General features: G+C 43.2%; 1 protein-coding gene across 1 annotated transcript; it reads left to right on the top strand.

Annotated features, from left to right (window-relative positions):
- Positions 1-23,541: 23,541 nt before the first annotated feature.
- Positions 23,542-111,221, top strand: LOC121575690 (cholesterol transporter ABCA5). Its single transcript, XM_041888966.2, has 37 exons — positions 23,542-23,644; positions 32,242-32,423; positions 39,901-40,090; positions 40,417-40,590; positions 40,926-41,023; positions 46,147-46,376; positions 46,808-46,949; positions 60,746-60,934; positions 61,410-61,557; positions 61,720-61,897; positions 62,613-62,671; positions 62,914-63,200; positions 63,520-63,639; positions 64,779-64,917; positions 65,091-65,181; positions 65,364-65,503; positions 65,721-65,840; positions 72,621-72,822; positions 73,324-73,490; positions 73,901-74,028; positions 74,563-74,700; positions 74,933-75,046; positions 75,336-75,506; positions 75,616-75,729; positions 76,118-76,324; positions 76,528-76,619; positions 84,969-85,092; positions 85,277-85,394; positions 91,250-91,341; positions 94,124-94,299; positions 101,747-101,822; positions 102,735-102,829; positions 105,713-105,832; positions 106,273-106,425; positions 106,498-106,577; positions 106,698-106,753; positions 106,897-111,221. The coding sequence occupies exons 1-37, from the start codon at positions 23,632-23,634 to the stop codon at positions 107,035-107,037; spliced, it is 5,064 nt and encodes a 1,687-aa protein (XP_041744900.1). The 5' UTR covers positions 23,542-23,631; the 3' UTR covers positions 107,038-111,221.
- Positions 111,222-129,348: the final 18,127 nt, after the last annotated feature.

Below are 129,348 nucleotides of genomic sequence, written 5' to 3'. Positions count from 1 at the left end.
TTTCTTTCCTTCTTAATGCGTTTGAGCCAATCAGTTGTGTTGTGACAAGGTAGGGGTGGTATACAGAAGATAGCCCTATTTGGTAAAATACCAAGTCCATATTATGGCAAAAACAGCTCAAATAAGCAAAGAGAAACGACAGTCCATCATTACTTTAAGACATGAAGTTCAGTCAATAAGGAACATTTCAAGAACTTTGAAAGTTTCTTCAAGTGCAGTCGTAAAAACCATCAAGCACTATGATGAGACTGGCTCTCATGAGGACCGCCACAGGAATGGAAGACCCAGAGTTACCTCTGCTGCAGAGGATAAGTTCATTAGAGTTAACTGCCCCTCAGATTGCAGCCCAAATAAATGCTTCACAGAGTTCAAGTAACAGACACATCTCAACATCAACTGTTCAGAGGAGACTGCGTGAATCAGGCCTTCGTGGTCGAATTGCTGCAAAGAAACCACGACTAAAGGACACCAATAAGAAGAAAAGACTTGCTTGGGCAAAGAAACACAAGCAATGGACATTAGACCAGTGGAAATCTGTCCTTTGGTCTGATGAGTCCAATTTGGAGATTTTTGGTTCCAACTAACGTGTCTTTTTGAGATGCAGAGTAGGTGAATGGATGATCTCTGCATGTGTGGTTCCCACCGTGAAGCATGGAGGAAGAGGTGTGATGGTGTGGGGGTGCTTTGCTGGTGACACTGTCTGTGATTTATTTAGAATTCAAGGCACACTTAACCAGCATGGCTACCACAGCATTCTGCAGCGATACGCCATCCCATCTGGTTTGCGCTTAGTGGGACTATCATTTGTTTTTCAACAGGACAATGACCCAAAACACACCTCCAGGCTGTGTAAGGGCTATTTGACCAAGAAGGAGAGTGATGGAGTGCTGCATCAGATGACCTGGCCTGCACAATCACCCGACCTCAACCCAATTGAGATGGTTTGGGATGAGTCAGACCGCAGAGTGAAGGAAAAGCAGCCAATAAGTGCTAAGCATATGTGGGAACTCCTTCAAGACTGTTGGAAAAGCATTCCTCATGAAGCTGGTGGAGAGAATGCCAAGAGTGTGCAAAGTTGTCATCAAGGCAAAGGGTGGCTACTTTGAAGAATCTAACATCTAAAATATATTTTGATTTGTTTAACACTTTTTTGGTTATTACATGATTCCATATGTGTTATTTCATAGTTTTACAATGTAGAAAATAGCAAAAATATAGAAAAACCCTTGAATGAGTAGGTGTGTCCAAACTTTTGACTGGTACTGTAAAGTGTGTGTGTGTGTGTGTGTGTGTGTGTGTGTGTGTGTGTGTGTGTGTGTGTGTGTGTGTGTGTGTGTTTGTGTGTTTGTGTGTGTGCAAGTTAAGTGCACTACTGACAAACTGAGACTCGGCAATCTTGGTTCTGACGTGGACTTTTCATGGGTCGCGAGAACATGTCAGTCAAGACACAATCAAGTGAGATGACAAAAATACATTCCTAAAGGCGTGATGTGAGATGATGGCATAACCTTTTATTTATATAATCTATTTAATCTTGATCATGTTTGTTACTGTATGTAAGCACTGCAGATCACTCCCTCATCAACTGAGTAGGTAAAGTGAATGAAATGACACCAGGGAATAAAACAATTATATTCAGCAGTACTATTGTATTACCACGAGATACCGCTCTTGTCCTATGTACAATTTATTTACACAACAGAACAGAGCCATGGAACTGTTAGGCAAACAAAACAAGGTGTGAGTGTGTGTGTGTGTCACAGCAGGTTGGTGGCACCTTAATTGGGGAGGACGGGCTCTTGGTAATGTCTGGAGCAGAATAGGTGGAATGGTATGAAATACATTAAACACACAGTTTCCATGTGTTTGATCCCATTCCATTTGCTCCATTCCAGCCATTATTATGAGCCATCCTCCCCTCATCAGCCTCCACTGCTGTGTGTGTGTGTGTGTGTGTCCGGACCGGCCTTACTTTTTTGGTGCGGTCCGGACCAGCCTTGATTTCAACTTCCACAGACGTAGATTTTTCAACGAATCATAGATGTCCACAGACGTCCGGTCCAGACAGGTCTATATTTGGCCCAAACATAGAAGTCATTATAGACTTCTATGTTCAGATCTGAACCAATCATAGACATCTATGTTTCACAAGTTTGGACAGCACAGTACAGCACAATACAGTACAGTAGAGTACAGTACATTACAGTACAGTACACACTACAGTAAAGAAAAGTAGAGTACAGTAGAGTGCAGTAAAGTAAAGAAAAGTAAAGTATAGTGTACTGTATGTACCCTACTTCACTAAACTGTACTCTACTGAAATAAACTGTACTCTACTCTCCTGAACAAAACTGTACTCTGTTCTACTGTACTGTACCATACTGTACTCTACTAAATTCAACTATACTGTACTGTACTCTACTGTATTGTACTTTACTGTACTCTACTGTACTCTACTCTAATGAATTAAACTATACTGTACTGTTCCGTAATATACTGTACTGTACTGTACTAAATAAAACTCTACTGTACTGTTACGTACAGTACTCTACTCTTCTGTGTTCTACTGTACTAAACTGTGCCTTTCTGTACTGTGATGTTCAAACTTGTGAAACATAGCCTAAACGTCTATGATTTGTTCAGATTTGTATCTGGTTCACACTGACCAAATGTGTACTTATTTGTGTAAGTGAATGTGATGTCAACGTCTGGAAATTACATCTAAAAGACTTATTTTCAATGTAATTTTGCTTACTGGGTAAGAACAGATAGAAAAGTCTACAAGAACCAGAGGAGGCTGGTGGGAGGAGCTATAGCAGGACTGGCTCATTGTAATGGCTGGAATGGAATAAATGGAACGGTATCAAACACATCAAACATATGGAAACCACATGTTTGACTCCGTTCCATTCATTCCATTAGAAACATTACAATGAGCCTGTCACGTTCGTTGAAGGACGGGTCAGACCAAGGCGCAGCGTGAAATACGTACATGTTTATTCAAAAGATAAACACACAAACAAAACAACGTAACGTGAAGTCCACAGGCTGAACAGAACACAAGCCTCTACACGGAACAAGATCCCACAACTAATGATTCAAACAGGCTGCCTAAGTATGATCCCCAATCAGAAACAACGAGCGACAGCTGTCTCTGATTGGGAATCACACCCGGCCAAACATAGACATACAACACCTAGAACGAGAACATAGAAAATACAACATAGAACTCCACACCCTGACTCAACATACTAGAGTCCCATAAGTCAGGGCGTGACAGAGCCTGTCCTCCTATAGCTCCTCCCACCAGCCTCCACTGAGAAGAACATATGGGAAGACAGAAAGATGTGGGAATATCTCCAACAGAAACCTTACAGGCAGCAGCGAGTAGCTCACACACGCATTCAGTGTTGCCGGATCAGTAACCGCAGATGCCTGGCGTTGCCCTCACGTGCTGCCATCCTGGACGGTGTGTCACTGTAAGGCTCTTGACATTATGATCCAAGATGGCGTAGCAGTGCGGTCACGGTTTTATTCATTGTCCTAGTGTAAATATCCTGTTTCTTTTTTTTGTGTCTATTTTGTATATATTTCTCAATTTTTACTTTTCATTCTTTAACTAAATATACTTTCCTGCAACCCGCCTCACCCAACGTGGAAAGGATTCTATTATTTCTTTATAACTTTCATCAAGAACCTTAAGCTGAAACTAGTGTAGCTGCAACTGAATGGCTACTTGCTATTAGTCACCGTTAGCGTCTTCACCATTGTCCGTGGCCTACACTATCCACCAGCCAGCTCTAGCTCTAGCCTGGACAATTCGTCGGCCAGTCTGCACAGCGTGCTATCGACCCAGAGCTTATCGGACTTTCTGCCGGAATCACTGGACCCTAGCGCTGGATCATCGCAACCAGCTAGCTAGCTGCAACCTGTTGTTGGCTAATTACCATTGCCCTATAGCAAGCACCAGTTAGCCTTGAGCTAGCCTCAGGCCCATCTCCCGGCTATCTACCTCTCTGTCAACCGGACGGGACCTCCTAGTATTGACACTGAGCCCCGCCGATCCAACACGACTGGTTTGCCGACGAAATCGTCTGATGTGGTTTCAACAGGCTTCCCGTTGCGACGACCACGAAGATCCATCTGCTAGCCCCGGCCCGCTAGCACACGCAAACTACAACTGTGCTCCCTGCTAGCTGTGCTGATGCACCAATTTGAACTGCTCTCGGACTCACATATTGCTGTTCACTGGACCTTATGATCACTCAGCTGCACAGCTGATGCCTGCTGGACTGTTCCTTTACACGGTACCCTGTCCTGTTTATTCTCTTTAGCCTCAGCCCAAACTTTATCGCTCTTACCAGTTGTTGTCTTAGCTCTCTCTAATAACACCTGTGATTGCTTTATGCCTCTCTCCCTTGTCAATATGCCTTGCCTATTGCTGTTTGGGTTAGTTCTTATTATACAATTTCACTGTAGAACCCCTAGTCCCTCTCAAACTGCCTCAAATAGTTCCTTTGTTCCACCCCCCATACACGCCGAGACCGGCTCAATCGGTGCCTCCAGTGATGCTATCTCTTTCATTGTTACCCAACGCTTAGGTTTACCTCAACTGAACTCATATCCTTCCATATCCTTTTCTGTACATAATGCCCTCTATCTTTTCTACAACGCCCGGAGAACTGCCCCCTTTATTCTATGTACCCAACGCACTAGAAGACCAGTTCTTAAAGCCTTTAGTCGTATCCTTATTCTAGTCCTCCTCTGTTCCTCTGGTGATGTAGAGGCTAACCCAGGCTCTGCAGCCCCCAGTATCACTCCTACTCCCCAGGAGCTATCATTTGTTGACTTCTGTAACCGTAAAAGCCTTGGTTTTCTGCACGTAAATATCAGAAGCCTCCTTCCTAAGTTTGAGTTATTCACTGCGTTAGCACACTCCGCCAACCCTGATGTTCTAGCAGTGTCTGAATCCTGGCTTAGGAAGGCCACCAAAAATTCTGAAATTTCCATCCCCAACTATAACATTTTCCGTCTAGACAGAACTGCCAAAGGGGGTGGAGTTGCAATCTACTGTAGAGATAGCCTGCAGAGCTCAATCATACTATCCAGGTCTGTGCCCAAACAGTTTGAGCTTCTACTTCTAAAAATCCACCTTTCCAGAAATAAATATCTCACTGTTGCCGCTTGCTACAGACCCCCCCTCAGCCCCCCAGCTGTGCCCTGGACACCATATGTGAATTGATTGCCCCCCATCTATCCTCAGAGTTTGTACTGCTTGGTGACCTAAATTGGGATATGCTTAACACCCCGGCCATCCTACAATCTAAACTAGATGCCCTCAATCTCACACAAATTATCAACGAACCTACCAGGTACAACCCTAAATCCGTAAACATGGGTACCCTCATAGATATCATCCTGACTAACTTACCCTCTAAATACACCTCCGCTGTCTTCAACCAGGATCTCAGTGATCACTGCCTTATTGCCTGCGTCCGTAACGGGTCCGCGGTCAAACGACCACCCCTCATCACTGTCAAACGCTCCCAAAAACACTTCAGCGAGCAGGCCTTCCTAATTGACCTGGCCCAGGTATCCTGGATGGATATAGATCTCATTCCGTCAGTAGAGGATGCCTGGTTGTTCTTTAAAAGTAATTTCCTCTCAATCTTAAATAAACATGCCCCATTCAAAAAATACAGAACTAAGAACAGATATAGCCCCTGGTTCTCCTCAGACTTGACTGCCCTTGACCAGCACAAAAACATCCTGTGGCGTACTGCATTAGCATCAAATAGCCCCCGCGATATGCAGCTTTTCAGGGAAGTTAGGAACCAATATACACAAGCAGTTAGGAAAGCAAAGGCTAACTTTTTCAAACAGAAATTTGCATCCTGTAGCACTAACTCCAAAAAGTTTTGGGACATTGTAAAGTCCATGGAAAATAAGAGCACTTCCTCCCAGCTGCCCACTGCACTGAGGCTAGGAAACACTATCACCACCGATAAATCTACAATAATCGAGAATTTCAACAAGCATTTTGCTACGGCTGGCCATGCTTTCCACCTGGCTACCACTACCCCGGCCACCAGCTCTGCACCCTCCGCTGCAACTTGCCCATGCCCCCCGCTTCTCCTTCACACAAATCCAGACAGCTGATGTTCTGAAAGAGCTGCAAAATCTGGACCCCTACAAATCATCTGGGCTAGACAATCTGGACCCTTTCTTTTCTAAAACTAGCCGCCGAAATTGTCGCAACCCCTATTACTAGCCTGTTCAACCTCTCTTTCGTAACGTCTGAGATCCCCAGAGATTGGAAAGCTGCCGCGGTCATCCCCCCTCTTCAAAGGGGGTGACACTCTAGATCCAAACTGTTACAGACCCATATCCATCCTGCCCTGCCTTTCAAAAGTTTTTGAAAGCCAAGTTAACAAACAGATCACCGACCATTTCGAATCCCACCGTACCTTCTCCGCTATGCAATCCGGTTTCCGAGCTGGTCATGGGTGCACTTCAGCCACGCTCAAGGTCCTAAACGATATCATAACCGCGATCGATAATAGACAGTCCTGTGCAGCCGTTTTCATTGACCTGGCCAAGGCTTTCGACTCTGTCAACCACCGCATTCTTATTGGCAGACTAAATAGCCTTGGTTTCTCAAATGACTGCCTCGCCTGGTTCACCAACTACTTCTCTGATAGAGTTCAATGTGTCAAATCGGAGGGCCTGTTGTCTGGACCTATGGCAGTCTCTATGGGGGTGCCACAGGGTTCAATTCTTGGGCCGACTCTTTTCTCTGTGTATATCAATGACGTCGCTCTTGCTGCTGGTGACTCTCAGATCCACCTCTACGCAGACGACACCATTTTGTATACATCTGGCCCTTCATTGGACACTGTGTTAACAAACCTCCAAACGAGCTTCAATGCCATACAACACTCCTTCAGTAGCCTCCAACTGCTCTTAAACACTAGTTAAAACTAAATGCATGCTCTTCAACCGAACGCTGCTTGCACCCGCCCACCCGACTAGAATCACTACTCTCGACGGGTCTGACCTAGAGTATGTGGACAACTACAAATACCTAGGTGTCTGGTTAGACTGTAAACTCTCCTTCCAGACTCACATTAAGAATCTCCAATCCAAAGTTAAATCTAGAATCGGTTTCCTATTTCGCAACAAAGCCTCCTTCACTCATGCTGCCAAACATGCCCTCGTAAAACAGACTATCCTACCGATCCTTGACTTCGGCGATGTCATTTACAAAATAGCCTCCAACACTCTACTCAGCAAATTGGATGTAGTCTATCACAGTGCCATCCGTTTTGTCTCCAAAGCCCCATACACTACCCACCACTGTGACCTGTACGCTCTTGTTGTCTGGTCCTCACTACATATTCGTCGCCAAACCCACTGGCTCCAGGCCATCTATAAATCACTGCTAGGCAAATCCCTGCCTTATCTTAGCTCATTGGTCACCATAGCAACACCCACCCGTAGTATGCGCTCCAGCAGGTATATCTCACTGGTCATCCCCAAAGCCAACACCTCCTTTGGCCGCCATTCCTTCCAGTTCTCTGCTGCCAATGACTGGAACAAATTGCAAAAATATCTGAAGCTGGAGACACTTATCTCCCTCACTAACTTTAAGCATCAGTTGTCAGAGCACCTTACCGATCACTGCACCTGTACACAGCCCATCTGAAATTAGCCCACCCAACTACCTCATCCCTATATTGTTATTTATTTTGCTCATTTGTACCCCAGTATCTCTATTTGCACATCATCTCTTGCACATCTATCATTCCAGTGTTAATACTAATTGTAATTATTTTGCACTATAGCCTATTTATTGCCTTACCTCCATAACTTGCTACATTTGCACACACTGTATAAATATTTATTTCTGTTGTATTTTTGACTTTGTTTTGTTTTACCCCATATGTAACTCTGTGTTGTTGTTTTTATTGCACTGCTTTGCTTTATCTTGGCCAGGTCGCAGTTGTAAATGAGAACTTGTTCTCAACTGGCTTACCTGGTTAAATAAAGGTGAAATAAATAAATAAAAAACAGAACATCCTCCTCAGAGAAGAAAGGGGAAGAGGGATGACATTTGAAATTGATTGATCAGAGGAGGTGCATGAGGATTGAGAATATAGGTAAAAAAGAGGGTAGCCTGAGTGCCAGTGAATCTGTTTGTGCTATCATTTCAACTCCTTGTCATGCATTGTCATGTCAAACATGGCATGTCTGGCTTGACAATGACAGCAATGGAGTTGGCAAGAGCACAAACAATCTGGGAGCAGCCTAGGAGGGAGGGGATTAGGAGACAGAGAGGGTGCGTCTCAAATTAATACTCTAATAGACTAACTTTCATAGCCAAAGATGAAAGGGGAAACCTTTTAATAAGTATCTTTGTTACCTCTGACTAGCTAAGTAAGTGGTAAACAATAGTCTAGCGGAGGTCATGGCTAAAAGCTACACCTAGCTAGGTAGCTAGCTAGCTAGCAGTAACATGCACCAACCACTCCATCTAGTTCTTCAGTTATATAATCTGCATTAACTTCCAGCGCCACCCCAGAGATAGGCGCCCTGCTTTGAAGATCCACACACTACACATTCCATTCGGATAGCTTTTTAAAGGGCACAAAGCACACTTTCTCTGCTGCACGGACACCCAAAGATAAAGAAATAAAGAAGACACTTCTTGTTATTCTAACTGACGCCTCATTACTCAACGCATCCGTGATTTTTATCGAGATGTCCTCCAACCCCCATGTTATCCAGCTTGATAAGTAGGCCTTCCTTCCACATCATATCATAAGCCTTCTCTACATCAAAGAAAACGGCTACCACCACCTCCTTATTTGCCTGTGCCTTCCGTATGACTTACTCAAGGCACAGTACAGGATCCATCGTTCCCCTGCCTTTCCTGAACCCACTTTGATCTGGTGACATTAGTCCTCTACTCTCCAGAAAGTACGTCAGCCTTTCCATTATCATCCTTTCCATAAGTTTACATACATGAGATGTCAACGCTATCGACCTATAGCTTGAAGTACTAGTATGGTCTTTCCCAGGTTTCCATATTGGCACCACTACCACCTGCTTCCAACTTCCAGGCAGTTTCCCTTCCTGCCACACCTTATTGTAAAGGCCCAATACTTTCCCCATTGCAGTGTCAATGAGATGAGCCATCATGATGTAACACATCTCATCCTTCCCAGGAGATGTTACCCCAGCTTTAGCTAATGCGCTCTTCATCTCAGCCAACGTAAAAGGTGCATTCAATGTATCCCCCACCATCTCTCTCTCTGATCCAGGACCCCCAGATGTTCTCCTCTGACCTGCTCTCTCCCACGCTGCCCCTCTTCTGTCAGATTATTTGAGCTGTGCACCTTCACAAATGCCTGGGCTAACATCTCTGCCTTCTCCATATCTCTCACTGCAACAAGTGACCCCACTCATCCTCTTAATCATCCCCCATACCTCTCCCACAGGAGTGGTCCTGCCTATGTTTCCACAGAACCGGCGCCAACACTCCCTCTTAGCTGTCCTAGTGATCCTCCTTACTACTGCTTGTGCTTGTTTATACTGAATAAGGTGCAGGTAATTATGGGACCATTTCAACATTCTGAAAGCCCTGTTACTACTCTTCACTGCTTCTCTACACTCTTCACTCCACCAGGGGACTGCGTTACTCTTTCTCCCCCCGTATCCATAGGAATCACCTGCCTTGCGGCCCCTACTATTGCTCCTCTTATTCCATCATTGACTGTTATCTGAATTGAGATCAACTCCTGAAACTGACCCCACTCCGCTTTCCCAAATATCCACCTCCTCAATCCATTTCCTACTGATTCTTCCTCCCTCAATCCTACAGTACACATGACAGGATAGTGATCACTACCCACTGTAGATTCCTCCAAAACCTCCCAACTATATCTGCCTGACATTGAACTTGAGATCAAAGTAAGATCCAGAGCAGATTCATTTCCAGTTACTGGGTCAATCCTGGTTCCCCGGCCGTCATTAAGACTCACAAGCCCTTTCTCATCCAGTAGTTCCTCCAACACTTGTCCATTTACTTCAGTCCGTAACCCTCCACAGAGCATACTACGAGCATTAAAATCCCCACACCACATTACCCGTCTCCTATGTTGACCTTCTACATTCCCAAAGACCAAGAACTCTAGTCTCTTACACTGATTGTAAAAGTTCACTATTACCATATTCCCCCCTCCCAACCACACCTCTACCACTAGATACTCCTGTTCAACTCCCTCTCCCACATGCCTATATGGGATCCCCCGCTTTATAAAGGTATCACACCCCCTCCTCTCCCTGCCACCCTATCTCCACAGACTGCAACATAACCTTGCAATACAAAATCTAGAGTAGGTTTAAGCCATGTCTCCTGGAGACATATCACATCAGGTTTGGCTGGTAACTCCTCAATAAACTGTTTGAACTCTTGCCCATTAGTCATCAAACTTCTGGCATTCAATTGAAGGGTTAACACCGGAATGAAAATTAACCAATACATGATTCCTGGCTGGACTTTCTTCCCGTCGCCAATGAAGAATCCTTCGTTCACATCACCCACCTTCTGGCAGAGTTCAGACTTACAGACCAATAAGAGGACGCAAACCGAGTGTGTACGGAAGCTTCTCAATGTGATGTTTTATTTATATATTTTTATTCAGCTTTAATATTGCTGATAGAATGTGAGTTCTATCAATGTAATTGTTTGGATAATTTCCAATCCCTCATATCTACACTACCATTCAAAAGTTTGGGGTCACTTAGAAATGTCCTTGTTTTCGAAAGAAAAGCACATTTTTTGTCCATTAAAATAATATAAAATTGATCAGAAATACAGTGTAGACATTGTTAATGTTGTAAATGGCTATTGAAGCTGGAAACGGCTGATTTTTAATGGAATATCTACATAGGCGTACAGAGGCCCATTATCAGCAACCATCAGTCCTGTGTTCCAATGGCACGTTGTGTTTGCTAATCCAAGTTTATCATTTTAAAAGGCTAATTGATCATTAGAAAACCCTTTTGCAATTATGTTAGCACAGCTAAAAACTGTTGTGCTGATTAAAGAAGCAATAAAACTGGCCTTCTTGAGACTAGTTGAGTATCTGGAGGATCAGCAATTGTGGGTTCAATTACAGGCTCAAAATGGCCAGAAACAAATTACTTTCTTCTGAAACTCGTCAGTTTATTCTTGTTCTGGGAAATGAAGGCTATTCCATGCAAAATATTGCCAAGAAACTGGTGGCATGTAGGGAAGGACATTCAACAAGCACGGCGCTTACACAAATGACTGATGATTGGCTGAGAGAAATTCATGACAAAAAAGATTGTGGGAGCTGTTTTGTTAGACTTTAGTGCAACTTTTGACATCGATCATAGTCGTATGTGCTATGGCTTTACAGCCCCTGCTATATTGTGGATAAAGAATGACCTGTCTAACAGAACATAGAGGGTGTCCTTGAATGGAAGCCTCTCCAACATAATCCAAGTAGAATCAGGAATTCCCCAGGGCAGCTGTCTAGGCCCCTTACTATTTTGAAGCTTTACTAATGACATGCCACTGGCTTTGAGTAAAGCCAGTGTGTCTATGTATGCGGATGACTTAGTACTATACACGTCAGCTACTACAGTGAGTGAAATCACTGCAACACTTACATTTAAATTTTTTAAATTTTAGTCATTTTAGCAGACGCTCTTATCCAGAGCGACTTACAGTTAGTGCATACATTATTATTTTTTTATACTGCCCCCCCCTCCCCATGGGAATCGAACCCACAACCCTGGCGTTGCAAATGCCATGCTCTACCAAGCTACATCCCTGCCGGCCATTCACTCCCCTACCCTGGACGACGCTGGGCCAATTGTGCGCCGCCCCATGGGTCTCCCGGTCGCGGCCGGCTATGACAGAGCACTTAACAAAGAGCTGCAGTTAATTTCAGAGTGGGTGGCAAGGAATAAGTTAGTCCTAAATATTTAAAAAACTAAAAGCATTGTATTTGGGACAAATCATTCACTAAACCCTAAACCTCAACTAAATCTTGTAATGAATAATGTGGAAATTGAGCAAGTTGGGGTGACTAAACTGCTTGGCGTAACCCTGGATTGTAAACTGTCATGGTCAAAACATGTTGATACAACAGTAGCTTCTCTGCCTTCTTAACAACACTATCAACAAAGCAGGTCCTACAGGCCCTAGTTTTGTCGCACATGTTCAGTCGTGTGGTCAGGTGCCACAAAGAGGGACCTCGGAAAATTACAATTGGCTCAGAACAGGGCAGCACGGCTGTCCCTTAAATGTAGACGGAGAGCTAACATTAATAATATGCATGTAAATCTCTCATGGCTCAAAGTGGAGGAGGGATTGACTTCATCACTACTTGTTTTTTGTAAGAAGTGTTGACATGCTGAATGCACCAAGGTGCCTGTTTAAACTACTAGCACACAGCTCGGACACCCATGCATACCCCACAAGACATGCCACCAGAGGTTTCTTCACAACCCCCAAGTCAAGAACAGTACTACATAGAGCTATGACTACATGGAACTCCATTCCACATCAGGCAACTGATGCAAGCAATAGAATCAGATTTAAAAAACTGATAAAAATACACCTTATGGAACAGCAGGGACTGGGAAGAGATACACACACACAGGAACAGACGTGCATACGGACACACACGCTAGCACATGCGCTCTACACACACATACACTGTAATATTGTTGTATGGTGGTTTTATACATTTTGTATTGTAGATGTGTAGTGGTGTAATAATGTTATATGATATACTGTTTTATCTTTAGTTTTATGTGTGTTGTAAGTGCCTTAATGTGTTTGGACCCCAGGAAGAGTAGCTGCAGCCTTTGCAGCAGCTAATGGGGATCCCTAATAAATACAAATTATATTATTTACAAAGATTATACCATTTTTAAACATTTATTCCCTAAATAATGTTTTTTTTTATCAATTATTATTTTTCTGATGGATTCAACTGAAGTAGTATTTTTCTGGTATTTTCTGGGGGATTAAGCTGAAATTGCAACCAGCTTTCTATGGCTTGTTTTAAAAATATTAATATTTTGGAGATTATTTAATTTTCAAATAACCGAAAATGAGAGGTTGTAATCTAAATAAATGGAAAAAGGCTATTTTTGAACAGAGTCGTCCAGTGTAGGCAGGGCCATCAGTAAATAGGTAAACTGGGATATGACTAAATAATTAATCAGTGAATTTTTCCACAAACAGACAGGTGTTGTCCTTTCCATGGTATCAAAATCTTATCTAATTTGGCTAACCTTCTATTAAAATGTATTGTATTGAGATAATTTATTTAGGGATATGAATATCGAGTATGTCCACTTCACCGTCAGACCATTTTATTGGTAAACTACATGGTAATGTAAAAGTTGTATTTTTTAGCGATCCAATAAGTAATATGGCACACTTATCATAGTTTGGTTGTAATCCAGAGAGGTTAGAGAAATTATCTAGATCCTCTATGAGGCTGTGCAGGGATCCATATTGCGGATTTAAAAGAAAACATGAGTCGTCAGTGTACAATGACTCCTTTGTTTTTAAGCCCTGGATTTCTAGCCCCTTGATATTACTGTTGGATCTGATTTTAATAGCTAACATTTCTAAGGCCATAATAAACACATATGCTGATAGTGGACAACCTTGTTTTACTCCTCTTTAAAGTTTAATACTTTCTTAGAAGTAGACATTATTTACTTTTTTACACCTGGGGTTACTATACATACTGTAACTTTAACCCATTGTATAAGAGATTCTCCTAAATAAAAATAGTCCATGCATTTATAAATAAATTCTAGTCGTACTTTATCAAAGGCCTTTTCAAAATCAGCTATGAATACCAGGCCTGGTTCTATTGTTTCCAGTACTTGTTTTATATTATCTCCAATGTATCGCCCATGCAAAAAACCTATCTGATTAGGATGAATAATATTCAACAATACCTTTTTAATTCTAAGTGCTATACATTTTGCTAGAATTTTGGCATCACAACACTGAAGTGTAAGGGTTCTCCAGTTTTTTAGGTGACTGGATCTTTATATTTGCCACCTGGGTCCTGTTTCAGTAATAGTGAAATCAGACCTTCTTGCTGAGTATCTGATAGTCTACCATTTTTTATAGGAGTGGTTAAAACATGTTAATAATGGACCTTTGAGTACATCAAAAAATATTTATCTAGAAATTCCTCCTCTGTAATTAGTTCTTCACATGAGTCTTTCTGTACAGCTGTTCAATTTCCACTATTAATAGAATAAAAAAATCCTCACAATTAACTTCAGTTAGTGGAGATGGACTAGACTGAAATGAAAACATAAGCTTAAAGTACTTTACTTCCTCTTTCAAAATTGCATTTGGTAAATCATGGATGACTCTGTCATTTGTAACAAGTTTCTGTAAATTATTTTTGGTAGCATTTCTATGTTGAAGATTAAAAACAAATTTGGTACATTTTTCCCAATATTCCATCCAGTTCCCTTTATTCTTTTGTATTTCACCCCCTTTTTTCTCCCCAATTTCTATCTTGTCTCATCGCTGCAACTCCCCAATGGACGGCGAAGGTCGAGTCATGCATCCTCCGAAACATGACCCGCCAAACCACGCTTCTTAACACCCGCCCGCTTATCCCGGAAGCCAGTGGCACCAATGTGTCGGAGGAAACACCGTTCACCTGATGACCGAGGTCAAACTGCAGGCGCCCAGCCTGCCACAAGGAGTCGCTAGGGCGTGATAAGCCAAGAAAAGCACCCCCGGCCAAACCCTCCCCTAACCCGGATGACGCTGGGCCAATTGTGCGCTGCCGTATGGGACTCCCGATCATGGCCGGTTGTGATACAGCCCGGGATCAAACCCGGGTCTGTAGTGATGCCTCTAGCACTGCGATACAGTGCCTTAGACTGCTGTGCCACTCGGGAGGCCCCAGTTCACTTTATTTTGATAATATATTACACTTGATCTTTCTTGAATAAGTTCCTCCATTTCTTTTAGTTTTTCCTCTAACGTATTCTGTGCCTCTATGTTACAGAACTATTTTGTCCTAAATTGTTTTTGTTTTAAAGATGAGTATTGAATTGCATGGCCTCTAAAGGCACATTTAAAAGTGTTCCATACAATAACGTGTTTTGTTGATGTTGCAAGTCACACACAGCTGATAAATGGTGGAGAGACTTCTAGTAAACTGTGGTAAACTGTTCCAAAATGGTATTAGTTCATTCATATAACATTTTACAACGTTTACAAGCGTGAGAGACTAAATTTGATAGCTAACCCCCACCTCTTTCTAATCAAAATGCGGTCGTGCAAACATTTGTTTATAATTCTATCAGAAAAATTACATGTTTGACTTTCAGAAAAACATAGTGGTCAAGCTAAGGCACTTACATTTATTTTAGGTGCATTTTCCAACCTGTTAGGTGCATAATCCTAACAGGGTGGAACCTAACAGGGTGGAAATGTATAGTCTAAAATTAGCCATAGCTCTGTGAGATCGGCAAGATTGAGCTAGCATAATGGTGAACACTTTAACAGGATTTTAACTTCTCTATCAAATATATTTTAATATTTTGAAATGTGGTAAATTTTCTCTATCATTTAACCTAACAGGGTGGAAGTGTGTGAGCGGGACATACAGACTAACAACATATTTATTTAGCTTTGAAATGATGACACTTCCTGAATGTGGTGTCATTGTAGGAAGGGGTTGTTTTCTTAAATTGAGAATTACAACAATCTAACAGGGTTGAAAGTGATATCAGGGACACAGAAAATCTTAAATAAATATAATAATAAATACAATAATCATGGAAAGAATTTAACTAGGACTATAAAATAATGAAGAAAGAATTTTAAATATTGTATTATTTTATATCTTATATTTCTCGTGGAAGTTGATGAATAAGACCCAGGGACATGGCAAAAACATCTACATTCACTGAAATAAAGTGTTTAAACTGCATAACATTCTCTTTCAAAATCCATATTATAATGTTTTTACGGTAAAGGACACCTGACCTTATAATTAAAGCCTTTTGGAATTCACATTTTACACTAAATAAGAAGTGATGTTTCCTGGGGACAGAAAAGGCACCACATACTAGGAATGACACAGCTAGCTAGTAGCTTTGACGCGACATTGGAACAGCCCAACGTCCATACAGAGATCAGCCCAATGTCCTGTCAGAATCCAGTTGCTAGCTACCTGTTACCTTAGCCAGAACAAGCCCTTATTTAATCTGACTCAAGATTAGCCCTTGTGTGACAGAGATGCTTTTATTTATCAGCTCCTTCTAGCTACAGAGAAATAACGTTATGGCTAAACTAAAGTTAGTCTTTGAGATGCACCCTTTCCTCTCCTCTCCTCCTCCTCCTCCTCCTCATCCTCCTCCTACTCACACTCCTTCCACTAATGTTCTCAGTCTCATCCCCATGCACCTCTCTGATCCCTCCTTTCTTCCCTCTGCCCATCTCTGTCTCTTCCTACCCGCGTCGTACGGACACTTGGGCTTGGTCCAACTCTTCCTTGAAAAAGGGGCTGACCTCAACCAGATGTTCTGCCCTGTATTCGCAGGTAACACACAGAGACCTACGCACACACATAAAAGAAGCACTTAACCTCTTAAGGATCGGACCCTTTTTTTCTATTTTAGCCTAAAATGACATACCCAAATCGAACTGCCTGTAGCTCAGGACCTGAAGCAATGATATGCATCTTCTTGGTATCATTTGAAAGGAAACACTTTGAAGTTTGTGGAAATGTGAAATTAATGTAGGAGAATATAACACATTAGATCTGGTAAAATATAATACAAACAAAAAAATCATGCGTTTTCTATTTTGCGCACAAACATAAAAGAAGCACTTAAACATGTGTTGGGTCTTATTAGTTTTACAACAAATTTCCTTAGGTGGTCTTGTCTGTGTAGATGCTGGACACACAGAGATCGTAGAGTTGCTGATCCGGAAAGGGGCAGAGGTCACCAGATTAGACAATAGAAACAATGACTACAAGTGAACATGCCTTCATCAGGCTGTTTTGAAGGTAAACAGACAGATGGACACACACACAAAAAAAAGTTCCCCTCTCTTATTCCTGCTCTCTCCTCAGGGTCACAGGGTCACAGGGTCATAGTCATCCTGGTGGGTGTATGTGATCGGGGTGTCTATTACAATAATCAGCAGTGTCTCCAGATCCTCATTGAAGCAGGAACACAGCTATGTGTGTGTAATTTTAGAAAAATATTTTTGTATGTGTTACGTTCCCCAGGAAGAAAACAAAAATGAACTAACAAAGAGTAACTGACTACAATCAAAACAAAACAGGTGTGGGTTTAGGAGGGGTTCTGAAAGACGCTCTCGGGGGTGTCCACTGAAAGTTGACTAGCAACAACAACTGAGACATAAAAGACACCCACCATGAGCGTTCACTGCATTTGCACAAGGAGAGACATACAAAAGAAAAACCCACACCAAACTTAAAAACAGGAAGCAAAACAAAACGTTGAGCAAAACATAAACAGGGAAAATCAGATAAAGGAATATTTTTCTAGAAATCAAATAGGGAGAGCCAACTTACAGTGTTCACCCTCCCCATCTTAAATATCACCTGGGCCAGCACAGGTGAAACACCTTCCGACTAACGAGATGGACAAGTAAGCACAGGTGTAACACATACTGGCTGACGAGGTGCAGTGGCCCCACCTGTTTAGCTAAAAATATATATATACACTGCTCAAAAAAATAAAGGGAACACTTAAACAACACAATATAACTCCAAGTCAATCACACTTCTGTGAAATCAACTTAGTAAGCAACACTGATTGACAATACATTTCACATGCTGTTGTGCAAATGGAATAGACAACAGGTGAAAATTATAGGCAATTAGCAAGACACCCCCAATAAAGGACTGGATTTGCAGGTGGTGACCGCAGACCACTTCTCAGTTCCTATGCTTCCTGGCTGATGTTTCGGTCACTTTTGAATGCTGGCGGTGCTTTCACTCTAGTGGTAGCATGAGACAGAGTCTACAACCCACACAAGTGGCTCAGGTAGTGCAGCTCATCCAGGATGGCACATCAATGCGAGCTGTGGCAAGAAGGTTTGCTGTGTCTGTCAGCGTAGTGTCCAGAGCATGGAGGCGCTACCAGGAGACAGGCCAGTACATCAGGAGACGTGGAGGAGGCTGTAGGAGGGCAACAACCCAGCAGCAGGACTGCTACCTCCGCCTTTGTGCAAGGAGGAGCAGGAGGAGCACTGCCAGAGCCCTGCAAAATGACCTCCAGCAGGCCACAAATGTGCATGTGTCTGCTCAAACGGTCAGAAACAGACTCCATGAGGGTGGTATGAGGGCCCGACGTCCACAGGTGGGGGTTGTGCTTACAGCCCAACACCGTGCAGGACATTTGGCATTTGCCAGAGAACACCAAGATTGGCAAATTCGCCACTGGCGCCCTGTGCTCTTCACAGATTAAATCAGGTTCACACTGAGCACGTGACAGAGTCTGGAGACGCCGTGGAGAACGTTCTGCTGCCTGCAACATCCTCCAGCATGACCGGTTTGGTGGTGGGTCAGTCATGGTGTGGGGTGGCATTTCTTTGGGGGGCCGCACAGCCCTCCATGTGCTCGCCAGAGGTAGCCTGACTGCCATTAGGTACCGAGATGAGATCCTCAGACCCGTTGTGAGACCATATGCTGGTGCGGTTGGCCCTGGGTTCCTCCTAATGCAAGACAATGCTAGACCTCTTGTGGCTGGAGTGTGTCAGCAGTTCCTGCAAGAGGAAGGCATTGATGCTATGGACTGGACGTTCCCCAGACCTGAATCCAATTGAGCACATCTGGGACATCATGTCTCGCTCCATCCACCAACGCCACGTTGCACCACAGACTGTCCAGGAGTTGCCGGATGCTTTAGTCCAGGTCTGGGAGGAGATCCCTCAGGAGACCATCCGCCACCTCATCAGGAGCATGCCCAGGCATTGTAAGGAGGTCATACAGGCACGTGGAGGCCACACACACTACTGAGCCTCATTTTGACTTGTTTTAAGGACATTACATCAAAGTTGGATCAGCCTGTAGTGTGGTTTTCCACTTTAATTTTGAGGGTGACTCCAAATCCAGACCTCCATGGGTTGATAAATTTGATTTCCATTGATAATTTCTGTGTGATTTTGTTGTCAGCACATTCAACTATGTAAAGAAAAAAGTGTTTAATAAGATTATTTCATTCATTCAGATCTAGGATGTGTTCTTTTAGTGTTCCCTTTATTTTTTTGAGCAGTGTATATCATATGTGTTATACCTATTTTAAAAGGAGGTATGCCTAACTTGGTGTTTGAAGGTATTAAAAACAGACAATGTTCTTGAGACAATATGTGTGGGCATACAGCAGGCAGACGTTGCAATTGGATGATGCATTTTATGCGTAGGCTTATTCTACAATGATATTCAATAGGCTAAATCTGTCAGTAGGCGACAAACTTTGATTGAGAAATTATGACTTCATTAAAAGAATCAGTTTGCAAGCAATGTAAAAATAAAAAAATAAAAACTTTAGTTAATAAAGCCATGGTCTCTTTTTTGCTTTCTTGAGTAAGGCAGCTCCAATCTCTGAGTTAATAAAGCCGCATAAAATAAATGGTATATTTTTTGCATTCTTGAGTAAGGCAGCCACAAAATGCAGGTGTTTCAGCCTAGCTGTAGTCCCCTGTAGCTCAGTTGGTAGAGCATGGTGCTTGCAACGCCAGGGTTGTGGGTTCGTTTCCCACGGGGGGCCAGTTTGTGTGCACCATTTGTCACCGTTACAGTGCAATTGATGTGTTGTGTTGTGTTGTGTAGTGGCTTTGCTGGCATGCATTAAAAAAAAATTGGGGGAGTTTGCCCCACCGAGATTTACATGCTAAAATCGCCACTGACGAGGTGACACCAATTGGTGCGCCTAACGTGCTATACGTGATAAAAGTCCAACCTCAAAACATAAATGGAAAAACCAAAAGCTGTAACAGTATGTTAGCTGTTTAAATGTGTATGTTGCATAAATTATATACGTTATAGGTGCAAATGTGACCAGGCGATGCAACACCACCACTAACTGCATCACAGGAGGGGCATGAGGGCTGTGTGGAGATCCTGCTGAAGCACGGTGCTGACCCAATCCTGACCTCGGAAAATGGCTGGCCACAGCTTCCTATCCACACAGCTGCCGAATCCGGCCACAGCATGTATACACACTCAGACAAACACGACACACACAATACAAGTTGGCATTCTTTCCACAATTAAATATATCATAAAAGGACCCCAATTCAGTGGTGAAATGTACATTATTAGGCATATAAATGTGTGTGTGTGTTTCACGTTTCAAGTTTTATTGTCACATGCACAAGTACAGCGAAATGCCTTTCTTGCAAATTCAAAACCCAAAAATGCAATAACCGATGACATTGTATTACTAGAATAAAGCACATGAGAAATAAGAATAAGAAATATGAAATACACAATAAAGTAAGTAAGTAAGTAAGCATACTATATACAGGTAATATTGAAAAAGTCAGTTCCAATACCATTTCTTTGTCAGTGGGCAAACGTACAAAATCAGCAGGGGATCAAATTCTTTTTTCCCTCACTGTATGCTTTCAATTGTACAGCTGTAGAACCTTTTCAAGATTTGAGGGCCCATGCCAAACTTTTTCAACCTCCTGGGGGGGAAGAGGCACTGTTGCGCCTTGTTCACGACTGTGCGTGTGTGCTAGGACCATTTTAAGTCTTTAGTGATTTGGACACTGAGGAACTTGAAGCTGTCTACCTGCTCCACTGCCACCCCGTCGATGTGGGCGTGCTCGACCCCCCGTTTCCTGTAGTCCGCGATCACCTCCTTGGTCTTGCCGATGAGGGAGAAGTTGTTGCACTGGCACCACACTGCCAGGTCACTGACCTCCTCCCTGTAGGCTGACTCATCGTCGCCGGTGATCAGGCCTACCACCGTCGTATCGTCAGCAAACTTGATAATGGTGTTAGAGTCGTGCGTGGCCACACAGTCGGGTGAAACGGTAGTACCGGAGGGCACTAAGCACACATCCCTGTGGGGCCCCCGTGTTAAGGGTCAGCGTGGTGGAGGTGATGTTGCCTACCCTCACCACCTGGAGTCGGCCCGTCAGGAAGTCCAGGATCCTGTTGCAGGGGGAGGTGTTCAGAACCTAAGCTTGGTGACAAGCTTGGAGGGGATAATGGTGTTGAAGGCTAAGCTGCAGTCAATGAACAGCATTCTCACATAGGTATTCCTCTTGTCTAGGTGGGTGAGGGCAGTGTCGAGAGCAATCGAGATTGCGTCATCTATGGATCTGTTGGGGCGGTATGCAAATTGGAGTGGGTGTAGGGTGTGTGTGTTTGTTTGTGCGTGTGTGTGTGTGTGTGACCGTGGAGAGGGTGTGGTGAGTCCGCTGTACTCAGCTGTGAAGGATTATAATAGTCAAGAGCTGCTGTTGAGAGAAGGCTTTAGTCCAAATGCCCAGAAGTGCAATTCTTTGAAGAATTGGACCCCACATCACCGCTGGCCTACACCCTCTCTGAATCCCGCCGACCATTCAGGTAGAATGCACATATACACACAAACACACACACACACACATAGCTACTCATTACCCCTTCTTTCTCATCCTCTCACACGTCAGCCAGCTCTGCATGTACACACACATGCACACTTACAGTTGAAGTCGGAAGTTTACATACACTTAGGTCATCTACAAGGTTCTGACTATTAAAGCTACTGAGTTATAGTACACTTCCATAATTTGCTCCATGATTGCGTACTGGATTGAAGTTGTGCATTCCTCTCTGGCAAAGTAATCCTTCTCTAGCTGATAAAGTAAACGGTGTTGCTTGTATTTAGTCTGGCTAATGCCGCGTTCATGTTCTAGTCAGAACTAGGAAACTCTGAAATGTCCAACTTGGAAACTCATAGATGCCTTGCTCACGTCATGTCAGACACTCAGAAATTTCCGACTTGCTTGCTTGTTGAAGAAAGATGATACCCGAGTTTCCCACTTGGGAAGTATCAGAATCAACCAATAGGAAGCTCTACGCTCTAAGCTCTACGCTGTTCATTTTAACTCGGAGGTCCCAATTTTCCGACATGGCGTGAACGAGGCAAGAAACATGATACCCGAGTTTCCCACTTGAAAGTACCAGAATCAACCTATGCAAATAACTTACGTTCATTTTACCTCGGAGGTTCCGAGTTTCCGATTTTGCTTGAATGCGACATAACTCTCTCCCTGTGCTGTGAGTCACTTCAGCCAGGCCAGCTTGTACCACAGAGATAGATAGAGATATCATCTTTATAAACAGTATGTCCCATTATAGCGTCTCTGAGTGCACAGGCAGCGCCATTGAGGCAATCTCCATTTTGAAGTTGTCCATGTACTTATTCTACTACTCCTTAGAGTTGGCAAACAAACTAAAAGGGTACATGCTGCCACCTAATGTTAGCTCACAAGTATAATTCATTGTCTGCTCCCTCCTGATGGAATGATGTGATCCTTCCTTTAGGGATACCTAATCAGTTGCACAACTGAATGCAGTCAACTGAAATGTGTTTTCTGTATTCAACCCAACCCCTCTGAATCAGAGAGGTGTGGGGGGCCGTCTTAATCGACGTCATCGGCCTTGCTCAAGGGCAGAACGGCAGATTTTTCCACCTTGCCGGCTCGGGATTCTAATCTTTCGGTTACCGGCCCAACGCTCTTAACCACTAGGCTACCTGCTTCCCTACTTTACCCATAGAAAGTCCCACCCAGTTGACTATTTTAAAATGGTGGAAGCTCTCAATGGCAATGTCCATGCCAAAACTAGTTTTATCCATTTAGAGTCCTCTATCTAACTCTATGGTGTGTACTCTCTTCACTTGCTGAAAGTGGGTTTCCACTAGTTACGACAGTCACAAAGTCAAAAGGGCTATATGGTAAAAATTCATGAAAACAAAATTATCTTTGGCAAAGTAATCCTCCTCAAGCTGATAAAGTAAACGGTGTTGCTTGTATTTAGTCTGGCTAATACCGCGTTAATGTTCTAGTCAGAACTATGAAAGTATAAAAGTTGATACAGTTATGCCATACATTTACGAACGGACAATCTGACAACGCTCTGAATTTACCAACGCCCCAGAGCACGTTATAGCTTCAGTGACACTTGATTGGTCAACGTCACACACTTTGGTCCGCATTCTATGGCAGAGACGGAAGTACGACAGAAAAAACGGTTTCCACTAGTTACCGTAGCCACAAAGTCCAATTGACTATATTGTAAATATTCATTAAAAAATAAATAGCTTTTTGGTCTTAATTTAAGGTTAGGGTTATGCATAAGCTTAGCAGTGTGGTTACGGTTAGGTTTAAAATCACATTTAAAGAAGATACATTGTAGAAATAGGCGGGGTGTATGACTTTGTGACTGTGGTAACTAGTGACGACCAGAAACAGTGGATTTGGTTTGTTTACATAAAACGCACCTAAAACTGGACCACAAGGGCCACAAAGGAACAAATTAGACAAAAAGACATGTCTTAATGTATTTCATACGTGAGTAGCTAAAACTTTTATATTTTGTTTAATTGCAGAGCTATTTGTGTGTTAGCATTCTTTCCTTTCTAGCTAGCCATCTCCAGAGTCCTACCATTGTTCGCTCAGCCATCTAGCTAATGTATCGTAGCTAGCTACATAAAAACCGACCAGCAGTTTTAAAAAATTGATAACGTTATATTTATATCTACCCACTACATAAGATTTAGCCGTATTTCTTATACCTAACACTCCCACGCCAGGCTTTCCACTCGTCTAACATTGCTAGCTAACGTTAGCTTTCTAACATCAACTAGTTAGTCGGTAACGTTAGCTAGCTAGCTAATGTGTACAACAAGGTTATTTATTGATCCCCGGCCACAGCTCGGCTGGCGTTTTTCCTTATGTGGCTTGTTATCTAAATAATTGAACCCGGTGTTATACGAACGTTGTAGAATAATAAAGCGATTCCACACCAGCGGGAGCGGAAAATATTTTTGGTGTCTCAAATTGTTCTGGCAATTCTCACATAGAAACTTTATTGTTTAAAATGCTTTTTACATTTGTATCACAAACCATTTTTGAGAAAATCATGATTAAAGTGGCCCTTTTATACCTATATGCCTCCTCTAAGACCCTATAATCTGTGAACCATAACGTTACGTGATACTGCCCCCCGTGTAGCTCAGTTGGTAGAGCATGGCGCTTGCAACGCCAGGGTTGTGGGTTCGATTCCCACGGGGGGCCAGTATGAAAAATGTATGCACTCACTAACTGTAAATCGCTCTGGATAAGAGCATCTGCTAAAATGACTAAAATACCGTACCGTTACATGATACAGACATTATAGGTACTCCTTATGGTGTGCTCTAAAATGTGACCGACTGCCACGATTTGGTCTTATGTAGCAACATTTGAAATTGTGTTTTTGCATGCATAAAAGTAGAGACTCAGAGCTAGAAAATTGTATATCATACACTGCAGTTGAGGAACAATTGGGAAAGTAATTATGCTTTGAAAGTTGATAAACTTGTAAGCCCACTTTTGAGAAAATGGCTTTTGGTGCATTCACCTTATAGCCAGTGGGATAACCACTTTACAATGTTTTTTTTTTTTTTTTTGGGGGGGGGTAGAAGGATTACTTTATCCTATCCCAGGTATTCCTTAAAGAGGTGGGGTTTCAAATGTCTCCGGAAGGTGGTGAGTGACTCCGCTGTCCTGGCGTCGTGAGGGAGCTTGTTCCACCATTGGGGTGCCAGAGCAGCGAACAGTTTTGACTGGGCTGAGCGGGAACTGTGCTTCCGCAGAGGTAGGGGAGCCAGCAGGTCAGAGGTGGATGAACGCAATGCCCTCGTTTGGGTGTAGGGACTGATCAGAGCCTGAAGGTACGGAGGTGCCGTTCCCCTCACAGCTCTGTAGGCAAGCACCATGGTCTTGTAGCAGATGCGAGCTTCAACTGGAAGCCAGTGGAGTGTGCGGAGGAGCGGGATGACGTGAGAGAACTTGGGAAGGTTGAACACCAGACGGGCTGAAGCATTCTGGATGAGTTGTAGGGGTTTAATGGCACAGGCAGGGAGCCCAGCCAACAGCGAGTTGCAGTAATCCAGACGGGAGATGACAAGTGCCTGGATTAGGACCTGTGCCGCTTCCTGTGTAAGGCAGGGTCGTACTCTCCGAATGTTGTAGAGCATGAACCTACAGGATCGGGTCACCGCCTTGATGTTAGCGGAGAACGACAGGGTGTTGTCCAGGGTCACGCCAAGGCTCTTCGCACTCTGGGAGGAGGACACAACGGAGTTGTCAACCGTGATGGCGAGATCATGGAACGGGCAGTCCTTCCCCGGGAGGAAGAGCAGCTCCGTCTTGCCAAGGTTCAGCTTGAGGTGGTGATCCGTCATCCATACTGATATGTCTGCCAGACATACAGAGATGCGATTCGCCACCTGGTTATCAGAAGGGGGAAAGGAGAAGATTAGTTGTGTGTCGTCTGCGTAGCAATGATAGGAGAGGCCATGTGAGGATATGACAGAGCCAAGTGACTTGGTGTATAGCGAGAATAGGAGAGGGCCTAGAACTGAGCCCTGGGGGACACCAGTGGTGAGAGCACGTGGTGCGGAGACAGCTTCTCGCCACGCCACTTGGTAGGAGCGACCGGTCAGGTAGGACGCAATCCAAGAGTGAGCCGCGCCGGAGATGCCCAGCTCGGAGAGGGTGGAGAAGAGGATCTGATGGTTCACAGTATCAAAGGCAGCAGACAGGTCTAGAAGGACAAGAGCAGAGGAGAGAGAGTTAGCTTTAGCAGTGCGGAGAGCCTCCGTGACACAGAGTAGGGGGGGACGGTGAGAGGGTGAGGTCAAAAGAGGAGAGGAGTGGAAAGAAGGAGGCAGAGAGAAATGAGTCAAAGGTAGACGTAGGGAGGTTGAAGTCCCCCAGAACTGTGAGGGGTGAGCCATCCTCAGTAAAGGAACTTATCAAGGTGTCAAGCTCATTGATGAACTCTCCAAGGGAACCTGGAGGGCGATAAATGACAAGGATATTAAGCTTAAATGGGCTAGTGACTCTGACAGCATGGAATTGAAATGAGGAGATCGACAGATGGGTCAGGGGAAAAATAGAGAATGTCCACTTGGGAGAGATGAGGATTCCTGTGCCACCACCCCGCTGACCAGATGCTCTCGGGGTATGCGAGAACACATGGTCAGACGAGGAGAGAGCAGTAGGAGTAGCAGTGTTTTCAGTGGTAATCCATGTTTCCGTCAGCGCCAAGAAGTTGAGGGACTGGAGGGTAGCATAGGCTGAAATGAACTCTGCCTTGTTGGCAGCAGAACGGCAGTTCCAGAGGCTGCCTGAGACCTGGAACTCCACGTGTGTGGTGTGTGCAGGGACCACCAGGTTAGAGAGGCAGCAGCCACGCGGTGTGAGGCGTTTGTATAGCCTGTGCGGAGAGGAGAGAACAGGGATAGACAGAGGCATAGTTGACAGGCTGCAGAAAATGGCTACAATAATGCAAAGGAGATCGGAATGAAATGAACTAAACATCTGGGAAAGGAGAGAGTGGGGCCTCCCTCACCACAACACCCAAATATAACTCTCCCAACTTCCACCTCAGAAACTATAATTGTTGTAAACTACAGCGGTTCAATGTTTTCTAGGAATAGACTAACTTAGTTTATTCAGCTAGCTAACTAGGTACAGTATTCTTCCGTGAAAATCGTCCAGGGCACCTAGTCATAAGACGCCACAGCCAGCTAGCATGCCGGACTCCAACAACACGGTTTAGCACCAATACTCGGCCACAACAAACCACCAGTGTGTCAACACGCCAAGCAGATCGTTCGTGTCCGTGTCTAACGTTGTGGGTTAGTCCCGACAGCTTGAGCGAGTCCGTCGTCAACTTATTCAGCCAGTTAGTTAGCTAGAATAGTTAGCATACTAGCTAGCCATTGCTTTCAGACAAAGAAGAAACCCCTCCTTTCACGGCACGGACACACAGAGAGAGCCAAGCTAACGTTAACTAGTCACCCATGTCCCGATTTTTCCTTGAACGACTCTGGCTACCAATATGTAAAAACAAAACACAAATGTAGGTTATGACTTACCCCTAGCAGCTACTGTTAGCTAGCCAAGTGCAAAGCTAGCCACTGAATTGACTCAGCCAGTTTGTGTCTGTTCGCTAGGTCGTTCCAGCTATTGTTCTAGTAGCTATCCAGGTAGCAACAAGCTAGGTAAATTTCAAGCACAGTAGCCACTTACTACCTAACGTTAACGGTTCAGACAATGAGGTTAGAAAACAGCTGAATGGTAGGCAATTATTATTATTCTTCACATTACCGTCTCTGGTAAACACACACTATATCAAATAAAATCTAAGTTTGTCACAAGCACAGGATACAGAAGGTGTAAACGGTTCAGGGATAGTAGCAATATCAAAAACAAAGTGTCTAGATAAAAATATTTTATAATTATTAGATGACGCTTACCCGACACACTTGTCTAAATTGATGGGTCATGTGAAGGAAATGCTATAACCAACCCCCAGCCACATCTAGCTAAGTGGATGGGTCACTATTGTCTAGACATGTACACATGTTCATGAAATACAATAGATGGCCGTAATCACCCATAGACACACCTGGCTAACTTGAGGGGTCATGTAATCATCTGACAAAGTGCAGTCTTTTGTTTAGACATCTAGCTAGCTAGCTAGCTAGCTAAACAATGAACCAGCATAATCCCAACTCATACTACTATTAATACAAACATTGTCATAGCTGTAGTATTAATCTGCAGGTAGCTAAAGCTAACAACTAGGTTCAATGTTAGCTAGCTAACATTAGGCTATAACTAGCAATGCAAATGGATTTCTGATTCGAATAATATTACTACACAGATCATACATGTAACGTTAGCTAGTGAGGCAGCAAGCTAACGTTCACTAACTAGCGAACAGTTCGCTTTAACTTGCAATGAAATTACTTTCTGACAAAATTAGAAATGTATAATATCTGAAAATGTAGCTAGACTCTTACCTGTATACAGTGAGGGAAAAAAGTATTTGATCCCCTGCTGATTTTCTATGTTTGCCCACTGAAAAAGACATGATCAGTCTATAATTTTTAATGGTAGGTTTATTTGAACAGTGAGAGACAGAATAACAACAACAAAAATCCAGAAAAACACATGTCAAAAATGTTATAAATTGATTTGCATTTTAATGAGGGAAATAAGTATTTGACCCCTCTGCCAAACATGACTTAGTACTTGGTGGCAAAACCCTTGTTATCAATCACAGAGGTCAGACGTTTCTTGTAGTTGGCCACCAGGTTTGCACACACCTCAGGAGGGATTTTGTCCCACTCCTCTTTGCAGATCTTCTCCTAGTCATTAAGGTTTTGAGCCTGACGTTTGGCAACTCGAACCTTCAGCTCCCTCCACAGATTTTCTATGGGATTAAGGTCTGGAGACTGGCTAGGCCACTCCACGACCTTAATGTGCCTCTTCTTGAGCCACTCCTTTGTTGCCTTGGCTGTGTGTTTTGGGTCATTGTCATGCTGGAATACCCATCCACGACCCATTTTCAATACCCTGGCTGAGGGAAGGATGTTTCTCACCCAAGATTCGATGGTACATGGCCCCGTCCATCGTCCCTTTGATGTGGTGAAGTTGTCCTGTCCCCTTAGCAGAAAAACACCCCCAAAGCATAATGTTTCCACCTCTATGTTTGACGGTGGGGATGGTGTTCTTGGGGTCATAGGCAGCATTCCTCCTCCTCCAAACACGGCGAGTTGAGTTGATGCCAAAGAGCTCGATTTTGGTCTCATCTGACCACAACACTTTCACCCAGTTCTCCTCTGAATCATTCAGATGTTCATTGGCAAACTTCAGACGGGCCTGTATATGTGCTTTCTTGAGCAGGGGGACCTTGCGGGCGCTGCAGGATTTCAGTCCTTCACGGCGTAGTGTGTTACCAATTGTTTTCTTGGTGACTATGGTCCCAGCTGCCTTGAGATCATTGACAAGATCCTCCCGTGTAGTTCTGGGCTGATTCCTCACCGTTCTCATGATCATTACAACTCCACGAGGTGAGATCTTGCATGGAGCCCCAGGCCGAGGGAGATTGACAGTTTTTTTGTGTTTCTTCCATTTGCGAATAATCGCACCAACTGTTGTCACCTTCTCACCAAGCTGCTTGGCGATGGTCTTGTAGCCCATTCCAGCCTTGTGTAGGTCTACCATCTTTTCCCTGACATCCTTGGAGAGCTCTTTGGTCTTGGCCATGCTGGAGAGTTTGGAATCTGATTGATTGCTTTTGTGGACAGGTGGCTTTTATACAGGTAACAAACTGAGATTAGGAGCACTCCCTTTAAGAGTGTGCTCCTAATCTCAGCTTGTTACCTGTATAAAAGTCACCTGGGAGCCAGAAATCTTTCTGATTGAGAGGGGGTCAAATACTTATTTCCCTCATTAAAATGCAAATCAATTTATAACATTTTTGACATGCGTCTTTCTGGATTTTTTTGTTGTTATTCTGTCTCTCACTGTTCAAATAAATCTACCATTTAAAATTATAGACTGATCATTTCTTTGTCAGTGGGCAAACGTACAAAATCAGCAGGGGATCAAATACTTTTTTCCCTCACTGTATATGGACGAATGCTTCACGGCAGACTGGAACCATTTAAATCTGTTTTGTTTGTAACTACATATTGTTTGGCAAGCGTTGTGTCAAGTCTCTCCAGTTCACACTGACCGTGGCGTGTGCAGAAAGTAGCCCATCACGTTTTCCAACTGATGGGGCGGCAGGTAGCTTAGTGGGTAAGAGCGTTGTGCCAGTAACCGAAAGGTCGCTGGTTCTAATCCCCGAGCCGACTAGGTGAAAAATCTGTCGATGTGCCCTTAAGCAAGGCACTTAACCCTAATTGCTCCTGTAAGTCGCTCTGGATAAGAGCGTCTGCTAAATGACTAAAATGTAAATGTAAAATCTGTCGATAGCACCTGCTAATTTCAGGGCATCAATGTTGTTGAGAAAAGTAGCAAAACTTTTGTAGTTCTCAATGGCTAACATTATATCTTTCAAAACCGGCACGGTAGAAAGGACTATCAACACATACTGAGCAGCTCACTTTTATAGACAGAAGATGCTACATGACAGACCAATCCAAACTCATCTCCCGGCATGTCCAGCCCATCCATTATCTCAGCCAATCATGGGTCGTGGGAAGGTTCATGTCTTTTTCCGTGGCTAAACCAACTGGGCTCGTAATTTAAGAATTGTATTTGTATTTACAGATGGCATACACGTTTGTTAGTAATGCACATGAAAGCCAAAATTCTGCCCAAAAAATGCATTTTGATTTTTAAAAAAAAGTTTACGTTCAAATGCCTCTCCTGTGAAGTAGTGACGTGCGACATAAGCCTAGTTCCCTGAAACGAGTCACAAATATGGAATGTCTTGATTCTGAAAGAAAAAAATGCATAATCATTTATTCAACATTACAAATATTAATATCTCAAAACTACCCTTTTTGATTATGTTCATTTTAAAACATGTTATTTGGAACAATATCCTCCACAAGTACATCAAATCTATTATCATCTGTGAAAGAGACCATGCTCTCAGCATGACACCCTGCTTAGCTCTTATATTTACACTCACTATTAAGTGTTTTATCATTTTCTTTTCAGGGCAACCAGTGCTACAAGTAGAACACAAAACAATTTGACATAAACAGTTGCATTCATGAGTTTTATTGACAAATGTCAAAATAAAAAAATGTCTGCCAAAGCAAAAACCGGATAATGAATTTATATGAATGCTGTAAGTACAGAAATTGTTTGCACTGCAGGAAATTAAAAACCAACTAGTCAGTGACAACTGTTTGGAGTTTGTAACAGAAACTACAGTATGTGAGTTTATTATAGACACTATGTCCTGGGATTTTCAATGAACTTCTATGTAGAAGAACCCCTTACCTTCTAATGACTCTTGTGTAGCTTGTGAGCGTCATAGAGTAAGACATGTTACACGTGCATGTTCATGAGTCAGATTTTCATCAAGCTTTTAATAGTTTGTAGCTATAACCATTCTGACACTACATACATTTATATAAAAAAGATCTGGTCCCTTCGGGATCCGCACTTGTCTCACAAAGACCGCTCTAGCTCAGCCCCTGTTAATCACTCAGACTAATGGTTGGTACCAACGGATGCAGAAGAAATAGACAAATCCAATGGTACAAGAAGTCAATAGCTCAAACACACACAGTGTTTGAAAAGGGGTTAGAAGTCGTGACGGTGGGACTCATTGGGTTAAATAAAGGTGAAATAAGTCTTCCAGAGTGGGCTCTCTACTCATTCTGAAAGTATGATACATTTTATGAGCACCACCAACACAGTGAATGGGAAAATTGATTAAATGGGAACTCCCTCTGGTGACTTGCTGAATGTGCAATCCTTAAGAATGGCTGTGATTGGTTAATGACCTATAATGTCAATTCCTATTTATAAAATGGGTCATATCATTAAAAGTACCAGAGAACCCACTCTGGAAATTAGTCGTGTTTGAAGAGTATAGCTATTGTTGCAAACAATATGTCTAAAAATAAGCAAAATCAAAAAGGAGTATATTTAATATTAATATTCTTAATGTTGATTAAATGAACATGAACATTTGTATTTCAGAATCTAGACATACTCCATATTTGAGAACACTATAAGGAGTATGTATCATGTATGGTTCACAGATCATAGGTATGTATAGGTCTAAATAAGGCCTAAAATGGCTAATTTCATCATGATAAAAAAATAATAATTGTGAAACAAATGTAAAAAGCATGTTAAACATCCTTGCTCCCAATGAAGTTCCTATATGAGAATTGCCAGAACACTCTGAGATAACAAAAATATTTTCCGCAGCCGTGGAATCGCCCAATTAGCCTAGCTAGCTAAAATGATCGACCCATGCGTTAATAATTTTGCTAGCCAGCCAGCCAGCTAGCTAGCTACTTCCCTTGAGATCCCTACCATCATCAAATGAATGCCAACACATCAATCTAGTAGTTAGTGAGCCATCTAAAAAAGTTCCTCACAACAAGGATGCTTTGTCTCTTGTTTTGCAGCTATTGCGCCCAGCTGTGGAGAACGTCCTCATTCATGCCCCAGACAGTTGAAGCATGCTGGTAGTAACGTTAGTATGCAGCCCAACATAATCAGAAGAGATGCCGGAGTCTGGCATCAAACGAAAAGCCTGCTTTACAAGAATCTACTCATCAAATGGAGGACTAAACAACAGAGTCTGCAGGTGGGTTACTTGTTGCACCTTGTGCTTTGTTTGCCTGATTTGAATCACTTTGGGCCTGTTTCCCGGACACAGATTAAACCTAGTCCAGGACTAAGAAGCACTTTCAATTGTGATTCCCCATTGAGTTTTATTTTAGTCCAGGACTAGCCTTAATCTGTGTCCGGGAAACCGACCCTTTATGTTTTGCATCTGAGAAAAGTAGCTACAGTTGAAGTCGGAAGTTTGCATACACTTAGGTTGGAGTCATTAAAACTCGTTTTTCAACCACTCCACACATTTCTTGTTAACAAACTATAGTTTTGGCAAGTCGGTTAGGACATCTACTTTGTGCACGACACAAGTCATATTTCCAACAATTGTTTAAACAGATTACTTCACTGTATCACAATTCCAGTGGGTCAGAAATGTACATACACTAAGTTGACTGTGCCTTTAAACAGCTTGGAAAATTCCAGAAAATGATGTCATACCTTTAGAAGCTTCTGATAGGCTAATTGACATCATTTGACTCAATTGGAGGTGTACCTGTGGATGTATTTCAAGGCCTACCTTCAAACTCAGTGCCTCTTTACTTGACATCATGGGAAAATCCAAATAAATCAGCCAAGACCTCTGAAAAAAAATAGTAAACCTCCACAAGTCTGGTTAATCCTTGGGAGCAATTTCCAAACGCCTGAAGGTACCACGTTCATCTGTACAAACAATAGTGCGCAAGTATAAACACCATGGGACCACGCAGCCGTCATACCGCTCAGGAAGGAGACGCGTTCTGTCTCCTAGAGATGAACGTACGTTGGTGCGAAAAGTGCAAATCAATCCCAGAACAACAGCATAGGACCTTGTGAAGATGCTGGAGGAAACAAAAGTATCTATATCCACAGTAAAACGAGTCCTATGTCGACATAACCTGAAAGGCCGCTCAGCAAGGAAGAAGCCACTGCTCCAAAACCGCCATAAAAAAGCCAGACTACGGTTTGCAACTGCACATGGGGACAAAGATCGTACTTTTTGGAGAAATGTCCTCTGGTCTGATGAAACAAAAATAGAACTGTTTGGCCATAATGACCATCGTTATGTTTGGAGGAAAAAGGGGAAGGCTTGCAAGCCGAAGAACACCATCCCAACCGTGAAGCACGGGGTGGCAGCATCATGCTGTGGGGGTGCTTTGCTGCAGGAGGGACTGGTGCACTTCACAAAATAGATGGCATCATGAGGAAGGAAAATTATGTGGATATATTGAAGCAACATCTCAAGACATCAGTCAGGAAGTTAAAGCTTGGTCGCAAATGGGTCTTCCAAATGGACAATGACCCCAAGCATACTTCCAAAGTTGTGGCAAAATGGCTTAAGGACAACAAAGTCAAGGTATTGGAGTGGGCATCATAAAGCCCTGACCTCAATCCGATAGAATATTTGTGGGCAGAACTGAAAAAGCATGTGCGAGCAAGGCGGCCTACAAACCTGACTCAGTTACACCAGTTCTGTCAGGAGGAATTGGCCAAAATTCACCCAACTTATTGTGGGAAGCTTGTGGAAGGCTACCCGAAACGTTTGACCCAAGTTAAACAATTTAAAGGCAATGCTACCAAATACTAATTGAGTGTATGTAAACTTCTGACCCACGGGGAACGGCGCACAATTGGCCCAGCGTCGTCCAGGGTAGGGGAGGGAATGGCCGGCAGGGATGTAGCTCAGTTGGTAGAGCATGGCGTTTGCAACGCCAGGGTTGTGGGTTTCCCACGGGGGGCCAGTATGAAAAAAATATCATGTATGCACTCACTTAACTGTAAGTCGCTCTGGATAAGAGCGTCTGCTAAATGACTAAAAATTTTAAAAATTTAAAATGTGATGAAATAAATAAAAGCTGAAATAAATAATTCTCTCTACTATTATTCTGACATTTCACATTCTTAAAATAAAGTGGTGATCCTAACTGACCTAAGACAGGGAATTTTTACTAGGATTAAATGTCAGGAATTGTGAAAAACTGAGTTTAAATGTATTTGGCTAAGGTGTATGTAAACTTCCGACTTCAACTGTAGCTATATAGCTAACTATGTAACTCATCATAATTTCCTGCTGCCAGGAGAGAGCTAATACAAAATTATTTTTATATTCTATGATATTAATCACACAACACACCACATTCTAGGCTGTTCCCATTAGGACTATAAGGGGTAGTTAGGTAATAGTACTGCAGGCTAGGAGTGCACTGTTATGGTCAGTCACATGTACCTTCCTTTCTCTTGTTTTACCTCGCTCCAGAGCATTTTGACTCTAGCATTTTATTGTGCCCACCCGCCCACAAGCTTCTGTAAACTTGTTGTGACCAGTAAAAATATGTTTGCCTTCTCCTTCGCAACTCAGCAGGTCTCCACAACTTGGAATTGAAATAAATAAGAAACATTTTTCTATTTTTTGTGGGTTTTCCTTCTTTGTAGGGCCATGCTTTTTTAATTTGGAGTTGCTAAGTTGCTGTAATGCATTATTAATGTGTCTCCCTGTTTCACATTTTCCTCCCGGGGTAGCCAGTGTTTGAGAGGGGCTTCCTGGAAATTAAGTAGCTGTATAAGGGAAGGCAGCAAGTGTTGAATAACTAGGGTTGCATTCCACATGGTACTCTTGTCCCTTTGTAGTACACTACTTGTGACCAGAACCCCATTAGTCCTGGTCAAAAGTAGTGCACTATATCGGAAAGCAGGCTGACACTTAGCATACAGCTCCTACTGCACCTGTGCTATTAAGATGAAGTGGTAGACTATGCTTTTTAATCCTGCGAGCCACACCAACCGCTCTCTGACTGTCATCATCCATCTTGGGCTGGCTGTAGTCCTTTCAAAGGTTATTAAAACGCAACCAAATAAATTAAGCATGTTATGTAACGCTCCATGCCTCTGTGCTAAGCTTGTCTGGGAGAAAAGCACCAATGCCAGTTCAGCGTTAATGATTATCCTTTGGCAAAGCTGTGTTTATCAAACGTGTGCTTTTTTGGGGGGTTATAACTGTTCATTACAGATTTATAAACTAACGATAAGGAAGTAATTAACAGTTTATGAACAACTGAACTGGAATGTCACGGCAAAATATAGATTTCCACCCAAATAGACATACCCAAAGTAATACTTTTTAATGAGATGGCCATAAACAATTTGCCTGACGACTCAAACTGAATTTTTCCGCTGCTCTATCGTTCGCTACATACAGTACTTCAGTCTGAGACTGCCATCATTTAAGTCGTTTGTGGTGAAAATGAGGGGTGTTGTACAGAACGAAGTCATCAGTGATCAACTCTAACCAATCAGAATATCAAAGCCAATTACGAATTTTCAAACGTCCACTTTACCAAGATGTGTTCTGGCTCTGGCCCAACCCATCGGTTTCTAGGACCGATCAGAACTGTTAGAATGTTTTTCAGTTCTAGAAATCATTGGGGAGGTACTCAGATCCAGACTCATTGGTAGAAGAAACGTCCGTGGGTGTAGCATTTTGTCCGGAGCGAGGAGTTTGGGTAGCCAGGCAAAAAAAAAATTCCTGGTAATGTTGCATAGTTTTAGAAAGGTATGGAGCTCACATTTCTGGTAAAAATAGTTATAAATTGCGGAGGTGTACTCACTTTTCAGGACACAAGCTCAGGTACATAGTACAAATATTAGGAAAATCTGGAAAATCATCTACACTGAACAAAAATATAAATGCAACATGTGCTGGTCCCATGTTTCATGAGCTGAAATAAATGATCCCAGACATTTTCCATACGCACAAAAGCTTATTTCTCTCAGATTTTGGGCACAACTTTGTTTACATCCCGGTTTGTGAGCATTTCTCCTTTGCCAAGATAATCATTCCACCTGACAGGTGTGGCATAACAAGAAGCTGAGTAAACAGCATGATCATTACACAGGTGCACCTTGTGCTGGGGACAATAAAAGGCCATTCTTTGAGGGAGTGTGCAGTTGGCATGCTGACTGCAGGAATGTCCACCAGAGCTGTTGCCAGAGAATGTAATGTTCATTTCTGTACCGTAAGCCGCCTCCAACGTCGTTTTAGAGAATTTGGCAGTAGGTCCAACCGGCCTCACAACCGCAGACCATGTGTAACCACGCCAGCCCAGGACCTCCACATCGAGCTTCTTCACCTGCGGGATTGTCTGAGATCAACCATCCGGACAGCTTATGAAACTGAGGAGTATTTCTGTCTGTAATAAAGCCCTTTTGTGGGGAAAAACTCATTCTGATTGGCTGGGCCTGGCTCCCCAGTGGGTGGGCCTATGCCGTCCCAAGCCCACCTATGGCTGCGCCTCTGACCAGTCATGTGGAACCCATAGATTAGGGCCTAATGAATTTATTTCAATTGACTGATTTCCTCATATGAACTGTAACTCAGTAAAATCTTTGAAATTGTTGCATGTTGCGTTTAGATTTTTGTTCAGTGAAATTATTTTACCCTATTCAAGAGAAGTGGGGCAATAGGGCTTGAAATGACTGAAATGCTCTCTAAGTTAGGGAGGTGACAAATGGACAATTCTGCTTAACGTTTAAACTGCAATTTTTATCGGCTTTCCGTTATAACTTTAAGAAAAAATCATAAATTTCCACAGCAATTCACAATGCAGAATAATATTATTGTATGTTAGACTGCTAGAGCAGGGCAATGAAGTTATAGCCTATCTACCACAGTCATATACCCTTGAAAGTGCCTTGGCTAGGCTTATCTATTGGCAATCAAAAGCTGTATCTCGCAATGGAATGCTGAATTTCGCAATTTCTTGGCTTGCGATGTCTCGCAGCTTAAGTAAAGCAGGGCCTATCATCAATGAATAGGCTAGGACAGGGTTCTTCAATTCCGGTCCTGGAGGGCCGAAACACCTCTGTTTTTCGTCCTCTCCTTCTAATCAGGGGCTAATTCAGACCTGGGACACCAGGTGAGTGCAATTAACTACCAGGTAGAAATAAAAAAACAGAAGTGTTTCGGCCCTCCAGGACCGGAATTGAAGAACCCTGGGCTAGGATATTCTAACAGACCGAAGACTGAACACCCACTTGCATCATTAGCGAAGAGAAAGAGCAGGCGAGCCAGTTGCACTGTGATTTAAATTTTGTGGGGGAAAAAGACATAGAATTTCCGTTAGATTCTTCTTAATGTTAAGGATCCCAATATCATTTAAACGTTTTAGCGTTTAAACGTTCACACCCCTATTGTAAATATAGTAAAAATCAAATTATAAAATACTTATTATAAGATTTCACCTTCTTCAAAAAATATGATCATCGTAGTGTAGGGCTGACCGCAATTAGTCGACTGGAATTATTACTTTGGTTACGGTAATTTCTGTTAATGCATTCAATATTATTATTCCAGTTTTCCTGTTATCATTGTTTGCTGAGTGCACAACCTATGCTACACTTGTGAGAAACAAGTTTTGGTTTATTTCATTCCATTTACGAGTTTTGTCAATTTAGTCATTGTCTTGTGTTTGGAGCGCTCCTGGCAATGTTGAATAAGGACGCGCACGCATAGAAGTAGGCCTATAGGCTACCTGGCCTGCGCGCAAATGTAGACATATAACTGTGCCCATTTGGGGATCTGATAGTATTTCTGATTGGCTTAACACACCACCAATAATGACCTGTGGAGCTTCGCAAAGTAATGTTTTCTTAACCTCAAACAGCAAGCAAACAAAGTCAGTTTTTACGTCCATTGAGAATTACAATAGTTCCTCAATGTATTTGAAAAGTCTTTCCAGCTCTCTGCCTTTCGATAACCTCTCAGCGTGAAAGGGAAAATGTAATGGTCTGATCCAGTAGCAACATCATAAAATAGGCCTACCTGATTACTTCTTATCAGTGCTTGACTTGGACTGAAATAGGTTCCGGTACTAATTTTGGGTGCTGGTACTGTTTTATATTAAGGTGCAGGAGCTCCACAATACTTTTGAGCTAGTATTCTATAAGAGGAACAGGAGCTCAAGCAGTATAAAATCTGAGGTGCCGGTACTCTGCTCCGTTGGCGTGGGAAACTCTGAGGGCCCAGAATATTTTATACGATGTTGCAAGTTCACTAGTGCAAGCTTCGGGCCAGACCCAAGTTAATAGTTGATACAAATTTTCAAGTTCGTTGCAAACAGGCCATGTGTAGCCAATGTGATTTATAGAATATTAATTTTTATCAGGATATTTTCTACATGCAGGCTGCAATCTTTTTATTTGTTGGCTTTATGTAGGCTATTTTTACATAGTTGGCAATGGCAATAGAAGTTACTTTTTAGGTTTGTATAATTTTCATTTAGATTTGGATAGAATTTTGATTAACCACACAACAATGATTTTAAGATATGTAGATGTTATTATAAATTTAAATTAAACTGTTTCACAAAATGTGCATATGAAAACCTTAACTGGCACGCAAATCGGTGAGAAAGGTTGCCGACTCCTCGTGTAGCCTATTACCGGCAACCGCTCAAGGTTTCCTAAATAGGGGACTTAACGTTTGAGGTTTTATTACCCCCTTCATAATGTGTGTTTTTTACTCCGGGAAACCAGCCCACAGAGTGTTTATATGGACGTAATAGGCATAGGCCCTGCGATAGACTAGCATCCTGTTCAGTGGGTGTACTTGTATAGAACATCAAGCTGCCTCACACTACAGAAACAAAAGACAGACTCGTGCAAGGCTACTTACTTACCTAATACGCATAGGACTAGGTATGTCATAGGAGCAGCTAACACATATTTTTATCTGTGGCAATTTGAAAGATACGCCAGCCTCCAGCTGAGGGCTTAACATGCCAAACACTCCAATGAAGTGTTTCAATTAATTTCACTGCTCCCCAAGGTCAGCCTGTCAAGAGAGATCAGGGTTGTTTAATAGCACTGTTTGTTTGTCGCCAACCTTGATGGTAGTGAGAGTTTGAGACCTTGGACAAGCTGCATACAGTGGGCTTGTTCGACATTGTAGCCGACAGTGTACGTGACTGCCGACTGACTGACAAATCACTTTGCATCATAAATAACTACTCATTCATTATTATTTGTAGATCAGTCAGATCACAATGCGTCACAGATTTGATCCGCTCAAACACGGCCATCGAGTGGTTATGTGGTTATGGTGGAGGAGTAGTCCGGTTTGGGGTGGGGATGTTATTAGGATGTTTACGGTAGTAGGATGGGGATGTTATTAGGATGTTTACGGTAGTGCCACTGTGCTGTTTATTAGAATGACATGCTGATATCCATCCACGTGTTAATTTAACCTCAGTCTTGTGTCCTTCCATCTAGGCCGGGTTACTGTCAAGCACTTTGTGACAAGTGCTGATATAAAAGGGCTTTATAAATACCTTTGTTTGATTTAATTATTGATTCATTGATTGATGCCCTTTATAAATACATTTGATTGATTAATTGAGGGGGTGAGTGGTTGATTGATGCCCTTTCCCTCCAGGATTTGATTGATTGATTGATTGGTGCCTTTTCTCCTCTAGGAGTTGATCCTGCCGCTGCTGCTGCTGTGCCTGCTGATTCTGATCAGCACCCTGAACCCCCATGTCTACTATGGAGGCATCAGTACCATGGAGCTGGAGAGGGAGGACTACCACTTACTAAAGGGCCTGGGATACACCCCCATTAACAATGCCACCAATCACATCATGGAGGAGGTGGCCCAGGAAATGCGTAAGTAGGAGGATGGACATGAAGTGCGAAAAATGCTAATATAGGTGATATTGACTTGTGTTGGATTTGTCGCACAAATGCTAAAATGTTAGCATTTGGAGACGGTGACCAGGTTAACAAAACCAAGGCATGGAATGCACCCGTCCCCTCATGGATTTAGCCTAAAAGCATTGCCTTGGTGTAGGCTAAGCATTGACTGGAGCCTGGAGGGAATTTCTATGGGCCCTTGTCAAAAGTTGTGCACTATAACAGTAGTACGGTGCCATTTGGGACGCAGACAGTGTATTAATTGCTTAATTTCTTGTGATTTCCTGATTGTACTGTAGACTTGCAGGATCGTCTGGAGATGTTCTCTAGTGAAGAGGATCTGGAGAATGCCAGTCTTTATGAGCCCTCAGGCTACGTTGGGGTGGTCTTCATGGGCAGCACACCCACCTCTTACAAGTTGCGCTTCCCTTACAACCAGCTGCCCCTCCCCAGCGACTACACTGAGTCTATTGGTGAGAGATTATTTTAATTTTGCTATAGATAAAAAAGTATATATTTTTTAATTGCAAGCAAGAGTTGAGCCTATTCCTTCCTAATGTCCATTAGTGTGAGAGACAGAGTATTAGCATACGCTCTGTGTACAAGCAGAACATCCCCAATACAATAGAAAGCCTTCCGCTTTGGAGATGTATTTGCATACTGCAAGATGATTATAAACGCCTAGATAATTCAAAGGATTGGTCACTAGTCAGTGTATAGATGTGAGTTATGAAGGAAATAACGGAGTATGTCTGTCTGTCTGTCTGTCTGTCTGTCTGTGTCTCTGTGTTTTTTCTCCCTCCCTCAGCCAACTGTTTTGCCAGCTCAGTGAACTGCAGAGCAGCTAACTACTGGTACTCTGGCTTCATCCGTCTCCAGACTCTCATCGACGCTGCCATCATTCAGGTGAGAGGTCAAAGGTTGCAGAGATCTCTTCAGGAGGTTTAACTTCAACCTTACTTGACCTCCTGATTTGGATGATTGAACTTGTGGCCGAGTTCCACAATTTTTGTTTAAAAAATGTAGTCATTTAGCAGACGCTCTTATCCAGAGCGACTTACAGTTAGTGAGTGCATACATTTTTCTTACTGGCCCCCGTGGGAATCGAACCCACAACCCTGGCGTTGCAAGCGCCATGCTCTACCAATTGACTCCCTATTCCCTATGTAGTGCGCTACTTTTGACCAGGACACATTGGGATCTGACATATATATATATATATATACACACAGTGAGGGAAAAAAGTATTTGATCCCCTGCTGATTTTGTACGTTTGCCCACTGACAAAGAAATGATCAGTCTATAATTTTTATGGTAGGTTTATTTGAACAGTGAGAGACAGAATAACAACAACAAAATCCAGAAACAACGCATGTCAAAAATTTTATGAATTGATTTGCATTTTAATGAGGGAAATAAGTATTTGACCCCCTCTCAATCAGAAAGATTTCTGGCTCCCATGTGTCTTTTATACAGGTAACGAGCTGAGATTAGGAGCACACTCTTAAAGGGAGTGCTCCTAATCTCAGCTTGTTACCTGTATAAAAGACACCTGTCCACAGAAGCAATCAATCAATCAGATTCCAAACTCTCCACCATAGCCAAGACCAAAGAGCTCTCCAAGGATGTCAGGGACAAGATTGTAGACCTACACAAGGCTGGAATGGGCTACAAGACCATCGCCAAGCAGCTTGGTGAGAAGGTGACAACAGTTGGTGTGGTTATTCGCAAATGGAAGAAATACAAAATAACTGTCAATCTCCCTCGGCCTGGGGCTCCATGCAAGATCTCACCTCGTGGAGTTGCAATGATCATGAGAACGGTGAGGAATCAGCCCAGAACTACACGGGAGGATCTTGTCAATGATCTCAAGGCAGCTGGGACCATAGTCACCAAGAAAACAATTGGTAACACACTACGCCGTGAAGGACTGAAATCCTGCAGCGCCCGCAAGGTCCCCTTGCTCAAGAAAGCACATATACAGGCCCGTCTGAAGTTTGCCAATGAACATCTGAATGATTCAGAGGAGAACTGGGTGAAAGTGTTGTGGTCAGATGAGACCAAAATCGAGCTCTTTGGCATCAACTCAACTCGCCGTGTTTGGAGGAGGAGGAATGCTGCCTATGACCCCAAGAACACCATCCCCACCGTCAAACATGGAGATGGAAACATTATGCTTTGGGTGTGTTTTTCTGCTAAGGGGACAGGACAACTTCACCGCATCAAAGGGACGATGGACGGGGCCATGTACCGTCAATCTTGGGTGAGAACCTCCTTCCCTCAGCCAGGGCATTGAAAATGCGTTTTTCAGGATTTTTTTGTTGTTATTCTGTCTCTCACTGTTCAAATAAACCTACCATTAAAATGATAGACTGATCATGTCTTTGTCAGTGGGCAAACATACAAAATCAGCAGGGGATCAAATACTTTTTTCCCTCACTGTATTACAGTGGGGAGAACAAGTATTTGATACACTGCCGATTTTGCAGGTTTTCCTACTTACAAAGCATGTAGAGGTCTGTAATCTTTATCATAGGTACACTTCAACTGTGAGAGACAGAATCTAAAACAAAAATCCAGAAAATCACATTTGTATGATTTTTAAGTAATTAATTTGCATTTTATTGCATGACATAACTATTTGATACATCAGACAAGCAGAACTTAATATTTGGTACAGAAACCTTTGTTTGCAATTACAGAGATCATACGTTTCCTGTAGGTCTTGACCAGGTTTGCACACACTGCAGCAGGGGGTTTTGGCCCACTCCTCCATACAGACCTTCTCCAGATCCTTCAGGTTTCGGGGCTGTCGCTGGGCAATACGGACTTTCAGCTCCCTCCAAAGATTTTCTATTGGGTTCAGGTCTGGAGACTGGCTAGGCCACTCCAGGACCTTGAGATGCTTCTTACGGAGCCACTCCTTAGTTGCCCTGGCTGTGTGTTTCGGGTCGTTGTCATGCTGGAAGACCCAGCCACGACCCATCTTCAATGCTCTTACTGAGGGAAGGAGGTTGTTGGCCAAGATCTCGCGATACATGGCCCCATCCATCCTCCCCTCAATACGGTGCAGTCGTCCTGTCCCCTTTGCAGAAAAGCATCCTCAAAGAATGATGTTTCCACCTCCATGCTTCACGGTTGGGATGGTGTTCTTGGGGTTGTACTCATCCTTCTTCTTCCTCCAAACACGGCGAGTGGAGTTTAGACCAAAAAGCTCTATTTTGTCTCATCAGACCACATGACCTTCTCCCATTCCTCCTCTGGATCATCCAGATGGTCATTGGCAAACTTCAGATGGGCCTGGACATGCGCTGGCTTGAGCAGGGGGACCTTGCGTGCGCTGCAGGATTTTAATCCATGACGGCGTAGTGTGTTACTAATGGTTTTCTTTGAGACTGTGGTCCCAGCTCTCTTCAGGTCATTGACCAGGTCCTGCCGTGTAGTTCTGGGCTGATCCCTCACCTTCCTCATGATCATTGATGCCCCACGAGGTGAGATCTTGCATGGAGCCCCAGTCCGAGGGTGATTGACCGTCATCTTGAACTTCTTCCATTTTCTAATAATTGCGCCAACAGTTGTTGCCTTCTCACCAAGCTGCTTGCCTATTGTCCTGTAGCCCATCCCAGCCTTGTGCAGGTCTACAATTTTATCCCTGATGTCCTTACACAGCTCTCTGGTCTTGGCCATTGTGGAGAGGTTGGAGTCTGTTTGAGTGTGTGGACAGGTGTCTTTTATACAGGTAACGAGTTCAAACAGGTGCAGTTAATAAAGGTAATGAGTGGAGAACAGGAGGGCTTCTTAAAGAAAAACTAACAGGTCTGTGAGAGCCGGAATTCTTACTGGTTGGTAGGTGATCAAATACTTATGTCATGCAATAAAATGCAAATTAATTACTTAAAAATCATACAATGTGATTTTCTGGATTTTTGTTTTAGATTCCGTCTCTCACAGTTGAAGTGTACCTATGATAAAAATTACAGACCTCTACATGCTTTGTAAGTAGGAAAACCTGGAAAATCAGCTTTGTATCAAATACTTGTTCTCCCCACTGTATATGTGTATATACAGTTGAAGTCGGAAGTTTACATACACCTTATCCAAATACATTTAAACTCAGTTTTTCACAATTCCTGACATTTTAAAACTAGTAAAAATTCCCTGTATTAGGTCAGTTAGGATCACCACTTTATTTTAAGAATGTGAAATGTCAGAATAATAGTAGAGAGAATGATTTATTTCAGCTTTTATTTATTTCATCACATTCCCAGTGGGTCAGAAGTTTACATACACTCAATTATTATTTGGTAGCATTGCCTTTAAATTGTTTAACTTGGGTCAAACGTTTCGGGTAGCCTTCCACAAGCTTCCCACAATATGTTGGGTGAATTCTGGCCCATTCCTCCTGACAGAGCTTGTGTAACTGAGTCAGGTTTGTAGGCCGCCTTGCTCGCACACGCTTTTTCATTTCTGCCCACAAATGTTCTATAGGATTGAGGTCAGGGCTTTGTGATGGCCACTCCAATACCTTGACTTTGTTGTCCTTAAGCAATTTTGCCACAACTTTGGAAGTATGCTTGGGGTTGTTCATTTGGAAGACCCATTTGCGACCAAGCTTTAACTTCCTGACTGATGGCTTGAGATGTTGCTTCAATATATCCACATAATTTTCCTTCCTCATGATACCATCTATTTTGTGAAGTGCACTAGTCCCTCCTGCAGCAAAGCACCCCCACAGCATGATGCTGCCACCCCCGTGCTTCACGGTTGTGATGGTGTTCTTCGGCTAGCAAGCCTTCCCCTTTTTCCTCCAAACATAACGATGGTCATTATGACCAAACAGTTCTATTTTTGTTTCATCAGACCAGAGGACATTTCTCCAAATTGTACGATCTTTGTCCCCATGTGCAGTTGCAAACCGTAGTCTGGCTTTTTTATGACAGTTTTGGAGCAGTGGCTTCTTCCTTGCTGAGCAGCCTTTCAGGTTATGTCGATATGGGACTCGTTTTACTGTGGATATAGGTACTTTTGTACATGTTTCCCCAAGCATCTTCACAAGGTCCTTTGCTGTTGTTCTGGGATTGATTTGCACTTTTCGCACCAAAGTACGTTCATCTCTAGGAGACAGAACGCGTCTCCTTCCTGAGCTGTATGACGGCTGCGTGGTCCCATGGTGTTTATACTTCTTGCGTACTATTGTTTGTACAGATGAACGTGGTAACTTCAGGTGTTTGGAAATTGCTACCAAGGATTAACCAGACTTGTGGAGGCTGATTTCTTTTAATTTTCCCATGATGTCAAGCAGAGGCACTGAGTTTGAAAGAAGGCCTTGAAATACATCCACAGGTGCACCTCCAATTGACTCTAATGATGTCAATTAGCCTATCAGAAGCTTCTAAAGCCATGACATCCTTTTCTGGAATTTTCCAAGCTGTTTAAAGGCACAGTCAACTTAGTGTATGTAAACTTCTGACCCACTGGAATTGTGATACAGTGAATTATAAGTGAAATAATCTGTCTGTAAACAATTGTTGGACATGCACAAAGTAGACGTCCTAACCGACTTGCCAAAACTATAGTTTGTTAACAAGAAATGTGTGTAGTGGTTGAAAAAAGAGTTTTAATGACTCCGCTCTGATGGACATTCCTGCAGGCAGCATGCCCAGTGCACATTCCCACAATACTTGAGACATCTGTGGCATTGTGTTGTGTGACAAAACTGCACGTTAGTGGCCTTTTAATGTCCTCAGCACAAGGTGCACCTGTATAATGATCATGCTGTTTAATCAACTTCTTGATATGCCACACCTGTCAGGTGGATTGATTAACTTAGCAAAGGGAAAATGCTCACTAACAGGGATATAAACAAATTTGTACACAACATTTGAGAGAAATAAGCTTTTTGTGTGTATGGAATTTCTGGGATTTTTTATTTCAGCTCATGAAACATGGGACCAACACTTTACATGTTGTGTTTATATTTTTGTTCAGTGTATATTAAAGCTTGATCCCTGCCTGTGTCCTGTGTTCAGATGCAGACCAAGCGGTCGGTGTGGAGTGAGATGGACCACCTGCGTGTGGTGATGATGGGCCAGCCAGGGTCAGTTGAGGTCCAGAAGTTCCCCCACGCCCTCATCTCCATCTACCTGGTGCTGGCCTTCACACCCTTCATCACCTTCCTCATCGTCAACGTGGCAGCAGAGAAGGAACACAGGCTCAAAGACACCATGACCATGATGGGTCTCTACGACTCTGCCTTCTGGTGAGGAGAAACAGAGATTGTGCGTGCGTGTGTGTGTGTGTGTGTGTGTGTGTGGCACAGGCTCAAAGACACCATGACCATGATGGGCCTGTACGAGTCTGCCTTCTGGTCAGTAGGATGATTTATGTTTGTTAAAGTAACTGCTGTTTACATTTATACTAAATGACACAAATGTAAATGTTTATCTGCTTTGTATTGCCATAAAGAACCTCCAATAATTAACTGACTCAATGATGGAGGCTGGCGTACCATGTGCAATGCTAGGGTGTTAAAGAAATAAAATTTAAGAAATGTTGATTTGCCCATGTTATTAAGGCTTTTTACATCATCCCACATAAGTGTCTTAGGGGAGGATTTTTATGTCATTTATGTTGTTATGACGTCTGCTTTTCTTTCTCTATGAAGATGTGTGTGTGTTGATGTTTCAACAGGCTATCGTGGGGCCTGCTGTATGCAGCTCTGGTCACCACCATGTCCATCCTCATGTCCATCATCGCTACCTACACAGCCCTCTTCCCCAACAGTGACTTCATCATCATCTTCCTCCTCATCTTCCTCTACGGCATCTCCTCTGTGAGTACCTCTAATGAGCCCTGGTTGGTTCATGACATGCCATTTACTGTGTGTTCGATTAAACCCCTGAAACAGAGAAGACTAGAGGTGAAGTTCAGACTGTTCTAAAAGATAATATAATAATATATATACAGGTAACTCCAAAAATAAAGGAAACACCAACATAAAGTGTCTTAATAGGGCGTTGGGCCACAATGAGCCAGAACAGCTTCAATGCGCCTTGGCATAGATTCTACAAGTGTCTGGAACTCTATTTGTGGGATGCGACACCATTCTTCCACAAGAAATTCCATCATTTGGTGTTTTGTTGATGGTGGTGGAAAATGCTGTCTCAGGCGCTGCTCTAGAATCTCCCATAGGTGAAAACATGACACATGGGACCAACACTTTACATATTGTGTTTATATATTTGTTCAGTGTGTATATATATATGTGTGTGTATGTGTGTATATATATGTGTGTATATGTATATATATGTGTGTATATATATATATATATGTGTGTGTGTGTGTGTGTATATATATATATATATATATATATATATATATACCCTGCTCAAAAAAATTAAGGGAACACTAAAACAACACATCCTAGATCTGAATGAATGAAATAATCTTATTAAATACTTTTTTCTTTACATAGTTGAATGTGCTGACAACAAAATCACACAAAAATTATCAATGGAAATCAAATTTATCAACCCATGGAGGTCTGGATTTGGAGTCACCCTCAAAATTAAAGTGGAAAACCACTTCACCCATGGGACGGCGCACAATTGGCCCAGCGTCGTCCAGGGTAGGGGAGGGAATGGCCGGCAGGGATGTAGCTCTGTTGGTAGAGCATGGCGTTTGCAACGCCAGGGTTGTGTGTTCGATTCCCACGGGGGGCCAGTATGAAAAAAATAATGTATGCACTCACTAACTGTAAGTCGCTCTGGATAAGAGCGTCTGCTAAATGACTAAAAACAAAAACAAACAAAACACACTACAGGCTGATCCAACTTTGATGTAATGTCCTTAAAACAAGTCAAAATGAGGCTCAGTAGTGTGTGTGGCCTCCACGTGCCTGTATGACCTCCCTACAATGCCTGGGCATGCTCCTGATGAGGTGGCGGATGGTCTCCTGAGGGATCTCCTCCCAGACCTGGACTAAAGCATCCACCAACTCCTGGACAGTCTGTGGTGCGATGTAGCGAGACATGATGTCCCAGATGTGCTCAATTGGATTCAGGTCTGGGGAACGGACGGGCCAGTCCATAGCATCAATGCCTTCCTCTTGCAGGAACTGCTGACACACTCCAGCCACATGAGGTCTTGCATTAGGAGGAACCCAGGGCCAACCGCACCAGCATATGGTCTCACAAGGGGTCTGAGGATCTCATCTCGGTACCTAATGGCAGTCAGGCTACCTCTGGCGAGCACATGGAGGGCTGTGCGGCCCCCCAAAGAAATGCCACCCCACACCGCCAAACCGGTCATGCTGGAGGATGTTGCAGGCAGCAGAACGTTCTCCACGGCGTCTCCAGACTCTGTCACGTCTGTCACATGCTCAGTGTGAACCTGCTTTCATCTGTGAAGAGCACAGGTCGCCAGTGGCGAATTTGCCAATCTTGGTGTTCTCTGGCAAATGCCAAACGTCCTGCACGGTGTTGGGCTGTAAGCACAACCCCCACCTGTGGACGTCGGGCCCTCATACCACCCTCATGGAGTCTGTTTCTGACCGTTTGAGCAGACACATGCACATTTGTGGCCTGCTGGAGGTCATTTTTGCAGGGCTCTGGCAGTGCTCCTCCTGCTCCTCCTTGAACAAAGGCGGAGGTAGCGGTCCTGCTGCTGGGTTGTTGCCCTCCTACGGCCTCCTCCACGTCTCCTGATGTACTGGCCTGTCTCCTGGTAGCGCCTCCATGCTCTGGACACTACGCTGACAGACACAGCAAAACTTCTTGCCACAGCTCGCATTGATGTGCCATCCTGGATGAGCTGCACTACCTGAGCCACTTGTGTGGGTTGTAGACTCCGTCTCATGCTACCACTAGAGTGAAAGCACCGCCAGCATTCAAAAGTGACCAAAACATCAGCCAGGAAGCATAGGAACTGAGAAGTGGTCTGTGGTCACCACCTGCAAAACCAGTCCTTTATTGGGGGTGTCTTGCTAATTGCCTATAATTTCCACCTGTTGTCTATTCCATTTGCACAACAGCATGTGAAATGTATTGTCAATCAGTGTTGCTTCCTAAGTGGACAGTTTGATTTCACAGAAGTGTGATTGACTTGGACTTACATTGTGTTGTTTAAGTGTTCCCTTTATTTTTTTGAGCAGTGTATATATATATATGTATGTATGTATGTATGTGTGTGTGTGTGTGTGTATATGTATATATATATATTGTGATGTCACGAGAGGCTGTGTCCTGGAGGGACGTTACATCCCCCTGAGGTGGCTGCAAACCCAGACAGCTATGGCTCCATCTGCTGGTATGGTCGGGAACTCCACCCCTCTATGGCCAATCTTCCCACGCAGCTGGAACAAATGAGGAGCTGATGAGCTGAAGACTAGGGAAGGGAAGAGACACACTGAGGGAGTGTGTGGGGGGGTGAAGAGACACAGTCTCCAACCTGGGCTCTCTGGAGGACAAGAGTGCTGCACGTCCACTTCCATGAGGAATATAAGGATTTGGAGATACTTACCTTTGGGAAATACTCACCTTTGGATATATGCACCTGTGGAAATACGTGAGAGACATGTGGAAGGACTTTTTGCTGGGTTGGCCACTAGCTGCAACGTGGACTACAGTAAGGCTGGGGAAAAGTTATCTGAGCGAGTGAGAATTATGATTCTGGATGTGGAAGAGACATCCCTGAACTGTTAACCCTTAAAGAGCCACAAGAGAACAGAATTTTGTTATATTTTCGTTAATTTCCCAAGACCTATAATAAAATCCTTGTTTTGTTTGAACCTTGTCTCCTTGCACTACTTGAGCAATCCCGCTGAAAGCTGTGTAGCCTCTCGTGACGTCACAGATGGTGGAGAATACAGGCACGCTCAAGCGTTAATAGTGCATGTCAGAGGAGGATACCGAAGGTTTGATCACCCAGTTTTCCAAGTTGGCCGTAGGCTCCCCGCCGACTGAAATGGAGGACATATTGAAAGGCCTTGTTGCTGGCCAGCAAGCCCAGATGCAAGCAAACGTGGCTCTCTTGGAGGAGCAAAAGAAAGCCAACCTTCTGAAGGCAGAGGAATTGCAGTTGCAGAGACAGAGGGTTGTCCAAAATACCCGCCCAATAAAGGCAAGTGACTTTATATCTAAGATGGGAGCTACCGATGACATTGAGGCATACCTGCATGCATTTGAGGCCACGGCCACTAGGGAAGCCTGGCCCAAGCAACAGTGGGTTGGTCTGTTAGCCCCCCTTTCTAACCGGGGAATCGCTGAATGCTGTCCGGGACCTGGGCCCTGACCAGGTTACTGACTATGATGCCCTGAAGTCTGAGATCCTCAGCAGATATGGACTCACAAAGTTTGGTATGGCCCAGCGCTTTCACAGCTGGACCTTCCAACCAGACCAACCTCCTCGGGCGCAGATGCATGAACTTGTCCGAATCGCAAGGAAATGGCTGGATCCGCAGAGGAATACAGCAGCGGCGGTGGTGGAGGCCGTTGTGGTGGATCGTTACCTACGCGCCCTGCCTTATGAGGCAAAACGGTTCATCAGTCAACAGGACTTGACCACGGCTGATCTGACCGTGGAAGCTGTGGAAAAGTACCAGGCCACAGCGGAGATGCTGAATGCTTCCCGAAAAGACCCCAGGAGTGCGGCCCCACCACAAATGGGAAGAACCCGTCCAAAGGACCCCAAGGTCTCGAACCCAGCCACGTCAGGACTTATCCCGGCTCCAGGGGGAGCCAGAAACCAGGCGGGTCCAAGAAGAGTACACCAGGAGGGGAAACTCGACAGTGTTACCGGTGTGGGGAGATGGGACATATCTCCTGGCAGTGTGGGAAACCAGCCGATGAACCTATGCCCACTGCGGAGTCCTCCAGCTCGGCACCCACACACCGTTTTGCCTCGCTCTTGGGAGTCGTAGATGGCGGCCCAGATCGACCCCCACCTGCCCGGTAACTGTGAATCACCATGATGTGGAGGCCTTACTGGATTCTGGTAGCCGGGCCACCCTGGTGCGTAAGGATTTGGTGGGCCCAACGTGTCTGACCCCGGGGAAAGTCCTCCCAGTTTCCTGTGTCCATGGGGACACCAGAGAATACCCCATTACTGAACTTACAATGACCAGCACACGGGGAACCATACACACGACGGCGGGGGTGGTTGATTCCCTCCCCGTCCCTGTCCTAATTGGACGAGACTGCCCAGCCTTTTACCCACTCTGGAGAGAGTCTCAGGAGAGGATAACCCGAGTACCTCGGAAACGGAGAGGCAAGACTCATCCTGGGAAGGCTCCGGTGCAATCCTCCGAGTTACTCACTCCCGCCCGGGCTCTGATAGGGATGGCAGGTGCCCAGACCGACACAGAGACGGAGCTACAGAATCTGAACAAAGAACTGTCTGGTCTGAAGGGGACCGCTGAGAGGTATCGTTTGTTAAAGCAACAGTTAGACATGAAGACAGAAGAGTTAGATATCCTCCAGGCTAAACTCCAACAGAGCTCCTTCCATAAGCAACAGGAGGAGCTGGAGAGGCTGCGCAGGACCATCGAGGAGTGTGAGGAGACCCTGCGCAGTAGTAAGGAGGTCCAGAAGAAGGCAGAGGAGAAGTACAAGGTGTTGGAGAACAAGATGAAGAATGCGGAGGCAGAGAGAGAGAAGGAACTGAAAGCTGCTCAACAGAAGCTAAACTCTGCTAAAACCAAGGCTGATGCGTTCAGTAAGAAACTCAAGGAGAGACAACAGGAGGCTGAGTCCCTGGTCCTAGAGGTGGAGGAGTTGAAGAGAGAGCAGGCTGGCAAGCACCACGGCAATGCGGACGCCCTCTCCCGGCGTGATGCCTTCTTCGCTGCCTTTACCCCGACGAGGACGTCGGTCCCGAGGAGGGGGATGTGTGATGTCACGAGAGGCTGTGTCCTGGAGGGACGTTACATCCCCCTGAGGTGGCTGCAAACCCAGACAGCTATGGCTCCATCTGCTGGTATGGTCGGGAACTCCACCCCTCTATGGCCAATCTTCCCACGCAGCTGGAACAAATGAGGAGCTGATGAGCTGAAGACTAGGGAAGGGAAGAGACACACTGAGGGAGTGTGTGGGGGGGGTGAAGAGACACAGTCTCCAACCTGGGCTCTCTGGAGGACAAGAGTGCTGCACGTCCACTTCCATGAGGAATATAAGGATTTGGAGATACTTACCTTTGGGAAATACTCACCTTTGGATATATGCACCTGTGGAAATACGTGAGAGACATGTGGAAGGACTTTTTGCTGGGTTGGCCACTAGCTGCAACGTGGACTACAGTAAGGCTGGGGAAAAGTTATCTGAGCGAGTGAGAATTATGATTCTGGATGTGGAAGAGACATCCCTGAACTGTTAACCCTTAAAGAGCCACAAGAGAACAGAATTTTGTTATATTTTCGTTAATTTCCCAAGACCTATAATAAAATCCTTGTTTTGTTTGAACCTTGTCTCCTTGCACTACTTGAGCAATCCCGCTGAAAGCTGTGTAGCCTCTCGTGACGTCACAATATATATATATATATATATATATATATATATATACATATATACAGTGAGGGAAAAAAGTATTTGATCCCCTGCTGATTTTGTACATTTACCCACTGACAAAGACATGATCAGTCTATAATTTTAATGTTAGGTTTATATGAACAGTGAGAGACAGAATAACAACAAAAAAATCCAGAAAAACGCATGTCAAATTTTTTATGAATTGATTTGCATTTTAATGAGGGAAATAAGTATTTGACCCCTCTGCAAAACATGATTTAGTACTTGGTGGCAAAACCCTTGTTGGCAATCACAGAGGTCAGACGTTTCTTGTAGTTGGCCACCAGGTTTGCACACATCTCAGGAGGGATTTTGTCCCACTTCTCTTTGCAGATCTTCTCCAAGTCATTAAGGTTTCGAGGCTGACGTTTGGCAACTCGAACCTTCAGCTCCCTCCACAGATTTTCAATGGGATTAAGGTCTGGAGACTGATTAGGCCACTCCAGGACCTTAATGTGATTATTCTTGAGTCACTCCTTTGTTGCCTTGGCCGTGTGTTTTGGGTCATTGTCATGCTGGAATACCCATCCATGACCCATTTTCAATGCCCTGGCTGAGGGAAGGAGGATCTCACCCAAGATTTGACGGTACATGGCCCCGTCCATCATCCCTTCGATGTGGTGAAGTTGTCCTGTCCCCTTAGCAGAAAAACACCCCCAAAGCATAATGTTCCCACCTCCATGTTTGACGGTGGGGATGGTGTTCTTGGGGTCATAGGCAGCATTCCTCCTCATCCAAACACGGTGAGTTGATTTGATGCCAAAGAGCTCGATTTTGGTCTCATCTGACCACAACACTTTCACCCAGTTCTCCTCTGAATCATTCAGATGTTCATTGGCAAACTTCAGACGGGCATGTATATGTGCTTTCTTGAGCAGGTGGACCTTGCGGGCGCTGCATGATTTCAGTCCTTCACGGCGTAGTGTGTTACCAATTGTTTTCTTGGTGACTATGGTCCCAGCTGCCTTGAGATCATTGACAAGATCCTCCCGTGTACTTCTGGGCTGATTCCTCACCGTTCTCATGATCATTGCAACTCATTGCAACGAGGAGCCCCAGGCCGAGGAAGATTGACAGTTCTTTTGTGTTTCTTCCATTTGCAAATAATCGCACCAACTGTTGTCAAGCTGCTTGGCGATGGTCTTGTAGCCCATTCCAGCCTTGTGTAGGTCTACAATCTTGTCCCTGACATCCTTGGAGAGCTCTTTGGTCTTGGCCATGGTGGAGAGTTTGGAATCTGATTGATTGATTGCTTCTGTGGACAGGTGTTTTTTTATACAGGTAACAAACTGAGATTAGGAGCACTCCCTTTTAAGAGTGTGCTCCTAATCTCAGCTCGTTACCTGTATAAAAGACACCTGGGAGCCAGAAATCTTTCTGATTGAGAGGGGGTCAAATACTTATTTCCCTCATTAAAATGCAAATCAATTTATAACATTTTTGACATGCGTTTTTCTGCATTTTTTTTGTAGTTATTCTGTCTCTCACTGTTCAAATAAACCTACCATAAAAATTATAGACTGATCATTTCTTTGTCAGTGGGCAAACGTACAAAATCAGCAGGGGATCAAATCCTTTTTTCCCTCACTGTGTATATATATATATATATATATATACAGTGGGGAAAAAAAGTATTTAGTCAGCCACCAATTGTGCAAGTTCTCCCACTTAAAAAGATGAGAGAGGCCTGTAATTTTCATCATAGGTACACGTCAAATATGACAGACAAAATGAGGGGAAAAAATCCAGAAAATCACATTGTAGGATTTTTTATGTATTTATTTGCAAATTATGGTGGAAAATAAGTATTTGGTCAATAACAAAAGTTTCTCAATACTTTGTTATATACCATTTGTTGGCAATGACACAGGTCAAACGTTTTCTGTAAGTCTTCACAAGGTTTTCACACACTGTTGCTGGTATTTTGGCCCATTCCTCCATGCAGATCTCCTCTATAGCAGTGATGTTTTGGGGCTATCGCTCGGCAACACGGACTTTCAACTCCCTCCAAAGATTTTCTAAGGGGTTGAGACCTGGAGACTGGCTAGGCCACTCCAGGACCTTGAAATGCTTCTTACGAGGCCACTCCTTCGTTGCCCGGGCGGTGTGTTTGGGATCATTGTCATGCTGAAAGACCCAGCCACGTTTCATCTTCAATGCCCTTGCTGATGGAAGGAGGTTTTCACTCAAAATCTCACGATACATGGCCCCATTCATTCTTTCCTTTACACGGATCAGTCATCCTGGTCCCTTTGCAGAAAAACAGCCCCAAAGCATGATGTTTCCACCCCCATGCTTCACAGTAGGTATAGTGTTCTTTGGATGCAACTCAGCATTCTTTGTCCTCCAAACACGACGAGTTGAGTTTTTACCAAAAAAGTTATATTTTGGTTTCATCTGACCATATGACATTCTCCCAATCCTCTTCTGGATCATCCAAATGCACTCTAGCAAACTTCAGACGGGCCTGGACATTTACTGGCTTAAGCAGGGGACACGTCTGGCACTGCAGGATTTGAGTCCCTGGCGGCGTAGTGTGTTACTGATGGTAGGCTTTGTTACTTTGGTCCCAGCTCTCTGCAGGTCATTCATTAGGTCCCCCCGTGTGGTTCTGGGATTTTTGCTCACCGTTCTTGTGATCATTTTGACCCCACAGGGTGAGATCTTGCGTGGAGCCCCAGATCGAGGGAGATTATCAGTGGTCTTGTATGTCTTCCATTTCCTAATAATTGCTCCCACAGTTGATTTCTTCAAACCAAGCTGCTTACCTATTGCAGATTCAGTCTTCCCAGCCTGGTGCAGGTCTACAATTTTGTTTCTGGTGTCCTTTGACAGCTCTTTGGTCTTGGCCATAGTGGAGTTTGGAGTGTGACTGTTTGAGGTTGTGGACAGGTGTCTTTTATACTGATAACAAGTTCAAACAGGTGCCATTAATACAGGTAATGAGTGGAGGACAGAGGAGCCTCTTAAAGAAGAAGTTACAGGTCTGTGAGAGCCAGAAATCTAGCTTGTTTGTAGGTGACCAAATAGTTATTTTCCACCATAATTTGCAAATAAATTCATTAAAAATCCTACAATGTGATTTTCTGGATTTTTTTTCGTCAATTTGTCTGTCATAGTTGACGTGTACCTATGATGAAAATTACAGGCCTCTCTCATCTTTTTAAGTGGGAGAACTTGCACAATTGGTGGCTGACTAAATACTTTTTTCCCCACTGTATACTACCAGTCAAAAGTTTGGACAAACCTACTCATTCCAAACCATCTCAATTGGGTTGAGGTCGGGTTGAGGTCGGGGGATTGTGGAGGCCAGGTCATCTGATGCAGCACTCCATCACTCTCCTTCTTGGTCAAATAGCCCTTACACAGCCTGGAGGTGTGTTTTTGGTCATTGTCCTGTTGAAAAACAAATGATAGTCCCACTAAGCGCAAACCAGATGGGATGGCGTATTGCTGTAGAATGCTGTGGTAGCCATGCTGGTTAAGTGTGCCTTGAATTCTAAATAAATCACAGACAGTGTCACAAACCTCCTTCTCCATGCTTTTGGTGGGAAATACACATGCCGAGATCATCCGTTCACCCACACCCCGTCTCACAAAGACACGGTGGTTGGAACCCAAAATCTCCAATTTGGATTCCAGACCAAAGGAAAACTTTCCACCGGTCTAATGTCCATTGCTCATGTTTCTTGGCACAAGCAGGTCTCTTCTTCATATTGATGTCCTTTAGTAGTGGTGTCTTTGCACCTATTCGACCATGAAGGCCTGATTCACAGAGTCCCCTTTGAACAGTTGATGTTGAGATGTGTCTGTGACTTGAACTCTGTGAAGCATTTATTTGGACTGCAATTTCTGAGGCTGGTAACTCTAATGAACTTATCCTCTTCAGCAGAGGTAACTCTGGGTCTTCCATTCCTATGGCGGTCCTCATGAGAGCCAGTTTCATCATAGCGCTTGATGGTCTTTGCGACTGCACTTGAAGAAACTTTCAAAGTTCTTGAAATGTTCCGTATTGACTGACCTTCATGTCTTAAAGTAATGATGGACTATCGTTTCTCTTTGTTTATTTGAGCTGTTCTTGCCATAATATGGACTTGGTCTTTTACCAAATAGGGCTATCTTCTCTATACCCCCCTACCTTGTCACAACACAACTGATTGGCTCAAACGCATTAAGAAGGAAAGAAATTCCACAAATGAACTTTTAAGAAGGCACACCTGTTAATTGAATTGCATTCCAGGTGACTACCTCATGAAGCTGGTTGAGAGAATGCCAAGAGTGTGCAAAGCTGTCATCAAGGCAAAGGGTGGCTATTTGAAGAATCTCAAATATAAAATATATTTGGATTTGTTTAACACTTTTTTGGTTACTACATGATTCCATATGTGTCATTTCATAGTTTTTATGTCTTCACTATTATTCTACAATGTAGAAAATATGAAAAATAAAGAAAAACACTTGAATGAGTAGGTGTGTCCAAACTTTCGACTGGTACTGTATATTTTAATTTTTTAGATTTTTAGTCATTTAGTAGACGCTCTTATCCAGAGCGACTTACCTTTACTGAGTGCATACATTTTTCATACTGGCCCCCCGTGGGAATCGAACCCACAACCCTGGCGTTGCAAGCGCCATGCTCTAACAACTGAGATACACTGACACACATACACAATATATATATATATATATATATATATATATATATATATATATATATATATATATATACACAGTGGGGAGAACAAGTATTTGATACACTGCCGATTTTGCAGGTTTTCCTACTTACAAAGCATGTAGAGGTCTGTAATTTTTTATCATAGGTACACTTCAACTGTGAGAGACGGAATCTAAAACAAAAATCCAGAAAATCACATTGTATGATTTTTAAGTAATTAATTTGCATTTTATTGCATGACATTAGTATTTGATCACCTACCAACCAGTAAGAATTCCGGCTCTCACAGACCTGTTAGTTTTTCTTTAAGAAGCCCTCCTGTTCTCCACTCATTACCTGTATTAACTGCACCTGTTTGAACTCGTTACCTGTATAAAAGACACCTGTCCACACACTCAATCAAACAGACTCCAACCAACATTTTTTTATGTTACAGCCTTATTCTAAAATTGATTAAATTGTTTTTTTCCCTCATCAATTTACACACAATACCACATAATGACCAAGCAAAAACAGGTTTTTAGATTTTTTTGCAAATTTAGAATAAAAAAAAAACGGAAATATAACATTTACATACGTATTCAAACCCTTTACTCAGTATTTTGTTGAAGCACCGTTGCAGCGATTACAGCCTTGAGTCTTCTTGGGTAAGACACTACAAGCTTGGCACACCTGTATTTGGGGAGTTTCTCCCATTCTTCTTTGCAGATCCTCTCAAACTCTGTCAGGTTGGATGGGGAACGTCGCTGCACAACTATTTTCAGGTTTCCACAGAGATGTTTGATCGGGTTCAAGTCCAGGCTCTGGCTGGGCCACTCAAGGACATTCGGAGTCTTGTTCCGAAGGTACTCCTGCGTTGTCTTGGCTGTGTGCTTAGGGTTGTTGTCCTGCTGGAAGGTGAAACTTCGCCCCAGTCTGTTGTCCTGAGCGCTCTGGAGCAGGTTTTCATCAAGGATTTCTCTGTACTTTGCTCCATTCATCTTTCCCTCGATACTGACTAGTCTCCCAGTCCCTGCCGCTGAAAAACATCCCCACAGCATGATGCTGCCACCACCATGCTTCACCGTAGGGATGGTGCCAGGTTTCCTCCAGATGTGACGCTTGGTATTCAGGCCAAAGAGTTCAATCTTGGTTTCATCAGACCAGAGAATCTTGTTTCTCATGGTCTGAGAGTCCTTAAGGTGCCTTTTGGCAAACTCCAAGTGGGCTGTCATGTGCCTTTTACTGAGGAGTGGCTTCCGTCTGGCCACTCTACCATAAAGGCCTAATTGGTTGAGTGCTGCAGAGATGGTTGTCCTTCTCGAAGGTTCTCCCATCTCCACAGAGGAGCTCTGTCAGAGTGACCATCTGGTTCTTGGTCACCTCCCTGACCAAGGCCCTTCTCCCCCTAATGCTCAGTTTGGCCAGGCGGCCAGCTCTAGAAAGAGTCTTGGTTGTTCCAAACAAGAATAATGGAGGCCACTGTGTTCTTGGGGCCCTTCAATGCTGCAGACATTTTTTGGTACCCTTCCCCAGATCTGTGCCTCGACACAATCCTGTCTCGGAGCTCTATGGACAATTCCTTCAACCTCATGGCTTGGTTTTTGCTCTGACATGCAATGTCAATTGTGGGACCTTATATAGACAGGTGTGTGCCTTTCCAAGTCATGTCCAAACAATTAAATTTACCACAGGTGGACTCCAATCAAGTTGTAGAGACATCTCAAGGATGAACAATGGAAACAGGATGCACCTGTGCTCAATTTCGAGTCTCATAGCAAAGGGTCTGAATACTTATATAAATCATTTATTTAATATTTTTTCTAAAGACCTGTTTTCGCTTTGTCGTTATGGGGTGTTGTGTGTAGATTGATGAAAAATAATATCTGTACCCCACACATACAATTATCTGTAAGGTCCCTCAGTCGAGCAGTGAATTTCAAACACATATTCAACCACAAATACAAGGAATGTTTTCCAATGCCTCGTAAAGAAGGACACCTATTGGTAGATGGGTTAAAAAAAAACTAAGCAGACATTGAATATCCCTTTGAGCATGGTGAAGTTATTAATTACACTTTGGATGTTGTGTCAATATACCCAATCACTACAAAGATACAGGCGTCATTGTTAACTCAGTTGCCGGAGTGATAGGAGAAAACTGAGGATGGATCAACAACGTTGTAGTTACTCCACAATACTAACAAATGACAGAGTGAAAAGAAGGAAGCCTGTACATAATTAAAATATTCAAAAACATGCATCCTATAAGGCACTAAAGTAAAACTTTCAAAAGAAATTGCAAAGAAATTAACTTTATGTCCTGAATACAAAGCGTTATGTTTGGGGCAAATCCAACACATCACTGAGTATCACTCTTCATATTTTCAAGCATGGTGGTGGCTGCATCATGTTATGGGTATGCTTGTCATCGGCAAGGACTAGGGAGTTTTTGTAAGGATAAAAATAAATGGAATAGAGCTAAGCACAGGCAAAATCCTAGAGGAAAACCTGGTTCAGTCTGCTTTCAAACAGACACTGGGAGACATTCACTTTTCAGCAGGAAAATCACCTATAACACCTAAAAGTTGCTTATCAATACGACATTGAATGTTCCTGAGTGTCCTAGTTACAGTTTTGACTTAAATCATCTTGAAAATCTATGGCAAGACATGAAAATGGCTGTCTAGCAATGATCAACAATCAACTTCACAGAGCTTGAAGAATTAAAAAAACAATAATGTGCAAATATTGTGAAATCCAGGTGAGGAAAGCTCTTAGAGACTTACCCAGAAAGATTCACAGCTGTAATCGCTGCCAAAGGTGATTCTAACATGTATTGACTCAGGGGTGTGAATACTTATGTAAATGAATATTTCTGTATTTCATTTTCAATAAATTTGCAAACATAAAAAAAAAAACATGTCACTTTGTCATCATGGGGTATTGTGTGTAGATGGGTGAGAGAAAAAAAAAAAAAGTATTTTCAATTCAGGCTGTAACACAACAGAATAACTCGAGGGGTATGAATACTTTCTGTAGGCACTGTATATATATTTATATTTAGCAGACGCTTTTATGTGCGTGGCAGAGGAAAGATGTCCAAAGAAAAAGTGAAGTTTTAAGGCCAAGATTTCTATTTAATGTGCCATGTGTGTCACGGATTAGACTTGAGATTGACTTCCTAATTTCAGTTACCATAGGATGTTGTTAACCTTTAACTCCCCTCTACCAATAGATATGACGCTGCATTGGGTTGACTTTCTTTGGCTGTGACAGGCCATAATAAAGGGATAGTTCACTTTTTTTAAGTGTAGGTTATTTTTTACTTACCTAGAATGTTATCGTTTCCATCCGATTTCAGACCTCAAAGTGAACTACCCTTTTAAACTCTTCTCTTTTATCCTTCCCCAGATCTTCTTCTCCTTCATGCTGACCCCTCTGTTTAAGAAGCCTAAGTTTGCCAGTACGGTGGGCTCAATGCTGACTGTGGTGTTCGGCTGCCTGTCCCTGTTCACTGTCCTGATGAAGGACTTTCCCCAGCCGCTGGTCTGGGTTCTCTGTCTGCTGTCCCCCAGCGCATTCTCCATCGGCATCGCCCAGGTAACCAACACAGTCAACACCCGTGTCATGTTCATTCAGCACCAAACTGGAGAAAAGGGACCGAAACAGGGAGCGACTAACTGGACTTGGCCAATAGAAGCGCACATTTTCTGTTGCGAAACGGTGCAAAGTTTGGTAACAGAATCATAGAACAAACAGCACAAACCGTCATTCTGTTACCAAACTTTGCATCTGCAAATCTGTTCATAAAGTAAATGTGTTTTTGTACAATTTTCTGTGGAAATTGTTACAAGTAATCCTTGTGTATAAAGTTGTATGGTTTGTTTAATTTGTAATCATTGGTTTTTGTTTGACATACATTTTAAAGTGGAAAAACCGGACTCACAGCATCAGCCTGTTACCATGGAATTGCCCAACATTTTATTGTCAATGTTGTCCAGGACAAAGTGTGCAATGTTTACAGAGACCACCCCCATGTAATACAGCTATTCTGTTCTATTCTTTTTGTGTCGAGGTGGTGTACCTGGAGGCCCAGGGGGACGGAGCTGTGTTCTCTACCCTGGCCAACGGCCCCCATCCCCTCTACGCCCCCCTTCTCATGCTGATCCTGGACTGTATACTCTACCTGCTGCTGGCTGTCTACCTGGACCAGGTCCTACCAGGTACTGTTTTGACTTCTCCTCTCTTCTCAACACATGAAGGAAGTATTGATTTCATTTAACCTTTACTCATACAGCTTGGTCTTGATTTAGATTATTTTTTTTCAAGAGAGACCTGTCTATTTACCACAAATGACCTTCCATATTTCTGTATCCTTCGTCCAGGTGAGTTTGGCATGCGGCGCTCCCTGGTCTACTTCCTAAAGCCGTCCTATTGGTCCAAGCGCAGTAAGCGCTACGTCGAGGTGAGCTCTGTGTGCGAGACGGAGGTGAACGGGGCCCCAGGAGTGGATGAGTCTGTGGAGCCCGTCTCTCCGGAGTTCAGGGGGAAAGAAGCCATCCGGTAAGAGCCTCCCCTTTATACCCTTTCCACACTACTGATCTAAGCCAAGCTGTACTGAGCTGGCCTGGTTACGCATCCACCATAGTTGCTTGAAGCGTCCTGTCCAATGGGTGTAGTTGTACATGAAGCTGTCTCACGCTCGGACAAGGCTACTTACTTTACCTCTATAGTTGCTTGAACCATGCTGGAAAGGACAATGTGAAGGGAACACAGTAAGGTTCGGGCCGGCCCTATAGTGTGAATCAGTGCCTGACTGTCCCTGTTAGATAAAAGCAACATTCCCTTCACGTCAGTTCTGATGGTGCCTGATATGAAATGTTTTGGTGCAGATGATCTTTCTTTCTTATCATAATGCTCCTGTCCCTGGCTGGAAGAGAACGCTTGTCTCTCTGTAACAAGTGGGTTTGAAAATAGACTCTGTGGCCGCCTCGGCCCGACAGGTCCGGATCAGGCCGATATATCCTCTTACATTATGGAGAAACCTGGCCCCATTATTGACTTTCCAGGACAGAAATACAGGCTTTTAGAGTTACCAGGGGAAAAGAGAACCTCAGCTGAGCTGAATCGATATAGATGAGCACCTGATAGGAACCCACTGGCTTGGTCTGCTGGCAGCCTGGACACTTCCATTAGCTTTGACCCAGAAAGACTGAGTGCCAGATTGAAACCTGTTGTTGTTGTTTACCCTCGTCTCTGTATCTCCCCACCCTGGCAGCATTAACAACATCCGCAAGGTGTACAAAGAGAAGGACAGCATCGTGGAAGCTCTGAGGGGTAAGGCTTATTCCTCTACGTATTTCTCGTCAGCCTTGTGTGGAGCCTCTTTTCTAGTTGTCATATCTAACAGACAAATTGGAAATTGCCAGAGTTCTGAACTTCCTTAACAGATCCTGATGTTGTCTTTCTCTGTTAATCCTCATCCATGATTAGGCTTAATCTGTGTCCGAGAAGCTGGCTCCATAAGAGGCTCTTCGTAGAACCTAATGTCTTTATGTCAACCCTCCCCTTCTATCCAGGCTTGACCTTTGACATCTACGAGGGTCAGATCACGGCCCTCCTGGGCCACAGCGGAGCGGGGAAGTCCACTCTGATGAACATCCTGTGTGGGATCTGCCCTCCGACCGACGGCCACGCCTCCATCTACGGCTCCCCGGTGGCAGAGATCGCTGAGGGGGCAGAGATGAAGCAGCTGGTTGGCATCTGCCCTCAGTTCAACATCATCTTTGACGTGCTGACTGTAGAAGAGCACCTGAGGATATTCGCTGCCATTAAAGGGATTCTCCCCTCTGACATTGACAATGAGGTGACGGGATTTGTATTACCAGTACAGATATTGATAGCGGCTATTTTCAAGAAGGTTTTACTTGTGATGTTGTGCTGCTGTAAGCTGTTTCAAGTCACTCTGGATAAGAGCGTCTGCTAAATTAGTTAAATGTAAAATGCATCATATATGATCACTCGGTCACTCTAGCATGGCTGGTTGTTAACTGGCGGGCCTTTGTTGCTTCTGTATTTCTGAATTCAGCTTCAACTCACAAGATGGATAATATTGAGTCAGTGTTGTTTGTGATTACATCCTTTTCTCTCCCTCCTTCCACCTGTGTGTTTGATCTGTCCATTAGGTCTCCAAGGTGCTGAAGGATCTAGATCTGGAGAAGATCATGGACGCCCAGGCTAAGAACCTGAGTGGAGGCCAGAAGAGGAAACTGTCTGTGGGCATAGCCATTCTGGGAGACCCCAAGGTAGCTGGATCCTGGGTCATCCACCTTCACAACACAAGACAAATGGCCTTCTTCTGGGGTTCATTTCAGACTTTATAGGACTGGTTTCCCAGACCCAAATGTCTCTCTCTCTCTGTCTCTCTCTGTCTCGTGTGTCTGCCTGTCTGTCTACATGTCTGTCTGTCTGCTACCGCACGGCAAGTGGTACCATTGCACCAAGTCTGGATCCAACAGGACCCTGAACAGCTTTTACCCCCAAGCCATAAGACTGCTAAATAGTTTTAATTTTTTATTATATTTTTGGGGGGATAGATCAGCTTTAATAGTGCAGATAGATTATAGATTCCATCAATGTCATTGTCTGCATCATTTCCAATCCCCCATATATTTTTGTAAATATATACATACATACACATGCATATATTTTTTAAATATATTTTCCTTTATTATTTTCCCCTAACCCTTACCCACCCCTCTCCTAATTGGAGTAAACGAATGGACAACAACACTTAGGCTTCTATTTCCAGCTTATACATACTATATAAATTTTACGGACAAAATGCACCTTACAGCAGTTATCTTTTGTTTGTTTTTAATCCCATCCTTCAGCTACCATCAACCCCTCCCATCCATCTCCGAAGCCCATCCAGCTTGATTTCTACTTTGTCATATATTTTTAACTGTGCCATTTCACAAAAGTGCCGAACCCATATACATTTTACGGACCCAGCATATTTTACATTAGTTATCTTGTTGTTTTCAATCCCACTCTTCAGCTCCACTCAACCCCTCCCAAACAGCTAACCGGACTATCTGCATTCACCTTTTTTGCATCATCACATACGCTGCTGCTACTGTTTATTATCTGTAACTTTATTCCTAGGTATATGTACATATCTGCCTCAATTACCTCGTACCCTTGCACATCGACTCAGTACTGGTACCCCTTGTCTATAGCCAAGTTATTGTTACTAATTGTGTATCTATTGTTACTTTTATTATTACGTGTTTTACTTTTCTATTATTTCTCTATTTTCTTTCTCTCTGCATTGTTGGGAAAGTCCCGTAAGTAAGTATTTCACTGTTAGTCCACACCTGTGTCCACACATGTGACTAATAACATTTGATTAGATTTTGTGTGTGTGTGTATATATGTTTAGATCCTGCTCCTGGATGAGCCTACGGCTGGTATGGACCCCTGTTCCAGACACCAGGTGTGGTCTCTGCTGAAGAGTCGCAGAGCAGGCAGAGTCACAGTGCTCAGCACACATTACATGGACGAGGCAGACATACTGGCTGGTACACCCATCTCTTCCCTCTCTATGTCTAACAATGTGTTCATCTGTAGCAGGGTTCTCTTTAACCCTCAATACACTTACATCTTTCACACTCCATTTTGATTTATCTCTTTCTCGATATCTCTTTCGATTTCTTTCTCTCTCTTTCTGTATTTTCCCGTTCCCTTCTTCTAGACCGCAAAGCTGTGATCTCTCAGGGCCAACTCAAGTGTGTTGGTTCTTCCCTATACCTCAAGACCAAGTGTGGAGTAGGATACCACCTCAGGTAAGTTCGGCAGACAGCTCTCCAAATTTCACTTAAAATGCACTATAAAACGTATCTCGTCCTAAAGCATTTTGACCCATTTAAGCCATCCAGCACATTGTTTCTTTGTAAATTATGTTGTTTGATGACAGTAAGATGAATGCATACATACCACAGCTAAATAAGATGTTTTCTTCCTATAGAATGTCTATTGGTGAACGGTGCGAGGTGGATAGTGTCACCTCATTGGTCAAGCACCACGTCCCCAAGGCGCAGTTGTCACGGCAACAAGAGGCTGAGCTGACGTTCACCCTCCCTTTCGAAAGCATGGACACCTTTTCAGGTCAGAAACGAATCTCTGTACTAAGACTCAGTTGATAGCTAATATCATAGGAATATAATTCCTATTGAGTGTACCCATGAGGGGGAAGTCAAATTGCTATGGTCCGAGGGGCTATTCACCTTCTAGGAATTATATTGCTATGGTTCATCAATATCAGGTAGAGTTTTAGATCTGTGGTTCTGTACTTACTGTACCTTGACTTCACTCCCTTTCTCAGGATTGTTCTCAGAACTAGACTGCAGGCCAGACCTGGGCATCATCAACTACGGGGTGTCCATGACAACGCTGGAGGACGTGTTTCTGCGTCTGGAGGCTGAGGCTGAGGTGGACCAGGCTGGTAAGCCTTCCTTCCTTTCCCTCGTTCTGTACGAAGCAGGGCTCCAAATTCACATTTTTCATTGATAGCACTGGTGCTCTCAACTTAAAAAAGTTAGGAGCACCACATGAAATGTAGGCGCACCAGAAAATACGATTTGTATTTATTGAGATACGGCCTATATTTATTCTAGCTACTTTTGAAGCACATGTTGTGCCTTAGAAACTAATATGTAACACTGTAAAGACATTAGTTTATGTTAAAAGCTAAAATGTTTATCTGAATACCTGTCATTTAAATTACAAAGTAATTTGTGGAATATTAGGTTTTTACATTGTGTAAAAGCACTATTTTCCTATTGTAAATTGTACAATGTCTCTTTAAAAATGTCAGGTTTGTGATGACGACATGCAAGAGATCTTTCATTCATTCATTGCTATGATCATTGATCTCCTGGAGAAGCTATCCCTTTTCCTTTCTTTCTGTGCCCCCAAATGTTTGGATATACTGGTAAAGTTACCAGGTTGTTAGCTAGCTAGCCAATGAGGTAACATGATTGAACAAAGTGTAAACAAATTATTAACGACGCGCGTGTAGTTTTAGAACGACCCACGACATGGTTTATGAATGTAAAATGCGGTCCTGGCGATCCGCTATAGGAAGATAAAAATGTTGCGCCGGTAATATGAGTCCGATCTTTTGACCTGGTTGGGCTAGAAGCAAGCCGTTTTCGCTTTTTTCTCTAGGGTACTCGGAAACAACGGTACAGTGAAGCCTTATCATTATAACAACTATTATCTGGAAGATTTTTTTCATAGTCGCACAGTGCTCCCAAAATAAAACTCCTTCGTCGCACTTTAGAGCCCTGCCCTTGTGGAAAAACCACATGATTTCAGATGTGGGAAATCACATGAATGCACAAGTGAAACCATGTGTTTTTGGAACACTTCACATGTGATGATCTGGATTTTCACATGTGAAACCATGTGTTTTTGGAACACTTCACGTGATATTTGACGTGATTGCATACACTCAAGAAAAACTATTATATATATCATAGTGATTCAAGAGTACCATTAAAACAGAATAATATGCCACACCAACATTATACAACTATACAGAAAACCCTCAAATTGATGAAATAAGTAAATGAAATCAATGATGAGAGAATAGTCAGAATAACAGTCAAAACTGTTCGCTGCTCTGGCACCCCAATGGTGGAACAAGCTCCCTCACGACGCCAGGACAGCGGAGTCACTCACCACCTTCCGGAGACATTTGAAACCCCACCTCTTTAAGGAATACCTGGGATAGGATAAAGTTATCCTTCTAAATGACGTAAATGTAAATGTAAATGAATAACTGATAACTAAAATAGCAGTGCAGATGGCAGTCTTTTTCTAAGTGCGGAGATGTATTATAGGTAATGAATGTGTATGGGAATGCTACAGACTTTGTGGCGCAGCAGAAAGGTCAGTGTACCTCAAATCCAGAGGTTGTGCATTCAAATTCCAGGTTGGGTCATACTTTAGCTGAACAGCGATAACAAATGCAATTCCACATGTGAAAACGTGATCATGTGAAGTAAAAAATAAATCACGTGAAGTGTTCCAAAAACACGTTTTGACATGATTTCACGTGAAATGTCAAATGTGAAGTATTCCAAAAACAGATGTTTTCATGTCTTGTGAAATCATGTGACTTTCCACATATGAAATAATGTGCTTCAATATGTGATAACATGAAACTACACTGTTAGCCATTGCTGTTAATTTTGAGGTCGATATTTGTCATTTTACTGTACATTTCTACAGTAATAGTGTTTTGCTATATTTACTGTGAATCACAATGCTCTTGGGTACTTTTTGATCCGTCCTGCAAATTAACTTGGTACGCTTCACTTGCAATTGCATTTAAACTAATAGGATACTTGTTTAGATGTGCTTATGGCACAAACTTTTTTTTTTTTTTATCCTGTCATTTTATAATAAGTTACCAGCTACTGAGTTGCAGTGAAAGGAAGGGAAAGGGGGATACCTAGTCAGTTGTTCAACGGAATGCATTCAACTGAAATGTGTCTTCTGCATTTAACCCACAGTGCGGAGGGCTGCCTTAATCGACAGAAAATAGTGCAAACAACTTTTAATGTATTTCTACAGCTGAACTGTATTTCTGCAGTAAATATACTTAATAATAATAATAATAATAATCCATTTAGCAGACGCTTTTATCCAAAGCGACTTACAGTCATGCGTGCATACATTTTAAGCAGTAAGGCACGAGGGTGTGTGGTATTTGACCAATATACAACGGCTAAGGACAGTTGTTACGCACGACGCAACACAGAGTGCCTGGACACAGCCCTTAGCCGTGGTATATTGGCCATATATCACAAACCCCTGAGGTGCCTTATTGCTATTATAAACTGGTTACCAATGTAACTAGAGCAGAAAAAATACATGTTTTTTCATACCCGTGGTATATGGTCTGATATACCACGGCTGTCAGCCAACCAGCATTCAGGGCTCGAACCACCCAGTTTATAATGTGAAACAACAAACTGTAATCAGGTATACAGAAATTCCAATTACAGTTATTTTCAATACTGGAAAATTTGGAATTGGTATTTGGTTCACTTTCTGAATTGACTGGAACTTGAATGGAATTGACCTCAACATTGGTTAGCACACTTGGGACGCAACCACACCGAGGATTTGAACTCACAACCTCTTGGATGCCAGCAACCTGAATTTCCTGCTTCACCACCAGGTCTGTGGCCAAACACGTGATTACCGACACCCGCATAGCTGGTGCAGATCTGATAGAATCTAGCCCGAAGTGTGCATAAATGCTCTCGGGATTTAAACTTGCAACCTTTTGGTCTGGAGTGCCACAAGATGCGACATACAAAAAACATCCAGTCAGCAGCAGTCCTGTGGGCAAAAACACCTCGTTACCAAGAGCATACAGTTTATGAGGTACACCACCCCGTTCACGAAAATGTATCACTCCTACAGACAGTGAATCACGTGGCCCTGGCTTGTTATATAAAGCAGGCATCGAGGCATTCAGTTACTGTTCGATTGAACGTTAGAATGGGCGAAATGAGTAACCTAAGCGACTGAGCATGGTATGATTGTCGGTGCCAGGCGTGCCTGATCCAGTATCTCAGAAACGGCCACCCTCCTGGCTTTTCACGTACGAAAGTGTCTAGGGTTCAGGGCATAACATTTTCTTTTTGGTGCACCAGCCACTGTGGCAGGGAGATTTAAAAATCTACCAGCCACTCAGATTTTTTACCACCCAAAATATTTTTGGGGCATTCAAATTATACCAACAAAACACACAAAAACGGATGAGCATGCTTTGTAATGTTTCTAAAACAATAAATGTATTACTAGTAAGAAGTAATGTGGTATATTGTTTAATTAAGTCTTTTAACCAAAATATCACAGATGAGACACAGAAATTCACCTGCCCCTTTAAATCAAATCAAATGTATTTATAAAGCCCTTTTTACATCAGCAGATGTCACAAAGTGCTTATAAAAAAAAACATCCTAAAACCCCAAACAGCAAGCAATGCAGATGTAGAAGCACGGTTGCTAGGAAAAACTCCCTAGAAAGGCAGGAACCTATGAAGAAACCTAGAGAGGAACCAGGCTCCGAGGGGTGGCCAGTCCTCTTCTGGCTGTGCCGAGTGGAGATTATAAGAGTACATGGCCATTAATGCAAGACCGTTCTTCAAGATGGCGGGAGGTTACCGTGGTAGCGCGACTCGAGTCATGTTTGTGCCTGTGAGATTGAGTCTGACTAGTAGAAGCATTCTCTTCTCTTCCCTAGCAGTTGAAACTCAAACATAGAAAAACAATCTAGCATGTGAACAAAACAATATAAATAGCCAAGAACCACAAGGACAAAGTCTCACTTCAGTAGACTTTAATTTTAAGTAAATTAGACCAACTTTTATGCCTGTGTGCAGCGCTTCTAAAAATGAATCTTTCACTCCACTCTTTACGTGCGCACAGCCCCCAGCCAGGCAGTGTTGCAGCGTGAGGTGGAATAGGCCATTTAGGATTCGTAGTTCTTTGACTTTGTGCGATTATTTTACCAGCTATGAAAGAATACGGCAGAAATACTTTGAAAACAGCTACTGCAGCATTTATTTTACTATAAATGTGATCATACTTTACTATTTTTACTGAAAAATGCAAGTGAAATGCTTGCACTGTGGAGCCCTGACCACCCGCCAACGTGGCTGGTGAAATAAACATCTTACACGCCAGTGCCAAAATCTACCCGCATTTGGCAGGTGGCTGGTGTTAATTTTAGGCCCTGCTAGGGTTTACCGAGAATGGTGCGACAAACCAAAAAACATCCAGTCAGCAGCAGTCCTGTGGGTGAAAACAGCTCGTTGATGAAAGAGGTCGAAGGAGAATGGCAAGAATCGTGCAATCTAACAGGCGGGCCACAAACAGACAAATAACGGCGCAGTACAACAGTGGTGTGCAGCATCTCGGAAAGCACAACTCGTCGATCCTTGTTACGGATGGGCTATTGCAGTAGAGGATCAGCTAAAACAAGAAGAAGTGGCTCCAGTGGGCATGTGATCACCAACACTGGACAATTGAGGAGTGGAAAAACATCACCTGGAACATGACAGTGAGTTCAGTTTACTCGAATGGCCTGCGCAGTCCCCAGACCTGGAACCAATAGAGCATCTTTGGAATGAGATGGAATGGGCTGTTCGCATTATGAATGTACCACCATCCAATCTGCAGCAACTGCGTGATGCCATCGTGTCATCATAGACCAAAATCTCCTTGGAACGTTTCCAACACCTTGTTGTTCTGGACGCAAAGGGGGTCCGACCCGGTACTAGATGGGTGTACCTAATCAACTGGCCGGCGAGTGTATATCCACACACTCTCAAATATAAGAGAACGGTTACGGTACAGTGTTGTTCCTTGGTGTACTAAAAGGTCAAAGGTACACATAAGGAACCTTCAGAGGTACACATAGGAACTCACATGGTACTGGTCGGTACCTTTTTAGGGTACATGTAGATAATCTAGTATATCGGGACATTTTTCTACCCAATATATTAAATATAATGCTGCGTTCATAACCATGTGGGAGGTGGGAATTTACCAGTTGTGAAGTCGTAAATACCAGTTGGATGCATTCATGTGCTTTGAACTTGTTGAGAAATGCCAATTGGCTAATGGCCAACAAGCTGTGTCAACCATAAACTAAAAGTACAGCTATTATGCTTGTAAAGAAATTATAGAGTAAAAAAAAACATATTAATAGATAGCTTTTTATAAATAATGTTTTGTTACATTTAATTGCCGGAAAAGCTGTTATTGAGGTAATTTCCTTAGTAGGTGATGTCAGAGGTCAGCATGTGGGAGAAGTCAGAACTCCGGGATGATAGATGCATTTCCCACTAGTAATTCCCACTTCCCACTTGATTACGAACGCAGGATTGGGTACAATCATTACTGCACTTTGAAATGTAGGTCGGGGCAATGTGCTGGCGGGGGGCATTAGCATTTTTGGGGGCATGGTCTAAAATATGTTGTATTTGTGCCATCCTTCATTGGAAATGTTGTACCAGTATAAGTGGTTTTATTGTTATGTTGATGAAGGTTGAGCACCTCTTTTGACACTGTCAGTTCTGCAATCTTTATAAGAACTTGTGACATTCAAGAGCTGCACTGTTAAGAGGTTAATGTACTTCTTCCAAAAGCTTAATGGCAGCTGGTTCACAGGAAGTTCATGTTTAGTTTTCAATAACTTACTATCAACTAGTTGCAAGTGGGTTATTGTAAAATTCACAACTTACTGTAGCTGATAGGTAAGTGAGTATTATAATAAGATGGTGACTAGCTATGAATGAAATATCATATGGCTCTTTGGTATCACATGCACTTATGTCAGCCTTTGACAAGGCTGGAGAAAAAGCTTAATGTTTATGAACAGAATATAACAGAGCACATTAACTCGGATGACATTCCCTCTCATGAGAGACCAAAAAGAGCTAGCTGAAAGCCACACTTCGAATAAGCCACTCCTACAATCTTCTGATAGGCTGCTGCTGCTACAGTATGCTGCCAATCAGCAAGTGGCAACCGTTTTGGGATGCATGTTTCAGCATGACAATGCCCCCGAGGTCCATACAGAAATGGTTTGTCGAGATCGGTGTGGAAGAACTTGACTGGCCTGCACAGAGCCCTGTCCTCAACCCCATCAAACACCTTTGGGATGAATTGGAACTATTCCTTTTAAAGTAGTATTCTAAATTGGACATCTCAGCTTTCACATGTGCTCAAATGTTGTCTCGTAATTTCATGTTCTCACATGTTTACATTTTGCATCCCAATGTTGTCACATTTATTTCACGAGATCATGTTCTCACATGTTGTCACGTTTGCTTCACATGTTGTCACATGTTATCACATTAACTTCACATGTGATCACGTGAAATTCATGTGGTTTTTCCGTAAGGGTGGTACTAAGCCTTTTTGTCTACATGGGTTAGAGCAGCATGTCATCTCTGAAGTATATTTACATTAAGTAGATACAATCTACTTACAACTATGATACCTGGGTCGTATTCATTAGGCACAGAACGGAAGAAAACTGACTGAAACAGGGAGATGACTACCAGAACTTGTCCAATTAGAAATTGTATTTTTCATTTTCTGTTCAAAAACTTTTTCTACAGTGTGCCGTAAAAGTACGACCCTGTTGAGTAGCCTAATAACATATTCCTCTCTCTCACCCCTCCCGTCTCCAGACTACAGTGTGTTCAACCAGGAGCAGGTTGAGGATGATGGTGATGCATCCTCTCTGGACGACACTGACCAAAGACTACTGACCTTCTCTGACAGCAAGCCAGAGGCGGTCCAGGGCCATGCTCTTTGGAGGCAGCAGTTCAGCACCGTGGCCTGGCTACACATGCTCAACATGCAGAGAGAGAGGAAGGCCTTTGTCTACACGTGAGTCTGGGGAGGGAACTGCTTACCTCTCTATTACCTAACCTATAATGACGTTATTGACCTTATACACTGTGTTGTTGTACTAAGGCTATAGGCAAGGTAATAGGGAGTTAAGCAGTTCTCTCCCCATATGCTCAACATGTAGAGAGAGAGGAAGGCCTTTGGCTACACACGGGTTAGTCTGGGATGAGAAGGACAGGGAACTGTTCTGGTCTGGGTGTGAACTCCAACACAGTGTCGGTGTGGGCCAAAGGTTAATTTGATACTTGTGGTGGCAGAGGAGCTTTCCACATAGTGTCTGAGAGACAGTTACTCTATGTATTTCTCTCTCTCTCTCTCTCTCTCTCTCTCTCTCTCTCTCTCTCTCTCTCTCTCTCTCTCTCTCTCTCTCTCTCTCTCTCTCTCTCTCTCTCTCTCTCTCTCTCTCTCTCTCTCTCTCTCTCTCTCTCTCTCTCTCTCTCTCTCTCTCTCGCTCTCGCTCTCTCCCCCTCCCCCTCTCAGTCTGGCATTGTTCCTGGTCTTCCTAGCTGCTGTGCTAGTGTTGTCTCTGGCTACGGGGAACATCCAGATCCACGCTCCAGAACGCCAGTTTGTCCCTATCTACCTGCTGAGACCGAACCAGGCCCCCCGGAAATACACCACCAGTCTACTGGTCCAGAACTCATCAGGTACGTCAGCCAATCAGTCAGGAAATACACCACCAGTCTACTGGTCCAGAACTCATCAGGTACGTCAGCCAATCAGTCAGGAAATACACAACCAGTCTACTGGTCCAGAACTCATCAGGTACGTCAGCCAATCAGTCAGGAAATACACCACCAGTCTACTGGTCCAGAACTCATCAGGTTAGTCCATACTCTCTTCTATACTGTGAACTGATACTCTTGAATACTGTGTTCTCCTCCCATCACTACAGCTCTGAAATACTGTATGTTCTCTATCTATCTCTTCCCAAGCAGTAGAGTTCCTAGCAGCATTTGTTCACAGAATATGAATGGCTGAATACAAGAGTAGAAACACTCGTTAGAAACACACAGAACTACTTCTGTGACCTTCTGTGGTCTGTTTCTCTGTGCAGGCTCAGATATCTCCGACTTCATCCATAACCTGGAATCTCAGGACATCAAGGTAGAGATGATGAAGAACACAGACTACATGTCCTGTGCTCCTCACAGCGCAGCCATCAACGTCACCGGATCCAACAAGGTGAAAAATAATAACCCCTCTTATACAGGAGAAGGGCGACATTCTCTCTCTCTCTCTCTCTCTCTCTCTCTCTGTGGGCGGAGCAGAGGTTTACCCTCTGGTTATATGCATGATGAGAATGGTTCTAAATTGAGTGCTATATGGAGTGCTCTTAGGCTGAGGCTAGTTATGCAACAAGTGCCCTAATTGATAGTAGTGTGCTTCAGTAGAGTGGTTCTCGTTTACCCTGGCTGTCTGCCTATGGTGCAGGGCCACATAGGATGTTTTTACACAGGCAGCACAATTCTGATTCCCCCCCCAATCAAATCAGCTCTTTTGCCAATAATTGGGGCATAAGATCAGAAGGCTGACTGTGTAAACACAGTCATAGAGAGGCCACTGATGCCACTTTAAATGCCCAGTCCTTGATTGACTCTTCTTCTGTCTGGTTATAGGGTTTCTGTTAAGCATAGCTTTGCGCAAGTACACCCACACACACTCACACGTACAGACAACCATTGACAACAGACACTTTTTCCTTTCTCTGGTATGCAGGGTTTTAGATACAGTGTAGCGTTCAACAGTACTACCGTCCACTCTTTGCCCATGACAGTCAACGTCCTCAGTAACGCCATCCTACGAGGCCTCAACGGCACACAACACATCAACACCTGGACCAAGCCCTTCGACTATGTAAGTCAAGTCCAATGAGATGAATTATGGAAATAACACCGTGATGGTTCAGTTGCAATAGTCTTGAAAAATGAAGTAAAATTATATCTAAAACTTGTTACAGACATACACAAGCAATAAAGTATCTTTATCCCTGTATCTATCGAATCTTTCTATCGAATTAACAAACGGTATCTGAAAGAGTGAGCATCATGCTACAAGAATTTGACATTCCCTCTGTTCTTCTCCTCAGCAAATTCCCGACGCCACGTCCTATGCTCTGGTCTACATCGAGGCTATCATACTGGGAATGCTAGCTGCGGGCATGCCTGCCTACTTCGCCATGGACCACACCCGAGACAGAGAGGTTAGCACTAAGCAGTCGATTCACGGAATAGCAGACTCCATGAATACTGTCTGGCACTGCTCGAATGCAGGAATGTCTGGAGCTTTCAGTTTTTTCCCGATTCAGAAATGACCTCATTGGTGATTGATTGAACAAAAATAGCGGTGAAACTGAAAGCCTACAATACAACAAAACAGGCACTCCTTTTGTGATCTACTGTACATTCAAAAGCATTAATTGAATATGCTTTCCATATTAATTGATTGACTGTTTGATTTTATAGATTTTTCCTTTCTCTTCTCCGTCCTAGATAAAGTGCCGTTCAACGCTGCGTATCTCTGGCCTGGTCCCGTCTGCGTACTGGTGTGGTCAGGCTGCGGTGGACATCCCCTTCTACTACCTCATACTGACCACCATGACCAGCATCCTCTTCTCCTTCCATACTGCCAACCTGCTCACCTCCAGCAACGTCACCGCAGTGGTCAGTCAGTTAGACACGCACACTTCCATGATCAGTCACATAGACACAGAAACAATACACACATACACTCCCTCAGACTGACTCTTTCTCTCCATCCCCTTTTCTATAGATCCTGTGTCTGATAGGTTTTGGTCCAGCTATGATCCTGTTCGCCTATGTGGTGTCTTTCATGTTCACACGCGTCCAGAGTAACAGAGACTTCTTCTCTGTGGTCTCCATGATGGTGAGAACAACAACCTTCCCTCCCTGTCACACAACATTTATACAACATTCACACAACATTATTACAATGTTCTTACAATGTTCACACAACGTTCACGCAACATTCTTACGTTTTTACAATGTTCACACATTATCACAATATTCACACAAGTCTTACAACGTTCACACAACATTATTACAACATTCACACAACATTCTTACAATGTTATTAAAACCCAGTGAGTAGTCTTTATTATGAAGTTTCCTCTATAGTGAAAAAAAACATAAGGGAAAGTAGATTCATGATTTGTGTCAATGTGGGAGCAGCTATATTACTTTTTACGGTTCTTTTGTGTGTGTGTGTGTGTGTGTGTGTGTGTATGTGTGTGTGTCGGTCTGTTGCATACTAGGTGTGTGTGGTGTCTGCCTCCATCGTCCAGCTGTCATTTGTGAACGACAACCCTGGGCTGACAAGGATCCTCCACAATACACTATGTTTCTTCAACCCTCTCTACCCCTTAATGGGCTGCCTTAACTCTATCACCAAGGCCACCTTTCTGCCCTCCCTCTATGAAGAGGACTTCCTCTGGAAGAACCTGCTCATTGCCGTCCTATCTGTAAGTAGCAGGAAATGCCCTGGACATTATAGTAGGAATAGGAGTCAGAGTACAGAGATGTTGGGGTGTAACATGGATTGGGGTTGTTGTTGTTGATTACTTTGTATCCGTTAGGAAATAATTTCTGTTTCATACAGCATGCTAGCATATCAATATTTTCGTAGACAGACATACAGCACATCACACACATTGTTTCTCTCCAGCCCTATCTGCAGTGCATCCTGCTGCTGTTCATGCTGCGCTGGTTGGAGATCCGCTACGGAGGGAGGACCATGAAGAATGACCAGTTCTGCAGGTAAGGGAGGAGAGAAGAGGGGGGGCAGGGCTACTCAGAGGGTCAATGAATAGGGAGAGAATGTTGATAAAAAATATCACACAACTAAAGTCATAGTTAAAGGCCCAGTGCAGTCAAAAAAAGGACTCACATACAGTAGAATAGAGAACCATTTGTACAAACTGGCTGAAATGATTAACACAGCCGTTCACAAAGGTTAATTTGGAAGGGATATAAATACAGCACTAATTTTGCTTTTATTAAAAAAAGAAAAGGACACCACCCAGTGCTCTCACTATCACCCCCTATCTTTGATAAAAACAGATATTAAACTATTTTCTAAAATTCTGTCATCCCCTCTCGAAACTTACTTACCCAAATTGGTACATCCTCAGATAACCTCCGTCATCTATTACACACAGTATCTTATTACATACAGTATCCTCAGAAACCAAAGCTCCTTGGGCAGTTCCTTGGGCAGTTCTATCTCAGTACTCCTGAGTGGCGCAGTGGTCTAAGGCACTGCATCTCAGTGCTAACTGTGCCACTAGAGATCCTGGTTCGAATCCAGGCTCTGTCGCAGCCGGCCGCGACCGGGAGACTCATGGGCGGCGCACAATTGGCCCAGCGTCGTCCAGGGTAGGGGAGGGAATGGCCGGCAGGGATGTAGCTCAGTTGATAGAGCATGGCGTTTGCAACGCCAGGGTTGTGGGTTCGATTCCCACGGGGGGCCAGTATAAAAAAAAAAAAAGATGTATTCACTAACTGTAAGTCGCTCTGGATAAGAGCGTCTGCTAAATGACTAAAATGTAAATGTAAATGTAAAGCTTTTGATAGATTAGAATCGTCCTATCTTTGGTCAGTTTTATTAATATTATTAATTATTATTAATTATTATTAATATTATTAATATGCCATTTAGCAGACGCTTTTATCCAAAGTGACTTACAGTCATGCTGCATACATTTTTTATTATTATTATTATTATAATTTTAATTTTTTTGTGTATGGGTGGTCCCGGGGATCGAACCCACTACCTTAGCGTTACAAGCGCCGTGCTCTACCAGCTGAGCTACAGAGGACCACATTTTGGAAAATATGATAAAAATTCTATATGCCAATCCCTCAGCCATAGTAATAACAGGCAATACCTGCTCTGTTCTGTTCAGAATAACTAGAAGTAGCAGGCAAGGTGATCCCATCTCACCTCAGCTATTTTTATTGTATATGGAGCCCCTGGCCCTCAGTTCGACAATTGAAAGAAATTACACCAATATCTCTCAATTCTACGGATCACGTCATCTCATTATACGCCGATGATATCTTACTTTATCTACAGTTGAAGTCGGAAGTTTACATACACCTTAGCCAAATACATTTAAACTCAGTTTTTCACAATTCCTGACATTTAATCCTAGTAAGAAATCCCTGTCTTAGGTCAGTTAGGATCACCACTTTATTTTAAGAATGTGAAATGTCAGAATAATAGAGAGAATGATTTATTTCAGCTTTTATTTATTTCATCACATTCCCAGTGGGTCAGAAGTTTACATACACCCAATTAGTATTTGGTAGCATTGCCTTTAAATTGTTTAACTTGGGTCAAACGTTTCGGGTAGCCTTCCACAAGCTTCCCACAATAAGTTGGGTGAATTTTGGCCCATTCCTCCTGACAGAGCTGGTGTAACTGAGTCAGGTTTGTAAGCCTTCTTGCTCGCACACGCTTTTTCAGTTCTGCCCACAAATGTTCTATAGGATTGAGGTCAGGGCTTTGTGATGGCCACTCCAATACTTTGACTTTGTTGTCCTTAAGCCATTTTGCCACAACTTTGGAAGTATGCTTGGGGTCATTGTCCATTTGGAAGACCCATTTGCGACCAAGCTTTAACTTCCTGACTGATGTCATGAGATGTTGCTTCAATATATCCACATAATTTTCCTTCCTCATGATGCCATCTATTTTGTAAAGTGCACCTGTCCCTCCTGCAGCAAAGCACCCCCACAGCATGATGCTGCCACCCCGGTGCTTCACGGTTGCGATGGTGTTCTTCGGCTTGCAAGCATTCCCCCTGGAAGAGGTGGTCTTCACTGATATATCCCTTAAACAATGTAACATGGTGTCTCCTATTGCCCTGGAAGAGGTGGTCTTCACTGATATATCCCTTAAACAATGTAATATGGTGTCTCCTATTGCCCTGGAAGAGGTGGTCTTCACTGATTTATCCCTTAAACAACGTAATATGGTGTCTCCTATTGCCCTGGAAGAGGTGGTCTTCACTGAGATATCCCTTAAACAACGTAATATGGTGTCTCCTATTGCCCTGGAAGAGGTGGCCTTCACTGATATATCCCTTAAACAGCGTAATATGGTGTCTCCTATTGCCCTGGAAGAGGTGGTCTTCACTGATTTATCCCATAAACAATGTCAACTACGCTTTGGTCCTATTATTGCTCACACAGTTTCTATTTGGCGCAAAATTGAAAAACAATGTAACTGGACCAGTAGACTGGTGGTGTATTTCCTGACTGATTGGCTGACGTACCTGATGAGTTCTGGACCAGTAGACTGGTGGTGTATTTCCGGGGGGCCTGGTTCGGTCTCAGCAGGTAGATAGGGACAAACTGGCGTTCTGGAGCGTGGATCTGGATGTTCCCCGTAGCCAAAGACAACACCAGCACAGCAGCTAGGAAGACCAGGAACAATACCAGACAGAGGGAGAGGGGGGAGAAGAAAGAGGAAGAGAGAAAGAAAGGGAGAGTGCAAGGGAGAGATCATTTGAATTACAGAGAGAGAGACAAATACATAATAACTGTCTCTCAGACACAATGTCGAAAGCTCCTCTGCCACCACGAGTATCAAATGGACCTTTGACCAACACCGACACTGTGTTGGAGTACACTAGGACCCCCACAGGCCTTACAAGACTCGTCTGAAGGTCCCCTGGTACCGGTTGAAAAAATGAATGGAAGTATATATGGAGACTGTTTAATGCCAAAAAATAAGGGGTTAAATACATTATAATAATAAATGTTTCCTGATCTTTCATATATCTCTCAGATATAGGAGAGACACTTCAGAACAAACTTCCTTTTAATATTTTTTGGGGACTATCTGTTGTTCCATGTAGAGAATCTGTTATTCAATGCATTTGTATGGGCTAATAGCAGTAAGGCCAAAAATAGTTTTTAATCAAATAATGTTTTTCTATATTTTTTTTAATACTTCAAGGGGTCTTCAAATTCAAAATCAAATAGCTAAATGATCCTTGGTGTGACCTTAAAACAATTGCATATACAGTTGAAGTCGGAAGTTTACATACACTTAGGTTGGAGTCATTAAAACTGTTTTTCAACCACTCCACAAATTTCTTGTTAACAAACTATAGTTTTGGCAAGTCGGTTAGGACATGTACTTTGTGTATGACACAAGAGATTTTTCCAACAATTGTTTACAGACAGATTATTTCACTTATAATTCACTGTATCACAATTCCAGTGGGTAAGAAGTTTACATACACTAAGTTAACTGTGCCTTTAAACAGCTTGGAAAATTCCAGAAAATGATGTCATGGCTTTAAAAGCTTCTGATAGGCATCTAATTGACATCATTTTAGTCAATTGGAGGTGTACCTGTGGATGTATTTCAAGGCCTACCTTCAAACTCAGTGCCACTTTGCTTGACATCATGGGAAAATCAAAAGAAATCAGCCAAGACCTCAGAAAAAAGATTGTTGACCTCCACAAGTCTTGTTCATCCTTGGGAGCAATTACCAAATGCCTGAAGGTACCACGTTCATCTGTACAAACAATAGTACGCATGTATAAACACCATGGGACCATGCAGCCGTCATATCGCTCAAGAAGGAAACGCGTTCTGTCTCCTAGAGATGAACGTACTTTGGTGCGAAAAGTGCAAATCAATCCCAGAACAACAGCAAAGGACCTTGTGAAGATGCTGGAGGAAACAGGTACAAAAGTATCTATATCCACAGTAAAACGAGTCCTATATCGACATAACCTGAAAGGCCGCTCAGCAAGGAAGAAGCCACTGCTCCAAAACCGCCATAAAAAAGTCAGACTACGGTTTGCAACTGCACATGGGGACAAAGATCGTACTTTTTGGAGAAATGTCCTCTGGTCTGATGAAACAAAAATAGAACTGTTTGGCCATAATGACCATCGTTATGTTTGGAGGAAAAAGGAGGGGCTGTGAAGCACGGGGTGGCAGCATCATGCTGTGGGGGTGCTTTGCTGCAGGAGAGACTGGTGCACTTCACAAAATAGATGGCATCATGAGGAAGGAAAATTATGTGGATATATTGAAGCAACTTCTCAAAACATCAGTCAGGAAGTTAAAGCTTGGTCGCAAATGGGTCTTCCAAATGGACAATGACCCCAGGCATACTTCCAAAGTTGTGGCAAAATGGCTTAAGGACAACAAAGTCAAGGTATTGGAGTGGCCATCACAAAGCCCTTATCTCAATCCTATAGAACATTTGTGGGCAGAACTGAAAAGGCGTGTGCGAGCAAGGCGGCCTACAAACCTGACTCAGTTACACCAGCTCTGTCAGGAGGAATGGGCCAGAATTCACCCAACATATCGTGGGAAGCTTGTGGAAGGCTACCCGAAACGTTTGACCCAAGTTAAACAATTTAAAAGCAATGCTACCAAATACTAATTGAGTGTATGTAAACTTCTGACCCACTGGGAATGTGATGAAATAAATAAAAGCTAAAATAAATCATTCTCTCTACTATTATTCTGACATTTCACATTCTTTAAATAAAGTGGTGATCCTAACTGACCTAAGACAGTGATTTTTTACTAGGATTAAATGTCAGGAATTGTGAAAAACTGAATTTAAATGTATTTGGCTAAGGTGTATGTAAACTTCCGACTTCAACTGTAGCTTAGTAGAACCCCCCTCCCCCGACTTAGACAGGGCTTAGACTCTGATGGGTCAATCAATCAGAGATGATTACTACTGGCAGGCAGCTACAAAAAATATGTTGGCAATCACCCCACTCTCTCCCAATTCGCCAGTGGATACAGTTACTTTTAGAAGTTATAGCATAAGAATTATCGACAGTGAGACTGAATGGTGCTAGTCAAGGAACGATTGAGGCCTGGACAAATATACTTGACTCTGTAAAGAATAATCTCAGCTAAAGCCCAACTCATACAGTGCCTTCAGAAAGTATTCATACCCCTTGACTTATTCCACATTTTGTTGTGTTGCAGCCTGAAATCAAAATGGATTACAATTATTTTTTTATCACCCATCTACACACAATACCCCATAATGACAAAGTGAAAACATGTTTTCAGAAATGTTTGCTAATTTATTGAAAATGAAATACAGAATTATGTAATTTATATAAGTATTCACACCCCTGGGTCAATACTTTGTAGAATCACCTTTGGCAGCAGTTACAGCTGTGAGTCTTCCTGGGTAAGTCTCTAAGAGATTTCCACACCTGGATTGTGCGACATTTGCCAATTATTCTTTTCAAAATTCTTCAAGCTCTGTCAAATTGGTTGTTGATCATTGCTACACAACCATTTTCAGGTCTTGCCATAGATCTTCAAGTAGATTTAAGTCAAAACTGTAACTCGGCCACTCAGGAACATTTACTGTCTTCATGGTAAGAAACTCCAGTGTAGATTTGGCCTTGTGATTTAGGTTATTGCCCTGCTGAAAGGTGAATTAATCTCGCAGTGTCTGGTGGAAAGCAGACTGAACCAGGTGTTCGTCTAGTATTTTCTAGTGCACACAGAGTGTCTATGCAATTTATTATGTGACTTGTTAAGCAAATGTTTACACCTGAACTTATTTAGGCTTGCCGTAACAAAGGGGTTGAGTACTTATTGACTGAAGACATTTCAGCTTTTCATTTTGAATTAATTTGTAAAACTTTAGAAAAACATTCCACTTTGACATTATGGGTTATTGTGTGTAGGCCAGTGACAAAAATCTCAATTTAATCCATTTTAAATTCAGGCTGTAACACAATAAGATTTGGAAAAAGTCAAGGGATTTGAATACTTTCTGAAGACACTGTACATATAAACAATCTATAAAGCCCAATATATACATATAAAAAAAATATATATATATATACTGAACAAAAATATAAACGCAACATGCAACAGTTGATATAAGGAAATCAATCAATTGAAATAAATTACTTAGGCCCTAATCTATGGATTTCACATCACTGGGAATACAAATATGCATCTGTTGGTCACAGATACCGTTAAAAAAAAGGTAGGGGCGTGCGTTGATATTAGAAAACCGCTCGCCCTCATGATGCCATGGCGTCTGCCATCTGCCCGGTACAGTTCAAATCGGTATTCATCCGTGAAGAGCAATCTTCTCCAGTGTGCCAGTGGCATCGAAGGTGAGCATTTGCCCACTGAAGTCGGTTATGACGCCGAACTGCAGTCAGGTCAACACCCTGGTGAGGACAACGAGCACGCAGATCAGAGCTTGTGAGCAGAGTTGAGCGGTTGGAAATCTCGCTCCATGTCCTTTCCTACTGCTCCGCGCTCACAGGAAAGAAAACTGCCTCTCTAAATTCGCTCCATTTATTAAAATCACAATTTAACCAACACTCATCTATTTTTGTGACTACCTGGACCTACCAATTTGAAGCAAACTAAGCATTTGAAGCATTTGCGGGTGCAACACAATAGGCTGGTAGGGACATATAACCCTCAGCATTTAAACAACATTTCGTTGTATTAAATCATTATAGTCTATAACTTAAACATATAGGCTGTGACTTACTTAGAATAAATACACATTAAATTAAAAATGACTTATTCGTACCTTTGAATTCATTCTTAGAAACCAGTTTGTGGCTTCAGGCTCATGCGATGGTGCCTGGAGAGCCGGTCAGCAGCGGAGAATATCCTCTCCACACTTGCAGAGCCACTGGGGATGCTAAACACCCTTTTGGCCACTCTTGCCAGGCTGGGCAGAGATGCAGAGTTGTTGTTTTATTTTTCTGTAGGTAGGCCTAAAGGTTTTTAGGCAAAATAACCCAATCAAAACGGAAAGCTCCTTGAACGTGGGAATACGCCAGGCCTATTGGGCCAAAATCAATTATGGACGATTGTATAGATAATAGAATGAAAATGATCTAAACGTTTAAGAGATTGGATTTTAGTTTATAAATACTTTGCTACAATGACACACTTCGTTATCTACCCACCTCGTTCCTTTCGTTTAGCATGTGCATGTAGCATGCTTTTGGGATACGTGTCTTTTCAGATTCCACAATTATTCTTTAGTTGTGGACACTACATCATGGCACTCCCTCTTGGTCCTCATCTTTGTAAGTCACCTTGATTTAGCACCTGTGTGTTTTATCAGTTTCTTTATGAAAATATTTAGCGAACTCCATGACAGTAGCTAAAGCAAGGGGTTATAGCAGCACATAAGTAGACTACAAATGTATGCTGGGGCGGGTATGCCCTGAGCTCGTGAAGTGAGCGCTACTGGAGCGAAATGTGGAGCTCCAGACTTTGGGAATCTCGCTCCACGCTCCAGTCAAATTGGGCACGCTTTGCTCCAGCTCTGCTCCGCTCACATACTCTTGACGCAGATGAGCTACCCTGAGATGGTTTCTGACAGTTTGTGCAGAAATTATTTGATTGTGCAAACCCACAGTTTCATCAGCTGTCCGGGTGGCTGGTCTCAGACGATCCCGCAGGTAAAGAAGCCGGATGTGGAGGTCCTGGGCTGGCGTGCTTACACGTGGTCTGCGGTGTTGGACGTACTGCCAAATTCTCTAAAATGACGTTGGAGGGGGCTTACGCTAAAGAAATTAACACTAAATTCTCTGGCAACAGCTCTGGTGGACAGTCTTGCAGTCAGCATGCCAATCGCACGCTCCCTCAAAACTTGAGACATCTGTGGCATTCTGTAGGCCCCCTCTTTTTGTTTGTCTTTTCTTTACATACCAATTTTATTATTACGAAATCATGTGTGGTCAATATGATCATTCATAATTTTTTTGGGAGTGGCAGCTTACGGTACATGAGTATAAACTAAAAGTGTGTAAATGTACATGAATATTGTACCTGTAACCCCCCAACAAAAAAATGACAAAGGAAGTTAAAACTTTGTCCAAAAAAACTAAAAATAAGCTATTGTTGTTTCTTTCTGACCATTTCAATTTAAAACAATCACAGTATGGTACTTGATGATTTGATTTTGAGATAACAACGGCTGCATTGGACCTTTAAGTCATCATAATACGCCACCTAGCCTCTATTCCAGGCTTCCTTGTGTTGAATGAGACTTGGAAGTATGGTAACATGAGACTATGAAACTGAATATTACCATTGTCTTTCCCCTGAAGGATCTCTTCCAAGACTAAGGCTAAAGTGGAGCGTAACCCGGAGGAGGGGATCAACGAGGATGAGGATGTTCAGATGGAAAAGGCTCGGGTGAAGGAGGCCCTCACCTGCCAGTGCTGTGAGGAGGTGTGTGTGTGTGTGATGATCACGAGGTGTGTGTGTTAAGTGCTTTTTGTATTCACACCTTGATCTCTGTGGAAGACGGGTCCCATCTTTGAAAGGGGATTTGCCATGTTTTGACGGTTTCCTCAGAATATCTATTAACTGTCATCAGGTCATCTAATAATCTATCTTGTGTGCACCCCCCCAGAAACCAGTAGTGGTGGTGAGTAACTTGAGGAAGCAGTATAAATGTCAACGGGAAGGCATCTCTCTCAAGAAGAAGAGGATGGTAGCCACCAAGAACATCTCCTTCTGCGTACGCAAAGGTCAGCTGAGCTTACTACTCCCAGTCCAACTGTAAGCTGTACATTTGATCAGTCAAACACTAAACGATTCCATTGCTTAACATTGAGCACATTGAGTTATGAATGCAATGATTTTGAGAGTGTATGACATATGTCCACGGCAGTGGAGGCTGCTGAAGGGAGGACGGCTCATAGTAATGGATGGAACGGAATAAATGGAATGGTATCAAACGTGTGGTTTCCATGTACTCCATTCCAGCCATTATTATAAGCCGTCCTCCCCTCAGCAGCCTCCACTGAATTTAAATGGGGCTTAGGTGGTGGGGGTGGTAGGGGGCGTGCCAGGGACGCAGTTGGCCTGTCAGTGCAGTTAAATAAATAAAACTTGAGGCCCCAATCTTGGCGGTGTAGAGAAATTATTGAAATTATTAAACCAATTTCCTGCTATTCTACACATTTTCCATGCAGCTGTTATTTTTGGGGGATAGTTTTAAAGTAGATTTCCTGCAATTCTATGCATTTTGCCATGGCTAATGCTGTGTTCTTTTGCCCAAACAAAATAACAAAATATATACTGCTAAATTAATTGTTTTTTAAATTTTCAATTCTCCCTGACTGTCTAGCTTTTATTTTTGTGGTTTTTAGTTCAAAGATTATACCCCAAAAAAATATTTAGGTCCATTATCTTTTCTACATACTTTATATCTGGTTGTAGTCGTTTAAGTTTACACTGAAAGCGTTTTTCCATCCGAAAATGTATGAACAAATATTATATACACTACCGTTCAAATGTTTGGGGTCACTTAGAAATGTCCTTGTTTTCGAAAGAAAAGCAATTTTTTTGTCCATTAAAATAACATTAAATTGATCAGAAATAAAGTGTAGACATTGTTAATGTTGTAAATGGCTATTGTAGCTGGAAAAGGCTGATTTGTAATGGAATACAGTGGGGGAAAAAAGTATTTAGTCAGCCACCAATTGTGCAAGTTCTCCCACTTAAAAAGATGAGAGAGGCCTGTAATTTTCATCATAAGTACACGTCAACTATGACAGACAAAATGAGAAAAATAAATCCAGAAAATCACATTGTAGGATTTTTTATGAATTTATTTGCAAATTATGGTGGAAAATAAGTATTTGGTCAATAACAAAAGTTTCTCAATACTTTGTTATATACCCTTTGTTGGCAATGACACAGGTCAAACGTTTTCTGTAAGTCTTCACAAGGTTTTCACACACTGTTGCTGGTATTTTGGCCCATTCCTCCATGCAGATCTCCTCTAGAGCAGTGATGTTTTGGGGCTGTCGCTGGGCAACACGGACTTTCAACTCCCTCCAAAGATTTTCTATGGGGTTGAGATCTGGAGGCTGGCTAGGCCACTCCAGGACCTTGAAATGCTTCTTACGAAGCCACTCCTTCGTTGCCCAGGCGGTGTGTTTGGGATCAATGTCATGCTGAAAGACCCAGCCACGTTTCATCTTCAATGCCCTTGCTGATGGAAGGAGGTTTTCACTCACAATCTCACGATACATGGCCCCATTCATTCTTTCCTTTACACAGATCAGTCGTCCTGGTCCCTTTGCAGAAAAACAGCCCCAAAGCATGATGTTTCCACCCCCATGCTTCACAGTAGGTATGGTGTTCTTTGGATGCAACTCCGCATTCTTTGTCCTCCAAACACGACGAGTTGAGTTTTTACCAAAAAGTTATATTTTGGTTTCATCTGACCATATGACATTCTCCCAATCCTCTTCTGGATCATCCAAATGCACTCTAGCAAACTTCAGATGGGCCTGGACATGTACTGGCTTAAGCAGGGGGACACGTCTGGCACTGCAGGATTTGAGTCCCTGGCGGCGTAGTGTGTTACTGATGGTAGGCTTTGTTACTTTGGTCCCAGCTCTCTGCAGGTCATTCGCTAGGTCCCCCCGTGTGGTTCTGGGATTTTTGCTCACCGTTCTTGTGATCATTTTGACCCCACGGGGTGAGATCTTGCGTGGAGCCCCAGATCGAGGGGAGATTATCAGTGGTCTTGTATGTCTTCCATTTCCTAATAATTGCTCCCACAGTTGATTTCTTCAAACCAAGCTGTTTACCTATTGCAGATTCAGTCTTCCCAGCCTGGTGCAGGTCTACAATTTTGTTTCTGGTGTCCTTTGACAGCTCTTTGGTCTTGGCCATAGTGGAGTTTGGAGTGTGACTGTTTGAGGTTGTGAACAGGTGTCTTTTATACTGATAACAAGTTCAAACAGGTGCCATTAATACAGGTAACGAGTGGAGGACAGAGGAGCCTCTTAAAGAAGAAGTTACAGGTCTGTGAGAGCCAGAAATCTTGCTTGTTTGTAGGTGACCAAATACTTACTTTCCACCATAATTTGCAAATAATTTCATTAAAAATCCTACAATGTGATTTTCTGGATTTCTTTTGCTCAATTTGTCTGTCATAGTTGACGTGTAGCTATGATGAAAATTACAGTCCTCTCTCATCTTTTTAAGTGGGAGAACTTGCACAATTGGTGGCTGACTAAATACTTTTTTCCCCACTGTATGTTAGCACAGCTGAAAACTGTTGTGCTGATTAAAGAAGCAATAAAACTGGCCTTCTTGAGACTAGTTGAGTATCTGGAGCATCAGCAATTGTGGGTTCGATTACAGGCTCAACGTGGCCAGAAACAAATAACTTTCTTCTGAAACTAGTCAGTCTATTCTTGTTCTGAGAAATGAAGGCTATTCCATGTGAGAAATTGCCAAGAAACTGAAGATCTCGTAAAACGCTGTGTACTACTCCCTTCACAGAGCAGCGCAAACTTGCTCTAACCAGAATAGAAAGAGGAGTGGGAGGCCCCGGTGCACAACTGAGCAAGAGGACAAATACATTATTGTCTAGTTTGAGAAACAGATGCCTCACAGGTCCTCAACTGGCAGCTTCATTAAATAGTACCCACAAAACACCAGTCTCAACGTCAACAGTGAAGAGGCGACTCCGGGATGCTGACCTTCTAGGCAGAGTTGCAAAAAAAAAGCCATACCTCAGACTGGCCAATAAAAAGAAAAGATTAAGATGGGCAAAATAACACAGACACTGGACAGAGGAAGATTGGAAACAAGTGTTATGGACACGAATCGAAGTTTGAGGTGTTCGGATCACAAAGAATAACATTTGTGAGAAGCAGACCAAATGAAAAGATGCTGGAGGTGTGCTTGATGCCATCTGTCAAGCATGGTGGAGGCAATGTGATGGTCTGGGGGTGCTTTGGTGGTGGTAAAGTGGGAGATTTGTACAGGGTAAAAGGGATCTTGAAGATGGAAGGTTATCACTCCATTTTGCAACGCCATGCCATACCTTGTGGACGGCGCTTGATTGGAGCCAATTTCCTCCTACAACAGGACAATGACCCAAAGCACAGCTCCAAACTATGCAATAACTATTTAGGGAAGAAGCAGTCAGCTGGTATTCTGTCTATAATGGAGTGGCCAACACAGTCACCGGATCTCAACCCTATTGAACTGTTGTGGGAGCAGCTTGACCGTATGGTACGTAAGAAGTGCCCATCAAGCCAATCCAACTTGTGGGAGGTGCTTCAGGAAGCATGGGGTGAAATCTCTTCAGATTACCTCAACAAATTGACAACTAGAATGCCAAAGGTCTGCAAGGCTGTAATTGCTGCAAATGGAGGATTCTTTGACGAAAGGAAAGTTTGAAGGACACAATTATTATTTCAATTAGAAATCATTATTTCTAACGTTGTCAATGACTACATTTCCTATGCATTTTGCTATATTTCCAATTCAAACTCATTTCGTGTATGTTTTCATGGAAAAACGAGGACATTTCTAAGTGACCCCAAACTTTTGAATGGTAGTGTATATACAGTTGAAGTCAGAAGTTTTTATACACTTAGGTTGGAGTCATTAAAACTAATTTCTTCAACCACTCCACAAATTTCTTTTTAACAAACTATCATTTTGGCAAGTCGGTTAGGACATCTACTTTGTGCATGACACAAGTAATTCTTCCAACAATTGTTTACAGACAGATTATTTCACTTATAATTCACCATATCACAATTCCAGTGGGTCAGAAGTTTACATACACCTAGTTGACTGTGCCTTTAAACAGCTTGGAAAATTCCAGAAAATGATGTCATGGCTTTAGAAGTTTCTGATATTGGAGGTGTACCTGTGGATGTATTTCAAGGCCTACCTTCAAACTCAGTGCCTCTTTGCTTGACATCATGGGAAAATCAAAAGAAATCAGCCAAGACCTCCGAAAAATAATTGTAGACCTCCACAAGTTTGGTTCATCCTTGGGAGCAATTTCCAAGCGCCTGAAGGTACCAGGTTCATCTGTACAAACAATAGTACGCAAGTATAAACACCATAGGACCACACAGCCGTCATACTGCTCAGGAAGGAGACGCATTCTGTCTCCTAGAGATGAATGTACTTTGGTGCGAAAAGTGCAAATCAATCCCAGAACAACAGCAAAGGACCTTGTGAAGATGCTGGAGGAAACAGGTACAAAAGTATCTATATCCACAGTAAAACGAGTCCTATATCGACATAACCTGAAAGGCCGCTCAGCAAGGAAGAAGCCACTGCTCCAAAACCACCATAAAAAAGCCAGACTACGGTTTGTAACTGCACATGGGGACTAAGATCGTACTTTTTGGAGAAATGTCGTCTGGTTTGATGAATCAAAAATAGAACTGTTTGGCCATAATGACCATCGTTATGTTTGGAGGAAAAAGGGGGTGGCTTGCAAGCCAAAGAATACCATCCCAACCGTGAAGCACGGGGGTGGCAGCATCATGCTGTGGGGGTGCTTTGCTGCAGGAGTGACTGGTGCACTTCACAAAATAGATGGCATCATGAGGAAGGAAAATTATGTGGATACATTGAAGCAACATCTCAAGACATCAGTCAGGAAGTTTGGTCGCAAATGGGTCTTCCAAATGGACAATGACCCCAAGCATACTTCCAAAGTTGTGGCAAAATGGCTTAAGGACAACAAAGTCAAGGTATTGGAGTGGCCATCACAAAGACCTGACCTCAATCCTATAGAACATTTGTGGGCAGAACTGAAAAAGCATGTGCGAGCAAGAAGGCCTACAAACCTGACTCAGTTACACCAGCTCTGTCAGGAGGAATGGGACAAAATTTACCCAACTTTTTCTGGGAAGCTTGTGGAAGGCTACCCGAAACATTTGACCCAAATTAAACAATTTATAGACAATGCTACCAAATACTAATTGAGTGTTTACTAGAGGCTGCTCGCCTTCTGACCCACTGGGAATGTAATGACATAAATAAAAGCTTAAATAAATAATTCTCTCTACTATTATTCTGACATTTCACATTGTTAAAATAATGTGGTGATCGTAACTGACCTAAGACAGGGAATTTATACTAGGATGAAATGTCAGGAATTGTGAAAAACTGAGTTTAAATGTATTTGGCTAAGGTGTATGTAAACCTCAGACTTAAACTGTATATATATATTATATATATGTATGTATATATATATATATATATATATGTATATGTATGTATATGTATGTATAGATGTATGTATGTGTATATGTGTGTGTATATATATATATATATATATATATAATATATATGTATATATATGTATGTATGTATGTGTATATGTATATATATATATATATATATATATATATATATATATATATATTATATTATATTATACACAGTTTGTACTTAGGCGACCCGAAAAAAACACTTAGGTGGCCCGTCCAAGGATACTAATGGCAGAGAAATCCCTGAGGTCTGCACTGTGAGGCTTGGGTTTTTCAACAATGTCAATGTTCTCATAACAGAAAACCAGTATAGCAACTGTGTGTGTGTTCAGGTGAGGTGCTTGGACTGTTGGGGCCCAACGGAGCAGGGAAAAGCACCATCATGCATATGTTGTCTGGAGACACAGACCCAACCGCTGGACAGGTACACACCATTTACCCTCTCTGCCTCTTGACTGGACCCTATATGGAATTTGTAGGGCCAGTTTCCTGGACTAAAAAGTCATTTAAATTGAAAATGCCTTTTAAGCCAGGTGTACACTATACAATTTTGGCCCGGATTTAGCTGTCCCAGACAAGTTTTTGATATCGGAGAAAAAAATCCCTATGTCATTGCCTACTCAGGGTGCGAGGCCGTCACAGACGCTCGTATAATGTGAGTGGGTCAGAGACTTAATCTGAGGGCTACCGATCTCGTCTTTGAGCAGTCCCAGATGTCACGATATTTTCAAATGTATTATTAGCACAAAATCTGCAATGTGCGTATTGTGTGAGATGTGCAACGACATGTTTTGAGAACGGTGATGAGCAATAGCCAATGAGAGCTCGTCAGAGAAGAAGCCAATGAGATGATTACGTTGTTTTGCTTCAACCATAATGTGTAGACTCTCAAGAAGGAGCGATGACTACTACTAGTATGCGTTTGTACTTGCCTTTAATCAAAGCCAAAGTGTCAAATTGTTACAGCTCTGAAGTTCACAAGCAATGTTATTCAGTTCAAAATGTTGGCTAGATATTTCAACTCTGTATGGCAAGCGTGAATGTCTGACTGAAAACATTTAAGGCTGCTTTGAGCCACAGCTCGTTGTAGCTATGTTAAATGGAATCCCATCATTATTTTCGTGAGACAGCATGGTAATTGACAATCCTCAAGACCAAGTGTGTGACCCCTGTCTGTGCCACATCGTTTAGTGTGCACACCACTACGTTGGCAAGGCAAAAGCAACTACAGGAAAGATGTTCATTTAATGTGAGAGGGTTAGCAATGTTAGGATTTTGAAAGTTGTGTAGTGTACACCCGGCTTTAGTCCACAGCTAGTCATAATCTCAGCCTTAAAGGCCCTGTGCAGTCAAAAACGTGATTGTCCTGTAGACCCCTTGACTTTTTCCAAATTTTGTTACGTTACATCCTTATTCTCAAATTGATTAAATTGTTTTTTTTCCCTCAATCTACACACAATATCCCATAATGACAAAGTAAAAGCAGGTTTTAATAAATCTTTGCAAATGTATAAAAAAAAACTGATATTACATTTACATAAGTATTTAGACGCTTTACTCAGTACTTTGTTGAAGCACCTTTGGCACCGATTACAGCCTCAAGTCTTCTTGGGTATGACGCTACAAGCTTAGCACACCTGTATTGGGGGAGTTTCTCCCATTCTTCTCTGCAGATCCACTCAAGCTCTGTCAGGTTGGATGGGGAGTGTCGCTGCACAGCTATTTTCAGGTCTCTCCAAAGATGTTCGATCAGGTTCAAGTCCGGGCTCTGGCTGGGCCACTCAAGGACATTCAGAGACTTGTCCCAAAGCCACTCCTGCGTTGTCTTGGCTGTGTGCTTAGGGTCGTTGTCCTGTTGGAAGGTGAACCTTCGTCCCGGTCTGAGGTCCTGAGCGCTCTGGAGCAGGTTTATCAAGGATCTCACTGTACTTTGCGCTGTTCATCTTTCCCTCAATCCTAACTAGTCTCCCAGTCCCTGCCGCTGAAAAACATCCCCACAGCATGATGCTGCCACCACCATGCTTCACCATAGGGATGGTGCCAGGTTTCCTCCAGATGTGACGCTTAGCATTCAGGCCAAAGAGTTCAATCTTGGTTTCATCAGACCAGAGAATCTTGTTTCTCATGGTCTGAGTCCTTCAGTGCCTTTTACTGAGAAGTGGCTTCCGTCTGGCCACTCTACCATAAAGGCCTGATTGGTGGAGTGCTGCAGAGATGGTTGTCTTTCTGGAAGGTTCTCCCATCTCCACAGAGGAACTCTGGAGCTCTGTCAGAGTGACCATTGGGTCCTTGGTCACCTCCCTGACCTTGGCCCTTCTCCCCCGATTGCTCAGTTTGGCTGGGCGGCCAGCTCTAGCAAGAGTCTTGGTGGTTCCAAACTTCTTCCATTGAAGAATGATGGAGGCCACTGTGTTCTTGGGGGCCTTCAATGTAGCAGACATTTTTTGATACCCTTCCCCAGATCTGTGCCTTGACACAATCCTGTCTCGGGGCTCTACGGACAAAATTCCTTCAACCTCATGGCTTGGTTTTTGCGCTGACATGCACTGTCAACTGTGGGGCCTTTCTAAATCATGTCCAATCAAGTGAATTTACCACAGGTGGACTCCAATCAAGTTGTAGAAACATCTCAAGGATGATCAATGGAAACAGGATGCACCTGTGCTCAATTTCGAGTCTCATAGCAAAGGGTCAGAATACTTACGTAAATAAGGTCAAGGGGTCTGAATAAATTCTGAATGCACTGTATGTTTCCACACTGAGGTTGGAATAATACTGTGAAATTGTGAAAAATGTATGCCCTTTTAGTGTATGAGCTGTTTGAAAATGCCATCTGAAATTTCAACCTGTTTTGGTGGGATTAAGTTTTAGCCTGCCTGTTGACATCACCAGGCAATAAATTAGTTAATAGACCAATAAGAAAGAGTTCCAATCCTCTCTGCCAATAAAACAGCTAGTTTTCAGTTGTCCCCTCCCCACTCAGACCACTCCCAGACAGTATTAACAAAATTATTTCTTGAGAAATGTATCTTTGCTAAGAAGCTATTTGTTTTCAATCAAAATGGTTAAAAAAATAAACAGTCACAGTAAGGTACTTAATTATTGCCCAGAGATTGTTTAATATTGAGACAAAAACCAGCTGCATTTCAGGTCCAATCTGATCCTATATGATTACATTTGACAGTCTGTTGCTCTTGCCTCCTCAGGTCCTGATGGGGGACTACAGTACAGAGTTCCGTCCAGTAGACAACCCCCTGGAGCATATAGGCTACTGTCCCCAGGTCAGCCCTCTGTGGCCCCGCATCACCCTGGAGGAACACCTGGAGATCTACGCTGCCATCAAGGGCCTCCGCGGACAGGACGTCCCTGGCATCATCACACGGTAACTATCTCCTCTATCATAAAACAGTTAACATTTAAGTCATCTAGCAGACGCTCTTATCCAGAGCGACTTACAGTTAGTGCATTCATCTTAAGATTGCTAGGTGGGACAACCACATATCACAGGCATAGAAAGTACATGTTTTATCTAACATAGCTATCAGTAGAGTCAGAGCTAGAAGGTGGTGTAGGTAGGGAGGGGCAGTTCCTCTTGCTGTTCCGTAGGTAAGCACCATGGTCTTGTAGTGGATGCGAACTTCGACTGGAAGCCAGCAGAGCGTGCGGAGGAGTGGGGTGACATGAGAGAACTTGGGAAGATTGAAAACCAGGCAGGCAGCAGCGTTCTGGATAAGTTGCAGGGGTTTGATGGCACAAGCAGGGAGCCCAGCCAACAGCTGCCTGGATTAGGACCTGCACCGCTTCCTGTGTCAGGTAGGGTCATACTCTACGGATGTTGTAGAGCATGAACCTGCAGGAGCGGGTCACTGCTTTGATGTTTGCAGAGAACGACAGGGTGTTGTCCAGTGTCATGCCAAGGTTCTTTGCACTCTGGGAGGGTGACACTGGAGTTGTCAACCGTGATGGAGAGGTCTTTGAGCGGGCAGGCCTTCCCCGGGAGGAAGAGCAGTTCCGTCTTGTCGAGTTTAGCTTAAGGTGGTGGGCCGACATCCAAGTTGAGATATCTGCCAGGCACGCAGAGATGCGTGTCACCACCTGGGTGTCAGAAGGGGGAAAGAGAAAAGTAGTTGAGTGTCATCCACATAGCAATAATAGGAGAGACCATGTGAGGATATGATGGAGCCGAGTGACTTGGTGTATAGAGAGAAGAGGGCCTAGAACCAAGCCCTGGGGGACACCAGTAGATCTGTGTCCATGTGGTGCACGTGGACACAAATCCTCTCCACGTCACCTGGTAGGAGCGGCCTTTCAGGTAGGATGCAATCCAAGAGTGTGCAGAGCCTGAGATGCCCAGCCCTGAGAGGGTTGAGAGGAGGATCTGATGGTTCATGTTGTCGAAGGCAGCGGATAGCTCTAGGAGGATGAGAACAGAGGAGCGAGAGTCAGCTTTGGCAGTGTGGAGAGTCTCAGTGACACAGAGAAGAGCAGTCTTGGTTGAGTGACCAGTCTTGAAGCCTGACTGGTTAGGGTCAAGAAGATGGTTCTGAGAGAGATAATGAGAAAGTTGATCATAGACATCACGCTGAAGTGTTTTGGAAAGAAAATAAAGAAGGGATACAGGTCTATAGTTTGACGTCAGATGAGTCGAGTGTTGGTTTCTTTAGGAGGGGAGCAACTCGGGCCATTTTGAAGTCAGAGGGGACGCAGCCAGTGGTCAGGGATGAGTTTATGGGGGAAGTGAGGAATGGGAGAAAGTCTCCAGAGATGGTCTGGAGGAGGGGATGGGGTCGAGCAGGCAGGTTGTCGAGTGGCCAGACCTCACTAGTCGCAGGATGTCATCTGGAGAGAGAGGGGAGAAAGAGGTCAAGGCGTATTCAAATCAAATCAAATTGTATTGGTCACAAGAGCCGAATACAACAGGTGCAGACATTACAGTGAAATGCTTACTTACAGCCCTTAACCAACAGTGCATTTATTTTAAACAAAAAAAGTAAAAATAAAACAACAACAAAAAAAGTGTTGAGAAAAAAAAAGAGCAGAAGTAAAATAAAGTGACAGTAGGGAGGCTATATATACAGGGGGGTACCGTTGCAGAGTCAATGTGCGGGGGCACCGGCTAGTTGAGGTAGTTGAGGTAATATGTACATGTGGGTAGAGTTAAAGTGACTATGCATAAATAATTAACAGAGTAGCAGTATTGTAGTTCTCTGGGAGTGAGACCAGTGGACTCAATAGGCTGAGTGAATGAGTAGCGGATGTCGTCAACCTTTTTTTCTAAAGTGGTTGACAAAGTCGTCCGCAGAGAGGGAGGAGGAGGGGGTGGAGGATTAAGGAGGGAGGAGAAGGTGGAAAATAGTTTCCTAGGGTTAGAGGCAGAAGCTTGAAATGTAGTGGTAGAAAGTGGCTTTAGCAGCGGATACAGAGGAAGAGAAGGTAACGAGGGAGTGAAAGGATGATAGGTTCTCCGGAAGTTTAGTTTTCCTAAATTTTTTGCTCAGCTGCCCGCAGCCCTGTTCTGTAAGCTCGCAATGAGTCACTCAGCCACGGAGCAGAAGGGGAGGGCCAAGCCGGCCGGCCGGGGGGAAAGGGGACAGTACGAGTCATAGGATGCGAAAAGGGAGGTGAGTAGGGTCGAAGAGGCAGAGTCAGGAGACAGGAGGGAAAAGGATTTTGAAGCTTGTCGACCCCACACTCGAGTGTAGGACCGAGAGCTTAATACAAAAAAATGTAGAGGTCTTAAATAGTAGACCTAGAAAATGCTTAGTCATGGCTGGTTTCACCCCTCCCCGGTAGATCAGGGCATCATAAGCTACCTTGTGTTCATCTTGTGGTTATGTGTATCGAGTGTTGTTTACCCCCCCATTTAGTTCTCATAAGCAAAGATGACTTGAAACAATAACAGTACTGTTCTGTTAAAGCTCTCTCTATCCTGAGTCACACCATGTCCTTGACTATACGCCCAGACCAGCTAAGGGGAAGCATCCTTTTGCAGAAGTGCAGCATTAATAGTGTTAGGTTCTAAATAACGAGAGTAAAACTCGGACGATTAGTAAAGCTCAACCAAGTTGATTCACCCATTGGGTCCCACAGCTGTATAAGACAAAAAACATGTTCCAACCAACACAGATATTTATACTCCAATTTAGGTGAACTCCTCCTTCCCTATAAACATTACATCTTCATTGCTAGGCAGGAAGTTAAGTGATGTGACCTCAACCCCATTCCTCTCTAATCCAAAGCTCTCCACCCGTATCAGCGACGGCAATCATGTGATTGCCTCTCCTCTACTCAGTACATTCCAAAGCCCCCTGGCTCCTATCCAACCTTCATTGACCCCACCATATACATTCCTCCTACAGATGACCATTAACTTCTGTTGTATAAACCAGACTATGGCACTCCTCATGTCTCTAGTATAACTGATGATTAACAATATTTAAAGTTTAGAAATCCGAACCCATCAATAGTAAGAGATCCTCCACCAATGGTAAAAGGTCTCTTACTATTACCAAGCACATAGTTGTTAACTATCAATATTCATACAGCTATAGTCAACAAAGGTAAATACATAATTTTTTCCCTTACACCTGGAGGGGGGTTTCAGTGAGATTAGTAGGCGAGCAGCCTCTAGTAATGATGAGGTCAAGCGTATTGCCTGCCTTGTGAGTTGGAGGGGATTGGGTGAGGTCAAGAGGCAAGGAGGGGAAAGAGAGAGTTGGAAAGAAATGAATCCAAGGCAGACGTCAGGAGGTTGAAGTCACCAGTACGAAGAGCGGTGAGCCATCTTCAGGAAATTAGCTTATCAAGGTGTCAATCTCATTGAGGAACTCTCCAAGGGCACCTGGTGGGCGATAGATGACAATAATGTGAAGCTTGAGTGGACAAATGACAGCGTGGAATTCATATGAGGAGATGGACAGGTGAGAGAGGGAGAAAAGAGAATATCTCCACCTGTGCCACCACCGCGAAGACCAGATGCTCTTGGACTATGAGAGAAAACATAGATGACGAAAGAGCAGCTGGAGTAGCAGTGTTCTCTGGGGTGATCCATGTCTCCGTCAGGGCCAAAAAGTCGACGTACTGAAGGGCAGCATAGGCTGAGATGAACTAGGCGTTCTTGACCGCAGAGCGGCAGTTCCAAATGCTGCCAGAGACCCGGAATTCCACATGGGTTGTGCACGCAGGGTACACTAAATTAGGAGGGTTGCAGCCAAGGGGTGGGGAACGTCTGTAAAGACTACAGGGAGAGGTGCGAACAGGTATAGAAAATACACAGAGTTGACAAAGCTACAAAAGAGCAAAATCAGAATCTGTAAATAACTAGGTAAGATATACACAAGTGAGAGAGTGGTGTGGAGCCCTCCTCTCCTTCCTTCCTCCAACAACTCCACAGAACCGTCTTTGTTTCGGCGATGGTCTTAGTTTTGAGACAAACTGACACGACCGCCGCTTACAGCTGCTGCTGAGAAACCAGGAGAGACTGAAGAACTAACACTAATTGCTAATTGCCTAGCGAAGGTGGAGAGCACACCTCCCTGTACTAATTGCTGATTGCCCAGGAGAGGTGAAACCACTCCCCCTCCAATACAGCCACTGATTACGAAAACAAGTCACAAATTGCCCTGTACCTTGATCCTGGTTGATGTGTCAACAACTATCTGCAAATTATGAGCAGTCAGCAGTTCACACAGCAGGTAGGCCACTGTGAAGACAGGCAGCACTTAAAGTAGATGGCCCTAGCTAGCAAAAAGACAGTACTAGACCACAACAGATAAAGACAAAAAAAAATGATATACAGTGGGGAGAACAAGTATTTGATACACTGCCGATTTTGCAGGTTTTCCTACTTACAAAGCATGTAGAGGTCTGTAATGTTTATCATAGGTACACTTCAACTGTGAGAGACGGAATCTAAAACAAAAATCCAGAAAATCACATTGTATGATTTTTTTTGTAATTAATTTGCATTTTATTGCATGACATAAGTATTTGATCACCTACCGACCAGTAAGAATTCCGGGTCTCACAGACCTGTTAGTTTTTATTTAAGAAGCCCTCCTGTTCTCCACTCATTACCTGTATTAACTGCACCTGTTTGAACTCATTACCTGTATAAAAGACACCTGTCCACACACTCAATCAAACAGACTCCAACCTCTCCACAATGGCCAAGACCAGAGAGCTGTGTAAGGACATCAGGGATAAAATTGTAGACCTGCACAAGGCTGGGATGGGCTACAGGACAATAGGCAAGCAGCTTGGTGAGAAGGCAACAACTGTTGGCGCAATTATTAGAAAATGGAAGAAGTTCAAGATGACGGTCAATCATCTGGATGATCCAGAGGAGGAATGGGAGAAGGTCATGTGGTCTGATGAGACAAAAATTGAGCTTTTTGGTCTAAACTCCACTCGCCGTGTTTGGAGGAAGAAGAAGGATGAGTACAACCCCAAGAACACCATCACAACCGTGAAGCATGGAGGTGGAAACATTATTCTTTGGGGATGCTTTTCTGCAAAGGGGACAGGACGACTGCACCGTATTGAGGGGAGGATGGATGGGGCCATGTATCGCGAGATCTTGGCCAACAACCTCCTTCCCTCAGTAAGAGCATTGAAGATGGGTCGTGGCTGGGTCTTCCAGCATGACAACGACCCGAAACACACAGCCAGGGCAACTAAGGAGTGGCTCCGTAAGAAGCATCTCAAGGTCTTGGAGTGGCCTAGCCAGTCTCCAGACCTGAACCCAATAGAAAATCTTTGGAGGGAGCTGAAAGTCCGTATTGCCCAGCGACATCCCCGAAACCTGAAGGATCTGGAGAAGGTCTGTATGGATGAGTGGGCCAAAATCCCTGCTGCAGTGTGTGCAAACCTGGTCAAGACCTACAGGAAACGTATGATCTCTGTAATTGCAAACAAAGGTTTCTGTACCAAATATTAAGTTCTGCTTTTCTGATGTATCAAATACTTATGTCATGCAATAAAATGCAAATTCAGTACTTAAAAACCATACAATGTGATTTTCTGGACATTACAGACCTCTACATGCTTTGTAAGTAGGAAAACCTGCAAAATCGGCAGTGTATCAAATACTTGTTCTCCCCACTGTACTTATCACTCCTGGAGATATCAGGAGTCCTCTAGCTATAGAATGAAGCACACTGAGATGGAGCCTGAGAAGCTGGTTATATACAGTAAACTCAGAAAAGAGATGTTAACCCTCTCTCCCACTGTACCCTTATGACTACTGTCTTGGCGCCTGAGAAGCTGGTTATATACTCAGAAAATAGATGTTAACCCTCTCTCCCACTGTGCCACAAAGAGGGACTTAGGAAAATTACAATTGGCTCAGAACAGGGTAGCACAGCTGGCCCTTAAAAGTACACGCAGAGCTAACATTAATGATATGCATGTCAATCTCTCATGGCTCAAAGTGGAAGAGAGATTGACTTCATCACTACTTGTTTTTGTAAGAAGTGTTGACAAGCTGAATGTACCGAGGTGTCCGTTTAAACTACTAGCACACAGCTCGGACACCCATGCATACCCCACAAGACATGCCACCAGAGGTCTCTTCACAATCCCCAAGTCCAGAACAGACTATGGGAGGTGCACAGTACTACATAGAGCCATGACTACATGGAACTCTATTCCACATCAGGTAACTGATGCAAGCAGTAGAATCAGATTTTTAAAAACAGGTAAAAATACACCTTATGGAACAGCGGGGACTGTGAAGAGACACACACAAGCGGTACAGACACACGCATATGCACACAAGCGCTAGCACACGCACTCTACACACACGTACATTGCAATATTGTTGTGTGGCGGTATTATACATTTTGCATTGTACATTTTGTATTGTAGATACTCCTGAGTGGCGCAGTGGTCTAAGGCACTGCATCGCAGTGCTAGCTGTACCACTAGAGATCCTGGTTCGAATCCAGGCTCTGTCGTAGCCGGCCGCGACCGGGAGACCCATGGGGCGGCTCACAATTGGCCCAGCGTCGTCCAGGGTAGGGGAGGGAATGGCCGGCAGGGATGTAGCTTAGTTGGTAGAGCATGACGTTTGCAACGCCAGGGTTGTGGGTTCGATTCCCACGGGGGGCCAGTATGAAAAATAAAATAATGAATGCACCCACTAACTGTAAGTCACTCTGGATAAGAGCGTCTGCTAAATGACAAAAATTTAAAACTGTAGATATGTGGACAGCGGAGTCACTCACCACCTTCCGGAGACATTTGAAACCCCACCTCTTTAAGGAATACCTGGGATAGGATAAAGTAATCCTTCTACCCCCTAAAAAAAAAAAAAAAAAAGATATTGTAAAGTGGCTATCCCACTGGCTATAGGGTGAATGCACCTATTTGTAAGTCGCTCTGGATGTAAAAAAAAAAAAAAAAAAATATGTAGTGGTGTAATAATGTTATTATGTACTGTTTTATCTTTTTTCGTATATGTAATGTAAGTGCTTTAATGTGTTTGGACCCCAGGAAGAGTAGCTGCTGCCTTGGCAGCAGCTAATGGGGATCCCTAATAAATACAAATACCCTTATGACAACTGTCTTGTGGTAGGAACAGGTAGTGCCTGTTGTATTCAGAGATGTGCTGTCGACAACTAAGCATTGATGCAGGGTGATTGTTTATCTGGAGTTAATTTTAATCCAAAAAAATGAATAATGTATCTAACGTTTGTATATTATCTTATCTAACCTAACTTTTAGACTTGGCCCTCTTTATTTTTCTGTTATGTACCTTTTTGCTGTGGTCTCCTGTGGAATGGACTTTGTGTGAACTCTGTGTATCTCTCTCTCTGTGTTCCTATCAGTGTGGTGAATGCTCTGGAGCTGAAGGACCACCTCCACAAGCAAGCAAAGAACCTATCAGCTGGGATCAAGAGGAAGGTGAGAGTGAGAGTGAGAGAGAGAGAGAGCACCACTTCCACTTTACACTCTGTCTACTCTCTACACACCTTTACATAACAGTGTGCAAAGGGAGACTTTTAGTTCTAAACTGCCTGTCAGGGAGACATTTGGAGAGCTGAAATGGGGTTGCTCCATAGACTCAGTTGCGGCCTAGCAGTGCCATCCATCATTTCATGTGATGTTTGGTAATAGAGAGAGTAAATAAGGTGAGTATTTCCTCCCTCCAGCTCAAACAACCCTACAATGTTAGCTGGAAATCAGTGTGTAAAATAACCACCAAGCTTAGCCCATCAACATTCACCAAATCATAACCCCTTACTTTGCTCACTTGTTTCATTTGTACATCTATGTCACAGTATGTTGACTGCTGTCTCGACCTCTGAATGCCCGGCTATGAAAAGCCAACTGACATTTACTCCTGAGGTGCTGACCTGTTGCACCCCCTACAACCACTGTGATTATTATTTGACCCTGCTGGTCATTTATGAACGTTAGAACATCTTGAAGAACGATCTGGCCGTAATGGCCATGTAATTTTATAATCTCAACCCGGGAAAGCCAGAATAGGACTGGACACCCCTCAGAGCCTGGTTCCTCTCTAGGTTTCTTCCTGTCTTTCTAGGGAATTTTTCCTAGCCACCTTGCTTCTACATCTGCATTGCTTGCTGTTTGGGGTTTTAGGATGGGTTTCTGTATAAGCACTTTGTGACATCTGCTGATATATAAAGGGCTTTATACATACATTTGATTTGTGTGTTTCAGCCTAGCCCAAACATTCAAATCCTTTTGCCCTCACTAATTCTTACTTGCCTGTTTCATTTGTAGCCTAATAATACCTGTGCCACACTTTGTTGACTGTATTTGTTTGTGTTTCCTGTTTGTGTGTTTCAGTTGTGCTTTGCTCTCAGCATGTTGGGGAACCCTCAGATAGTTCTGCTGGATGAGCCTTCTACAGGGATGGACCCCAAGTCCAAACAACGCATGTGGTGAGATCCATGCTCCTCTCTCTGGGATAGGCACAATCAGACCAAAACAATGTTGTTGACAAGAAATGGTTGTGTGGTACAAGGCTGAGAAATTACAGCAAAAGCACACTACAGTCAATAGAAACCAGAATGTATCGTGTGTCATGTAATTTTTATATGTACACTATACAATGCATTCGGAAAGTATTCTGACCGTTCACTTTTTCCACATTTTGTTATGTTACAGCCTTATTCTAAAATGGATTAAATTAATATTTTTCCTCATCAATCTACACACAATACCCCATAATGACAAAGCGAAAAGAGGTTTGTAGAAATATTTGCAAATGTATAACAAATAAAAAACTGAAATACCTTATTTACATAAGTATTCAAACCATTTTGCTATAAGACTCGAAATTAAGCTCAGGTGCATCCTGTTTCCATTGATCATCCTTGAGATGTTTCTACAACTTGATTGGAGTCCACCTGTGGAATAATTCAATTGATTGGACGTGATTTGGAAAGACACACCTGTCTAGATAAGGTTCCAAAGTTGACAGTGCATGTCAGAGCAAAAACCAAGCCATAAGGTCGAAGGAATTGTCCGTAGAGCGCCGAGACAGGATTGTGTCAAGGCACAGATCTGGGGTACCCAAAGATTTCTGCAGCATTGAAGGTCCCCAAGAACAAAGTGGCCTCCATCATTCTTAAATGAAAGACGTTTGGAACCATCAAGACTCTTCCTAGAGCTGGCCGCCCGGCCAAACTGAGCAATCGGGGGAGAAGGGACTTGGTCATGGAGGTGACCAAGAACCCGATGGTCACTCTGACAGAGCTCCAGAGTTCCTCTATGGAGATGGGAAAACCTTCTAGAAGGACAACCATCTCTGCAGCACTCCACCAATCAGGCCTTTATGGTAGAGTGGCCAGACAGAAGCCACTCCTCAGTAAAATGCACATGACAGCCCGCTTGGAGTTTGCCAAAAGGCACCTGAAGGACTCAGACCATGAGAAACAAAATTATCTGGTCTGATGAAACAAAGATTGAACTCTTTGACCTGAATGCCAAGCGTCACGTCTGGAGGAAACATGGCACCATCTCTACGGTGAAGCATGGTGGTGGCAGCATCATGCTGTGGGGACTGGGAGACTAGTCAGGATCGATGGGAAAGATGAACGGAGCAAAGTACAGAGAGATCCTTGATGAAAACCTGCTCCAGAGCACTCAGGATCTTAGACAGTTCACCTTCCAACAGGACAACGACCCTAAGCAAACAGCCAAGACAATGCAGGAGTGTCTTCGGGAGAAGTCTGTGAATGTCCTTGAGTGGCCCAGCCTTGAACCCAATCGAACATCTCTGGAGAGACCTGGAAATAGCTGTGCAGTGACGCTCCCCATCCAACCTGACAGCGCTTAATACTTATGTAAATGTGATATTTTTAATACAATTGCAAAGATTTCTAAAAACCTGTTTTTGCTTTGTCATTATGGGGTATTGTGTGTAGATTGATGAGGGGGGGAAAATAATTTAATCCATTTCAGAATAAGGCTGTAACGTAACAAAATGTGGAAAAGGTAAATGGGTCTGAATACTTTCCAAATGCATGTGGACACACCTTCAAATTAGTGGATTCAGCTATTTCAGCCACAACCGTTGCTGACAGGTATATAAAATCGAGCATACAGCCATGCAATCTCCATAGACAAACATTGGCAGTAGAACGGCCTTACTGAAGAGCTGTGACTTTCAACGTGGCACCGTCATAGGATGCCACCTTTCTAACAAGTCAGTTTGTCAAATATCTGCCTTGCTAGAGCCCCGGTCAACTGTAAGTGCTGTTATTGTGAAGTGGAAACGTCTAGGAGCAAACAACGGCTCAGCTGCAAAGTGGTAGGCCACACAAGCTCACAGAACGGGACTGCCGATGTGCTGAAGCGTGTAGCGGATTAAAATTGTCTGTCCTCGGTTGCAACACTCACTACCAAGTTCCAAACTGCCTCTGGAAGCAACATCAGCACAATAACTGTTCGTCGGGAGCTTCATGAAATGGGTTTCCATGGCCGAGCAGCCGCACACAAGCCTAAGATCACCATGCGAAGTGTCGGCTGGAGGGGTGTAAAGCTCGCTGCCATTGGTCTCTGGAGCAGTGAAAACGCGTTCACTGGAGTGATGAATCACGCTTCACCATCTGGCAGTCCAACGGACAAATCTGGGTTTGGCGGATGCCAGGAGGACACTACCTGCCCGAATGCATATTGCCAACTGTAAAGTTTGGTGGAGGAATAATGGTCTGGGGCTGTTTTTCATGGTTCGGGCTAGGTCCCTTAGTTCCAGTGAAGGGAAATCTTAACACTACAGTATACAATGACATTCTAGATGATTCTGTGCTTCCAACTTTGTGGCAACAGTTTGGGGAAGGCCCTTTCCTGTTTCAGCATGACAGTGCCCCCGTGCACAAAGCGAGGTCCATACAGAAATGGTTTGTCGAGATCTGTGTGGTAGAACCTGACCTCAACCCCATAGAACAACTTTGGGATGAATTGGAACACTGACTGCGAGCCAGGCCTAATCGCCCAACATTACTAATGCTCTTGTGGCTGAATGGAAGCAAGTCCCTGCAGCAATGTTCCAACATCTAGTGGAAAGCCTTCCCAGAAGAGTGGAGGCTGTTATAGCAGTAAAGGGGGGACGAGCTCCATATTAATGCCCATGAGTTTGGAAGGAGATGTTTGATGAGCAGGTGTCCACATACTTTTGGTTATGTAGTATATGTCAACTTCAGCTTCAAAGGTTTTCAGTTTGTCTTTTAGTTTTAGATGTAATTGTTATACTCTGTAAAGTAGCCAGTAAAGAGCTACGGCTGTGGTGGTCCTGTCGCTCTGTTTCATCCTGTCTCCAGGAGGGCTATCCGGGCAGCGTTTAAGAACCGCCAGCGTGGGGCCATTCTGACCACTCACTACATGGAGGAGGCTGAGGCTGTGTGTGACCGCGTGGCCATCATGGTGTCAGGGCAGCTCAGGTGAGTGTTGGGGTATCAGAGTAGAGGTGAAGATGGGTGGAACATAGAGTTGGATAGAGGGTGCACTTGCCACAATGCCGTTTGTGGTGTGCCCTCTATCCAACTCAATGAGCTCTGGCATTGGGGAAAAGGTGTAATATGTTGCCATTACATTGCTATAGCTAATAATCTATGTCGCAGTAACTAGGTTATAAGTTATTCCGTTGTAATAACTTTGTTACAAGTACTTTGTCTTTTTGTCATACTGTATTGAGGTATTTTTTAGTGTTTAGATGTTTTGTTTGGTGTTGAGATCAGGTGGTCTATTGGGGAGTTGATTTGTGGTGGTTGTGATGAGGATGATGGCGATGATAATGAGGATGTGTTATATCTCTCTCAGGTGTATTGGGTCTATCTAGTTGTGATTATGGTGATGATGAGGATATATCTCTGTCTCTAAGGTGTATTGGGTCTATCCAGCACCTGAAGGGGAAGTATGGGCGTGGCTACAGCCTGGAAGTGAAGCTGAGAGAGGAGCTGACGGGGCTCCAGCAGGTGGCACTGCTCCACAAGGAGATCCGACGAATCTTTCCTCACGCTGCAAGACAGGAGAGGTGAGTCAGAGCAGAGGTGTGTGTGTGTATGTGTGTAATGAAATGCTAAAGCCCGCTGCCTCTGTCTTGCAGCTTTGCCACGCTGATGGTTTACAAGATCCCCATGGAGGATGTCAAGTCACTGGCCAAGTCCTTCTCTCAGCTAGAGAGTGGTGAGAGTGTGTGTGTGTGTGTGATCACTCTCTGAACATCTGCCTCATGTTTCATTGATCAGTTACAATTTAGTCAAAATGCATTTTGTTCTAATGTCCTCTACTCTCCCTTGCCTCCAGCTAAGCAAGCCTTCAACTTTGAAGAGTACAACTTTTCACAATCTACCTTAGAGCAGGTAAGTACTCATTTGTGAACCTTACCTTGAATATCATGTGATGATGTTACATCAACTGCAATGCAAACCCCATCCACTTCCTGACCATTTGTCTGAACTAGTCTCTCTCTCACTCTCTCACTCTCTCTCACCCCCTCTCTCAGGTCTTCATGGAGTTTGCTAAGGAGCAGGAGAACGAGGAGGAGGAGGTGGGTTCCCTCAGCACCACGTTCCAGTGGCAGCGGCTCCGCCAGGATGGCCCTGTGCCTGTCAACCACCCAGACAGCATCGTGCACCAGCTGTGAGCTCCACTAGGGGGAGGCTGTCTGTGGCTGGCTCCCATTCTCCCTGCCTACATGGCACTAACCTCGTCCCCAGGCTAAAGAGGCTGGGATCGAGATTACTATGGCACAGGCTATGCCAGCCCTGGCAGTGCACTCACCCCTCACCTCACCGGCTCACACCACCACCCACCACCAGCCCAAACTAATAGGACAAGATGGGCGTCACAGTACGGACGGACGCCCCTATGGACATGGCCCTGGAGGGCTAGCAACCATACACTCACACCGGAACTGTGTGTGTCTGTGTGGGATGGGAGGTCTCTCTGGGGCTGAGGTGTGTGAGTTGTCCGAACTACTGTGTGTTTTCTGACCTTTGCACTGACTAACCAAGGGGCCTGCTCCGCTCCGCTCCACCCAACCAGAATCTCCCTCCTCTGATGACGCACTGATACGACCTACTCCGGTTTTTCAATAGGTTTTAGTTTTTTTTAAATCTGAATTCACAGGGAGTTGGTATATATGGAGTATTTATTGATTCCTTTTATTTTCCATCCATTTCCCTACCTGGGGTAACCTCGTACCTAGGCAAATTGGAAATGTCTAGTGAACAAGATTATCCATGGGGAATCAGTGCAGTAAGTGTGTTTGCTCGTGTCTTCCACTGTGTTTGTGAAACTATATGTGTGTTTTATAACAACACCAGTCCAGTTCTGGCTCTAGATCCACTAGAACCAAAGCAGCACATCCCTATTCACTCACACACTCCTAACCTAACACGTTGACACTAAGGTGCTTTTAGCGTCTGTAGCATGATGTGGACTATATTTGTGTCGTAGTTGTGTAGGTTGCTTGTTCTGTACGTGTGAGTACAGATAAACTACTGACAGATCAACTGACAGATCAACTGACAGATCTCCAGTACAGACAGAGTTACTGGCAGATGGAGTGGCCTTTTTTCGTTGCAAAAGAGGAAACCCAGCAGAACTGGAGCTCCAGTCCCTCTCCTCCCATGCATCGCCCTCTGGTGGGTGTGAAGAAAATCACACCTCACTCTGGCTCTGCCTCTTCTGCACTAAGGGTTTGCTGCTGTTACTCTCTGGCTGCATCTGAAATGGCACAATATTCACTACTTGCTCTGGTCAAAAGTAGGGTACCATTTCTGACGCAGCCTCTGTGTTTCTGTGGGGCACTGTGAGTACTGTGTCTCCTCTATACACCAGCATGCATTTCAGTGTTGTTCAGGCCCATTGTATACTATAACCACAGCTCTCCCCAGTTCTCATAGACAAGGAGAAAGAGGCCTCCTTTTGAATGACTTAACATGCTTGTCTGAGAGGAAGAAGTATGGATAAATAAGGGGAAGATGGTCAGTCTTGTATTATAATGATGCATAAAAGGCACAAGTGTAGGGTTTAGTATGGAGGGTTTAGGGTGGAGGGTTTAGGACATGTACTCACACTGCCCAGTGGCCTTCCACTCCTACAATACTTTAGTGTCTGAATAGGAAGGATAGCTTGGCAATGTAGTATCTTAAATGCACATCAGTATATGTAGCACTCTGGCTTCATCAAACATTTGGTATGGGAACCAAGTCACCAACCTAGAGAATCAATCAATTGGAAGAATATGGTTTGGAAGAGTATGTCTTGTTTTTATTTTATTATTATGATAGCTTTTTGTTCTTTTATCTTGGCCAGGTGTGCTCAAATGGGTATTTTGTGACAATGTTGAATTTTGAATGTATGAAATCATGTCTCCAAAAAGAGGCTTCTTATTTTATCTAGGTGATTATGAGTTTTTGATGTTCTGTTGGACTGTAAGGAGCTCAGTTTTCACTCTGTGTCACTCTGGTGCCACTTTTAACCACAGATATATTTTATTATTTGTATTGTATTTCGTGTGTGTGTGTGTGTGTGCGACTCATGTTTGGGTACTGCTACAGTACTAATATAACCCTCTCCAAGGAAGCACACTAAGTGTTGGTGCAATACTTAAACAACTGTAAAAATTGTAACTTTTTCTCGTGACATTCAGTTGAGCTTTGAAAGAGCGGATGAGAGATGAACAGAAGGGAGTTTAAAAGAGAATTATTAGTATGTGAGGATGGTGAGACTGAGAGAAGATGTATTGGTTTCCAAATTGAGAGTCCATGGACTTGAACTATAGTTTTCAGATGGTTTGACTTTTTGTGATGCAGGCGTATGCTCGGCATGGTAGATTCTTGATTGCTTGAAACGCATGATCCCTCTGGCCTCTTGCTTGATGAAGTTGCATCACATACTTATAAAGATGCAAACACAATTTCGGGATGCCTAAAAAGTGTCTACAGTACCTAACTGTCTGTCTCACTAAAGATAAATATATTGTACAGTGTGAAACTAGGCATAATACTATGTCTAATTTGATATATTTACCTGTAGCATAAATCACGAGTGCTTGTATTTTCTACAGAAGTGTGTGTTCCTCATTGTTCAGTAGAAGACTTGTCATAGTAGAGAATATCATCCTGCCGTAGAACATGTGTCATAGTAGAGAATATCATCCTGCCGTAGAAGACGTGTCATAGTAGAGAATATCATCCTGCCGTAGAAGACGTGTCATAGTAGAGAATATCATCCTGCCGTAGAAGACGTGTCGTAGTAGAGAATATCATCCTGCCGTAGAAGACGTGTCATAGTAGAGAATATCATCCTGCCGTAGAAGACGTGTCGTAGTAGAGAATATCATCCTGCCGTAGAAGACGTGTCATAGTAGAGAATATCATCCTGCCGTAGAAGACGTGTCGTAGTAGAGAATATCATCCTGCCGTAGAAGACGTGTCATAGTAGAGAATATCATCCTGCCGTAGAAGACGTGTCGTAGTAGAGAATATCATCCTGCCGTAGAAGACATGTCATAGTAGAGAATATCATCCTGCCGTAGAACATGTGTCATAGTAGAGAATATCATCCTGCCGTAGAAGACGTGTCATAGTAGAGAATATCATCCTGCCGTAGAAGACGTGTCATAGTAGAGAATATCATCCTGCCGTAGAAGACGTGTCGTAGTAGAGAATATCATCCTGCCGTAGAAGACGTGTCATAGTAGAGAATATCATCCTGCCGTAGAAGACGTGTCGTAGTAGAGAATATCATCCTGCCGTAGAAGACGTGTCATAGTAGAGAATATCATCCTGCCGTAGAAGACGTGTCGTAGTAGAGAATATCATCCTGCCGTAGAAGACGTGTCATAGTAGAGAATATCATCCTGCCGTAGAAGACGTGTCGTAGTAGAGAATATCATCCTGCCGTAGAAGACGTGTCATAGTAGAGAATATCATCCTGCCGTAGAAGACGTGTCGTAGTAGAGAATATCATCCTGCCGTAGAAGACGTGTCATAGTAGAGAATATGACAGTGAGTCAGATGTGTTGATATCTTGCCAGCCTCTCTGATACTGAGACTTAATATCAGTCTGTTGGCCATGAGTCTGAATTAAGAAACATTCACAGAGAACAGGAGGCCTTCACTTATTGTTTACGGGTGGTGTGGCCATAGAAATATACTGTTCCAGATGGTCAAAAGACCAAGGTCTGAGGGGCTTTGTCCCTTCTAGCGATTATATTTCTATGAGTGTAGCGCCTATTTTGGGCAGTGATAATCATTGAGCAAAATGCCTCTTGTCCCTTTTTGCCTTCTAACATAAATCCACCTCCCTCCCTCTCTGTGAACTAGATATTTTCTCACGTCTCATCTCTCCAACCTGGGATGCAGAAGCTTTATAGTCGTCATCTCCTTTTTAAGGGAGTTTGTTTATTATAACATTGTTTATTTTAATGGGGAGCTGTGTGAATATTTGTTTTGTAATGTGGTGTTTGTGTTATTGAGGTGTTGTTGGAGCAAGTTACTTGAAGTGGTTGTTCATAGCTTCCTTTGTCTCTACCATGTCATGTGTGGTTTAGTTGATCATTATGCTTATTGTGTTGTCATATAAACTGATGAAAAGACTAATGAAGAGGTTGAAGCCCAAGAAATAGGACACAGTAGCATCTCAGAGGCCTGTTTTGCCACCATTGACCTTAATTTGATGGAATATGTTTTATGTTTTCTATTCATATATTTTTTAAAGAAAGTGTTCTGAAAATGTATGTTGGTATAGGACAGGTCTGTTGGGCTTCTGTTAACTTGCCCTCTGAAATTAATTAAAATCGGTTTTATTTTAAATTTGTAACGCATGTTTTCTACTTTACTGTCTCGCTCTCAAGAAGGGTATTTGCTACTGAGCATTGTTGGTGAAAAATCTGTGTATTTCTATGATGATACAGTACAACCTGGTGGTCCTCTGTAGCTCAATTGGTAGAGCATGGCACTTGTAACGCCAGGGTAGTGGGTTCGATCCCCGGGACCACCCATACATAAACATTTATGCACACATGACTGTAAGTCGCTTTGGATAAAAGCGTCTGCTAAATGGCATATTATTATTATTATTACAACCTCTCACAGGCTGCGTTTGTTGTCTGATAATCCTTCTTTCTAGAATACCCCACTGACTGTGTATGCTTAAAGATATTGCTTTGTTGTGTTGACATACTCTAACACTATCGTGTGAGTGGAGAGAGCGTTTTTCTTTTTAACTCGGTGAACATTATTTTTGCACACGTAGCCTTGTGCACTTGATCAATGCCTACTATAGTGGTGACTATTGTTGCCACTATAACAGAGCGAAAATAGAATGTCTTCTGTTTCATTCTGTATGAGTTGTGTATGGGGTGAGATGGACTACATTCACATAATTCTTATCTATTTTAAAGTAACTGCCCAGTGGTTCCAGATTTCTATGAAGTATGACCTATAATTACTTACAATATGAGTGAAATAGTTTTCCTTCCAATTTGGGGGGGATTAATTACGTTAAAAGCAGCTTTACGGAATGGTGTGGGCTAACACCAATAACAGAATGGTGTGGGCATATACCGGTCAAAATATTATTGCAAGTAGACCGCTGATAGGCCAGCTCAGCCTCCTCTAGGCCAGCTCATCCTCAGGGAGATGATATGTTCTATGAGGAAATAGCAAGCATTTTTGAAACGGTCTGTTTGAGATACAAGTTTGAGGTGGGGTTTTTGAAGTGTGTTTTTCTCAAATTTTTGCTTCTGCCACATACGAGTATAGGACGAGTCAACATTAGTTGGATACGAGTTAACAGAATATAAACTTTTAAGTGAGATTTTCACTTGGCAGTTACTTTAAGACGTTTTTCCCAAGTGCAATATTTAGATTTGTGTTGTCACAAGCGTTCTATTATAAAGGCTATCATGGTTAACTGAAATATCAATGTATCCTTTATTCTGTGGACTTGAGTGTCACTTGCAGTAAAATATTAATACCATTAGATTGCTTTCCTTTTTCTCTTCTTTGGTGCCCATTCCCATTTTATTTTTATTCCCTTCCATATGTATTTGCACAGCAAAGCTAAAATGTTTTATTTGGCTCTATACTCCAGCATTTTAGATTTGAGCTAGAATGTCAGATTTTATTTGAGGGTATTTTCATACATATCTGTTTTACCATTTAGACATTAAATAACTTAATGTATCTAGTCCCCACATTTGAAGAAGTCATAAGTATTTGGACAAATTCACTTAGTGTATCAAAGTAGTCAAACGTTAAGTATTTGGTCCCATATTCCTTGCACACAATGACTACATCAAGCTTGTGACTCTACAAACTTATTGGATGCATTTGCGGTTTGTTTTGCTTGCAGATAATAAAACTGCCGCTCACAATTTAACCAACACCAATCTATTTTTGTGACTACCTAGACCTACCATTTGGTTTTGAAGTATTGAAACCAAACCACATGATTTGAACGAAAAGTGTTTTCATAAACATGAAAAGGTTAAGGTAAGAAGCGCTCATCATTTCCATTAGGCTACATGTCGTATTAAACGGCATTTAAACACTCTAAATAGGTCAGGAGCAAGACAGGGAGCCTAAATGAATTATTTAGGCTATATTATTTCAATTATTTCAAGGCTACAGCCTACAAAGGAATACATTGTGAAGCATTAACGAGTGCAACACTAGGCTGGTAGGGACATAAAACGCTCAGCATTTAAACAACATTTACTTGTATTAAATCATTATAGTCTATAAATTGCGCATAAAGGCTGTGACTTAATTAGAATTAAATACACATTTAAATTAAAAATGCCTTATTAGGCTCAGTCTACAGTGCCTTTGAATTCATTTTTAGAAACACTAGTTTGGCCAGAGTCTGTGGCTTCAGGCTCATGCGGTGGTGCCTGGAGAGCCGGTCAGCAGCGGAGAATATCCTCTCCTTTCTTGCTGAGCCACTGGGGATGCTAAACACCCTTAGGGCCACTCTTGCCAGGATGGGCAGAGATGCAGAGTTTTTTTATATATACATTTGAAGTCGGAAGTTTACATACACTTAGGTTGGTGTCATTAAAACTCATTTTTCAACCACTTCACACATTTCTTGTTAACAAACTATAGTTTTGGCAAGTCGGTTAGGACATCTACTTTGTGCATGACACAAATCATTCTTCCAACAATTCTTTACAGACAGATTATTTCACTTATAATTCACTGTATCACAATTCCAGTGGGTCAGACGTTTACATACACTAAGTTGACTGTGCCTTTAAACAGCTTGGAAAATTCCAGAAAATGATATCATGGCTTTAGAAGCTTCTGATAGGCTAATTGACATAATTTGAGTCAATTGGAGGTGTACCTGTGGATGTATTTCAAGGCCTACCTTCAAACTCAGTGCCTCTTTGCTTGACATCATGGGAAAATCAAAATCAATTGTAGACCTCCACAAGTCTGGTTCATCCTTGGGAGCAATTTCCAAACAACTGAAGGTACCACGTTCATATGTACAAACAATAGTACACATGTATAAACACCATGGGACCATGCAGCCGTCATACCGCTCAGGAAGGAGATGCGTTCTGTCTCCTAGAGATAAACGTACTTTGGTGCGAAAAGTGCAAATCAATCCCAGAACAACAGCAAAGGACCTTGTGACGATGCTGGAGGAAACAGGTACAAAAGTATCTATATCCACATAAAAACAAGTCCCATATCGACATAACCTGAAAGGCCGCTCAGCAAGGAAGAAGCCACTGCTCCAAAACCGCCATAAAAAAGCCAGACTACGGTTTGCAACTGCACAAGGGGACAAAGATCGTACTTTTTGGAGAAATGTTCTCTGGTCTGATGAAACAAAAATAGAACTGTTTTGCCATAATGACCATCGTTATGTTTGGAGGATAAAAGGGGTTGCTTGCAAGCCGAAGATCACCATCCCAACCGTGAAGCACGGGGGTGGCAGCATCATTACATTTTAGTCATTTAGCAGACGCTCTTATCCAGAGCGACTTACAGTTAATGAATACATATTTTTTTTATACTGGCCCCCCGTGGGAATCGAACCCACAACCCTGGCGTTGCAAACGCCATGCTCTATCAACTGAGCTACATCCCTGCCGGCCATTCCCTCCCCTACCCTGGACAACGCTGGGCCAATTGTGCGCCGCCCATGAGTCTCCCGGTCGCGGCCGGCTGCGACAGAGCCTGGATTCGAACCAGGATCTCTAGTGGCACAGTTAGCACTTAGATGCAGTACCTTAGACCACTGCGCCACTCAGGAGTACATGCTGTGGGGGTGCTTTGCTGCAGGAGGGACTGGTGCACTTCACAAAATAGATGGCATCATGAGGAAGGAAAATTATGTGGATATATTGAAGCAACATCTCAGGAAGTTAAAGCTTGGTCGCAAATGGCTCTTCCAAATGGACAATAACCCCAAGCATACTTCCAAAGTTGTGGCAAAATGGCTTAAGGACAACAAAGTCAAGGTATTGGAGTGGCCATCACAAAGACCTGACCTCAATCCTATAGAAAATGTGTGGGCAGAACTGAAAAAGCGTGTGTGAGGAAGGCGGCCTACAAACCTGACTCAGTTACACCAGCTCTGTCAGGAGGAATGGGCCAGAATTCATCCAACTTATTGTGGGAAGCTTGTGGAAGGCTACCCGAAATGTTTGACCCAAGTTAAACAATTTAAAGGCAATGCTACCAAATACTAATTGGGTGTATGTAAACTTCTGACCCACTGGGAATGTGATGAAAGAAATACAAGCTCAAATAAATCATTCTCTCTCCTATTATTCTGACATTTCACATTCTTAAAATGAAGTAGTGATCCTAAGCACTGCTTTGCTTTATCTTGGCCAGGTCGCAGTTGTAAATGAGAACTTGTTCTCAACTGGCTTACCTGGTTAAATAAAGGTGAAATAAAAAATAAAATAAATAATTGACCTAAAACAGGGAATTTTTACTAGGATTAAATGTCAGGAATTGTGAAAAACTGAGTTTAAATGTATTTGGCTAAGGTGTATGTAAACTTCTGACTTCAACTATACACTACCATTCAAAAGTTTGGGGTCACTTAGAAATGTCCTTGTTTTCCATGAAAACATACACGAAATAACTTTGAATAGGAAATATAGCAAAATGCATAGGAAATGTAGTCATTGACAAGGTTAGAAATAATGATTTTTAATTGAAATAATAATTGTGCCCTTCAAACTTTGCTTTCATCAAAGAATCCTCCATTTGCAGCAATTAAAGCCTTGCAGACCTTTGACATTCTTGTTGTCAATTTGTTGAGGTAATCTGAAGAGATTTCACCCCATGCTTCCTGAAGCACCTCCCACAAGCTGGATTGACTTGATGGGCACTTCTTACGTACCATATGGTCAAGCTGCTCCCACAACAGCTCAATAGGGTTGAGATCCGGTGACAGTGCTGGCCACTCCATTATAGACAGAATACCAGCTGACTGCTTCTTCCCTAAATAGTTATTGCATAGTTTGGAGCTGTGCTTTGGGTCATTGTCCTGTTGTAGGAGGAAATTGGCTCCAATCAAGCGCCGTCCACAGGGTATAGCATGGCGTTGCAAAATTGATTGATAGCCTTCCTTCTTCAAGATCCCTTTTACCCTGTACAAATCTCCCACTTTACCACCACCAAAGCACCCCCCAGACCATCACATTGCCTCCACCATGCTTGACAGGTGGCATCAAGCACTCCTCCAGCATCTTTTCATTTGGTCTGCGTCTCACAAATGTTCTTCTTTGTGATCCGAACACCTCAAACTTCGATTCGTCTGTCCATAACACTTGTTTCCAATCTTCCTCTGTCCAGTGTCTGTGTTCTTTTGCCTATCTTATTATTTTCTTTTTATTGGCCAGTCTCAGATATGGCTTTTTCTTTGCAACTCTGCCTAGAAGGTCAGAATCCCGGAGTCGCCTCTTCACTGTTGACGTTGAGACTGGTGTTTTGCGGGTACTATTTAATGAAGCTGCCAGTTGAGGACCTGTGAGGCGTCTGTTTCTCAAACTAGACACTAATTTATTTGTCCTCTTGCTCAGTTGTGCACCGGGGCCTCCCACTCCTCTTTCTATTCTGGTTAGAGCCAGTTTGCGCTGTTCTGTGAAGGGAGTAGTACACAGCATTGTACGAGATCTTCCATTTCTTGGCAATTTCTCACATGGAATAGCCTTCATTTCTCAGAACAAGAATAGACTGACTAGTTTCAGAAGAAAGTTATTTGTTTCTGGCCATTTTGAGCCTGTAATCGAACCCACAATTGCTGATGATCCAGATACTCAACTCGTCTCAAAAAGGCCAGTTGTATTGCTTCTTTAATCAGCACAACAGTTTTCAGCTGTGCTAACATAATTGCAAAAGGGTTTTCTAATGATCAATTAGCCTTTTAAAATGATAAACTTGGATTAGCAAACACAACGTGCCATTGGAACACAGGACTGATGGTTGCTGATAATGGGCCTCTGTACGCCTATGTAGATATTCCATTAAAAATCAGCCGTTTCCAGCTACAATAGCCATTTACAACATTAACAATGTCTACACTGTATTTCTGATCATTTTTATGTTATTTTAATGGACAAAAAAATTATTTTCTTTCGAAAACAAGGACATTTCTAAGTGACCCCAAACTTTTGAACGGTAGTGTATATACAGTACCAGTCAAAAGTTTGGACACACCTACTCATTCCAGGGATTTTCTTAATTTTTTACTATTTTCTACATTGTAGAATATTGAAGACATCAAAACTCTGAAATAACACATATGGAATCATGTAGTAACCAAAAAAGTGTTAAACAAATCAAAATATATTTTATTTTTGGAAATTCTTCAAAGTAGCCACCCTTTGCCTTGATGACAGCTTTGCACACTCTTGGCATTCTCTCAACCAGCTTCATGAGGTAGTCACCTGGAATGCATTTCAATTAACAGGTGTGCCTTGTTAAAAGTTAATTTGTGTAATTTCTTTCCTTCTTAATGCGTTTGAGCCAATCAGTTGTGTTGTGACAAGGTAGGGGTGGTATACAGAGAATAGCCCTATTTGGTAAAAGACCAAATCCATATCAACGGGCGGCAGGTAGCTTAGTGGGTAAGAGCGTTGTGCCAGTAACCGAAAGGTCGCTGGTTCTAATCCCCGAGCCAACTAGGTGAAAAATCTGTCGATGTGCCCTTAAGCAAGGCACTTAACCCTAATTGCTCCTGTAAGTCGCTCTGGATAAGAGCGTCTGCTAAATGACAAAAATATAATAAATATAATATATATATTATGGCAAGAACAGCTCAAATAATCAAAGAGAAATGACAGTCCATCATTACTTTAAGACATAAAGGTCAGTCAATCTCGAAAATTTCAAGAACTTTGAAAGTTTCTTCAAGTGCAGTCGCAAAAACCATCAAGCACTATGATGAAACTGGCTCTCATGAGGACCGCCACAGGAAAGGAAGATCCAGAGTTACCTCTGCTGCAGAGGATAAGTTAATTAGCGTTAACTGCACCTCAGATTGCAGCCCAAATAAATGCTTCACAGAGTTCAAGTAACAGACACATCTCAACATCATTGTTCAGAGGAGACTGCGTGAATCAGGCCTTGGTCAAATTCCTGCAAAGAAACCACTACTAAAGGACACCAATAAGAAGAAGAGACTTACTTGGGCCAAGAAACACGAGCAATGGACATTAGATCGGTTGAAATTTGTCCTTTGGTCTGATGAGTCCAAATGTGAGATTTTTGGTTCCAACCGCAGTATCTTAGTGAGTCGCAGCATAGGTGAACGGAGGATCTCTGCATTTGTGGTTCCCACCGTGAAGCATGGAAGAGGAGGTGTGATTGTGTGGGGGTGCTTTGCTGGTGACTCTGTCTGTGATTTATTTAGAATACAAGGCACACTTAACCAGCATTCTGCAGCGATACGCCATCCCATCTGATTTGCGCTTAGTGGGACTATCATTTGTTTTTCAAGAGGACAATGACCCATAACACATCTCCAGGCTGTGTAAGGCTATTTGACCAAGAAGGAGAGTGATGGAGTGCTGCATCAAATGACCTGGCCTCCACAATCACCCGACCTCAACCCAATTGAGATGGTTTGGGATGAGTCAGACCGCAGAGTGAAGGAAAAGCAGCCAACAAGTGCTAAGCATATGTGGGAACTCCTTCAAGACTGTTGGAAAAGCATTCCAGGTGAAGCTGGTTGAGAGAATGCCAAGAGTGTGCAAAGCTGTCATCAACGCAAAGGGTGGCTACTTTGAAGAATATAAAATATATTTTGATTTGTTTAACACTTTTTTCGTTACTACATGATTCCATATGTGTTATTTCATAGTTTTGATGTCTTCACTTTTATACTACAATGTAGAAAATAGTGAAAATAAACAAAAACCCTTGAATGAGTAGGAGTGTCCAAACTTTTGACTGATACTGTATATAGGTAGGCCTAAAGGTTTTTAGGCAAAATAACCCAATCAAAACGGAAGTTGGAATATGCCAGGCCTATTGGGCCAAAATCAATTATGGCCTATTGTATAGATAATAGAACAAAAAATATTTTGCTACAATGACACACTTAGTTAGCTACCCACCTTGTTCCTTTCTGTTAGCATGTGCACGTAGTAAGTACACCATCATGCTTTCGGGATATGTGTATTTTCAGATTCCACAATGATTCTTTAGTTGTGGACACTACATCACTGCACTCCCTCTCTTGCTCTTGGTCCTCATCTTTGTAAGTCACCTTGATTTACCACCTTTGTGTTTGATCAGTTTCTATATGAAGAAACATGAAGTGAGCACAACTGGAGTGAGCAGGCAACGCTCCAGCCTTTGGAAAATCTCGTTTTGTCTTCTTCTAATACCTCTTAAGAGGAAAGTAATCAAAAAGTTACTGAAAGTAATCAGATTACGTTCCTGAGTTTGGGTAATCAGAAAGTGAGGTTACTGATTACAATGGACAGGTAACTGTAATGGATTACATTTAGAAAGTAACCTACCCAATCCTGCTTTACAATATATGAGACATAAAATGAAATGGTCACACTTTATTTGGATAGTCCCGTATACAAATAAACTGAGAAAGAAAAATCACTACAATACACGAACAAAGGTTTCTCCAAGAAGCGGTTACAATTGTATAAACCTATTATAATGTTGTAAGAATATATCGTTTTTCCTGTCATTTACTCATTCTAGAGATTTTATAAAATATTCAAAAAATAATATATATTGGATTTAGGCTCATATATAACGTTTTTATTTTTGTGTATAAAGAATTTACCAGAGAGAATAAATAATATTTTTTTCCATCAGAATAATAACATATTTCCTCTTGCTTTGTAAATACATAGGTCTTATTAAATAAATAAAAGATAAGTACTTGCTCCAAAAGGAGTACACAAAGTCACTCATAAAAAAAGTGTATAATAGTTTCCCTTTCTTAAAGAAAATAATAAATGTACAGTTGAAGTCGGAAGTTTACATACACTTAGGTTGAAGTCATTAAAACTCGTTTTTCAACCACTCCACAAATGTTTTGTTAACAAACTATAGTTTTGGTAAGTCGGTTAGGACATCTACTTTGTGCATGACACAAGTAATTTTCCCAACATTTGTTTACAGACAGATTATTTAACTTACTTGAAGTTGAAACTTGAAGTTTACATACACTAAGTTGACTGTGCCTTTAAACAGCTTGGAAAATTCCAGAAAATGATGTCATGACTTTAGAAGCTTCTGATAGGCTAATTGACATAATTTGAGTCAATTGGAGGTGTACCTGGGGATGTATTTCAAGGCCTACCTTCAAACTCAGTGCCTCTTTGCTTGACATCATGGGAAAATCAAAAGAAATCAGCCAAGACCTCCACAAGTCTGGTTCATCCTTGGGAGCAATTTCCAAACACCTGAAGGTACCACGTTCATCTGTACAAACAATAGATCTTTGTCCCCATGTGCAGTTGCAAACCGTAGTCTTGCATTTTTATGGCGGTTTTGGAGCAATGGCTTCTTCCTTGCTGAGCAGCCTTTCAGGTTATGTCGATATAGGACTCGTTTTACTGTGTCATGCACAAAGTAGATGTCCTAACCGACTTGCCAAAACTATAATTTGTTAACAAGAAATTTGTGGAGTGGTTGAAAAACAAGTTTTAATGACTCCAACTCCAAGTGTATGTAAACTTCCGACTTCAACTGTAGGTCCTGGGTGGCAGGAAGCTTGGCCCCAGTGATGTACTGAGCCATACGCACTACCCTCTGTAGCGCCTTACGGTCAGATGCCGAGCAGTTGCCATACCAGGCGGTGATGCAACCGGTCAGGATGCTCTCGATGGTGCAGTTGTAGAACTTTTTGAGGATCTGGGGACCCATGCCAAATATTTGAGGGGGAAAAGGTGTGGCATCATGAGGAAGGAAAATTATGTGGGGCGGTAATCATATGGCTTCTTTCTGGCTCACCACCTCCCTAGTAAATTGGGTAATTTCTGTTCTTTATTCAACTCTGTTGTCCCCTTTGAGAGCAGATAACGACGTCACTTAACAGTATGAGGGAATCAATGTATATACTGTATATTGGTAATATACTGTATATCAATATATATAAAGGGGTTAAAAGTGTATTTCAATACATATAGCCTACACAGTAGCTTTCAAAATACCAATATTGGTGTACACTTACTAAAATAAATGCTAGTATAAATAATACAATGTAAAAAAATACATTTATGTCAATTTATTTTCTCGATATTCCCAAAGTTTAGCATGTCTTTGTAGGGGACTCTTATTTTGAAGAAAATCATTAAATCCGCGATCGGGCTGCCAGCATAGTATCCTGGGGCCTCATTTATAACCGTCAAACTAAATATCTGCGTGCGCCATTTCTCTACGTGCGCCATTTCTGAAAAGACTGTGCATGTACAAAAATATTGAGATTTCTAAACTTTGCGCACGCCATACATACGCATGTTTCCCGTTGTAAATCAGACTCGTCCTGAAACTGTGCACGCGTTTACGAACATTAAAACTCTGCCTTCACATTTTATGGTGACAATAACGCCCTTACTGTAAACTGGAAGTATTCGAATTAGACCGAGAAAGTTTTCTCAAGGAAATAGCAATAGCGAACTTGATCAAATGTCTTTGTAAGTGAGGGCAGAATGTTAAACTTTTGCAATGACATTTTCTGTAGGCCTAGGCTATCTGACAGATAAAAAGTTTATGAAAGACAACAATTACAAATTGCTGTGTACCTGTAAACAGACCGTTTGAATTTAATAGCATCTAATGTTTTGCATTTACTTTTCCTCGAACCTCTGCTGCACTGCCCGAATTCTGAAACATTGTCTACAAACAGTGGTAGCCATACACACTTCAATGCAACAGATCAACTGTCTGTTCACCTGTTAAATTATACTATATGTTAAAAACCACTTCTGATGCATAGAGCAAAATACTTGAAATAACAGCGTATCTAATAGGCCCAAATAAATGAAAGATGTGCATGGTAATATGTTGTTGGCTATGTCTACTTCGGGAATATGAACCCATCATGGCCAGAAAATATTAAACATTTATGCTGCAAAGGTTATGAAAAAATGTAGGCTATTATGTGTATAAATTCAATATTGTCTATTCAAGAAATTTGAATTCAGTATTCAGACATAAGCTACAGAAGTACCGTATTTTCCGCACTATAAGGCGCACCGGATTATAAGGCGCACCTTCAATGAATGGCCTATTTTAGAACTGTTTTCATATATAGGGCGCACCGGATTATAAAGCGCATAGAATAGAAGATACTGTAGTCAAACGTTTGACTGGGGTTGCGTTATGCATCCACTAGATGGAGCTGTGCTAAAAGGAATGTCAACAAAACAGTCAGATAAAGTCAAACTGTATTTGACAACTCCGTTCACTCCCATGGTAACATTGTTCAAACGTTAATGTGCATATTAACAATATCTCCCAGCCTTGCTCACTCTTCTCCCAAACGTGGAGGGGAACCTTTCCCTGATTCAGTAAACACGTAGTAAAAGAAACAGTCTGATACCACTAAATCAAACGTTAGTGCATAACTCAACATTGTTCAGTTACATATAACACGTAAAGCTCACTTTTTCAGTTCATTCCCCGTCCACGAACCCCTCGAATTCTTCTTCTTCAGTGTCCGAATTGAACAGTTGGGCGACTACGGCATCCAACCTGCCCGGCTCCCTCTCGTCATTATCCGAGTCAGTGTCACTGCTGTTGCCTGGCAGTTCAGAGATTATTCCTGCCTTCGTGAAAGCTTTGACCACAGTTGAGACCGATATATCAGCCCAGGCATCCACGATCCATTGGCAGATAGTGGCGTAAGTCGCCCGGCGCTGTCTCCCGTCTTGGTGAACGTGTGTTCGCCTTCTGTCATCCACTGCTCCCACGCAGCTCGCAGTCTAGCTTTGAACGCCCTGTTGACACCAATATCTAGCGGCTGGAGTTCTTTAGTTAATCCACCCGGAATGACGGCAAGCTCCGAATTAGTTTGCGTCACTTGTTTTTTGACAGCATCGGTGATATGGGCGCGCATTGAGTCGTAGATCAATAGGGACGGAGCTGTGTGGAAAAAGCCACCCGGTCTCTTGACGTCAATTTCTCTCAGCCACTCACTCATCTTTTCCTCATCCATCCATCCCTTCGGGCTAGCTTTGATGACGACGCCGGCTGGAAAGTTTTCTTTTGGCAAGGTCTTCCTCTTGAAAATAATCATTAGTGGAAGTTTCTGGCCATTAGCCTGGCAGGCGAGAACTACAGTGAATGATGACTTCTCATTCCCTGTGGTGCGTACAGACACTGTACTGGTCCCCGTTTTTTCCACAGTGCGGTTCACGGGAATATCAAAGGTGAGTGGAACCTCGTCCATGTTGGTGATGTGCTCTGGCCGGATCTTCTTTTCAGTGATCTTCTTTTTGCAGTATGCGTGGAAAGTGACCAGCTTTTCTTGGTAATCTTTTGGCAGTTGCTGCGAGACGGTAGTTCGTGTGCGGATGGAGAGATTACGTATTTTCATAAAACGAAAGCACCAAGAAGGACCGCCTCGAAATTCATCGATTGTCATGTCCCGTGCTAGCGCTGTTGCCTTCATTCGAATAGTGACTGTAGAGACGCTTCTACTTGCTGCTCTCTGTTCAACAACCCACTGTTCGAGTTTGTCCTCTAACTGTGGCCATCTCGCTTTGTTCCCTCGGAAACTCTGTTTAGTCTTCTTTACTTGGCGCAGGTCATCTTCTTGCTTCCTCCACTTCCGTACCATTGATTCATTAATTGAAAGGTGCCATTTTGGGGTCTTTATACACACACAAGTGGTGTGGGACTGTGAGTAAGCACAGTACCGGTGTGTACTGACTACGGTAGCCGTAATGCTGCAAGGGGTGCGGCTTTGTAGTTTACCAGTCGTACTGAAACATTTCATTATTATTAAATTGTTTTTATTGGTTTTTCATACTGAAACATTTTGACAGAGCGCCTTGAGCGCCGTGTACAACCAGTATGGATCAACCAATTAACCAATTGATCCATATATAAGGTGCTCCGGATTATAAGGCGCACTGTCGTTTTTTGAGAAAATTAAAGGCTTTTAAGTGCGCCTTATAGTGCGGAAAATACGGTAACCTACAACCATCTGTTCCACTGTTAATAAACTGTGCTCCGGATCGGACGGCATAGAGCAAAATACTTTAAATAGCTTATCTACAGTACATTCGGAAAGTATTCAGACCCCTTGACTTTTTTACGTTACAGCCTTATTTTTAAATGGATTAATTGTTTTTTTCCTCACCAATCTACACACAATACCCCATAATGACAAAGCTAAAACAGGTTTTAATTAATTATTGCACATTTATTAAAAATAAAAAACTGAAATAACACATTTACATAAGTATTCAGACACTTTACTCAGTACCTTGTTGAAGCACCTTTGGCAGCGATTACAGCCTTGAGTCTTCGTGGGTATGACGCTACAAGCTTGGCACACCTGTATTTGGGGAGTTTCTCCCATTCTTCTCTGCAGATCCTCTCAAGCTCTGTCAGGTTGGATGGGGAGCGTCGCTGCACAGCTATTTTCAGGTCTCTCCAGAGATGTTAGATCGGGTTCAAGTCCGGGCTCTGGCTGGGCCAATCAAGGACATTTAGAGACTTGTCCCGAAGCCACTGTGTTGACTTGGCTGTGTGCGTTGTCCTGTTGGAAGGTGAACCTTTGCCCCAGTCTGAGGACCTGAGCGCTCTGGAGCAGGATGTCATCAAGGATCTCTCTGTACTTTGCTCCGTTCATCTTTCCCTCAATCCTGACTAGTCTCCCAGTCCCTGCCGCTGAAAAACATCCCCACAGCATGATGCTGCCACCACCATGCTTCACCGTAGGGATGGTTCCAGGTTTTATCCAGACGTGATGCTTGGCATTCAGGCCAAAGAGTTGGTTTCATCAGACCAGACAATCTTGTTTCTCATGGTCTGAGAGTCCTTTAGGTGCCTTTTGGCAAACTCCAAGCGGGCTGTCATGTGCCTTTTACTGAGGAGTGGCTTCCGTCTGGCCACTCTACCATAAAGGCCTGTATGGTGGAGTGCTGCAGAGATGGTTGTCCTTCTGAAAGGTTCTCCCATCTCCACAGAGGAACTGGAGCTCTGTCAGAGTGACCATCGGGTTCTTGGTCACCTCCCTGACCAAGGCCCTTCTCCCCCGATTGCTCAGTTTGGCCGGGCGGCCAGCTCTAGGAAGAGTCTTGGTGGTTCCAAACTTTTTCCATTTAAGAATGATGGAGGCCACTGTGTTCTTGGGGACCTTCAATGCTGCAGACATGTTTTGGTACCCTTCCCCAGATATGTGCCTCGACACAATCCTGTCACGGAGCTCTACGGACAATTCCTTCCACCTCATGGCTTGGTTTTTGCTCTGACATGCACTGTCAACTGTGGGACCTTATATAGACAGGTGTGTGCCTTTCCAAATCCTGTCAATCAATTGAATTTGAAAAAGAAAAGGAAAGCCACACACTCAAGTAGCTCAGATGCAATAATTTAATAACCTAATAACCAACGTTTCGACAGACAAGCTGTCTTCATCAGGGTATAATGACAAACACTGCGGGTCACTAGTTTATATAGTGTCAAAGGACACACGCAGGTGTCTGTAATCATGGCCGGGTGTGGCCTAATAGCATTGGTTAATTCACAGATAAACAGAAAACATGGATAGCATACGATCATAGATACAACTTGGCTACATAGGCCCACAAACATTTACAATGAATAGCAAAATCACAATAATCACAAGAATGGCTTCAAATCAAAGTCTATGTTGAGACCGAAGGGAGCAAGGGTCTTTAAATTAAAGATCCAGGCAGCCTCTCATTTTAACAATAAGTTGTCGAGGTCACCCCCTCTCCTAGGGAGGGTGACATGTTCGATGCCGATATAACGTAGGGACGAAATCGAGTGGTTCGCTTCCAAAAAGTGGGCAGAGACTGGGTATGTCGAGTTTTTGCACCTAATGGTGCTACGATGTTCCGAGATTCGTACTTTTAATTGGCGCTTTGTTTTACACACATAATGTTTACCACAAGGACAAGTTATAAGATAAATAACTGCCTTAGTGGCGCACGTAATAACACCTTTGATTGGGATCTGTTTCCCTGTTTGGGAGTGTTTAAAGGATCTACATCTCGGAACATCGTAGCACCATTAGGTGCAAAAACTCGACATACCCAGTCGCTGCAGAGGGTTCAAATACTTATTTCCCTCATTAAAATGCAAATCAATAAAAAAAAATTGACGTGTTTTTCTGGATTTGGTTGTTGTTATTCTGTCTCTCACTGTTCAAATAAACCTACCATTAAAATTATAGACTGATCATTTCTTTGTCAGTGGGCAAACGTACAAAATCAGCAGGGGATCAAATATTTTTTTCCCTCACTGTAGATGTTCTCTTATCACTAATGGCAAATGCCAACAGCATACCACCCTGCCAGCAGCATACCACCTATCCCACTGCTGACTTGCCAATGAAGCTAAGCAGGGTCGGTCCAGGTCATCCCTGGATGGGAGACCAGATGCTGCTGGAAGTGGTGTTTGAGGGCCATTAGCAGGCACTCTTTCCTCTGGTCAAAAAAAAAAGATTATAATGCCCCAGGGCAGTGATTGGGGACATTGCCCTGTATAGAGGGCCGTCTTTCGGACGGGATGTTAAACAGGTGTCCTGACTCTCTGTGGTCACTAAAAGATCCCATGGCACTTATCGTAAGAGTAGGGGTGTTAACCCCGGTGTCCTGGTGAAATTCCCAATCTGGCCCTCATACTATCATAGCCACCTAATCATCCCCAGCTTCCAATTGGCCCATTAATCCCCCCACCTCTCCCCTGTAACTATTCCCCAGGTCGTTGCTGTAAATGAGAATGTGTTCTCAGTCAACGTACCTAGTAAAATAAGGGGCAGAAAAAATAAAGATTGCATCTAGTTATTAATCTGTTTATTGTTATGAATAAGCTTGTCCATCATATCCCCCATTTGCACAAAATACTAATCTACTTGCCTGCTTGCAATGCAATACTTCAACCACTAGAAAGTGTGCGTACACATGGTCTAAAGTTTGCAGGAATGTGAGCACATTTTCAAAGTTTTTATAAATGCCCACTTTTGCGTGAAAACTGGTGCATTCATGTTTTGGGGTCTATTTTGTACTTATGCACGATTTATAAATGAGGCCCCTTCTGCTAGGATAATGATACTTCTACTAGTCCTGACATGGTTTTGTCCTTTCAATGGCGCCAGAGAAGATGGCTGCCGTTTTACAGCCCTCTAACCAATTGTACTATTATGTGTGTTTTTCCGCGTTATGTAATTTATTCTGTACATAATGTTGTGCCATTGTCTCTTATAACCAAAAAGAGCTTCTGGATATCAGGACAGCGATTACTCACCTCGTATTGGCAGAATATTTTTTCTTCAACAAGTCGGACGCGAAGGATATCCAACAGACACCCGACAAGGCCCAAATCCCCGTCATTCGCATGAGAAAGAGACGGAGATATCGTGGACGTAGGTCAGGGTGCCTTGTAAGGCATTCTCATCGACGTGGCTGTAGTGGAACAGGTTGAGAGCTTCAAGTTCCTTGGTGTCCACATCACCAACGAACTATCATGGTCCAAACACACCAAGACAGTCATGAAGAGGGCACGACAAAGCCTATTCCCCCTCAGGAGACTGAAAAGATTTGGCATGGGTCCTCAGATCTTCCAAAAATTATACAGCTGCACCATCGAGAGCATCCTGACTGGTTGCATCACCGCCTGGTATGGCAACTGCTCGGCCTCCGACCGCAAGGCACTACAGAGGGTAGTGCGTACGGCCCAGTACATCACTGGGGCCAAGCTTCCTGCCATCCAGGACCTCTATACCAGGCGGTGTCAGAGGAAGGCCCTCAAACTATTTGCTTTGCCCCCTAACTTGAAACTTGTGCCCCCTTAGTTTTAGTTGTATGTTCCTATATAAAAATAGCAAAAAAGTACAACATTTTTGAGTGACAGGTTGGCGCAAAATCTGTATCTCTGCTGCGCTGTGTTAGCACAATTGTGATGAGTGATTTCGAAGGAGTCAGGCGCAGGAGGGTAAATCACAGAATAACAGGATTTATTCCGGAACACAGTTACGCAGTAATGCGTCAAAACACTCCAGTGCGCAAAACAGGCAACACAGGGAAATAACCTGGCGATACAAAATACTAGGAACTCCATCGAGCTTTTCTAACCTCACAATAAACAATCACACACAAAGACAAAGGGGCAGAGGTAACACTTATACAGGTACTGATGAGGAGATATGAACCAGGTGTGTATAATAAACAAGACAAAACAAATGGAATGATGAGATGAGATGAGGAGCGGCAGTGGCTAGAAGGTCGATGACGACGAACGCCGACACCTGCCCGAACAAGGAGAGGAGGCAGCTTCGGAGGAAGTCGTGATAATACCCCCCCCTTGACGCGCAGCTCCAGCAGCTCGCCAACACTGGCCTCGGGGACGGCCAGGAGGACGCGGAGCAGGGCGAGCCGGATGGCGACGGTGGAAATCCCGCAATAGGGAGGGATCGAGAATATCCCTCACCGGAACCCAGCACCGCTCCTCCGGACCGTACCCCTCCCACTCCACGAGGTACTGAAGGCCCCCCACCCGATGCCTTGAATCCAGGATGGACCGGACGGAGTATGCCGGGGCCCCCTCGATGTCCAGAGGGGGCGGAGGAACCTCCCGCACCTCAGACTCCTGGAGTGGACCAGCCACCACCGGCCTGAGGAGAGACACATGGAACAAGGGGGTAATACGGTAATCTGGAGGTAGTAATAACTTACATGTAACCTTGTTTATCCTCCTCAGAACTTGAACGGCCCCACAAACCACGCCTAGCTTCCGGCAGGGCAGGCGGAGGGGCAGATTCCAGGTCGAGAGCCAGACCCGATCACCCGGTACCAAGACCTGGGCCTCACTGCGGTGGCAGTCAGCATTGGCTTTCTGGCGATGCACGGCACGCTGAAGGTGGACGTGAGCAGCGTTCCACATCTCCTCCGCGTGCCGAAACCAGTCATCCACCTCAGGAGCTTCGGTCTGGCTCTGATGCCACGGTGCCAGAACCAGCTGATACCCTAAAACACATTGAAAGGGCGATAGGTTAGTGGAGGAGTGGCGGAGAGAGTTCTGGGCATATTCTGCCCATGGCAAGAACACAGACCACTCCCCCGGCCTGTCCTGGCAGTAGGAGCGCAGGAACCTACCCACATCCTGATTCACCCGTTCCACCTGCCCATTACTCTCGGGGTGAAACCCAGAGGTCAGGCTGACCGAGACCCCCAGACGTTCCATGAACGCCTTCCAGACCCTGGATGTAAACTGGGTACCCCAGTCAGACACTATGT

Source organism: Coregonus clupeaformis, chromosome 1, assembly GCF_020615455.1.
Source record: "Coregonus clupeaformis isolate EN_2021a chromosome 1, ASM2061545v1, whole genome shotgun sequence".
NCBI lineage: Eukaryota > Metazoa > Chordata > Actinopteri > Salmoniformes > Salmonidae > Coregonus > Coregonus clupeaformis.
The sequence above is the reverse complement of the archived record's forward strand: the minus strand, read 5'-3'. Positions and strand labels throughout refer to the sequence as shown.

Coding starts and splice junctions, on each gene's coding strand:
- LOC121575690 (XM_041888966.2), top strand. Junction 76,325..76,527: donor TGCTCATTGCCGTCCTATCT/GTAAGTAGCAGG, acceptor GTTTCTCTCCAG/CCCTATCTGCAGTGCATCCT. Junction 85,093..85,276: donor CCTGCCAGTGCTGTGAGGAG/GTGTGTGTGTGT, acceptor GCACCCCCCCAG/AAACCAGTAGTGGTGGTGAG.